Source organism: Lepisosteus platostomus, chromosome 3 (genome assembly GCF_059453375.1).
Source record: "Lepisosteus platostomus isolate fLepPlt1 chromosome 3, fLepPlt1.hap1, whole genome shotgun sequence".
Classification (NCBI taxonomy): domain Eukaryota; kingdom Metazoa; phylum Chordata; class Actinopteri; order Semionotiformes; family Lepisosteidae; genus Lepisosteus; species Lepisosteus platostomus.
The window spans coordinates 60,341,316-60,463,211 of NC_142613.1; the positions used below are offsets into that span (position 1 = coordinate 60,341,316).

The 121,896-nt window shown below is 37.1% G+C and overlaps 3 protein-coding genes across 8 annotated transcripts; all 3 read right to left on the bottom strand.

Moving 5' to 3' along the window:
- Nucleotides 1–1,415: 1,415 nt before the first annotated feature.
- On the bottom strand, nt 1,416–13,857 carry efhc1 (EF-hand domain (C-terminal) containing 1). Its single transcript, XM_088626252.1, has 10 exons — nt 13,668–13,857; nt 11,214–11,435; nt 9,414–9,701; nt 8,217–8,366; nt 7,480–7,672; nt 6,306–6,526; nt 5,747–5,887; nt 4,183–4,396; nt 2,802–2,954; nt 1,416–1,587 (listed from the first exon to the last, which is right to left on the bottom strand). Exons 1-10 carry the CDS (start codon nt 13,728–13,730, stop codon nt 1,568–1,570), a joined length of 1,665 nt encoding a protein of 554 aa, XP_088482378.1. The 5' UTR covers nt 13,731–13,857; the 3' UTR covers nt 1,416–1,567.
- Nucleotides 13,858–16,571: 2,714 nt separating this feature from the next.
- Nucleotides 16,572–25,271, bottom strand: LOC148675183 (histone H3.3A-like). The gene is made up of 4 exons (XM_088626255.1): nt 25,116–25,271; nt 21,048–21,195; nt 20,055–20,208; nt 16,572–19,419 (listed from the first exon to the last, which is right to left on the bottom strand). Exons 2-4 carry the CDS (start codon nt 21,173–21,175, stop codon nt 19,291–19,293), a joined length of 411 nt encoding a protein of 136 aa, XP_088482381.1. The 5' UTR covers nt 21,176–21,195; nt 25,116–25,271; the 3' UTR covers nt 16,572–19,290.
- Nucleotides 25,272–35,059: 9,788 nt separating this feature from the next.
- Nucleotides 35,060–116,912, bottom strand: eva1aa (eva-1 homolog A, regulator of programmed cell death a). Of its 6 annotated transcripts, XR_015935462.1 has the most exons (9): nt 116,626–116,912; nt 85,729–85,943; nt 80,198–80,321; nt 78,823–78,975; nt 70,390–70,533; nt 42,471–42,623; nt 39,147–39,323; nt 35,896–37,951; nt 35,060–35,851 (listed from the first exon to the last, which is right to left on the bottom strand). XR_015935462.1 is itself a non-coding variant. In XM_088626268.1 (8 exons), the coding sequence occupies exons 1-8, from the start codon at nt 116,732–116,734 to the stop codon at nt 37,581–37,583; spliced, it is 1,446 nt and encodes a 481-aa protein (XP_088482394.1). In that variant the 5' UTR covers nt 116,735–116,912; the 3' UTR covers nt 35,060–37,580. The 6 variants fall into 6 exon arrangements, 5 of the variants coding, with proteins under 5 accessions (XP_088482394.1, XP_088482395.1, XP_088482396.1 ...); XM_088626268.1 differs by having other exon boundaries at nt 35,060–37,951; XM_088626269.1 differs by lacking the exons at nt 80,198–80,321; nt 85,729–85,943; nt 116,626–116,912 and adding an exon at nt 72,164–72,300 and having other exon boundaries at nt 35,060–37,951; nt 78,823–78,933.
- Nucleotides 116,913–121,896: the final 4,984 nt, after the last annotated feature.

Genomic DNA, 121,896 nt, shown 5'->3' on the forward strand with positions numbered 1-121,896 from the left:
TCCCTGCCATAGAGAAGCATCCCCAAAGTATGATGCTGCCACCACCACCAGCTGCTTTACTGTAGGGATGGTGTTCTCAGTGTGATGTGCTGTTAGGCTTCTGCCAAACAAAGTTCAGTTTTGGTGTCATCAGACCATAGAATCTTCCTGTTTTTGTTGTGTCTGTCACATGCCTTTGCTAAACTCTAGCCGAGATGTGATATGAGTTTTTTTTCTACAAAGGCTTTCTTCTTGCTACTCTTCCGTACAAGCCAGATTTATGAAGTGTGCATGCCATTGTCGTCTCATGCACGGTTTCTCCCATCTCTGTCATGGAGGACTGTACAGTAACTACTTTAGAGTTGCTGTAGGCCTCTTGGTGGCCTTCCATATTATGGCTCTTCTTGCCTGGACACTCAGGTTTGGAGGATGGCCATTTCTGGGCAGATTCACAGTTGTTCCATATTTTCTCACCTTTTTAATGGTGGACGTCACTGTGCTTCGAGCTATGTTCAATGCCTTGGAAATTTTCTTATATCCTTGCCCTGACTGATATTTTTCAAGAACGTTGTCTCGGATCTGTTTGGAATGTTCCTTGGTCTTCATGGTGTAGTGCTTCCTTGGAAATGCACTAAGTGGGGAAGCTCCCAGACACGGGTGTATTTATTCTGAAATCATGTGAAACACCTCAACTGCACACAGGTGGACTCCAGTCAAGTTATTGGGTGACTTGGAGAAGAGAGTTGATTACTTCAGAGGTAATTTAGGTGTGTCAAAGCAAGGGGGTGAATACTTATGCATTTTTAATTTTGTTATTAAAAATGTTCTTAATTTTGAATTAATTTAAAAAAATGTCTGGATTATTTTTCACTTTCACATTATAGAGTAGGTTGTGTTGATGGTTCTATGCTGTAACACAATAAAATGTGAAAAAGTCCAAGGGGGGTGAATGCTTTTGCAAGGCACTGTAAATATTATCTAATTTAATATTTTTTCAGAATTATATTATTATTAAACATATCCTGCATTTTTAATAGATTATGCTAGAGTCTGTAGTGTCTGAAGATGGCAACAAATACACATTTTCAAAAGCCACCCATTATGTACTGTACCTAAAGTCAAGGATAAAAAGTATTTGGGCAAAAACTAAACATAATAAGTTTATGTATAAATAATGGTATTGTTGTAATGAATAAATGCAGTAATACATTGTAATAAGATAAATGGCAAAACTGACATTATACATTAGTGCCCACACAGTACTTAGCACTTGTATCGGTACTTGAATCAAAATTTGTCTATTAGACTCTGAACAAATAGTCACACTTAGGTTCTGCAGCATCAAAAGGAATACAAATTTATCTTGAGATCATTCAAGTCTTTATTTGTTAGATCTTTATTCAGTCAATATTGCAATAAACCAACAATCAGAACCCCTTTATGAAGGGAGTTCAGGGGTTGGAGAAAGGAAGAGGAGAGACGTCTTAATCACTGAAGGGGTGAGTGGAAGGGAACGGGCTGCTGAAGGATGTGGGCAGGGACAGTGTGCATGTCTCTCTGATGCATCCTTCAAGGAATTCTGGTTCTTTTACAAAGACTGGGCCTCACCTATGGAAGAAAAATGAAACAACATGACATGACGCTAACATATCATCGTCTGGAAACCTTCTGCACAGGAGTCACTAAAAATGGATAGCAATCCTTGAATAACCAGTCAGTCTTTGAATTACACGTTGTAAAATATGTTTTTAGATGTCTCTGATACACATACTGTACACTTTCAGAATTCTGAATTTTCATTTGTTTCCGAAACAATTGTATTTTCATTTCTATATTTCCATTGCTTCTATCGTGTTACATGTAGCAGCAAGTCAATCTATCTGCTGATATATAAACTGCTTGTTTCAAAACAAAATTAAAACAGTTCTTAAACTCTTTTGGAATGTACTCTTGAACAGAAGCATTTGTAAAGCACATGACATGAATCTTCTGTATTGTTACTATTAATTACCTGTAGGCAAGGTCTGTATTGTGCGCAATCATTCTCTGAGACTGCCAATCTCTTCATGATTTTTGGATACTTAAAATCAAATTTGTTTATCCCAAAGGATGTAATCCACCACAACAATTCTCATGAAATGCAAAAGACCAAGCCAAGACTAAGTGATGCTTACATGCAGAGTAAACTCCCAGCAACAGTACAAGTAATACGGGAAGAATGGAGTAATTTTTTTCCACATTTCTTATGTTTTTTAGCCATCTATTATTAGAAATCCTATTATTTCTATTCCTACTAAGGGTCACATCAGCCTGGAGCTTTTTCCAGAAGCATAAGGCACAAGATGGGGCAACATCCTAGCCATGACTCCACTCTACCCCAGGACCCATGTACAAGATGTTAAGTTTCATCTATTCATTTTCTAACTGCTTTATCAGGGATGCCAGTGCCTATCCCAGCAAGCAACAGGCACAAGGCAGGGCACACCCTGGACAGGTTGTCAGACTACTGTTGGGTGCATATACCATATTTACACCAATTTTCACAGAAGCCAAGTGAAATACCATTATGTCTTTGGACTCCTGGAGGTAACCCATGCAAACACAGGGAGAACATCATAAACCATACAGATAGCACCTCATGTCTGGAATTGAACCCAGGGCCCCAGCATCGTGAGGCAGGAATGCTAACCACTGGGCCACTGTGCTGCCTAGATAGCTTTCATGTGCAATATAAACTGGAATGTTAAGATATTAAATTAATTCTAAACATAATTTCAGCAGTTTGACTAAATAAAGCCAAAGAAAAAGGTTGCATAACTTACCTAGCTGGTTTGAGTGTTCTTGCAGCAGAAGTGTATCTTTTGACCTTTGGCGCAAGGAGTTCAGAGTGTCTTCTGGGATGCGGTCTGCGATTGTCTCTAGATACTTTAAAACGTATTTGTCTGCATCCGTCAGTATGAAACGGTGTCTGAAAACTAACAATTGAGACAAGGGAATAATCCAATTTGAAAACAGAGATGTTCTGCAAAAATAACCCCTCCTAAAAACTTTTTATGTTATAAATAGATTGTTTATAGTTTCCTCTATAAAACTGGCTATGATATTTTTGTGTGAGAGGTATAATACAGTAAAGGCCAGATTTAACAGACAAATAGAAGGAAAGTGTGGTCTGTTATTGGTAATTGTCTGTTAAATCGTAAAGTGTATGTTACTACTACCAGACAGAACAGTTAATGATAAACATTCAAATGACAAATACTTAACCACTCAATTATATTAATGTCAGTGTGGATTACGGTTTGTTTAACTTTGAGGGGAGAATAGGTGTGGACTCAGGAACTTGCAGGTACAGTCTTTCTGCATTATTTAAAGATAATTGTGTGTCTTGTATTTTTCTTTTGGTTTGTCATTATTATAAATAAATCTTTCCAGTAGGTAGCTGCGTCAAGATGCGTAGGCTGCAAAGGAACAAGTAAAGGTTTATTCCATGCTGAAAAGAGAAGAAAGGAAACAACTTTTTGGCTGTGGAGCCACACACACGGGTGTCACACACGAAGAAGGCTCCATGCCGAAATGTTTTTCCTTTCTTCTCTTTTCAGCATGGAATAAACCTATTACTTGTTACTAAATAAATCTTTGTATTTTTGGTGAGCTTTCTGTCCATTACACTGCCTTTAAAATGCCAGAAATAATAAAACCACATGACTTTTCTCAGAATAATTTCTGAATGTATCCTTTAACTTCAGTCATTTATTATAATTTGTGCCAGGATCCTACATTTAACCCCCCACTATTTATAAGATTTGGTGTTAGTGTAGAATAATCTGTATTTCCCAGATATCAAATCACCAAACTGAATACAATATTTATAATTGGCTGCTATAACTGGTCTTCTTGCAATGAACAGGACCATGAGCCCATTCTCACAAGAACATGAATATTCTGCACAGATCACTGAGGATTTAAATAGTATAAAATAGCTAGAGGTTATAATAAAAGATATTCTGGCCATTCAGCAGTAGAACATTTACAATCTTATGAAAAGGTGCCACACTACAGCTCGAAACAAAAGCACAAATGGAAATATTCTGTAGCTCAAGCAATGAATAAACAGCTCAGATCTCCTCATTGCTCCTTCATGATCACCTGCACATGGCTCTTAAAAATACATGTCTATGTACACACGCATGCACACAGGCCTACCCTCTACTGTGGATCCAATGGCAAAATCTTCTGGACCGTAATATTGTGGATTGTCTACCGTGCTACCAGGCTTGGGAATTCGTGTCTTCTCCAAGAACTTTCCTCCAATCATTCCAGAGTTACGGACAGGGGGTTCAAAGATGCTGATCATATCATTAGACAGGAAGTAGGAGAGAATAAAACGGCGTCCATTGTCCTGGGGATTCTGAGAATCCTGTGGAAAGACATTTATTCACCTGGTCACATTCTTCAGAATACCTCACTTACTTATTTTTTTTCTGTTCTGTACATTGTTTTCCTATGTTAATTTTTTTTAAAGATTTTGTTCAGTTTTTGGAAACAGAACATATGGAACTTGAATTGTCTCATTGTCTGGCTTCAGAGAATGTCCAGTGAGAACAGTTAATGTTTTGTACTGACCCAATATTGTTAATATTCTGGCTTGAATTTTCATTTTTGTATAAAAAATTAGAGCGTTCTCATATGTGGTAGGAAGGAATAGAAAAATAACCCAGAAATACTGTCTTTGTACAACAATATATACAGGCAAAAAGATAACCTTGTCTCTCTGTGCCTATGCTGAATGTACCCATGTTAAGTTTTCTGATGTTATCAGCTTATCAAATGATTGTTTTTTACAAGGTGTGCATATATTGTTTTCTTAGATACATAACAATCTCAGTGTTATACATTTTTCATGCACTGTGAGTAAGATACACTTACAGAATAATGATTGAGCTATAGACAATAACCTAAGACTTCAATGACAACAATATTTGTAGTGAAACTCAAAAAGGCAGCATTTTTCATTCAGAAATAGAAGGAATACTGCAGCGTGCCTTTGAATGTGGCTGAAATTCTGTTTTTACAGAAGCACCTATAGTATTTGACATCTGGCTCCTTGGGAGATGAACTCTGGGCAGAAACACAGATTTAGAGTTTACAGACATTCTTTTGGCAGGGCTTTTAAGTCCCGAGACACCACAAAGGATTAATCCATATCTGCACCAGCATTGTTCACAGCTAATTAATGAAGACACATAGCTTGGACTGGTCCCTGACCAGGGGGGATGTATGATTGCTCTTATTAAACACTTTTACTGAAGCTTGTGGCAAATCAAGGCTAATTTATGTATTACACAAACTGTTTTAACTTAAATCCTTTGAATCCTATTCAACCTCACCATCCATTACTATGGCTGCCCTTTTCGTACTACAATATTTTTGGAATAATGCCCTAGTAAGATCACATAAGACCGCAAGGTAATTACGATTTCAATAACATCAATTATATTGTAATAAGATGCACTTACCAAAATCTCTGGAAAATCTCTCTTCAGGAGACTGTTGCTGAAGTATAACTACACTGTATCAAAAACCCAGTATACTTTGAAAACCATGAATGAGGAATAAGTAAGGATCTACTCTAGTTCAACTCACATGAAGTGCAGCAAAACCTTTAGCCTTGATTCTGTGTGAACAACATGCTTACTTTGAAGGGAGTGTAAACCTGAAACAAGTAACTCAGTAACTATAATAATACTCATTATAAACTGAGCCTTACCAGTCTGGCTTCATATCTCAGCACTTTGTGGTCATTTTCCAACATCTTAATTAGATCCTTCTTTGGCGGCTCAGGGATGAGGGACAGGCAGTTCTGCACAGAGTCCTCAAGGGAGCCAAACCCATTGTAAGGAGGGAATTCCTGTGAGAAGGACAAAAAACTCTCATGTAAACTTCATATAAAAGACTGAAGATCTTTTAAGGAAATGATGACACTCAGCAATAATCTTTAGGGGTGTTCACACAACATTCTCTATGCACATTTCTTTATCGTATGTTATCTGTGAATCTCACCTTAAGTATTAAAACAAATTCAGATAAAACACAGTTTTTATCATTAACCTTTCATCTGGTGTACCTCCCTGTTTATAGATCTACTCACTATGGATAAGCACATATGTTTTAGGATCAAAACAAAGTAACAGTAAACATAGGAATGAAAAATAATTAATTCATATTTTACATGTATTGATATTTCTTTTTTTTTAAAATCCATACAGGGCTTGGATCACAGCTCTGTCAGTCTATATATCAGAGAAACCCAGAGGCAGGAAACTCACCTTCTTCTTCTCCACACTTTCTTTCACGTTCACGTCAACTGGCTTGAAATCAGTCACTCCCAAGTGTTCTTTGTAGTAGCTCCTGGTGAACTCGTCACAGTTATATAGAAGGAAGCGGCGCCCCATGATGGTAATGGTTTCTCCCACCCTGAAGTCCTTAGGGGACAAATACTCTTCTACCTCCTTGTCTGAGATCTCTAGTACAGATGTCGGAAAGGAGTCTGTAGGGAAGGGACGATCACACCAATGAGCCCAAAACTACTGTCACCTCAGAGACACAACAAAGCAGAACTATTTATTAGACCAAAATGACCAAATCCATGCATGGAATTACCCCCAGAAAACTATTTTGTCCTTATCATTCATATTAAGCACAGGATTACAAATACAAATTCCCTTATTATAAAGCAAAAACATCAATATTGATGTTGCTGTCCTAATGTTTTTGGAGGGAAAATGTTATCTACACAGTACATTCATTATATAATTTGATGTACATAATGATGTTAGTATGTAATATACAATGATGTTATTATGTTTTGCATTTTTCTGTTTTTTCTAATGCTTTTTTTCCACCTTACTTAAATTTTCACCCATTTGTACCCATACAGCTGGGTATTTTACTGGAGAAACTGGAGTGGAGCGTTTTTGATCCCCATCTAGGATTTCAACCCACAACCCCCAACCTTACAACCCCACAAGCCCACAGCCTTGACCACAAGTGGATTTATTAGTACTACAATATGCTTCCCTTCCAATTTTGTGCATTTCTAAATACCCTACCACACTGTATTCCAAGATTACTAGCATTTTACGTGCAGTGTATATACAGTATATGTAAAATGTCTTTAGTTCTTAATATTTCCATAAAATCTAACTAGACCTGTATTAATTATAGCACAGAATGAGAGCGGTTTGAAGCTAGATGTCTTTGGACAAAGGCAAAAGTGTTTTCACATTATATTTAAAATAAATCCAATACTAGTCACAATTCACAAATCTCTAAATATTTAACCAGTGATTTGAGGTCCACTGAAATATCTAAGGCAGGGCTTTCTGAAAACTTTCTGTGTTTCTGACCTATACGTTTGATAAGCTGCATCAAACTACTGATCCCATTTTGTTAACATACTTGCCCATGTGTGTATATTGTGTCTGACTGGCAGCCCCTTACCGCCAGAGGTCCGGGTCTGCTTGGGCAGCCTCTGTCTCCGTAGCAAAACCGGGAAGGGGTCCCGGCCATTGTTGGGCTCATGAACCTCCCGGATCTCTACTGAGTCGTCCACTAGATAGTACTGAATTGTGACGGGGCGAGTCTCCCCATAGAGAGCGTCTGTGTGATCCCACAGGGCATAAAACCGGAGCACCTGGAAAGGATCGAAGCACTTTCAACACAGGGGTTTGAGCTATTTCTAATTCTAATTGAGCTATTTTGCTAATTCTGACCTAATTACTAGGAGGACCTTCATTAACGGGGTTTTTCTTTAACTAATACCTCCCCGTGAGTAAATTGAATAAGGTTTCAAAGAAAGATGAGGAAATGAATACAGTGAAACTGTAACATACAAAACTGCAAGCAAGACAGTAGGAAATCATTTGATGTGACTTCAAAATGAAGAGAAATTAATTCTTCATTATTCATTATAAGCAGATTGTTTAATCTATATACAGTATCAGCCCAAAAAGAAAATGAACTGATGTTCGAAAAAGCAATTAGTCTGCGCAACATGTACTTAAAATCTCATGCTTGCAATTAAAAGGTTTTTACCAAGATTCTTTCCAATTCAAGTGATAAGTTAAAAGTTCCTCCAGCAGGGGGATACTTTTCTTAAAAGTCCCCTTTTCAGAAGGGTTTTAGGAAATGCCTCTGTCTGAAAAGTTAGAAGCTACTACCTACTTCTAAAGCTGTACCTTACGGTCCATGGTTAAAAATTGTTTGAGACGGTCAAAATCGGAGGGGGTGATGTAGGAGCGCAGAGGTTGAGCCCGTCTTTCAATGTACGGATCACTGGGGATGTCTTCTGGCTCATTCAGGACTACCCCCTGACTCTCTAGGAACTCCTGTCACAAAACAATGTACTTAGTCAAAACCTGAACATAAATGAACACTAGTGACAAGCAGAAATATTTCCATTTGTTGTAGCTCTAAAAAAAGACAAACAATTTCTTATGAAAATACAGTAAATCCATTCTTATCAAAATGTTGACACAAGTAAAGGTAATAATTTTGTTAAGGAGGACAAAGTCTAATACTTCATTAAACACAATTTAAAATTGTTAACCAAATTTAATTTAATAATTATTGTTAGATTTTACTGAAGCACTAGTAAATATTTTAGCTTTTAGAAAAAACTATCAGACCTGCAATTAGCAGTATCTATAATGTAGTGTTCATAGAGTTAGAATTTGTGTATTACATTTAGTAGGTAGGTCCCTTTTCAAGACATAAAGGCCCATGGGGGGAATGGGGGGCAAGGGCCACCATTTTTCACAACCATCCGACACTGGAGGTGGAGGTGATGTGGTCAGCATCACGCTCCGGCTGGCCTATTACCCCCAGAAGGACTAACTCCCGGTACTCATTTGGAAAGCAGGCTGAGTGGACCTGGGAGCCATCTGAAAGGATTTAGAGCAAGCTACATCACTTGGCCCTACCTGGGATTGATCGCGGGACCTTCTGGTCAGGAGATAGACACCCTTGCCATCTGAGCTACCACGGCTCCCGTATATTACATGTACCCAAAATAAATACTGTTTCATGAAAAAAGAGAATTCTGACCAAGTATTTTGCAGGCCCATCTACTGGAAGTGAGCTATATTTTAAAATTTAGTATGGATACATAAATCCTTTGTCATTTTTATAAAGTGTTGCTTACTATACAACACTCACTTTGAAAGCCTGCACACAATGTAAGAATACCTCCCAGCAGCTTTTCACCTAATGTAACTTTAAACAGGTGATCAGGATGAATCTATAAATGGTCACAATTTGCTTCCTGAACTAACAAGTTTCTAAATCCTTTTAGTAAGGATCCTGAGGGTACTCCATTAGTGGACACTTTGTGTAGTCAAATTGTGAGAGCCCCACATGCATGATTATGAGCTCACCTGTGTATAGGAGTCACAGTGTGCGAGGCGATAGGCAGTACCGTATACACACAAATCAATGCCTAGGTTCAGATCTTTCCAATGATAATGCTCGCCATGATCATTTTTGGGCAACTGTTGTCTCTTAATCAGCTTGCCCTGAGGAATCCCAGAGTTCTCCACCACTGGCTCCATCACAGCGATGCTGTCATCCTCCAGGTAATAACAGATCACCACGGGGCGCACACGGTAGTCCTCATCTGGAGAACCCACCACCTCCTGCTTGATGTACCCATTAAACCGCAAAACCTGCAGGCAAGAAGAAAGACATGTCCCTTATTTTTCCACAATGATACTGGCTCAAGAACAGACGCTGAAGGAACATTATAATAATTGCTCACACTTATATAGTGCTTTTCTGAAAACTCCACTCAAAGCGCTTTACAGGTAATGGGGACTCCCCTCCACCGCCACCAATGTGCAGCATCCACCTGGATGACATGACGGCAGCCATAGTGTGCCCATCAGTATGCTCACCACACACCAGCTATCAGTGGGGAGGAGAGCAGAGTGATGAAGCCAGTTTATAGATGGGATCATTAGGAGGCCATGATTGGTAAAGGCCAATGGGGAATTTGGCCAGGACGTAGAGTGGAGAGCCAGGACCTCGGTTTTTAATGTCTCATCTGAAGGATAGCACTTTTTTACAGTATAGTGTCCCCATCACTATACTGGGGCTTCGGGACCCCACAGACTGCAGAGTGAGCACCCCCTACTGGCCCCAGTATCACCACTTCCAGCCGCAACCTCCCATCCTGGGACTGGCTAGGCTCACACCTGCTTAGCCTCACTGAGTTGCCACTTGCCACTGCAGGGTGATATAATGTGCTGGTATGTGTTATTTTTTTAAAATAGCCAAAGCATCTGAATAATGATTAGGTTAACAAAACTAAAGTATTCAGCTTCCAAGGCATTCTGCTAGTCACTGTAATCATATCAAACATATTTTACAATTCAATCAAAATAAAGATATCAAGCATAAAGTTAAGCCAACAACAGATCTTAAGACTAGAAAGCTAGATTAACCTGCTGACCCCCAAACCAACAGAATCCCACAACATTTGCACATGGATTGCATACTGTACAGTATGCTAAGTATAATCAACACACCTATTCTGATTTGTAAGAATAACTCTAAAAGCTACTGAAATTATTTCATTTTCCATATGTGTACTTTGTATATATAGAATGTTCAATGAAAAAAAAAAGATTCTAGTAAAAAAATGTTTATTTTTCCATACTTGCATTGTTTGTAACATGCTAGCTACAGTAAGATAATTTGTGTCTCTAAATTGTATGTTTGCATGAGTTTGCCCTGCAACAGACTGTTGTGCTATACAGGTTGTAGCACTGCCTTGCGTGCACCCCGTGCTTCCAGGATGGACTCTGGTTTGCTGAAACCACTACCAGGAATAAGCATCATTCTGCTCATGAATGCATAGATTATAATGCATATTAATAATGCCGTATTAAGATCCAGATTATTTTAGAGTTGTAAAATTGTAAACAGATTCAAAGCTCAATCTATTAATTGTATCTGTGTAAACATACTTTTGCAATTAATGAAAAAGAAACATTCTTTTACACAAGTGTGGATGATTGTGATGTTGCACTTATCACACTAGGATAGTCTTAAGACCAGATCACTTAAAAAGATGTGGATCAAATACCTTGAACAGCCTTTTGGGGGTAATGGGGTAGTTCACATTCTAGACTGTTCTTCTAATGTGAGCAGTTTGATGTGATGTAAATGAACCATACCTTCTTATCAAAGGCGACATGTGCAGGGATAAAGTCCACAGGGGGCGAGGGGCGAGACTGTCCATAGATCAGAGTAGGATACAAGGTGGCCAGCTGGTTGAGCTCAGATTGGGAGATCTGATTGGAAAGAAGGGGATCCTGTCCAATGCCCACCCTTGGGCGCCGTGGCAAAGCATAGCCATTCTTATAGTCCAGCGTCTGCGACCGGTGGAATGATGACTTCTAGAAGAAAGAAGCACAACAGAGTTATAAAGATGTATTTTTCAAGAGTTCTTTTGAGTTTTGTGGTTGATAACTGTTTCTTTTCGTGTCACCTCTTTGCAAGAACTCCTTTCAATGCAAGGGGAGAATGAATGAGCTTATGTTTTGGTTGAACACTCAGGGGTTCTGCAAGTGTCATTCTGAAAAGTCTTTAAGACTAAGAAATCCAAACTTGGTTCAATGTGCTCTTTGGTCATTGACGGTAATAAAATATTAATCTTTGTCCTAAGCAGACTAAATGTCTTTTTAAGAGTTCTTTGTCTTGTCTTTATCACTCTACCAATCCTGGAGGTATTGAAACAAAACTTCAACCTCCCGTATCTGCCAACAAATATAAAAGAAATACAGTCCTTCAATGCAGTTTTTTTTTCTGCTCAATAGTAACCTGCCATCAAATACTAGTCAGAGAATAAGTTGTGCTCTTCATTGTGCTATTTATTGGCTTTAACTTACAATGTTCAACTGTGAAAAAAATGTAGTTCAATGTGTGTCAACACAATGTGTGTTGTTGAAATGTTTTCTTGCTATATGCTTCTAGCAAGAGTGAGAGCTTTTACGTTGGTGGGTTTGCTAAAACCCACAGCTTCCTTTTGATTCATCTTTAACATTTGACAGGAATGAAGATCACTGAATGACGAACAAAAGCAACCATCAGTCAGATGAGGCTACAGCTGCTGTGGAGCATCACAGTCTGTGATGTCTGAGGCCCGTCAGTTCTGGAATTGAGGTTTCTCTCTGTCATATGCAGCTTTCTAGTCCCTGAGGGTTTAGTACAGTTTATGTGTTGCGATGGGACTGAGTAGGTTATATATCTTTTTGCTGTAGTCTTCTGCTTAATGTATCATTCTAAACTTTGGTACTGTACCTGCTTTGCAAACAATACATTTTTAACTAGTACACAAATCAAGGTTTGTTTTCAAAAGACTTAATATGTGCTTACTCTTTTGTACATTTTGGCATACTCCATGATATTTTAGAAGCTCTTCTGAGAACAGTGGCAAACAGAAACAGTAGAAAGGGGCTAACAAAAAGACAAGATCATGGACTGGCAGGACACTTCACAATTGAAATTTAATGCCGGCAAGTGCAAGGCGATCCACGCAGAATGCAGGAATACTCAATACAGGATACAGAGTGATTCTGAGCTGCAGGAATATTGGTTGGTATGAGGGGTCTGGGTGTTTATGTAGATTTGTATTCTTCTACATCCTCACCAAGACAATAAAAAAGCAGAGTTCTTGGGCATCCAGCAAAAAATGTAATTTAAATCCAAGAAAACTATACCTGCTGTTCACTGAATGTTCTGGACAAGTAGTTTGTCATTGTCTATGACAATGCCAATGATGCATTTATGTTAATGAGTACTTAGCAACCTATTATATCAAGTTAAACACATAACATCAAAACAAGTGTTTTTAATGTATTATTAAAACAAGCAGAAGATAATTAGCAAAAGGCACATTACCTGAAAAAATGTGATCTAACAAAAGTGTGACTTTCTATTTTCGAGAAGACTTCTTAAAATGCAATATACAAATAAATATAAACAAAATGTACACATACTGTATATAAACATATTTTGCAAAAACCGTTGAGCCGACTATATTACATTAATTATTGATAGGTTCAGTTAATATTAACATTATTACATACGCTAACAATATTATTGAATACAATATCATTATATAGTGCTGCTGTTTTACATTTTATAGTATTTTACACTTTCTTTTAAGTTATAAACACCACATTTCGCGTTGTTTGTATATACAAAGGATAATTTGTCTTAAATTTAATTAAAATACGTTCATAACGTAGTTAAGCAAAAATACCTCACAGTTTTTTGACCAAGTCACGACACAAACTCACAGTTCTACTTATCTATATTAAAACCTGATCGCCAATAAACCGAACTAATTCCGTAACGGGGCGTGTGATGGATATGGGGGACGAGTATTTCTAAAGTGAAAAACACAAGTTTCTTCTTTCGGGTTTTTGGTAAACTGTTCAATCTTTACAGCAGTGACGTTTTTTATCATGGTATTGTACTGTTGCTATATTGTCTTCCTGTCATACATGCTACATGTTATGAACTCTTGTTGAGCAAGACAAATTCCCTTCGGGACAATAAAGGTTAATTCAATTCAGAGTATGCTGTTATGTTGAATTATTCAATGATAATGACAGCAACTTTACCGTGGGATCCCGAAACGTGTTTCCAGGTAAAAAGGGTAGTCCTTGCGCTGGGTTTAAAGCCATCGCGTTTCACTTCCTAGCTGCAAGTGAACAGTTTGGACTCCGTTTCCAAGCTCCACCAGTGGTACTGAACTTTATAGCTTCTCCGAGCACATCTGAGCGCACTGGGTTTGCTTCCCATACTTAAAATGGTAACCTGGCAACCACGGAATTAACGTGGCTGCCATGGAGACGCTAAACAAAACTGTGACTGACTAAGGCAAGCCAAAAACCTTTCAAATAACCCCATAAAACATATGTTGTAAGTGAAAAAAGCGGATGCATCATCATATAAATGATTTTTTATACTCATAAAACTCGCTACTGTGAGATTTGTGCATTGGAATGGATTACAGAGGTTAAGGACTGAAGTGGAAAGGGTCAGTAACTTCAAATTCCTTGGCGTCCATATCACCGAGGACCTCACGTGGTCTCTCAACGCCACCTGTCTGATCAAAAAAGCGCAACAGCGACTGTACTTCTGAAGACGGTTGAAGAAGGCTAAGATATGTCCCCAGATCCTCACTAACTTTTACAGATGCACTACAGAAAGCACACTGACAGGTTGCATCACAGTGTGGTATGGCAACTGCAGTATTGCAGACCGCAAAGCCCTACAGCGGGTGGTGAAAACTGCCCAGTCCATCATTGCGGTTGCCCTCCCATCCATACAGGACATTTATGACAGACTGTGCTTGAGGAAAGCTCTAAGCATCATCAAAGACCCCACACACCCCAGCTACAGACTGTATGACCCTCTGCCATCTGGAAAATGGTAGCAGAGCATTCGGGCTTTTACCACCACACTATCAAACTATCAAACTCCCAGCCTCTCTCACTTACGATCTGAACCTCACAGTGCCTTCTTACCAAAAACTCAAACACACACTGAAATCTACCTCTACCTCACATGTCAAGAAGCTCACCTCCCATAATTTTCTATTCTTTATTTTATTCTGTTGATGTATGATTTTGCAAATCTGATGTTGTTTTGCACATTACCTTTTACCTGTTGTTGTTTTGCACACTGCCTGTTGTTTCTTTTTCTTATACAATTGTATTGTTGTTTTTTTGTACAACTTATCTTCTGAGAGCTAGCTAAATAGCATTTCGTTATACCATATACCTGTATATGAGTATAATGACAATAAACTTGAACTTGAACTTAAACTTAAGAGAAACGTCTTAATGTAATTTGCTATGAACACCTTTGGTTTTTGAGACCATGATATAAATGTAGCATTCTAAAAAAGTGGTCCCCAAATTAAGTTTAGCTACTTTTTCATAAATAAACCTAAATATTAACCACTGCAATGTAATAGGTAGGAACTAGAGATCTAACAGAACCCCTTGAGCTTTCCCTTCAAAACTTATTGGCAGTAGTATAGCCTTCTCCTCCTCTGACCTTGTGTGGTTGTGTCCCTCAGTCAAGGTCCCTGGCTTCGAGCTAAACATTCCAGCCCCTCTGATAGGTCCTGTGTGCATTGCGAACAGCAGTTCTTTTGGGATCTCTGTGTCCAATTACTTAGGTTGTCTTTAATTTGGAAGTCTTAAACAAGCTCCACTATCATTCAGCTCTAGTGTGATCAGAGCCATACACCTGCCCTTATCCTAATTCATCCACGAATCTGCCAAATAGTTTGTCTGTATTCTTCCTGACATCCATGTTTGCCTTTTGGGACTGAGGTGATGGGAATCCCACTTACAACACAGCAGTCATCCTCTTTTCCCTTAAAGTGTGTAATTGAGTGGAGAAGGAACAGGCAGGACATCTCAGGGGTGCAAACTCAAGTTGCTTCTCTTTTAATTATTAACAGGTGTGGTGCACTAGTGAGATCCCTTTATATAGTGAGAGAAGGAGGAAAAAGTGAACATGTGTGACAGAACGTTTAAGGAATTAGTGCTGGTAGTCCATCCCGAGGGGCAGAATACTAAAATATGTAATGTTTTACCTTTTTAAAGAGCGAAGTTGCTTTTAGAAAGTAATGTATTCCTTTACATAGTGGCTATACTCATTCTAAAGAGATCACTCTTTACTACTATCTATTCCCACCACATTCTTCCTTACACAAGTAACTTTTAATTGAAATGTATTACTTTTTAAAAGTACCCTTTTCCTCAACACCGAACAGCACACCCCCAGACATGGTGAGACATACATAGAGAAGTTCATTTATGAATGGTTATCCTACCTTACCGTCGAGCTCTTGCACCAACAAATTTTCCATTCAGACCACAGAAGGAGGTTCTCCGAGATCAGAGCGTCAGGGAAGACAACCAGATCCAAGTAATGGTGCAAGAAAGACTCGGGCGCAGCTAACATCCTTTTGTTATGAGGGCATCCATTCTCTTGTAAAATGGTGGCAGAAGCATGTGGATATGGAAGATTAATAAAAACTCTGTCTTACGTCCTCCTTGCAAATTTTAAAACCTGTGCGTTATTGAAAATGGTAAGATTTTTTATACAATACTTTTCTTCATCATCATCAACACTATTTTGGCTGGTGCCTTTCCAGTCCATACTTCTGAGCTCTAACCACGACTCCACATTGCAGGCTTTTACTTATTAAATATACTTATTTAATATTTAAAATATATGGAAATACTGTACATTAAAAATTGTTTTTTTAATGTAGAAATTACAACAATTTATAATGTGCTACAAAAAAAAATGCAAACATTGATATTTAAGCCATTTCAAATTATCAAACATATGGCGTGGTTTAGATAGCTAGGAATCAAGAGGTTACATCTAATTATTATTATTTTTTTTACATTTTTCACAGCTGACCTGGGGACTATCCTTTACTGCAATATCATCTAAATATTTAATCAGTGTTGGGTGACAGGAAAAAAAAGACAGAATTTAGGACTATAAAGTAATTTAATAGTAAACTTGCAGAGACACCACAAACACTTAAATTGTATACAAGACAGCATACAAAAAGAACATTAGACCGATTCTACAGTGATAATGTTTTAAAACATTAGCAATATCAGACATACAGTACAAAAAATATAGTGGCATTTAAAAACTAGGGGTGGGTGAACAAATACTTAAGTATCTGATACTTTTGGTATCATTTATTTTCTGTTATTGGTATATTTTCACCAAAATATTAACTTTGACTTATTTTTAGTACATTCTGACAAAATGAATGACCATTTTTACGTATGAAGGAAACTGTGTAAAACTTCTCATACCAAAGTTCATGTATTATGTTGACTGAAAAGTAGAACAGCATTTATTGAAATTCAGAAATCAGGATCAAAAGGAATACCTTGGCCAATCAAGTGAAGGTACGCTAGTACAGTGCGCAACATTACTGTAAAAAAACATTTACAATTATTCTTTAACAAGAAATTAAAACCAGTTGCAATATTTGTAAATGCAAAGTGCATAAAAATAGAAATACTGGTAATTTGTTTAAGCACCTTAAAATTAAGCATCCAACTAGATATGCTAACACTGCACAACAAGTTGGCACGAGAAAAAGACGATTTCGCTGCTGCAATGTCTTTGACACAGACATCTTTACAAGACTCATTCCAGAAACAGATCCCCAAAACACCATCCAGATAAAACAGGTCAAGTCTCATTGGTTTATATGACACACAGCAACGCATTGGCACTGTAGAGTTTTACTAATACAGTACATACTGTGGTTTTTGTCCAGAGTGACAAATCATCACTTAAATGTGTCACTTCTCCCAAAGAGATTCTATTGCTAGAATTACAAAAATTCTGTTGCTAGAATTATAACCTAACTTTTTTACTTGTCAAGTTTTTGTTTTACATTGCTAGGCCAATGTAAATCAGGTAATGACTCTGTCCTCTGTGACTGATTTTATGGTGAATTTATAGATATCTAATAATAGATTGTTCTCCTAAATGGTTTTTACCTAGACTTTATATGGAGCATTTAGCACTAGGTTTTGTTTGTGAGCCCAGTATTCTGTACAAAGGACAACAAATGTAATTAAACTGAAGTTCAAACATTATTTGACTTCAGTATTTGAAAATTCCAATTTAGTGGAATTTAGTGTTAAAAAATCCACATTGTGTTTTAACTTATTTATTAAAGTGAACTTGAATAAAATGATAAGCACTTTAAAAACAAAGGTTTTACGTATTACTTGCCATCCTGATACAAGAACTTACATGTCAAGAAACTACCAAGCAACAGGTAGTGTTTTATTAACATAATAATAAAAGTACTGCCCAGAAAAACCTTTTAGATGGAATCTTATGGGGCCTGTTCTCTTTCTATATACTGAATACAGTGCCTTGAAAATTTATTCATCCCTTCAAATGCCATCACACTTCATTGAATTATAAAAGATGTAAACATTATTAAAGTTTATATATGTATAGAATGCAAAAACTGAACACTTAATGATGAGTAAAAAGCTCAACGTTGGTAAAAACTGTACAAAGAAAAAGTAAACATTCACTTCCATTATAGAAGACAAACAAATCTGACAAGTGCACACATTTTGACAAAACTGTACAATTATCTAATGGCTTCTGTGTGTAACAATAATGGTTCATGTGATTACAGAATATATTGGACTATATCTTTGAGGACAGTTAAGACCATCATTATGAAGTTAAAGGTGTATCATACTACCCAATAAAGTACAAACAGAAGAGGAAACCTGTGTCATAAAGCTAAAGGACTTTAAATCTTGACAAAAATTTAATGTTGAGCAGACCCAAAGCACAACGCTAAAGGTACACTGGTGGGGTATTTAAAAAATGAACGTGAAAGTCCTTGAGTGGCCCAGTTAAAGTCACAACTTCAAGCCAACAGAAAATCTGTGGCTAGACTTGAAAATTGCTCTCCATTATCAATCAATCTGACAGAGCAATTTTGCAAAAATAATGGGACATTGTGCAAAGTTGACGGATTTATCTAAAAAGAGTTGCAGCTATAATTAATAGCAAAAGTAATTTCATCAAGTGACTTGTTGGGGTGGAACGGTGTTCAGTTTGTGCACTCTACTTATGATTTAACATATGCAGGCAACAAAGTGTAGACATCTTGCAGTTCAACACAAAAATGGGATATCATAGGAAGGGGGTGAATATTTTTACAAGACACTCAGTAAAAAATGACCTGCTGATCAGGTCCACCACAGATGCTCTCAAACCATATGAACAAGCAAATGGAAGGTATTAGCAAAGAACGTTTGAAGAGACTGTTTGAATATTAAACACAGTATCAGTATTGTAATCATCCATACTTGCCCAGTATTGCTTGGCATAGGTTAAAATTGGCACTATCGCCCATCCCTTTTAAAAAACAAACAATAAAAGTTATGTTGGCATAGTCCACAAAACATCCAAGCATATTAAAATGCTTAAATAATTTTTAAAAATCAATCTTTTGTCAATATTTCCAGGCAAAATGTTTGGATTGTAAGACACACAATGAAAAAAATCACATATGAAAATGTAAAGAAAAATGACCACCTTCCTCTTCACCTCACTTGACCTCATTAATTCTTCCCGCATATAATAAAACAACACTTATCAGTACCAAGAGAAAGGAAGATTTTTTCAGAACTCCAGAATTCTAACTTAGGCACGCTCACCACGGATGCGGCGTGCTAACTGGATGTCTTTCGGCATGATTGTGACGCGTTTGGCATGAATAGCACAGAGGTTGGTGTCTTCAAACAAGCCTACCAGATATGCCTCACTTGCTTCCTAAAAGAAAGAAAAAAATCCATGTTGGTCCAATCAACAGAACAGAAGCAATAGCGTGCATCTCAGGTAGATGAGAGGTACAAGTAAAGGTTTATTCCATGCTGAAAAGAGAAGAAATCATCATTCCCAGAAAGACAAATCAATGTATTTTTTCAAGTAGGTAGCTGCATCAGTATGCATAGGCTGCATGGACTTCAGGACTTGAACAAGGCTCCACAGCCAAAACGTTGTGTTTTTCTTTTCAGCATGGAATAAACCTCTACTTGTTCCTTTGCAGCCTACACATGCTGACGCAGCTACCTACTTGAACTAGATGAGAGGCAGCATGGATGTACAAAGCAATAATTTTACAATAATGTGTCACATGAGAATAAGGCTGTAATTTAACTGCATAATGCTGATATATTTGACAGACTCCTCCTGTTCAACATGCAACCTACTGTACCATCTAGTTGTGTGAAAACTGATGACAGACATTTTGATTTTTTTGTGTAGTATATTGTGAAACATCTTTCAACAGGAAAGAAAAAATCAAATAGTCAGCATACATGGTTTATAATCCAGTGAAGGGGACTGTGTTCATCTGAAAAGGATAACTCTTTCCTTAAACACTGCGGAGCACAATTCCTACAAACCTGTAATGCACCAATAGCTGCACCCTGGAAACGCAGGTCAGTCTTGAAATCCTGTGCAATTTCACGGACCAAACGCTGGAAGGGCAATTTCCGAATCAGAAGTTCTGTGGATTTCTGATAACGTCTGATCTCACGCAGAGCCACCGTACCTGGCCTAAAGATGAAGGAAGCAGGTAAAGCTCTTTTGCCAAACCTCACCCTGGAGAGTTCTTTTTCAACTTCATTAAGATGAAGGTATTACTTAAAGCTGATGCTCTGAAAGCACTGCATCAAAACAAAGACTCCATAGAAAGACTTTCTGGACTGAGCATTTTTAATGTTTCTTCCTTGGTTACACCTCCTGTTGAACGGACTTGGATGATTTCTGCTTAATTTCCATGTTCAAACAGTGGATATCACTATCACTTATTATTGTACGTTATTTAAAAACAGCATAAACCAAACCAGCTATTCAATTAAGACGGATCCAGTAACCCTGAAATTGAAAATGCACATAAATTGCATCCCCTCACTTATGAAGAAGAAAGCTTTAATTATAAAACTTTTTTCTACTGTAAAACGTTTAAAACTCTTCCATGCTATGCATGATTCTAAGTCTTCATAATGTTTATCAACCAAAGTTATTCCTGAGAATAATATATAAATTAACTAGTATAAACTATCAATATTGATACAAATTAATATTGTATCCACGGGAATGAGTAGATATATTTATCCAATGCCTAGGACATGGTTTCACTATTTATGTGTTCTGTTTTCTAAGAGAAGAACTTCTCAATGAAGTTGAATACTTATGTTATTGGATGCATAAAGCCCTATCTTCATATCCATTCATTAACAAAGGTTAAGAACCGCAGAACAGAAACTAACCAACCTAATAAGCATTTAATTCATTCCCTGTATCCCATGTTAATGCCTATAATTTCAAAGGATGCTATGTCAATCACATGAACTAGTGGGACTGGTTTAAGCAAGTCAGTGTTCCGTATTAACCTGTAACGATGAGGCTTTTTGACTCCTCCAGTAGAGGGAGCACTTTTGCGGGCAGCTTTTGTTGCCAGCTGTTTCCTTGGTGCCTTACCACCAGTGGATTTACGAGCAGTTTGCTTAGTACGGGCCATGTTCTTTCACACTTTTACACCTGTTGAAAAAAAAAAAACACAGATTAAGGAAAGATTTATACGGCCTATCAAAAGTACTCAGACCACTGCACCGTTTTCACATTTCGTTGCTTTAAACGCAGTCATAACACTAAAAAGAAGCAGTTTTTTTGTTATATACACAACCTACTCCATACACTCAAAGCAAAAAGAAGTACACAGTTAAATAATAAAGAGAAAAGTCCTGATTGCAATAAGTATTTAAACCTTTTGCTGTGATTTAGGTGTACAAAAACCACAACAAGCCACACAATTAGCTTGGCGGCCTCTTTGTGTAATAATTGTAGTTTACATGATTCCAGAGTAAATACACATATCTCTTTAAGGTCACCCTGTCAGGCAGTGAATTTCAAGTATTCAACAACTGAAAACAAAAAAGCTTTCAGGGATAGAGTTTTAAAAAGGCACACATCAGGAGAAGGGTAAAAAAAACATTTTAAAGACCCTTAATGTCTCTTTCAGCATGGAGTAGTAGGCATCAAGACACAGCCATTACTAGGTTGTCTCTTCACACTGAGCAGTTCAGCAAGGAGAAAACTGGTTAGGGATGAGGTCAATGAAGACTTTGAAAGAGCTGCAGAGTTCACCGGCTGAAAAGGGAAAAATGTACATGCGTCTGGCCTTTATAGTAGAGTAGAAACCTGTCACAAATTCCACCGAAGTTTGCACTTAAACATTTAAGTGATACTGCAAACACATAGCAAAAGTTTTTTTTTTGTCAGGTAATACATAATCAGAAATTTCTGTTATGGATGAAAAAAAATGACACATTACATTTGACACAAACCCAACATATTGCACTACTCGGTTAATACAATTCCTACTGTCAGGCATGGTGGTGGAGGCATTATGTTACCGTTATGTCAAGAGTTATGGGAACATAGAGGAAGCAAAGTACTGGCAAACTGTAGAGAAAACCTCGCTACAGACCTAAAACTAGGATAATTCACCTTTCAGCAAGACAATGATGAAAAGCTGTACTGTACTGCTTGACAAATCAGGAATTGAAAGTCCTTGAGTTGTCTAGTTAAAGTCCTGACTTGAATCCTACTGGGAATCTGTGGAAAGATTTGATGTACCCACACATGACATTCCTTCAAAACCAGAAAACAGAATGGAAATCTGTTACACTTACTGGGAGAGTGGGGTAAGATTATGAGACAAAACCCAAGATTGGCTAAAAGGGAAAGCAAGCCCTTTATATTATCTGGGTTAAGGTATAACAGGTATTTCTAAGAGATTCATGTATCTCTTAAAATTATATATTATATATATAAAATATTAAAAAGGTCTGTGTCATCTAGCAGGACATTCTGGTAATGACTAGTTGGGACGTGAATATTCATAGCAGAAGACAGAATTGTGTGAAGAGTAATGAGTGTAAAACCTGTGTACTAATGTGAATTGTAGGTAATTCACCTTGGAAATGTAAGTCAACCAAAGTACATCAATATGCTCACCACACATCAGCTTTCAGTGGGGAGGAGAACAAAGTAATGAAGCCAATTAAAAATGGGGATTGTTAGGAGGCCATTAATGGCAAATGCCAGGGGGAAATTTGCCCAGGACAGGATAAGACCCCTACTCTTTTCAGAAAACATCCTGGGATTTTTAATGACTATGGAGAGTCCGGACCACCATTTTACATCTCATCTGAAGGACGGCACCTTTTTTTAAGTATAGTGTCCCCATCACTACACTGAGGAGTCAGGACTCACACAGATGGCAGGGTGAGAGCTGCCTATTGGCCCCACTAACACTTCTCTCAGCAGCAGCAGCCTCAGCTTTCCCAGGTCCTCCATCCAGGTACTGACCAGGCTCCCACCTGCTTAGATTCAGTAGGCTGCCAGTTGAGAGTTGCAGGGGGATACAGCTGCTGGCCTAATTAAGATAATAATTTACGTACGTCAAAAACACTTGTCACTAGCAAAGTATTTGCAGAGTCACTACCTTCTTTCCTTATTTTATCAGATCTCAGAAGCTAAGCAACACTGGACCTAGTCAGTTCTAGGATGGAGGATCTCTTAAGAGCCCGCTCATAGGAGTTTCAGCTGGTGTCTTGGCTAAATTCTACAATGGGTTAGCACAATCTGCACTACCTAATGTTATTAATCCAATTGGTGAATCAACTTCTCACTTCTTTACCTGATTTGATGAAAAGTGGTGCTTCTGGAATATAGTGGCAGCCACATATCACTTGAGGTGGGTTCTGCAATTCAGTTGTGGGTTAAGTGATGCACCTCCCATATGTAAACCTCAGCAATGATAAGTACTACAGAAAGCTATTCAGACAGCAGTGTGGAGTAGTGATCCATACTTTGCTATCCTGACCGAAAAGGCTTGGGTTCAAATCCCTGGTATGCTGCTGCTGTTGTACCCAACCATGACAAATGCACTTAATTCACATTTTCCATAAAATGCCCCCCTAAATAAATTATTTATGTCTTCATTTTGAATGAGAAAGGTAAACATATTAAATGAGACTTTCTTTGAAAAATAAAGGCTTAAATCAAAACAATATGAAGCAATTAAAGTCAAACGTTGTGTAACTCCTGTAACCTCTTTGAAACTGCAGGATTCGGGTTAGACCACAACAACAGCCGAAAACAGATTTTAATTCCAAAGCAGAATCTCATCTTGAATTTAGGCCAAATATCTACTGTATCTCTTTATCTCAGTGCAATGAAGACTCGATAAAATCCCGAAATCCTGCACTCATGTTAGAATACCTTCAGGACTAAGAACGGGAGAATATTGCCCAAAAAAGGGTTATATTGAATTAACTAACTATACTGTTGATAAAGGTGGGTTTGAAGTTCCTGGATCAATAATTTACTTGCAAAAAATGAGAAAATTATATCGATTTTTCTCCAACGTAAAACTGTCCCGCAGATTGTTCACAGATCGGACAGAGTCGATTCGAAAGCCTGCTTACGAATGAGAAAAAAACACGTTAGAGTGCCGCACCAAATAATCACATTTAAAGATCATTATTCCATGACAACGCAAATAAAAGGGTTTTACTCAACATAAAACATTTGCCACTGTTACACTGCTTGAAATTTTCGTTATCTTAGACTGTCTTCAGTTAAGTGGTTATTTTATCGGCTTGAGATTCTGCTTTGTTGCATAGCTTTGTCTTTTATTTTCTCATACGGATTCGTATAATAAAACATGTACATGCTTAGCAAATATTTGGTCTCATTGCAACATTGATTTTGTTTTATTGATTTGATTCCGTTTTGCACTGACTTCTGTATGCTTTGGGGCACTATGAGGAAATGGTGGGAGAACTCACATTTACAACGAAAAAATGCAGCAAAACGTAGAGCTAATTTATGAAAAAAATATAAGAAATAGAAATACTTCGTTTCCTACAGTTATCACACAAATTCGCCAACTGCCTCAATACACTAAGTCAGCGTGCTCTTTTCAAAATGGTAAGTGCCTGCTTTTTTCTTTTGCTCAGATGCTTAACTGGGGTTTTGAAACGCGAGAACGACAAGATGGTGAATGGCTTGCAACAGATAAAAGCAAACACTGAAACGCTGGAAAGGATAGCTTTTCGACGGATATTTTTAAAATATTAAATATAAAATGCCAAAAGAACCAATCTATTTCAGATGATCATCACCTTTTAGCATCACTTTTACCGACCAAATAAGTTTCTGGAAAATGTGACGTTTGGAACAAATATGAAAATATGCTCTGGGTTGCTGCAAGGATTCATAAAATATTTTTACACGGTTTCCCCCCTATAATTTCCCAGAGAAAAACTTCAGTGAAATTTCAAAGTTGCCTCGCAAAATGCTGTGGCAACTTTTCCTCAATCTTGCTTGTGATTTTTCACAACTGTTTTTTGTTTAAATATTTTATGTATTTTATTTTGTCTTAAACTTACCTTTTTCAAAAACCTCCCTGCAAAGCAATACTTGAAGAGCTTTGGTCGCAAACACAATTGAAAGATGGCTGCCAGAGGGCTATCCCAATAACCTTCACCATTACAGCCAATCACACACAAAGAAACAAAGGATCTCCTTACAACTCTGTATACAAACATTGCAGGCATGCCTTAAGAAGAGAGACGGAAGAGAGAGAGCTCATAAATCAGTAACACAGCCAACATGTATTACACAGTCGAAACATCCGTTTTAAAAAAGTTGCATCAGCCATTAAATAGTGTATTAATTAAAAACATCAAAATACCAACAGAAATACCACAATCTGAGTACAGAATAATAAACTATTTGAAAAGCGAGACCAAAGGCAATAAGTCACCCTAAAGAATAAGATGTTGTCTTCCTTATCCACATAACACAGCAACTTTATTATCTTTTATTATATAAACAGGATATTGTTGACTTGTCATCTGTAATTGAAGTCCAGAATTGAGTCACTAAGCCTGTCGATCATGTTGTTTAGCTTTCGCCGTGTAGGGACGTCCTTATTGTTTTTACATTTTATTTTCTGTTGTTTCTTAGAGAAGCAAGGGACAAACTATTTAAGAATATTCAGTTCATAAAGTATTCAGAAACATATGCCATACACTTACTGTATAAGACTGTCAAAATAATGTGACTTAAAGTACTTTATAATGTATTTGTCAGTCTAAGTTCGTGAATAAATCAAAGTTAATCAAGCTGCAAAATGGTAACAAGTACTTTACAAAAGCCTGCACAATAGAAATGTGGTTAAAATATTTAAAAGTATTTTTTTTTACTTTGGACGGGATGGTGTTGCAGTGGTTAACAGTGCAGCCTCACAGTGTTGGAGCCCGAGGTTCAATAACTTGGGTGCTATCTGCACCGAGTTTGTATGCTCCTCCATGTTTCCGGGAGTTTCTTCCAAGTGTTCCGGTTCCCTTCCACCGTCTAAAGACAAACTAGGCTTCTGGGAAAATTGGCTCTGCGTGTGAGTGTGTGTACTGTATCTGATGGACTGGCTTCCCTTCCTGTGTGTATCTCACCTTCTGCTCATTGCTTTTCAGGATAGGTTACACCTCCCCTGCGACCACCCTGTGGTGGATAAAGCAGTTAGAAGATGATGTATTTTATTTTTAAACCTATTTAAGTAGAAGTATATATTAAGTAAATCTAAAATATCGACCACCTTCGAGTCTGGCCTCAGAAGCTAAGAAGGGCTGGGACTGGTCAGTAATGGGAGAGAGACCTCTAAGAAAAAACAGGCTGATATTGTAAGCAGTGCTGGTGTATCAGTAGATGGCACTCTCCCCTTTAGAGTCTAGACACTTCATTGTCCTGCCTGAACTCTGTCCACTCTGTCTAATATTCACCCTTAATTTATTTGGTGAAGCAATTTTAGATGTCTTTACTGGATCTGGTCTATGATGTGGCTGTTTACACATATTGTTTAAGATTAAAATTATTATATAAATATAAGTTATTATCATTATTAATTAAAGTAAAATCACAGTGATACACAGTATATTAAGTGGCGTCCCATTCAGGGTGTACACTGACTCCCCCATGACCCTGGACTGGAATAAGTGGTTAGAAAATTGATGGGTATATATATTTAGTCAGAATATCCAATGATACTGTACATCATCCCACATTGAGCAAAGTTTAAAAATCCATAACCACAATAAGCTATAATGTTTAAAAATTGTGAAATAAATGACTTATTGCTGTTCAGCACCATAAAACAAATAGAAAAACATGAAATTTTAAGAATCAGACAAACTACACTATGTAATAGACAATGTTTAACAATTTAGAATAGGTTTCAAGGTGAGAATGGGAAACAGAAGGAGACTTAGAACTCCTTGTGTCATTTTTCAGTACCTAACAGCAGAAGACAAAACTGAGAAGACCATGTTACACACAGTTCATAGTCTTGTAGAGTATAAACAATAAAATAGACGCAGAGTGTAGCTACTGGTATAATTTATCAGGTGTGAGTAATGTAAAGGGAAAAAAAGGCAAACAAATATCAAGAACTCTGTGTTGCTCATGCAGCGCAAAAGTTACATTTAGGGTCTAAAATTACATCCAGACATTTAATTTATGCACAAAATGCTGTTTGCACATTATTGATAGCCATGTGTTGAAAATCAGATTTTCACAAATGATGTGGAAAACTAGCAGCATAAGTTCAGTTTGCTAGATGGATATATTTAGTTCAGTAGCAAAAACATTTGTGGCATCAAAAATTTTAATATGAGCAATACACCTTAAGAACATAAGAAACATTGCAGACAGAAGTTGGCAATTTGTTCCATTTAGCCTGTCTGGTAGTTAGTGGATAACTGCTCCAGGGATCTCATTCAACTGTTTGTTAAGATGCCAGGGTATCGGCTTCAACAACATGGCTGGGTAGTGTGTTCCAAACTCCCACAGCCCTAGGGTACAAAAAAGCATCACCTGTTCTCAGTTTTAAATGCACTTCTATGTTTCCACTTGTGCCCTCTGGTCAGTGTTTCACTGTCCATTCTCAATATGTTATAGATGTTCATTTTCTCCATAACTATTTTTAGTCTGAAGTTGACTGAGGAGGCTGGGGGTCAATGCCCACTTCTTTTATTGTTGAGACAGCACTTCACATCAGTTAAGACTTAGTTACTGACTGTAACCAGGATTCCCTAAACAGCTGTGCACAGCTGGCTCAGTGCTGTTGAGGAAAGGGTTGGGATTGTTTATCTAGGACTCTCTTAGCTCCTGGTGGCTCAGTGACCCCTGAAAGTTCCTGGGCACTCGCAGGCTTGTGGTGTGCTGCGTGAGGGTTGCACTTCTTCCATTCGAATCTCCTGTATGAGGCTGCATTACTTGTCTCTTGTTAAAAGATAAATACCGGACAGTACACGTCCTCATTCTCCTCCATGTGCAGTTGAAAATTTTGCAGCTCTGAGTTGGGAAGTGAAAAAAACATAATTCTGACAAATAAGAAAATGATTAAACAATGTTTTTTTCTATTGCCTGCAGTAAAAAAAAATACAGTATACGTGTATGTGTTTGTTTCCATTGCTAGAGGCAGACGAATCATAAGGCCATTGATCTATTTTCAGCAAAGAGTTGGCAAGAAAAGGGAACATGTTCAGTTCATATTGCTTATTGGATGGTTTGTAGCCTATTGATCTAAAATAAATCTTATCTTGGGGGCTTGGGAAAGTGCATTCAATTTCTTGGTCCCATTTCAGAAACTAAAACAGCAGAAAATCTGAAAAAAAAGGTGAAAAATAAAATGCAAATGAACAAGTAAAAGTTTATTCCATCCACAAAAGAGAAGAAAATAAACACAACGTTTCGGCTGTGGAGCCTTGTTCAAGTCCTGAAGTGCATGAAGCGTATGGATACTGATGCAGCTAACTACTTGAAAAAATACATTGATTTGTCTTTCTGGGAATTATGTTTTGTATCACAAGAAACTGTTTGCATGATAACATATTGTATATCACCAGGATGCAAACTGAAGTTCGTTATCTACATGGCATCAAAAGGAGTATCATGTAGAAATATCATAAGTACTGTCAATGAATCTCCTGACAATCTTTTTAATAGCAAGTACACTAACATTTTAATGGACAGACATGAGAGTGGTAAAAGTGTTATGCTCATTAAGATTTGTCATCAACAGAGCTGATTGACAGGGAGTCTACTGTGAATGTCACAAGCAAGTAGTGTGTGTTTCTACTGCTGGAAACAATACAAGCTGTAAGTCTGTGAGACATGCACCATATTTCAGATGTTAGCAGTTGGGATTCTGTCCCATTCCTCTTATAGAACCTGGACTTATTCACTTATTAATGTGTTTATTCACTGGTTTCTAATGCCCTTGATTCTGTATCAATACCAGTTCAATCATTAAGGGGTGCCGGTCTGTTTATCCATAGCATACCGATCACATTCTCATCTCACAAGAAAATGGTTGTTACATGACATAAGCAATAGATTACATAAGATCAAACTGAAATTTGCTAATTGAAATAAATTAATGTAAAACATCTGTGTACATTTTAAAATATACATACAGTAAACGGAGTAATATGATTTGTGTATGCTTATGTGGCATACTAACTCCATGCTGTTCCCAAAAGGAACCAGAAGGGGGCGACAACGCATCATGAAAATAAGTATGATGCTAGGGCAACACAGTGGCATTTTGAGTGAGAAGGATATTAAGTGAAGAATACTTATATGGAATTAGTCACGGGGTGTACCCACCTCACAGCATGGGAAGGGATTTGGTGATGTTGCAAGAAAAAACAAGAACAATATACTCCAAAGCAACACTGACAGAGGGAAGTGTAACTGGAGAAGGAGAGGCAGGACCCTGGACCAGGAAGGAGGTACTGCCTAGAAAGAAGAAGAAGCAGTTATGTTTTGGACCACCTGATCTAAGGGAAATCCTGTAAGCAACCTGACCCTGAACCAGGACTGACCGAGGGAAGCATGAAGGACATGGATTCTCACAATAGGGCCTTTGGGGAAGAACTAGACCTCATCTTCACCCCATTTCTCAGTAATATAAACCAATGTCAGATCACGTAGAATGTTAGCCTGATGTGCAGAAATACGGGATATTGTTCACCACCTGTTTCCAAAGGTTTGGTAACAACATTTGATGATGATTGGAGCTCACTGTGTAAATTGGCAAAGACACATCTGCACGTACAACATGGCTTTATATCTGTTCACCCACCCTCAACTTGTTAAATAACGAAAGCCCTCCTTTCCTCACAACCAAAGTATACAGTTTGTCATCAGCACAGAGCCATGCTAACCCCAGTCTTGAACCTCCAGAAGCAGACATCCAGTCTCCACCCTGAGCTTTTCTGGTTCTTCCTCTCCAAATCCCTCCAGAACTGCTGAAATCCGTATTTCCCCTTGTTGGGAAGTTTCTCACTTTCTGTACTGAGATGAGGCTTGCATTTTACACTGGGTGCCTTCCACGATTAAGGGAAAATAAATACAATTCTATACATATACAGTACAACCAATTGTGTGAGTTGTCAAAGTGAGCTGTCAAAGTGTCAAAGTATTTTTGTGCACCTGAACTAATTGAGGTTTGCCATAACAAAGGGGGTGTACAGTACAAACATATTTCAGTTTTGGATTTTCTTTGCAGTTTTGCTGACATTTAATTTCATTCACCTATAATTAATAATAGTAATTGCTTACACTTATAAAGCGCTTTTCTGGACACTCCACTCAAAGCACTTTACAGGTAATGGGGTCTCCCCTCCACCACCACCAATGTGCAGCATCCACCTGGATGATGCGACGGCAGCCATAGTGCACCAGAACGCTCACCACACATCAGCTATTAGTGGGGAGGAGAGCAGAGAGTAATGAAGCCAATTCATAGATGGGGATTATTAGGAGGCCATGATTGGTAAGGGCCAATGGAAAATTTGGCCAGGACGCCAGGGTTACACCCCTACTCTTTTCGAGAAAACAGAGAGTCAGGACGTCGGTTTTACATCTCATCCGAAGGACGGCACCTGTTTACAGTATAGTGTCCCCATCACTATACTGGGGCATTAGGACCCACATGGACCACAGGGTGAGCGCCCCATGCTGGCCCCACTAATACCTCTTCCAGCAGCAACCTTAGTTTTTCCCAGGAGGTCTCCCATCCAGGTACTGACCAGGCTCACACCTGCTTAGCTTCAGTGGGTTGCCAGTTGTGAGTTGCAGGGTGATATGGCTGCTGGCAAAAAGGTCACTTCAGATTTTTATATTGTACATCATTTATAATTAAACACAATGAGATATCATTGGAAGGGGGCGAATACTTTCACAAGGCACTGTGCATATTTTCAGACCCTCATAACCAGCACATAACTGCATATGTACAGTATATATTCATCTTCACCCCATTTCTCAGTAATATAAACCAATGTCAGTAATACTGTATTTGAATGGTCTATCACATTGTTGCTAAGATTGGTCTTTTTGTGTGCACATAATGCCTTGATGCTCACTTTCCGTGTTCTCTCACTTCCTGTCATTCTTTTCATCATTGGATGCTTAGATATCACTCTACGCATCATGCAGAAATTAAATAATGCTGCGAGTGAATTTTTTTTTTTATGAAGCCCTGATGGAAGCTAACAGGATTTTATGCCATTTATTTTTAAAATATATCATAGCTGATTCTATTCAAAATTGATTCTTGGTAATATTTGAGAATGGGATTGTACATACAGTATCTGTATATCACAATTAACATATTTACATGCCCCATTTTTACTCAAGAGGTCATAAAAATAAACATATTCCATGAAAAAGTCTCTACAAAGCAAGACTCTACTGCACCAGATTAGGAACAGCTCACAGACAAAGCTACTTCCTTCCGACAAGTACAGTAGTTCTCCACCATAGTGACTGATCAGCTCACAAGGGCCATGTTTAGATACTCTAAACTCGGCCCAGTTTCACTCTGACAGGCAGGCAGGTTTTCATGTAGGGGTCACTTAGGGTATAACCTTTTTCAAAATAGAGGGCCACAGTGAAGATAAACAGAAATAACAGAAGACAAATGTGGAGCCACACATACTGTAAAACATTCAAAGACCATCACAACAAATAATACATGACATTAACAATAGGACAATAGTGCATGTGTTAATGATTCCGTTCTTTATGTAATGAATAAAGCGAAAAACAAAACAGTATTTCATCACAAAATTCATTTTAAAAAACAGGTTTAGAGATGAGAGAGGTAAACCAAGAAGAATGTGTCAGTTATTAACTACCTATTAATTAAAATCTACAAAAGGCAGAGATGTGCCGTGGGAGTTTAATTACCTGAACAGTAATGAAACTATCTGTTTATGATGCACAACACCCACAGCTTTACACCGGGAAAAGTGGGAGTGTATTTAGATGCATTCAGTGTTTGCTTTTACTACACAAGTGAACTGCACAAGGTTCAAGCACCCTTGCCACTTTTTAAAACAGTTTAGTCTGGAGTGTACATTCTTTAATGGGGCTGGGACAGAAACAAATGAGATGCTATAGACGCTACCACATTAGCAGGAAATTGTGATGTCAGTAGAATCACAGAATCCTGGATAAACTGATGGAGAGGAATGTAACATAAACTATGTTCCAGAGAGACAGGAAAGACGAGGCGGGGGAAGTTTAACGCTATACTGCTAACCAAAAAGAGTTTTCAGTTTAAGGAAGCAAGCCAGAAGAATCAAGAATCTCTGAATCTATTTGGGTACGACTAATTAGAAGCATTCCAAAAGTATAGATTTAGGGTATGCTAAAGATGACCAAATGCAAGTTGTGATTATAAGTGCATTATGAAATGTGAAAGAACAAGTAGTTTAATGGGGGACATTAACTTCCCAAACAGACTGGGAAAGGCCTTTATGAATATCAGCAGCAGAAACTGCTGTGAGAATAAGCAGTCAAGAGACTTTGAAGGAAAGAAACAGGGATTTAAGAGAATTAGAATGGGAGAGGATAGATAAATCAGTAGAAAGTGGATGCCAACACTTTAAAGAGATTCTATTTGAAATACAGCACAAAGTAATTTCAAAAGCGAATAAATGACCCCCTGGTCATTAAAAATCCCAGGGGTGTACCCCGGCATCCTGCCCAAATTTCCCATTGGCCCTTACCAATCAAGGCCTCCAAATAATCCCCATCTATGAATTGGTTTCATTACTCTGCTCTCCTCCCCACTGATATCTGATGTGTGGTGAGCGTTCTGGCGCACTATGGTCGCATCATCCAGGTGGCGCACATTCCATCGCATCATCCAGGTGGGGCTGCACATTGGTGGTGGTGGAGGAGAGTCCCCATTACATGTAAAGCGCTTTGAGTGGAGTGTCCAGAAAAAGTGCTATATAAGTGTAAGCAATTATTATAATTATAAATGAAAAACTAAATACCAGTATCCCAAATGTTTCAACAAACCAACTAGAAAAAATATAAGGAAAAAGAGAGAGCTTTAGAAAATTATTTTAAAAAGCAACAGGATCGAGTTAAAGAAAAAAGAACAGTATAAAGAATGTATGGGTAAAAAATGATATTTGAAAGGCCAAGAAAGAATTTGAAAATAATATTAGAATGGCACCTAAAATAATCAATGTATTTTAGTACTACAACAAAAAAAACCAAGGATAGACAAAAATGGTGAAAATCTAGACAAGGAAAATCAAGGAAATGTCTGATTTTCTAAGCAAGTATTTCACTCAGACATTCACTAAGGAAGAAATCAACAACATACCTAGATCAATCAGTGGAATAACAGATTTCGGTACAGGACAGAATTAGCATAGAAGAGGGAGAAGTGTTTTGAATACTAGAAGCAATCAAGATTAGTAAATCCCCAAGGCCCACTGGTATCTTACAAATTATACAGATGAAAATGTGAAATGTTCTTCAGAAGCCATTGATGCAACTCCTCCAACTGTTGCTCAAGAAAGGGGTAGATCCCATGGACCGGAGAATTGCTAATGTACAGTCGTACCAAATGAGTGATAAAGTGAACCACAAAATTTTAGACCAAAAATCAGACTTCAATTCCATGTAAGGTCAATGAAATGATTATAAAAAAATAAACTACAGGATCATAAATATGGCAATATTATCCTAAAAAATAGTTAACATGAATGTAGAGAATGTACTGTAGGTCCAGAAAAAGGGTGAATACTCAAATTGTGGTGATGTACTGTAATTACTGGAGTACCACAAGCATCTGTACTATAACTATTGATCTGCTTAATTTACTGTTTGTCAGTTATCTACAATAGACTATGGAATAGTTAATACACCAGACAAGATTGCCAATGATAGCAGATTAGTGGGATTTGTAAACACTGTACAAGCATCAGATGAAGAAAGTTTGAGATATGAATAAGGCAAACATATTGAGTTTGACATTTAGTTACACAAGTGAAAACATAAAAAAACAAATGATAATTTCAAAATAAGAAACAATGTGCTAGATGAGTCTTCTTATGAAAGAGGCTTAGGTGTTTATGTAGACACAATTTATATCTTTTAGGCAATGTGGGGAATCAATTTAAAAAAGGCGAACAAAATGTTAGAATATATAGTTAAAAGCATAGAATTTTAATCAAGGTATATTCTGTTAAAATTTTATAATACACTTTGAATCCCTTGTAAATATGTAAATGTATGCACTTCTGATTGCCTCGTTATAGAAAAAAATATTACTGATCTGCAATCTGTTCAGAGAAGAGTAACTAGATTACTCTTGGGGCTTAAGGGAAATGTCCTTCACTGTCAGTCTAAAAAAAATTGAACCTTTTTAGTCATGCAAAGAGAAGACTATGAAAAGACATGATAACAAATATTCAAAATCCTATAATCCAAATATTCAAGGCACTGATAAAATCGGACTGTTGACTTTGAACAGTGAAATACAAACAAGACATCATAATCAGAAACTACGTGGAACTGCATTTAAAACTAAGAACAAGAGGCCCTTCTTTACCCACATGGTTCTGGAAGTATGGAACAAGATACCCTGCCATGTTGTTGAAGACAATACCCTGATTTCTTTCAGTAAAAGCCAGATGAGATCCTTAGATGAACTTACTACTAACTACCAAAGGGCTAGATGGGCCAAATGGCCTCCTCTATTTTGTTACCTTTCTTGTTTTCTCATGTTAGTTTGAATCCACTCTCATCCTTGGTATATTCATACTCTTGAGGGAGATCAGAAGGGAGAGTATTTTGGTTGTCTGAAGTGTTCTGGGTTAATAAATTATTGCCTTTTGCATTGCCCTCAATATACGGTATCACCACACCTCGAGGTACATCGAAATAAAAAAAAACATACAATGAAACACAGCAAATAACCGTCTAGTGCTTTGGAATTTTCAATTATTGAAGTAGAACATTCCTTTTAATAAAAACATTTATTTCAAACACAGGTCTCATTTTTGGTCTGATTAACCCAGTCTTTGGTATATCATACATTCCACTCCATTTAAATACAAGCATTTTTTCAAATCAATTATGTGTAACCTTGATAGTGTTGTACAAGTGACATTTTATACTTTATCTAACCTTTGTAGTCAAATGTTATAAAACACAGCATAAGCATGTGACTACCATGGGTCAATATTATGTAACTAATTGTGATATAACATCCAGAAAGGTGAATTAAAGCCATTATAGTACTACAGTACTACAATATTCTTTGTACACTTTCCTAGAGTCATTAAATATTTAGATAAAACGAAAGCAAAGCAGACACATTTATAATAAATTGCTGTTAAAAATTGTATGAAAAGTTGTACCATAACAGAAGGAAACTTATTATTTCATGTCAACATGCATCATATACTATAACAACAAACACAGAGGATTGCTTCAATGATTAAAAAAGCCCATAGTTATTGAAAGAAATCTGCCTGATTATCTTTCTGTTTCTTCTTGTGTTCTATGCTGGCTTGAAGAGCTGTTCTTCTAGAAGTTTCCAAATTGTTGCTCCAGTTTGGGGTCAGATGGATGGATTTTCCATCGAATGAGCTGATGGTGGGCTAGAGCGACAATCCGAAACATTACAGAAAAAATATCTAAACCAAATACACTTAAGCATGAGAGAAAATGAAACCTAAAATTGACTTTCACGAATATTGCACACCCTAGCTGAATATTTGTTGAAACTAGATGAAATGGTGAACAACTTAGTCAAATATGGATAACAACACTACTATTTTTGCTGGATACACATAACAACAGCACCCAGCAAAATATTGGGCATCCACATCAGGTGTTTAAGTAAATACAATTTCATAACAAATGTTACTTAAAATGATACAAGCCTTTCCTTATTGGCCTTAAAGACTGGCAATAGCTCCAAGAACATGTTGCATTAATAACCTTTCTTGATTTCCCCGTTAGCTTTATTTTTTGTCTTTACTCACTTGACCAACTGGAAGAAAACAATTGGTCTGGTGACATTTTAAGAAACAAGAAGCCAAGTCTTACAGATGTCAGTCAATATCTGCTATCCAAGGACAAGAGCCGATTCTTAGCTAGGATCCCTGCGCAGGAGGGAGATCTTCCCTTGACTGACCATGAGACAATAGGCCTGTGATAGCTCTGGTACTCCTGGGTTCTGAGTTTGAAGTGTTTCTATTGAGCTGCTTTTCAGCTTAGCTGTCCAGCCAAAGAGGAGTTCAGGTGTTTGTTTTGCGTTTGTGGCGTTTTGGATTATTTTCCTCACACCGATGGTACGATATCCCTTATACAGCAGGGATAACTGCAGTCCTGTGCTTAACTGACCACAGCTGGGCTACAATCTTGAGCTCCAAAGGAGGTTGACTACCAGATTGACCGGTATGAGAATGTGGAGTTACTGTTGTGTTTTTTGGCCCATTAGACAATTAGTGAACCCTGGGACCAAACCATCTGAAATACAAAACGTTGTTTCTTGTTTTTCAGAGCTATTTTTAAATAAAGTACTGCTTTGCTTTCATTATCTATGCATGCTCCCCTCACATCATAATTAGGAAAACCTTAGAAGAGTATCACTATTTCTAAAACATTACTTCATTAATCTACAGTCTAACTAGTAGGTTAAGGCACAACATTGTGCAGTTTCTCAAAAACAACATAATTAGTCAACCTCTTTGAGGTTTGTAACTGTTTACAAAATGCTGAGACATCTCAAGAAATGTGATAATATTCTTAGGAAAAATACAAATTATACAAATACTAGGATTTCATCCCTGAGGTGCCAGTCAAAGCTTTGCATTTTAAAAAAATATTTCATAGCACAAAAACCTCCAAAAGTTAAATATTAAAATAAACAATTTCACAAGGGTTGAGATGAATTCAAAACATTTTTGGTTCAAACTTTCACCATCAGAAATGCAGTTGTTCCTTTGATAAATATTCCACAATTTTGTAGTCCAATTTCTATTAGAAAGTGAGGATTCATAAGTCTTTTGTATCCCATCTCCATTAAATTTCCACTTTACATTATGTTACCAGAATGGTTTCAAACCATTATAAGCCAAGAGTTCCTGCTTTCATTCTTAGAGAAATCTAACTCCATATTTGCCCACATGGTCCAAGAACACACCATTTCCGTTTTGTTGTTGACTTCAATCCATATTGTGTCCAGTGATTATGGTAGAAATACTATATACATACACTTTATTAACAAAAAAAAAATGGTCAGTGCTTCTGTCACCCTTAGTTCATATGGATATAAAGCTTTGTAGAAACAGTGCTACGTTTCCAAAAGTCCTGTTTTCAGTCACATTTATATGCTAAATGAATAGCTTATTCTCACTGCACAAAGCAGAAGACCTCCTCCATTTTAATGCCCTCAAGGTCTGGCAAATTGTTATTATTTCCAAGCACAATCTAACAGGTCATTTTCACACACGGGGCTCCTCCCATCACTAGTAATAGCGGTTCAGGCTGCGTGTGCCTGGGATATCTGGCTGCCCATTCATCCAGATCTCCCTGATTATCCGTTCTCTCTCCTCCAGCCTCTGGGCTCGCTCCAGCTCCTCTGCAGAGGTGAAGACGTTCATATTTAAAGTCCTCTCGAAGCGGCGATGCCGCCGAGCAGACAGGTCGGAGGTGGTGTCCCAGTCACTGTCACTGTCACTGCTGTCACTGTCACTCTCCACTTTCTTCTGGCGCTTCTGGGGAACGGTAGTTTTACAGTCCGTCCGGCAGGATATCTGCACCACGAGTGCACACAGCGTGAGGATGAGACCGAGACACACTCCAGACACGAAGTACAAGGCTGCACGCTCAGGGTTTTCTGTAAAGAGAAAGTGCAGTAAGCTCAATGTATACCAGGAATTAACTAGCCATATCCTGCCATCATTGTTATTATTATGCAGTTTTATCAGCTCCTTCAAAAACACTCATATCTGTACAATAGCACACATAACATACACAACAGAGGAAATAAAATGGAAACCACAACAAACTGACTTAGTGAACTTAAATTATATACTTTTATATTAATATTAAAAGCACTAATGAAAAAATAGTTTTTAAGCATATATTTGTTTTTAAATATTGGCAACTGCAGTCTCTAATGGATATGGACAATAAGTTCCAAAGATGTTGTGTTACATATGACCATTGTATGGAGCCTGATCTGCTGATTCGGGTCTTCTTAGTTTGCCAAAGATCCAGATTAAAAGATGGACTATAATCATGCAATATTTCTTATGAGCACAAGAACTTTCAAGTTCACGCTAAAATATCACTGGGAGTCAGCACAAATGACAAAGTATTGTTAGTTACCACGTGCACTGCATGAATCTGGGCATACTGAAGCCTATCTAGTATCTCAGTATACAACCCTATAAGAAAGGTGTAACAGTAATCTAACCTTGATGAAATGTATGATGAAAAGATAAGATTGTCTTAACCCTGCACTGTTATGCAGGTGAAAGACCAATGTCACTGTGATGTTCAAATGTGCTTCAAACCATAACACAGAATCAACAGTAAAACAAAGGTTTCTAACTTCCATGAAAGATTTGATTTCAAAACCATCAACACCATTGAAGTGATACACTTTGTAGAGTTGATGTTGGGAGCCTTTGAGAATAACCTCACTCAGTCTTATAACTGTTTAGTGTCAACATTCTGTTGAATATCAGATGATGCCTTTAAAGTGCAGAAACCGGAAATAAGTACACATTAACACTGCAGTGAAACTGAAGCCAATTTTGTCCCATAGTAATCATAATGCTGTCTGCACTTAAAATGAAATTCCAAGCTACTTTATGATTTGACCAGAGGTAAAGGCCAATGGTCTTAGATGACAAAATCAGATTTATTCAGTGGTGGAGTGTAATTCTCCTGTATTGCAGATTGTACAATATTCTACCACTTATACAGTACATGTTATGCCATATGCAAATACATAAATATTAACATTAGTTTAGCTAGTGGCAGCCATGTTTCTTAATATAGAAAGGTCGTGCCCAGTTCTTTACCTGATATGTAAGTGTAGGCTGCCAGCACATTGGTGATGAGCGTCATTTCTGTGTTGATTGACCTGGACTCCATTGTGTGGTTCAAGACCTGCCGGTCATCTCCATCTACAGCATCCAAAAAGGGCTTTTCTTCCCTGGAATAAGTTTCAGACTCCCTTCCTCTCTTCTTCTTCTGTTCTGTAGGACACACAGATGAGAATTACATGTTGAGATCCCAAAGCTGGAAGCACTACTACATTTAACTTGCATTACATCAGCCTTTAGTCTGCTTCCATTTCATTATAAGAATACTACATGTGGATATTTATAGTACATTACCCCCAGTAAATTGTAGCTTGGAATACACATCCATAATATTAAAATACAAAACAAAATATTTACACTCACATTGCAATGAAAAAGAACAATTGTATTGTCATTCTAGGCATTTTCCAAATATGCATTAAATGTTCAGAAATTGGTATGAATTGTGATGAATTATAATAAAGAGAATGATGGAATTGGAAAATATGTCTATTGTGTACGGAAATGGAACATTTAGCTATGTTTGCATTTCCCAGTTACAATGAACCACTTAAAAGGCCTCGAATAAAAGGGTATTGTAAGGAGGTATTGCCTATAGGAGGAGTATTGTAAGGAGGTATTGTCTGAAGGCAAAAGGGAAGTAAACACTGGGTAACACCAAAGGATCAAAGAGTGTTCCTAAACATATATTCTGGTTATTTAACTACACAGTAAATCATTAGGACTGCCATATTAAAGAATAAGCAGTAAGCAGCCATTCCTAGGGATGTATTTAGCCAGCCTTCATAGGAATGGACCACGGCATAAATACAGGGAAGGAGCACAGACAAGAATAAGACATGAAAAGGAGGAAGCAGAATGGTGGGTGAGCTCCATTTTCTAACCAGAATGGGAACCAGATTCTGGCTAGGAAGCCTAAGCATTATTATAAGAGAGGTTACGGTCTTATTAATTTGAGAAAATTCTGATTTCATCTATTCTGGAATCCTCAGTCTAAAAACATTCTCTTCTATGTACAATAAGTGGTGCACTGTTAGAATATTTGAATTAGTTCCAATTCACTTAAGAGCATTTGTATTTTAGGAAGGAAGACTCACTCCTGAATAGAATCCATTTTCATTAACACACAGCTGCTATTGTTATGGATTTGGATTACGCGGGCAGAATTTTGGGTTACACAGGCCTATAGGAATTAGGACTGTGGAATTCACCAATTGTAAATAGCTTTATTATAACCATTGTGTATATTGTAAAATTGTATTAGTTTTTGTTAATAAATGTGTTGACCCTGAATTACTGTATCACCGTATAATCAGAATTGTGTCAGAAAATAACAAGAGCATACATCTGTGTAGTGCTTGGGCAATTTCCTGACCCCAGAGTCAGGGAAACAAGTACATTTCAATCTTTATGTGAAATCTTTAACTTTTCCCTTCTCATTCTTAATGTTCACAAATTCAGTGCCAAGACATGGTTATGTTTCCCTGTCATCTTATACTGTACATGGCGCTGCAAATGGAATTTGAGTAAAACCCTAACTGCGGTTTAGATTTAGAAAGAGGTGGGAGAAGGGAGGTGGTTATTTTGAATACAAACAGCGCTGCCTTGGTTTTAATTCAGAAACATAATCTGTAAAAGAACTAAACCTCAGCGTGAGGGGTGGCAATCGCCCACTGTCAGACCTCACAGGATGTTTGTGTCGCAAATACTATTGAAACACAATGAAAGAGTTACTTGTAAAAAGTACCCCTCAGGCTCAAACACTGCAGTTATTAGTACTTTTAAATTTTAAATAGCTATTACTATTTTAAAAGACACACATAATTAGGCCCTTATTATCTTTTCTGTTACAGTATGTATCCCAATCCAACACCAAACTCAGCCCAAACTCCACTGACAGTAAAGATGGCACAGACTACTTTTAGATAGATACTTTATTAATCCCGTGAGGGAAATTGCAGAATTTTGGCAGCTAGAAGTTAAGCCTTTAGTATGATTATTGTCAGTTAAAGAAAAATAAATGACAATTTTCAGTATATTAAACTACTTACAGCACCGTTGCCCTGTGTGCCTTTCACGAGTTGCTAGCAGTAAAATTAAATGCAACACAGTATCTGCTGTAAAACAGCTCAGACTTTTCTCCTTCCTTTTGATACTGGTACACATGAAGAACTAACTAGAAACCTGTTTTTCCAGAACAGAATACCAAGCAGGGACTCCTGTTGCATGTATGGCTTTAATTATATGTGGCACTTAAGAATGGTTGTGCTTTCTGTGAAGCTCTTTCAGAAAAGAGCTACATTATTTTTAAATAAACACTTGCTTGGGCACTTGTCTATTTTTGAAAACAGGATCTCTTAGTTTTGTTTTTCAAACTGCCTTGAGAGGTTCAAAGACATATTTTCACATTTTCTTTTCACTGTAATTCCTGTTTCTTGAACTCCAATTGTTTAAGCCCCTTTAATTAATCTTTTGGTCAAGTGCCATTTTATTTCACAAGTTTTCTCCTTTGTGTCCTGGTTTCAAATCTTGGAAGCATTTTAGTTTTTTTTTCCCACTTTTTACTAAATTATTTTCAGCATATTTACAAAGCATTTGCTGGTATATTTTTGTTGGATTTTTGTCTTGTGTGATTACTATTTTCCTGTTTTTGCAGTTAAAAATAACATTTATCAGTCATGTGAAGTTTTCCTTTTCTCCATATTTATGCATATTTTTGTTTCTGTTTTATTTCACTTAATTGGTTCAAGCTGGATTAAGCAAAGTGTGCTTATATAGTCTTTTCTCCACTATGGCAGTATAATGATTTCTGTATTACACACTTCAAACTTTTGATTATCTTTGTCTCATTTTATCTTTCCAAATATGCTCACTTCTCCTGTGAATGAGAGGGACGTACAGTACCAAGTTCTTCTAAGCGAAGGAGAAAATTTTACAGACACCTAGTTTTAAAAATACCTAAAAATATTTAAGTAAAGAACATTTTTGATACACAATCAGATTTCTGTTGCTATTTATCACACACTTCTACACTACCTACCATTGCATTTCCAGAACTATGAACGAACACACAGTTTTCTCAATTAAGGCCATGGGTGAAACATCATATTGGTAGATTTCTATATACTGAGATTGATCTAAATATTGATGTAAATCACAACAGCAAAGCTGACATTTGCTGAAATACAAATATATGTACTGTTAATATGTCAGCTTAAATGTATTTTTCCTTTAAGCTCAAATGCTGATGTTATAATTTACATAACAGGAAGTGTGAATAGGAATAAAGAATTAAATTACCTGGCAGGGAACCAGTTGTTACAAATGTTGGCCCATCAGGAAGAACACCGTCTCCTATAATGTTGGGGTCGTGTAATCTGGGATGCTCTGGAAAGCTGTGGTTGTGAGAGACTGTTCGCTTGGAATCAATGTCCTCCAGCAGTTTCTTTGGGACTGAAGTAAAGGAAACAATTTGTATTCTTAGTCACATCTCACTGAATCACCCAAACTTTTATCCAATTATTGAGAGCACTTTTCCCGAAAACATTCTCAGCATCCACCTCCATATCCTGTTAGTCATCATTATTGTTCCTGTATACTTGCATGCTGTGGATATTTCTCATCTTGATTTAGCTCCTCCAATCTGACCACACACTTTACATCATTCCCCCCTTTCCCTCTTATCAGTATGATCCACTTTTTACTGGAAATCTCCAGCACTCTAAATAAATACTGAATGAATTAGTTCTGGCTAGAGAAACTTGAGAGGAATATCAGTTAATACCGAAGTGAAATTCCTTTTAGATTCTCATTTAGAATCACTTCTTGCATGTCTCACAACAACAGCAGCAACAGCAATTTATGTCACATCTTCATCCCAAAGCATTTAACATGTATAGGGGACCCACTTCATCCACTTTCATCCTGAAATGGGGCGGCCAGTCTCTGCCAGCAGCCACACTGAGGCAATAGACAAGAACTTCTCCTATTGAATTAAGACAGGAACAGAGTTTAGCCAGGAAACTGGGGTTACACCCTTACTCTTTCCAACAATACTGTGGGCTCTTTGGTAACCAAGTAGTCAGAATCTTGGTTTACCATCATACAGTATCTAGAGAATGGCACCTCCTATATCATAGGCAGGCCATTCAGCACACTGGGGAACTGGATTAGGAACTTTGGGTCCCAGGGGAAGCATGCCACCTACTGGTCTACCAGCACCACTTGTAGCAGCAGCCTGGTTTTCCTTCAAACTTTCCACTCCAGTACAGACCAGGTCCAGCCTTGCTGGGTTCCAATGGTGATTACTAAATAATGAAATCACTGAAGAAACGGTCAGAGAGCTTGACATGTTCTGTATCTTTTTTTTACTTTGTCTAATGTTTCCAATATTTCCCCAGAAGTAAATTATCAATTCAAAATGTAAAAATCATTATATTCACTTAATTGCCAGACAATTGGCAAAACATAAAAAACCCACCTCGATCACTTGCACGTTAGGATGTGATTGTGGCAATGTTAATGTGTTACTTTACGCTGTTTGGGGTCATAAAAACCAGGGAAATGTTTACCAATGATGGATGAAGCAAAATGACATGACTGCTACAAGACAAAAGGGAAGATGCCAAGAAGTGATGCTGAGGGCAAGTATGTCAATGTCCAGGGTCTCTGGTCTGGCGTGCATTAGTCAACAATATCATGTCTGCCACTGTGAATCAACTGCACAGGATAACTCTTCACCAACAGCAATCAGGGTAGCCATGCACAAGGCAGTAAAGTACAGTGTAATTAAAAATCTGTGACAAACAAATTTGCTCTACTGAGGAACCTCCAAAACTCCATTCACAAAGAGCTCAATTCACATACTTACACAGAAAGTGTGATTAGAAGTCTGTCTTTCTTTAAAGGCTTTCTCAACATTTAACACACATACACATAAACCCCCCCCCCCATCATGCTCAATAATAAACCTACAAATTCTTCCATCATTCTTCATTGAATATGACAGTGGTTCCGTAGTATATTACTCAAATACTTTTTTAAAAAGTGATTTAGAAACCACCTAACAAAGCATTGTCTGATTTAATTTTCAAACGGAAAAGAAATGACAATGCTAATTAAAGGATTTGTAGACTAGTGAATACTGATGTCGAATTAGAGAAAAATGTTTGGACAGATCTTTAGTAAAAAAAGTTGGACGTACAAAATTTCCCAAGACTACTTAGGCACTTCTCCAAACTCCTTTGAAAGGACTATAAAAAATCCCACATCAAAATCACCAGGGACACAGAATCACTATTTTTATCTCCCTGGGAAAGATTAATAAATGCATCTTAAATCCCAATATTTAAACAAAAGACTTAACTTTAAAACTAAAAATTCATTTTTTGAACACAGAGTTTGGAATGGCTTCAAGGTTACAAAACCGGGCTATTTTAAATATTCCTGCATTACTATAAATTGCTCAAATAAATGTCATTAAAATGTATCATTTTCAAAATTTATTATAATTAAAATTTTGTTTATATTGGAAAATCCTTACTTAACATTTATTTTCTGAGCAAATATTTGCTTATGGACAAATTATTCTCATATAGATATACCCAGTCTTTGAACAAACAGCTTTTATTGTTCTTTCCCTACCGCCTTGAGATGTTGGGAAAAATCCAACAAAATTCTTGGATCCACTTGTGTTCAATGAAACAACTATGCAAACAAGACAGCACCAGTAATTAAATGCTGCATCCTCCCTTCTGGTCCAGATGAAAGTGTCTTGCAGAGTGGCAATAACACACTTTAATAGTATAACTTCCTTTGGCAAACATAAAATGTTCTAGACTGGGAGATGGAAATTAGCTGTTTGATTCTGATAAAACAATGTGGCTGTCCTCCATCCAGTGCATGCATAATTAAATTCATCTGCCTCAGTCTGTGAGAAAATCCCCACTTCTTCTGTTCACGATGCCAGACGTCTCCTGTGTTTCCTTTGAAACCATCTTTTGCTGAATGGGCAATGCATTGAGTAACTTGCTCATCGCACAGGAATATTAAATAAAAGCGGTATGGACTGCTCTTTGGGGGCAGAGAATAAGAGCTTCTTTTCAACAGCCCATCTATGATTCTCTGCTGCACACCAGCTATAAGGACTTATAGCTAGAAGACACCTTTTCTTACTTTTCTTAATACATTACTGTATATATACTGTTTCCTGGGGAGGTTTTGAAAACGTTTAATTGTTTGCAATGCCCACTGAAAAGGAGGTGACATCTAAACCAGGCAGAATGTCATATTTCTTTTAAAGGGATAACAGTCACAACAAAAATAAGAACAAAAAAGGATAAATGCATGTAATGGCCAATAAACTACTAATTTAAACTATTCTATTATTGCAAATTTTCCCATGATCACACAAGTGGATGTTGACATCTACACAGGCATTTAATTAGACAAGCATGGCCATGATTTGGACAGTTGCTTTCTCTTCCTTACTACAAATAGTTGGTACTGTATGACTCTTCTGCTAGATCTTAGCCTTTTTCCTCACATCCAATCCTCAATCCAGGATTTCCTCAATCCAGGACAATGCACAGCAATAGTGTATATACTGAGAGTACTTTAATTGCTCTGTTGTAAACAATCATTTGTAAAAAACAAAATCTGATCTGAAAGGTAATAATAAGTATACAAATGAGCAAAAGTGCAAATTAACATATTTTATACAATGACTGAAGATATATTGGCAAGTTAATTTGTTTTGTTGGTTATTACAAGGAACACATTAGTGTCAATGGGATTGAAGCTGGGATTTTCCAATCACATGTAAGTGATTTGGATCATGGTATAGGCCTCCTTAAAATTCCAGCTGTCAAATTCCTGATGACACAGCCAAGGAGGACAGTTGAATAAGAGACACACAAGACGAGATTATAACAACTAAAAGAGTTGCAGATTCACTACATTATAAGCACGTACAAGCCAAGTAAAACAATTTCACTAGGTTTCAAGTTTTGAACATTGTAATCGCAAAAAAGACTGCACCAGGAGAATGAAATTAATTAAATACAACTGGTAAATTATCAGCTTTAATAAAGGTTTTCGGGTCATCTGAGCATGCATGATGGCAAATTAAAAGAGTGCAATTACATGTGTGTATATTTCTTAAATTCACTGTTAATATGAATTAACCACTCCTTCTTTTCTATTAATGCAATGGAACTGAAAACGTATACATACATACAGCATCTTCTTTACAGCTCTTTTAATCCCAAACCTTCTACAAACTCTTCCTTTTACACAGTTCCTCAGCCGTTTTGTCATTTATACAGACATAAGACTGACTATCAAACCAACATCATCAAAATGCAGTCTTCATTGAGGTTATACAGTACTTTTCACACGGCATGAAGGGAGCCCTCACCTGAATAAAAAAAAGAGTCCTTGAACACCAAACCCACAAGGAGTTCCCACACATAGAACTGCATTCCACTTGCACTCTCTGTTCCCCAGATCACCAACCACAACCTCTCCATTGTACAGAGTAGCCCTTCATCTGGAGCTTTTCTACAGACTCACAGACTTTTACCTGACTATCTACAGTAATAAACAAATCCTTCTTGGGTAGAGTTCGCTTAACTGTCCACATCTGACGTCCATGTCAGGCACTTTCTGTTGCAATAGAGCCCCACTGTATCCTCTGCAAATGCTTCAGGTGCTGCTCTTCCTGTCTCTTCTGGGATTCAATATTGGTCACACGTGGGCTTTAAGCCTGCACTCCCTAGACAGTAGATAACTCCGCCATGGCAAAAGACTGGATCTTCTACCACAGTCCAGATTTTAGGGGGGTGTGACATCACTTATGTAACTGACTCAGTCCATGAGCCCTATTGCAGTATAGAACTAAATATCCAATGACACACACATGGCCATACTGCCCATTTTAAGATCTCCTAAAAAAGACACCATTTCTCTTATTTCTCTTGTAGAATGTGCCCCCTACCATTTGCATTGGTAAAACGGGAAGAAAAGTGGCCAGCCAGGGCCAGTAGCCAAACAGGCTGTGATTCATATATGGTTCACCCAATATAGACGTAAATACCCTCGAATTAAAGTGACATTCTGCACTTTAATTTCATAGTCATTGTTTTATTTCAAATCCACTGTGCTGGAGTACAGAGGCAAAACATCACAAATTGTGTCACTGTCCAAATACTTATGGACTGCACTGTATCTTAGATGTAAAAGTACCTTAAGTAGTCATAGAAGATTTTAGTTCCTGAAATCTATGAAACACCTTAAATATTAATGGGCAATATTGTGCCAGTAGAGTAACTACAGTATATATACCTATTGTATTTGTACTGTACTGCCATTTACAAAAATTCTAAATGTTGAAGAAATTACTGTTAAAATGTGACCATGACTAAATAGTGATTAAATGTGATACAGTATGTTATAATGTTAAAATAAACATAAAGTGTACTTTGCACAGAGAATTAATGCACTTAAAACCAAAAATATCATTAAACGTTTATCACAAACTGGAAACATATAGCAGCCAGTGTTCACAGAAGAAACAGCAGTGATAGAGCAACTTTAGAACTACACATTCTTAATTCTTTTATAAACCCTATACTTCTTCAGAGCAAACTTTTCAAATCTTCTTCACTATATCACCTCCTGTATCCTCTTACCAGAGTAGCAGAGTAGACAATTATCTAGTTAGTTTAATCAGCTTTGTACTGCACAGAAGAAATAAGTGCTAAGAAATAAGATAATACATCTAATTAAATAAGGAAGTTCACACAACATACACAGTGATAAATCTAAAACATAGTAGAATACTGAAGAAAACAGACTGAGGGTAACTACAACTTAAAAATAAATCATAAAGTGAATGAGACTATCATGTTTGTGCCATCTAATAACATTCAGTATGTTGAGATATAAGAGGGTACTCCACTCACAGCTTGTTAGAGTAAATAATTTATTCTTGAAAGAAGATTTATAACTTACTCATTAAGACATCAGTTAGTGGTCATCTGACTAGGTGGAAAAAATCCAATGCATTCTTAAACACAATTTACATATTAAGCATTACAGTCTCAAATTCTAAAATATTAAGCAAATAATTTAGTTTGGAGTTGGACCAGGAGATGTCTTCACATAAACAAATCACTACAGAGGTCCTATTTACAGCTGTCTCTCCAGACATCAAGAATTATATTGGTCGATTAAATTTAAAAAATCAAGCAAGGAGAAGATTTAATAGTTAACAGACTCTATGTGCTTTGGCTCTACTGCTAAAAAATGGATTAGCCATCTACTAATAATATATTACAAATAAGGGAAGGAGAACAAAGCGACAGTTCATCAGTCAGAAGAGGCGGATTAGAAACACGTGTGCACAGCCCCTTGTATTTAAAGGGCCTGACCAGCTGTGCCTGGATTCAATCATCCCCCAGTGAAGTTCTATTTAAATTGTGACTTCAAAGCCCAAACAAACCATTGTTAATTTGATTCCTGTAAAGTTTATGAATGGCAGACGTGGTTATTTGGCATCTCTAAAATATTGGAGTAAATGCTTTTCGATGCTGCAAGATAGATTTATGATTTTTTACGTGGCTGTCTCCCAACACTATCACATTATGCGACTATACTGTACCTAAATAGGAGTGAAGCACTAAGGCAACAGCCATTCTTAAATCCTGTCTACAACTATGGACATCAATGGAGCTTCCAATTTGCTAAACTAAGGTTTTAAGTAGAGTACAATCCAGTTGGTTCCCTCTCCTAAATGGCTCCACTTACAAGAAGCTCTATAAATAGCTAATTTTATGGTCCTACAAATTTCCCCATGGTCTCTGCCCTGCGCAAAAAGTGAAATTTACAGTGCGGCTGATAGTACATCAGTTAACTGAACCCAGCTGCAATTCATTAAGAGAAAAGGATCCAAATGGGCAAATGGGACAAAGTCTTGCTTAAAAGCACACAATGGTGACACTCAAGTTAGTGGATGCTTAGCTTGTGACTAGAAACTTGTTGACACAAGAACATCTTGCCTTGGTTTAAAATGCGAACTAACACAGAAGCCAGAAAAATGGTAATGAGGGGTTAAACCTTGCTACTGGATATGCTTGTTTGCACCACAGAGTCTTACAGGTGCACAGTTAATAGGAATGCTCTTCTACACCTGACAGTGCTTGGGCCAATTGCTCTCACATGCAATTGCACTTTCACGGAGGTCACTGCAGAAACCTGCTGGATCTGTTTCTCAAACTTTACTTATTTTGCCAGTACAGCTTATGACATTGACAAAATTAGATGTTTGTTAAAAGATATGAAGCAACACAAGAGGAGCTCAACTACAGCTTTAACAAGAAGCCAGCATATATAGGGGCCTCTCTTATTTCAATGATTTACATTATATTAGCAGAGGACTTATTTCTTTGCAACAATGACACAGGATAAGTGATCTGAATGTGAAATAATAGTTGTATCATGTGCATGTCATAAGTAATGAAATGTAAGGCAAAGAGCATCAAGTGTAATGCTTGGTGTGGTGGACAAGCACAAAACAGCACACAGTTCCTGTCAAAGTACAGCAAGGTAAACTTAGCTTGTGTCAGTTTAGACTGCTGCACTGTCATGCATAAAATAAGCACCAACCCACAAGTATTTGAATTTGCTTAATATAAGACAGGAAACAAGGCTGAACTGTTTCATGACAGGTTCAGTTAGGAAGCACAGGAGTTTCTATAACAAACTACTGAAATTGATGGCTAGAAGAAACAAATCACTCCACACAATGAAAAATAATGTACAATGACAGTGGCAAAGGTAGTACCCACAGACTGAAAAGAATCTAATGTACTGTCCATCCTTAAGAAAGGTTAGAAGACAGAACCAATTAATTATAGACCAATAGGTCTGACTTCTATTACAGTAAATGTAAGGTTATGGAAACAATTTAGAAAAGGTAGCTCTTGCCTATCCAACTTAACTGTATGTTTTCTGAACAAGCAACAAGAGTGATATATACACAGGCCATATGATGTGATGTACTGTATTTCAGTTTTCAGATTGTTCGTTATAAAACATAAAACATGTCATAAAAGATTATTTCTCAAATTGCAGGCAGTAGGCAATTTGGGAATCAAAGCATACAGTATGGAAACACAAGGAATGAGAGCTGGTTAAAAAAAAAGTAGAACTAAAGAGTGAAGAGTCAACATGGGTGATGTAATTGTTGGAGTACCACAATAATGGAATCTATAGGAGAACCACTGTTCTTTTTATGTTGGCACATAATTTAGATCGCCTAGGCAATATGGAGAAACAAAATGGCAATATATTGTTATATTATATCATTTGTAAGGCATATAATCTTATAATTGTATAATGCACTAGTACGGCCTCATTTAGAATATTGTATACAATTCTGATCACCAAGTTATAGAAAACATATTGCTGCTCTGAAATCTATCCAGAGAAGCGCAACCAAATGTATTGTAGAGCTTTAGGGAATGTACTGTACTGCACTAGCAGACTGAAGAAATCAAACCTAGTCTTGAACAGAGAAAACTTCAAGGGGTCCTGAAAGAAGTATTCAACAATTCTTAAAGGCACTGGCAGTCAACCCAGTGGATTTCTTCAGAACGAATAGCAAAACATGAATCAGAGGGCCAGAAGTGGAACTACTTATTTAAAACTGTTATTTAAAACCAATAACAGGAGTCTCTTCTTTACTCAAAGGGTTGTGGGAGTACGGAACAGGCAGAACAGCACATTGTTGAAACCGACAGCTTGGGTTCTTTTAAGAAATGGCTGCAAGAGATCCTTGGATCTATCACTATCTATCACAAACGCTGTATGTACAAGGCTTCCAGTGTAGCAGATGACCCCTCCCACCCTTCCCATAAATTATTTTCCCTACTACCATCTGGAAAAAGATATCGCAGTATACGGGCTAACTCCACCAGATTCTGTAACAGCCTTTTCCCACTGGCTGTTAGGCTTCTCAACACCCTGGTACTGTACCTACTTGCACCCACTCCAATTCCAGAAACAAGGTTTAAACTCTCCCAGTGCTTAGTGTATATTGTGTGATGTATTTTTTGTACTATTCTGTAACAGCTAAATTGCACTATGTGTATATCCTGTGTACGCTGCCTCTGTTCCGGTGTACACTGTCTCAGTTTGAACAATCTTATTTATTAATATTAGGATTATTAGTCCTGTCTACATTGTCTATGTCAGTGTCCTGTCTGTAATTGCACCGTGGACCAGGAGGAACCATATTTCTTTCCACTGTATACTTGTATATGGCTGGAATGCCAAATAAACTTGAACTTGAACTGGATCCATTAGCTTTGGAAACCAAGCAAGCTAGATGTGCCGAATGGCTTCCACTCAATTCTGACCCTTCTTATTTAGTTAAGAAAGCTTGACATTCAGCCGTCATTCAATTGATTAAAGTGAACTGGCACCCAAAAAAGCTGAAATTGGGAGTGTAGAAAAGTAAAAATACCAATCTGTACTGAAACAACTGTTACGCGATTCAAAACATGTACTAAATAATCAGATGTCATATGTTTCTAAACTGCATTCAACAAATGCAGCTGGGAACTGCTGTCCCAGTTTCTCAGACCGCTTATTAAATCTCGGTAACAAAATAAACTTATTGAGGAACTTTATGAAAATATTAGAAGTCGTCATGTTATAGCAAATTCGCATTTAAGTTTCCACAAATTGTGACGTGATGTCACCATAGATGTTCCTGCTCACTAGTCTCTGTAATGACTAATGTAATGTGATGTACGAGCAATTAAGTACAGGTTGTGCAGCAGACATTTCACCCCAGAAATGCTCCATGCACTCTGCATGCACAGTTAACAAGTAAGTAGCATTTGTCCACAAAGCTGTCTCATAATCGAGAGTAATATTTCTATTGGATAAAAAGAAAAGTATTTACAAGCCTGATTCTTTACAATATAATAAAGTGAAATCATGTCACCAGAAGTTTTGTTGCCTCATTTTGAATAGCAGAATATGGCACTGTGCATACCTGGAAATTATATCTATTTTGCGATGTAAATTGGAGGTTTTAGATACTGCTTTATATATTATTATTATCTTATAGACGATCCTCCCAAAAGACCAAGAAAACCTCAACAGGATTGCATGGAAATAGAACGCTCTTGTAGTTTAAGAAAAGAAAAAGATTAGACTTAAGACAAAGCCATTTTAGTCCATTTAGGTTGTTTGGTAGTTAATAGCTAACTGATCTGAGGATTGTTTCTTTATTGTAGAGCACTGTGACTGCATTTTCAAACAGCACAACTTCCTGCTATAATTAGGGTCTTGCAATTCTTCACATACAGTGGTTAACACTCCATGCTAAAATACAGTGATTCACTTAATAAGATAGGACCTAAACATTTTCTAGAAAACTTGAGAGCATAAAACATGCTATATATTCACAAACAAAATTCCACCTGTGCCAAATCAACACCTGCTTTTTGCTTATGAGAAAATAAAGTTGGGAAGTGACATGTCTTCTGTGTTTTTACATTTGTTTTGTAACATTAGGAGTTTGTATTTTAAACTTTAAAATGGTGGTAAACTTAGCATGTCTCTCGTTCTGTTAAGTGACTTTTGACTAGTTCCTTATATAGGCTATGACACTGAATCCTGTGGAGCCATTGTCTATCTACTAGTAATAATTTATGTGGAATCCGCTAGGAGCAGCTGCTTTGTCTTGAGAACCAATGACAGTAAAGATGTAGCTCACTGCAGCACAGGTTTCTGGTAAGCATTATTGAAAAACAAGGTGAGCATTAATTTGGTTTCTTCTACAGATAAAATAGCATTATTTTGACTTCATGCTGTACAGTTTAAACTTTATTTGTAATATGGATTAAAAAATGTTATTACACAATGTGAAGCCTTTTTGCAGTTCCAGTAAGGAAAGTCAGCCCAATAATTTATTAGCAGACTAAACAAAGGAGTGGAGTGGAGTTCAGATTCCAGATTCTTACAGTATAGAACCTGAAACCCTTTTTTATTCTTAGGTGGCAGACCTCATTTGCCTTATTAAAATCAGAAAGTATGGTGAAAGAAAACTGTCTAAAACTAAACCTTTAGTTATTTTTTGTTAGTCGAATTGGGACTAATCTAAACCCAGAATCATACCTTTTTAAAAAAAGTTAATTCTCTATAAATTTTGAAAAAGAGAGTGCTTCAGAACTACACAGATAGGGATTGTAGCTGTCCCTGTGTGAAAACAGAGCAGGACTGTTTTTTTGTTTTTAAAGAAATGTTATAGTTAAATTTTCTGCTGAAAAAGAAAAAAAAAGTTGTATACTAAAGTTGTATACTAGTTTTATCTACTCCGTTTTTCAGAAAATCATCTCAGAACCCATAACAGGGCAATGCATAAGAGACATTTTGTGTTTGCATGCATTCTGATTCTACAGTCAGCTCTCAGCTGTTTGATAGCCTTTAAATAAAAAAGGCGTGTGAGAAAGTCTCTGGGTTAAACTCTAGGAAAGGTCAAGAAATTCTCAGCAAATCTCCGCTGGCAGAGCACATGTTCTTTCGAAATTCAGACTTGTCTTTTATTTCTGTTCAGTACAACTTGTCTGTCCATGTCTCCAAAGCCAATAAAACATTCAAAGAATTCATTTTTCAAAATTATTTTTTTTATATAATTATTATTATATAGAGATTAATAATCCTAAATGTTAACTTTCATGTCTCCAAAATGATAATTATAGGAAGGTCTCAAGCAGGAAGGTAAAGACATCTTCATCTTCAGTTTAAATGCCTGTGCTAAGGACTATCCTTATGACCAATAAGAAAAAAGACTAATGCCCCATTAAAAGTTTTTTTTTAAATTATCTGTGAAGCTTGGGATATTTTTTCTTGTCAGCGTTTGTCAAAGGTAAATAATAAGATAGTTTTCCTGTGATTTTAGGAAAGAAACACAAAAACATACAGGTACTTTAGGAATCTTAGAAAAGAAAAGGGCAAAAGCCTTTTGAACTATTTACATTTGCTCCGATTCAACAAATTATATCCTATAATCTGAGGACTATGAAGTTCTATAATTCAACTCAGCCTCTCAATGTCCCTAAGGATTGGAGTGTACCACATTCACATTTCCCAGCAGGGTTGACATGTCAGAATAACCTAAAAGCATGGTAATACTGAAAGAACATATTTTGAATATTAAAATACACATTAAAATTAAATACACTTAGTAACAAAATTTGCATTGATTCATTCATTCATCCATTTCTAAATCACTGTATCCCTTACATGGTTACAGGAAAGCCTGGTAGTTATTTGGAAGTTCCCTACATTTTAGTGAACATGGAGGCACAAACACACACAGACACACAAGAACAAATGTTTCCCTACCAGCATGCGTTAAGACTTTGGAGAAATTGGACCGGCCGGAGGAAAGCCACACTAACACGAGGAGAACGCACAAACTCCACACAGATACAGCAGCAAATAAATTCAGGAAATTAACCTGGAGTTGCGAGTTAGTAATGCTAGCCACTGCTCCACCAATTACTGTATATGATAAAGCTGAATGGCATCTGTATTGCATTCACTGCTCTTGCATTAATTACACCCTTCATCTTCAGGTCTCAAAGAAAATAAAATTATAGCCTATCCCTCTTTATAAAAGATTATACCTGGCCATTGGTTGATTTGCAAAAAACAAATTACCTAATGTGGGTAAGCTAGCAAATTGTGTTAAAAATATTAGCCTCTGGCAATTCTTTATATCATTATTCCCCAATTTCTTTATTTTCAATGATTTTCAAAACTGTTTTTTAACCAGTGCTTTAAACGTGTAAATGGACTTTCTATTAACATTTTCTTTTATTTAGAAAAGCCGTGCTAAAAGCAAAATCTACAAATACTAATTTATGGGAATATGAATTGTGATATGATTCTATTTTGAAGAATGAGGACTGCTTCAAAGTTTCATAGATGATTCAGTGCGTTTTCTATTCCTTCGGGACATTTCCTGTCCAAATAATTTGAACTGATATCACAACATAAATCTGTGACCATTATGTTTTCTCTAACTGACATTTTAATTAATAAAAGACAAGCTATCAGATTTAAAATAAACAGGTATCAAGTTCATGCCAGGGTGGATAAGAATGGGAAGAAATATTCTTTCTAGAAAAAAGGACTGCAGTAAAATTTATATATATAACTTATAAACTTGCACCTGGGACAAGAAGGAATTTATTTTACGGCAGCATCAAACCTTTGATGTTTGTAGAAGAGCTATACAAACAGGGACTGCACCTTTATAAAAACTGCCCACAATACAGGTTTTCTCCGGTCTGAGTCAGTTTCATTAAATCACTGCTCTCATTTTGGATTTCACGGATTATTACTCAGGCAAATTTACTCAGGTAAATTTCAATACAACATCTGCAGACTTTGGAAATCATTACTGGAGGATTATCCAATATTTGTAAATTTACAAATCTGAAAGGCATTTCAATCTGTCATTCTGGCTTCTACGTTCAATTCAGAATTAGCACCAGTAAAGAAAACTACACATAACCATGAAAAAATCATTTGAAATTGCAAAAAAAATAGCTCAAATGTGGATATCCACTTTATATCACTTTCTTGTAAATAACTAAAGAACAAAAATTGTTCAGGACCTTTCATATAAAATTGACCTGTTTTGTGTATTTGCACAACCCCTTTCATTTTCAAATACACTCCTATTGATTAAAGATCATATCACTTTTCCATGAAACTTCGCAAGTTGTGATCACTTTTGTCTTGCTACTGCAGACTACACTCATTGTGCCAGTGACTCTGACCTGATATAGGATTCTAATGAACTGCTGCTCACTGATAGGACTTCCTTTCTTCCTTGCATGATTAAAAAAAATGTATTTTTGATGTGACTGATGTCCTGCGATTATGTAAATAGACTGCACAATTAGAACCTATATTGTAGTTCTGTAGTCTCATAATTATTCAGTTTAGCAATGGAATGAAATCAAAGGAATAAATCTGGTCATCTTTGCTTTCTGATTTAAAGCTTTCTGTAAATCTCTGTTCCTATCCAATATCATCCCTATATGTTATTCAAGTGATATAGGATATGGAGCCTGAATGGTGTAAAATATGCATCTAATCGCCCACCTGTACTGGTGATGATTGAGACAAAATTATTCCCATATATTTATACTGCAATAAAGAAACTCTTTTTCTTCTAGAAAAAAAAACTAACAAATTACATGCCCACTGAGCTGATCCTGAAGTCATTCTTAAGAGGTAATAATGTGTACAACGCTATAAGTTATCCTGCATAATCAACCCCAGGCCTAGATTCAGTTTGCCTTCTCAAGAAGATCACTCCTAGTCCACCAAAGCCACACAACACACAGCACAAAGCCAAAAGACCCTTCGTGAGACCCTTCAGACTTGAAATGCCCTTCAGCCTCCTGAAGGCTCACTGTAACAGATCATACTGAATGGGCACTCTTCATTCTCCTCCTCCAAATATTATTCCCAGTGGATGGAGTGATGGCACCAATACTACATGTGTGATGCATTCTTAGCAATGATTCACTTCAGTATGTTGTCTCCCAGAAACCTGACCCATACTGCGCAGACAGACAAGCAAATCCACTGAGCCACAAAACAGTCATGTGAATCTGCATGTTCATTACATCTTTCAAGCTCCACAGGGCTATGTTGCCATAACAGCTCACAATGAATGAGACCTGTTACACTGAAATGATTTCTACTGCTGATGCACTTTTCCACATGTGAGATACTATAGGTTAAAGTTAAATGAAAGGGCCTGAAGTTTTTCTAATTAATGGTCTTTAAAAGTACTGTCTTTTTGATAATGATCAATTTCTAACAAATCACTATATTCTTAAGACCAAAATGATCTTTATGTAATGAGAGTAGGCTATCCTCATACTGTATGCTGTAAATATCAGATGTTAAATGCTAGGCTTTATGTTAGCAACACAATTTTAGAATATTAATAATGACATAAAAGTTCTGCTTCAGCAGTACAGTATGTTTTGCTGATTCAATATAGCCGTGTTAGATGTTTAAAAGGGTATCAATGTACAAGACAAAACATTTCAAAAGGAGAACATGGCAGTTAAAAACATTATTTTCTTCCAGAGAAGACATTAAATGGCAAATTAAGCAGTTCACAGAAAAAAAAAGTCAGAATTGTACTGCATACATCTTCTCTTATCCTCTAAAGTAATGGAAACATGTCATTGATGCAACATCATGCATTTGTGTCACTGACACAACATCATTAAAGCTTCAGAATCAAATGCATACATAACACAATAATACAATAACATTAATTCCACACTCATAAACCACGTATTAAAACACTATTAAGGATTTGGCAGGACATTACAGGAAACAAGAATTAATCTTCAAATTCTGCGTTCTCCTTGTGTTCCTCCAGGAAGTTTAACAGCAGCAGTATCAAATGGTTTAGCAAGCAATGTTTCACTCCAAACTGTTAACAATCACTCTGTGTTTCTCACAGCAGCCAGAGGTACTAGGACATTTGAGCTCAAGGAACGGGCTCTGCATTTTTATAATCTGACATTAAAGCACCAAGAAACTTACCTCTTCAACTACAGCTAGCAAGACATAAACTCCGAACTCCCACGGTACAGTTACTCCACTCTCGTCACAGAGATATTATCCTGCTCTGGTAAGTTTAGAGCTGCAGATTCCCAAACAAATAATCCACACTATATCCAAGCCACCAACCCTAGCTAATGACAGCCCAGACTGGGGTAAAAGGAAGAGCTGACACAAAGCAGCTGCTTGTTACTAACAGAATGCCAGGAAGTTTCGAACATCTGCTTTCTCAATTTATAAAGCTCGAGAGCATCTGCGTTTAAAGTGGCGGTAGTCAGCCTTGGGAAAGAGAAGAAACACTCGACAAGTTGCAAGGAGCACTGAAAGATCAAATCAGAAGCAGTGGGAGGGAAATATTGCAGGCTGCAGTCAGATTTCAAACAGGCTTGGCTGTACTAAATGGAACCATTTGGTGGGGAAGGTAGTAAAGTCAGCGAGGGAGACAGGGAAAGGGGGAGAAAAAGGAGGCCTCATTTCCTCCCTCCCCTTCGATTTTGTTGGGTTCAGACAAGACAGGAATATGAACTAGCACAGGGCCCATCCTTGTTATCAGTAAGGCTACAGAGATTCCCGGAGGTAGGTGCCTCGTGTTTAAAACAAAACTTTTCCACAGCTGTATGCATCATGAAAATAAGCCCTCTCACTCCTCTCAAAGTTTCATGTGGTGAGAATCTAATCTGAGATGTTCCTGAGAATGTACTGTACTCTGCAAGTGTCGGACAGTTTTAACTTCAAGCTAAATGTTATGTAAGTTTTTAGTGCTTTTCAGTTAAAGAGTGAATTTGTTTCTTACCTTATAAACCTCCAAAGGAGGAAACTGCTTTAATCTCTAAGTTACGCATGGGAAGTCTCACTGGTTTTAAATAAACTACAATACCATCCCAAATAGACAATTTTACGGGCAATGACACTAATCTAACTTGAATTGCAAGAGGAAACACTCATAAAATAAACCTCATTAAAGCTGTGATAAGGAGCTCAACAGACACATTAGACAAAAAACACATTTTTTTTTCGGTGGGCTTCCTGTGTAATGAACTTTTAAAATTGTTGTAGTAAAGCCATTTTCAATTTTTAACAGTAGCATACTGTACATTTTAGTCTTATACAAGTCAACATTAATTACAAGGAGCTGAACTTTTTTCTTGTATTATACTGTATTTACAACTGAATGTTTAAGTTTAAAACTGATTAACAATTGAAACTGATTAAAAGATGTTCTAGAACTAAGTGTCCAACCAAATTTTGGAAATGACGAACAATTGAAAATGATGTAATACAGTTCTAGAACTGAGTGTACAGTCACATTTTGAAATGGATTCCCTGAGAAAATGGTTGGATTAAATTCTTTAATCAATAAGCTACAAACAACCAACCAAACAAAATTGACCAAAGGATCTCCACTTGCAGTTAACCATTCTTACGGACTCACAAACTTTATGAACTTATAAACTCGGGAGGTTATAAGTTAACAACCAGTGAACTCAGAACACAATGCAAACTCAATCAAACACTGATCAGAATGTAACTGCAATTGCTCTATCATTCCTGAGCAAAAGGCTGTGAGCCTACACTAGCTACAGGGTGTTTACAGTAACGGGTTGTGTCTCTCTATTATTAAAAAAGTCTTATAATGGAGGGTGATGTTTAATGTGTCAGACACAGAATCATTACACTTGGAAGACACGTTTCCACTACCTGAATTACTGGAAATTTGTACTACAACAAATAAAGCAAAGTTTCTAAGTAAACTGAATCTTTAACCAAACACAACAAGTTAATTTTTTTCTTAAATTAAAACAAATATGCATTTAAATACATCATGCTAAGGAAACAAACAGCATCTTTCTGAACACACAGTAACAACAGGATTTGCAATGTTATTCCTTCAGCCTAGCATCTGGCACACAGAACTGTACATCTAAACTTGAAACTAAAAATAATCTCTGGCACAAATCATCTCTTTAACAGAAATAGATATAACCTCTTATGACTGAGTGCACACCTTACACATCAATTCCCACATTCAAGATTTCCCTGCAGATTAATACTAATGCAAAGAATGCAACTTGTAAGCATGGCACAGTTGTTGCAAATTCACTTGTCTGTCTTCACATTAAAATGTCTGCCTTAAATCTGTCCCTGCGATGTCCTTGTAAGTATAAGGGGCTTTATTAAACACAAAACATATGCCTTCTTGCTTTGAGGTAGACCCAAAATAACAGAGGTCTTTCAAGCCTGAAATAAAAAGCCATGTACTGTACCTTTCATAGTAAGTTGACTGGGACAGAAAAAAAGCAACAACCTGGACAGGATTCAATAACCCGGATGGTTCACTTAAAAGGAGCTTACTAGTCATTTAATATCGGTATTTTCCACACATACATGTAGAAAGGAGCCAAATAGAAATGCCAGCTGCCATTTTTTTGTTGTTTTTTAAAAATAAAGTTGTTTTCCACTATGGTTTGTTTTCAGCTTCAGAGAAGAAATGTGAAAGTGTTAGACAGAGAATAAAAAGGCACTTACAAGTTCATATTTCATCTAAGATCTCTCATGCGGCTGGGATTGGACCTTTTCTCCCCCCTCCCCAAATATTCACCACCAAGTCTTCACTGGAAAAATCCTCAGCTCAGATGAATAATCCAGTGTGTCATGGCGTTATGGAAAATGCAGCAAATGATGAATGAACAAAAAACAACGGTATGTCTCTTTAAGAAGGTATACTGTGACTACACCTCCAAGTAAACAAGGCAAGTTGTGAGTTTAAAAATCAGGCAGTCTGCAGCAGTAGATTTTTACCCCCCATTTTTTTTCCTTCGTTCCCGTCAAGCGAAAGGTCAGCCTGAGGCAGCTGAAAAGCTGGAATGTGACAGAAAAGGGCAGGGGGCACAGGCTGCACACCTCACCACCGAACAAATGCGAGTGTGGAATCAAAGAGCGAGAGAGAGAATATGAGACTCCATGGAGGGCAGCAACAGGAAATGACACGAGAATTTCATTCAGCGCTGATTTGGACTTGGCCCCTGGCTTGGGATTTCACTTTTGAAATCCTGCAGTCAAAAAATACGCAGAGTGACAGGAATTAATGGAAATGTTTCTGATGTTTAAAGAAACATTGTTCCTTGCTGTAATTTAAAGGAATCAAATAAGGAGAAAAGAATATTTCTAATGACACAGATACTTTATTTATGCTTTCCGTGTGAAAAAAAGTGAAAGAAGCTAATAAACTTGACTGCCAACACCATATTACTGCAAATGTGTCTGTGCTCATAAAGTAGACATGAAAAGGAATTATTCCAGACCAATGAAATCTTGCTTTCCACGGAGTATGTCTGAAATTGCTTTGCAGTGCTAACCACTTTGGTTCCAAGCAAAAATAGTTTTAGTGTAATTTGTAAACTGCTGGTGGAAGCTGAAGATAAACGTTAGATTTGCAATGGTAAAATATTCTCAACATTTAGGGAAACCACTTCAAAATGATTTAAAAACATACTAATCTGTACCTTCCTTTATTTGTTACACTAGCTATTGTATAATTATTGTACTATATATACTGTATCTGAAGGTACACATTTTCATAATGCTTTTCTGCACTAGGCATTACAACAACACAAAGACCACCAAGCTAACATTCCTAGGTAATTTCCAAACTGCTTCTGAAATTTCTTTTGCCTTTACATCTGACTCATGAATGAGGGCTCTACTATTTCCCAGCAGAATGTTACTTTATAGTTACACCTCCATCATTAAATTAATGAATAGCAAGACTTTCACCTTAAAGATAGTAAGATGCAACCTGTTCATGTTTTTGTTATCTCAACTAAACATTTACATCTTACGCACAAACAGAAAATCTGAGTTTGAACGCTCAGATCTGCGTAACAGCTACTTTTAAACAAGAATTGGGACATAAAACGTTTGGGTCCAACCAACAGTGCCATTAAAACAGGATTCCCAAATTAACAACGGAAGGCTAATTAGTCTTTCAAGAGCTTCAGTGGAATTGCTATAGAGAGGCTCAATTAGTGTCATTCCATTGGCTTTACAATCTGAGGTAAGGGAATCAGATAATTACAAGTAATCAGCTCTGCCAGTCTCGTATTCTGACTGGGTGGGCCCTCTTGTTATGGGGAAAGTCAGTCAGGCGTAGACTTTCTACCTGGCATCAATATGGTACTTTTTCCTAATCAGATTCATAAGAGACAAAGTGCAGGAACTAAAATGCTTTTAAAAAATGTTTGCAGTAGCAGTGATTGAAACATTTGTCTACTAAAACAACAATTTCTGTTGTTTATTTTTGGAGAGAAGGAAAGTAACATTCATACCAAAAGTCTTTCAGCAGTTTTAGACAATATTGTTTTACAATTTGTGTTGATTTTCACACACCTGAAAGCACACAAAAGATGTTTATCATTGTAGCTTTGGTTTTATTACACAATTCTAGCTTCTGGGCTTTAATGGAAACCTCCATGTCATAAGCAATTTCCAATCATCGCATTATGTATTTGTGGTGTACTGTATGATAGTCACATGTATGGCAAAGGGCTATGTTTGTCTTTCTGCTGTTCAATGTTAAATGAATAACTTTACTTAACTTTCAGCAGACCTTCCAAGCTAACTGTATATATATCCCCCACACTCCTAATTCTTCTTTCTTGGAATAGCGAGAACCTTTATTTGCTTTTGAACTTCTGGGAAATCCCATTTGAGAAATTCTTTAGAGTACACATTTAACTGGAATAGTTATCATATTTAATAACAACAGATAGAGTCATACAGAAGCATACAGAATATGGATGTTAAATACTAGCCGAATTCCTAGAAAATGAACAAACATTCTTGTCCATATACAAAAATAAAATTGCTTCTTGAGCAATTGTAATTGTATTATTTAAAAAACAGACTAAATTCACAATCCTCTCTAACAAAGGTGTTATCAGCTGACAGGAAAACTACAAATATTACACATACAAAGGAAGAAGGAGACAAAGCTTCATTGATAACAAATGAACTGGAAGATAACCTACTGTACATTTTAACTGTACCATGGGAGCAGTTATTTATAAATGGGAGATCTTTCATAACCTGACTAGACAAAAACATAAACAATAAGACTAGATAACACTACACTATACATTATAGGCTACACAACTAGAAAACACCAAAGCTATACCTTAATTCCAACCGAATGGCACAAGCTGGTATACTTAAGTGGATTAAGAAATGACAAGCACAAAGAAAGCAGACAGTATCATGAGACATTATATACAGTATTTGAATAAGTGCTGTCAAAAACACAATTATTAAATATTTTTGGGCTGCTGTCTTAAATAATATATCTAACAAAACAGAAAAAAAAACAATATGTAGTTTTTATACATATAATACAAACAAAGTCTTACCTCATTTTCCAGAACAGTGCCTGAGCAGAATAAAATTATTAATATTATATACAAATATGATATTATATTATACAAATGGTGTAGCTAAAGTAAAAAAAAAAAATCACATCTATTATCCAAACACGCCCACATTCCGTCTTGAAAACTATCCTGCAGATGTCAAGGTAAAGAGTCTCATCCTTAAGATGCAAGATTGTAAAAGTATCCTCTTTCCATTTGGAACTTGGTGATTGTGTTGGATCTACTCTTGTACTACTTCTGGTGTTGGGTAGGTCCTCTCCTATCAAGCACACACAACAGCTGTAAAACTAGATGAAGTTAAATGTGGTCATACAGCTCTCTTTGTAATGACAACAGTTCTTTGGATCTGCTGAGACTGCACATATAACTGTGCATCAGCAGTTCCAAAGAGGATTCATCTGTTTGGGGCCAAATGTTTTATGTTAGGCTTCATTTTGGTACCAGTATGTGTTTACAGGTTACTGGATGAGCCCAAAGACACATTTCATTTGTTTTCTGTCCTTCAGTAAAGTCTTTCAGTCTATACATTTCTTTAATTTACCATTAGGTATTGCGTCAGCCTCAAGGTAACTCAACAAAATGTTCAATATATGCAGTGGCAACAGTCACACTGCTTTTCAAAGGCAGCTTTAAAAGAATGAATCAATGGAACTTGAGAGTATGGCAAGGCATTTTTATGAGCTTCTGGAAGAAAATAAACACATTTCTGTGGATTATTTAAAGGTCCTCATCTTTACTTAGCATACCAAAGAATGCATACCAAACTCCTCAGTTGGGAAAAAGTCTATTTTAAAATTTAACAACTAGTCTTTTTAAAGTCACCTAAACTGGACCACAGCGAGCGTGGAATTCCAGAACACAGCTAACTAGAAACCGTCACTGATCTCTGTTTGTTGCATGTTACCTACAGTAGGTGCATGTAGATTTACCTTTAACTTCAATTTCTCCAATATGGCTTAAAGCAAAAAGAGTGCTTTAAAAGAGTGTATTCAAGAAATACAATAAATATAATTGGTGAAAAAGCACGATGCCATTTGTGTGACCCTGAAATGGCCAGAGTGGCATTGTAAATGTATCTGCAAATCACTCCTTTTGTTACAGCAAAAGGTTTCTGGAGTGGATAGCAACTGTGGACTGTGGACAAGAAATGGATATGAGATTACTGCAAAAGGTGTAGATGTTTTGTTTAAAGACCTAGGGAATAAAAAGAACACAAATGTCGAATGGGAGGACAGGTGGAAGGTAATTATTGTTTTCTTCTGAAGACTGTTTTTGACTCAAACTGGCATACTAAAGTTAATTAAGAAATGACAATGGAAAAGAAAGTGGACAGCATCATGAGACATTTATATATATAGAGTATATAAATGTTCATTGTTGTGTCAGTGCTATGCAAACGATGGCACCTCTCAATAGATATTCACCAATCAAGAGCTTGATTTTGGAAAAAAAAAACAGGGACTGTATATATAGAATAAAAAGAGCTCTTCTTTCTTAGACTGCATAATGACATACTACTGTATAACAGTGAACATCCTTTAAGCTTGTGAAATAAGCACATTTTATTAAGAATTGGTAAAGGTTTATTCCATGCTGAAAGGAAAAGAAAAGAGACACAACAGTGGAGTCTCCTTCAGGTGTAAGGAAGCTCCAAAGCTGAAACGTTGTGTCTCTTTCATTTTCCTTTCGCTTGGAATAAGCCTGTTCCTTTGCAGCCTACACATGCTGACGCAGCTACTTACTCGACCTTATTAATAATTGTGCAATTAAATGTATAATATTTAGACAGCCAACATTACTGTGTGGTTATATGCTATAAATTATAATGCTTTCATTAGGCACTGATTAGAATAGACCCGGGTCAACACACATCAGCCCCCATACTGAGCTACTACAGCCACCTCGCTGCGATTCCAAAGCCAAACTAGGTATGCAGGTTTACACCGAAAAAAATTGTGATTCAGTTCACCATTGTTTAGATTCCTACCAGGGCCAGAGTACAATCATGAAATAAACAGATAATATCATCTCCTTATAACAGAGGGTCTCAACAGCATTCTGTAATATCTCAGCATAGCTGATACTAATAGCATTTACAGCACGGATTTCCAAATACGGACAACACTTTCCAACTACCACATTTAACAGGGGCCTATTCCATCTACACTAAACCAATTGTTTAGACTGTACCACAACAATTCTAATTTTTCTCTTTCAAAGTTAAATATCTCTAAAGCTATTAGCAAACCGATTAAGACATTTTAAATTAAACTGAAGAAGTAAGTTTATCAACGGCAAAAGAAATCTCTAAGGCTATAGACAGAACACAAAAGTAAACAGAGGCATGGCAAATGACATTTAAATAAACTTTAGTATGATTACTTTCATCAGTACTTAAATCAGTTTCAAACTTAAAAAATAAATAATAAATAAATAAGAGGTTTTCTGTACTAAAGTGTCTTTCATAATGAGTTCATTAAGGTAGAGAAAACGTGCTATATATGTCATGACATTATGATGACGTTGACCAGAGATTACATCGCCAGAATATATAAAATTACAACTATGATGATAAAAATCAACTTTATTTATGTGCGCTACTAAAAACTATGTTTACGTTCACATACAGCTCTAAGAATGCTTGTGTGCTGGAAATTGTCTCCTTGTGGTTGCAAAAGCCTCTTCCTATACATTTTAGGCAGACATTGAACCTGGTTATACTAAGTGTTCCCAAAAATAATTTATGAAGGTTGCTTGATCACATTTAAACATTATTACAGATTACTTTCATGTGGCATTGCATTTAAACATAAGATTATACATACACACAAGATCAATGCTAGCAGGCACCCTTCATCAAACACTGTTCAACCAAAAAAATTGTCGAAGTACAGCATTCTAGAAAAGCCTGGGAAAAATACTGGTTTGTGTTGTTCCTTATAATAATTACAACATTATAAAATCCTCTTGTGCATACAAGGCTTCAAGTCTTAATGCCTCTTGTTCCTTGTTCCATATCTTTTGCTAATTTGGCTGCAAGATTATTCAATACATAAATTAAGTGCAGTACAGAAATCTAGATTAAAAGTAATGCTTCTGTGGCCCCTTCCCTTCTTTTAAGACAGCTTTCATCTTTGCATGAATAATTCCTCAAAACATAAGAAATGTGTGAGGTAAAAATGAGACTAAGCCAGTTTACTTCACTAATGGTCTCTTAACACAGCACATACATTCCCATTGCCTTACTCCTGAAATAAAGAAGTGTATCTGAATTAGTTGGCAACAGGACATTTGATAAACACAGAAACCAGACACTAGGAGACTATAATCACAGCAGGTCTGGTGGTTGATGGCTGCCATAAAGTGCAAGAGCCAAGTCCAAAATAAACAACACCTACTCTTTTGGAATGACAACAGACATTTGAGCACAAAGCAAGAACGCTGTAACTGGAGAAAAACCACAGGCTGCCCCTGGACATCTCTCTCCCAGTGAGCAACTGCAGCACCAAAAATAAGTAATCTCAATGAATGGACGCAAGCACTTTCCTTCTTGAAAGTCTGAACACAGAACTTCCTGGAACAAGACGTAATAACAGATGTAGGAATGATAAATTGCACTAGTTAGCTCGGAGGAGGAGTTCAGCGTGGATTTGCAGCTCGCTCTCCTGTAGAAATTCTTACCTAAATTGTTGCAAACCTGCCATAGCAAAATAAAAAGTGTCAGTTATCAAAAGTAATTTTGTCAGTTTAAAACAAAAAACAGGTCTAAAAAAATGTATAAAAACTCGAGACACACAAATGACCAATGTGGTAGTTTCATTAGTGTAGTGCTCTCCAGCATATACTGTAAAAGGATCCTTTCATACTGTGTAGAACGCTGCTCAAAACAAGAGTTGCTCTCATGGATACACACCAGAATAACTTCACTGATTATTTCAATTCACGACGTGCTAGTTTGACATTAAGAAAGCAAGTTTACATAAGAATGGTTACAAATGACTGGATGTCATTCGGCTCGTCTAGCTCATTTGGTATTAACTGTAGTAACTAACTGATCTAAGGATCACATCCAGCCAGAAAGATGTCAGGTTACTGTCTTCAACAACATGGATGGATAGCTTGTTCCATATATCCACTTGTTCCACACTCCCACAGGATTTACATTCAAGAAATTATTTTTTAATTACATTTAAAAAACATACTCACTCGAAAGTTAGTACTTCACAAGCAAGACAGACTTATTCCGTACATTTCATGCAAGATTACAAAAATAACATTTTACCATTCTTGCTTGAGGTCATTTCACCAGCGCTAAGATGTTTGTGTTTCTCATCCTTCTAAACATTCTTCCTTCTAATGCCAGATGTGTGCTCTGAAATGCTCAACCAGCATTCATTTACTGTAGCAGTAGTGTATTTGCTCGACAGGGAAGCATGGCGAAGAACCATTTGTTAAAATGCTGAGCTAAAAACATTTCTGCACATACAATAACAGTTCTAGAAATTAATTTTGTTCTGAAAAAGCCAATTTGTAGAATCTTAGTCTGAAATTCGACAGAAATTCCAAAAACATCTACTTGTGAACACAGTTCTTCCAAAGAAATTTCAAGGCAGGCTACTCTTCTCAGAAACAGCACAGCCTCCCAAGGGTCTCTTCCTCAAAGGAAGCATCACGTTCTACAGTCAGTGTGAAATTAGGTTTTACCCAGGCTACTAGCAGCATTGAAAGTGGATACTCCCTCTTACACTGAGTAGAAAAGCAAAACACAGTGACTTCATGTCTCTAATGGCACACCTTATTTACTGGGTTTCACTGTATTTAACCCTGCTAGAGATCAGTATTTGTTTTCACTTCAGATGAGACCTAAAGTGTGATAAATGCCTCTTGTGCACCAGTCTGATGCCAGGTTTCCCTCTGCTCCATCTCTTCACTACGAAATGCAGAAGTAGGCAACAATAGGATCAGGGAGAAGCTTCCTATTATAGTTTGAAATTGGTTTTTCAACTCTCTCTAGATAGTGAAATGTTCCTTTAACCTCTTAGCTACTGGGACATACAGCGTCCTCTATAGCCAAAAGAAAAATACATTACATAACACAAAGATTTAGAGATACTGTCTCTTGTTTAAAAATTAAACATGTTCTATTGCAATCTTCATAGCATTGCTCAGAGAAAAGTAATTATTATCAGAAATGATTAAGCCCAGGAATCATGAGGGTTACCTTGAGAATGAATAGAGTGTAATCACATGTACTCACACCTCTGTAGTTAGTGTTGTGTAAATCTTCCTCTGGCGTGAATTAAACTGACACCTCCTGTAGTGTGCCAAGAAGGTTTCGGGTGTAATTTGCCAAGTTCAAGAAACCATGGAGTCTCAGTTTCAGTCTTTGGAGAGCTCTTGGACCATGATAACGAATGTCTTCTACTACTACTATTTCTGCTGCTGCTACAATAACTGCTATTACTACTCCTATCACCAAAGATCATGGGGTCTCTGGTGTTACCCCATTTTATACACCAAAGAAAATTCTGTTTAGGTCTGGAGGACTCCATTGCACTTCCAAAGGACAGGATATTGCTGTAGATTTGCTTTTGTTGTATTTTATTTAAAGGAAAACTTTAAATGTGACCCTCATGAATTAAATGACAAGTATGACGTTTCTCTATGCTATACTATTTTGATTACACTATAGCATTTTAGAACGGTATAAAACAAGACATTATACAATCTGTCACTCATTTTTATGTTTCTTGTTTCTCTACATCTTTGTTTGTCAAGCACTTTGAGCACTTCTTTTGTACGAAACTAAACTGTATAAAATAAAAACTGAGTGGATTAGATAATTGCAGAATGTTATTTTATTAACATTACAGAATGTTTATTTTATAAGTATTTTTTTAATTACTTAATATTCACAAAAGCTAATCCCAATATGAAGGAAAACCAAGAAGAAAAGTATTTTTTCAATGCAAGTTAAACATCATTTACTACATCTTGACAATGTAGCAATAAACAAAATTTTAGGATATACAATAAACAGTAGTTTAAAGCATTACATTTGAATAACTTTAAATGTTTCGTTCTAATTATATATTGCACTAGTAAGGCCTCATTTACAATACTGAGTAGATTTAAATCATGTTCCACAAAAGATCTTGCTGTTCTGGAATAAGTTCAGAGAGGATCCACCAGACAAATTCTGTGGTTTAATGGAATTAAATTAGTGAAGACTGCAAGGGAATTAGATTGAAGTATTCAAGACTGTCACAAACTGATAAATTCAGAACTGTAGACTTCAGGATTGACAAGTGGAATCTACAGTATGAGGTTGTGCATTTAAAAGCAAGAAAGGGGAGCACTTCTTTATACAAAACGATGGCTGTTGGAGTATTGAACAAGCTACTCAGCCATGCTGATGAAGCCAATACCCTGATTTCTTTCACAGAACAGCTAGATGACAACCTTGGATCAAGTAAACAGTACTGTAACTACCAAACCAGCTACATGGATCTAATGGATTCCTCTTGATATGTAACTGCTCTTACATACAGTTCATTCAAATACACAGTCCTTTGAGTTACTTTGTCATCAACACCCCCTAGTGACTGAATGTGTGTGTTTTTTCCACAAACTTGTTCTTAAAGGTACTGTAGCATACCATTTTTTCCCCATATTCCTAGGTAAAATGCACAGGGTATAAATGTGGACATTTTTGTTGCATGTGACATGTTGGAACCATGAGAAGCGCAAATCTTAAAATAATAATAATAACAACAACAACAATGCTGGGGTAACACTCCTATTCTTTTCGAGAAATGCCCTGGGATTTTTAAAGATTTAATGACCACAGAGAGTCAGGACCTTGGTTTTATGTCTCATCTGAAGGAAGGCGTCTTTATACAGTATAGTGTCCCTGTCACTATACTGGGGCATTAGGCCCCACACAGACCACAGGGTGTGCACCCCCTACTGGCCCCACCTACACCTCTTCCAGCAGCAACCTTAGGTTTCCCAGGAGGTCTCCCATCCAGGTACTGGCCAGGCTCAAAACTGCTGAGCTTCAGTGGGTTGCCAGTTGTGACTAGCAGGGTGACAAAAATAGTTTTAAGACTTACCACAGGTGTAGATCACGTTGAGATATTTGTGAATGCCCGAGTAACAAGGGTCCCCAAATTCACGGGAGGTGGCATGCACACTGCAGATTCTCTTGCCGTGACACCGATCTGTCATTATCTGAAGTGCAGTACCTGTCTGGCATTCTGGAATTACACAATTGTTAGGGTAAGAGCAGGGAACCAGAAACTTTCAATTAAAAATAAAGAATAATGTGATAGAATTGTCTTTTATTTTGATAACCTGACACTTCTGTGCCATACAGTATCATATATTATACATATATTATATATCATATATCAGTATATTCTTTATAAGGTGACATTTATTCTTAGGGTGATGTGTGTCTGTAACAAGTAAGCATGAATGTAAAAGCAAGATGATTCACACTGATGAGTATAAGCCTTTTTTTAAATTGCACATTACCTCTATCAAAACAAAGAGCTCATGTCCCAGCTGATTTCAAGGTCTAATGTATTATCTTCTTAGTAACTCATGTTATTTGATTTACTGTTGCATTAGCCCAAACTATAATTAGAAAACGAAAACTGCAGAAATCTCCAATGGTATTAAAGCCTGGATATGATATCAAGTCTGCTGTGCTTTCATTGAACATGAACTGATATTAGGAATGTGTCTACTCTAAGAAGTGTGTTCATCTGTTATCAGTTTGAACCCCTGTGATACTCTATCTGGTTTAAAAATAGCAAGGCCACACAAAATACTGGCCTCCTTTCATCTTAAGCGATCATTATCCATAACAGATGAGACAACAAAAGCTCATAGCAATGCTGAAATAAAAATTGTTGTTGCCATTCCAAAAGTTTATCAGATACTGAAATACATCTGAAAAGCATTTCTCAAAATGTGGCATTAAGGGTGAATGAGATTAGAGTGAATCCACCAAATTAAAACAAGTGATTCACCCAAGGTACTGTAAAATGCTAGGAGTTTTCAAGTAACTTTTTTTTTTAAGAAAGAAAACATATTATTCCATTCACCTAAATAAATTCTAGGTGGCATTTTAATGGGATGCTGTGATGTCCCACAACAGAACTCTTTGTGATCTGGACATCTGATACAGAGAATGTCAGTGTGCATCACAGACAGTACAACGATGGATGAGGAACTCTTGGTCATAAACCTTATCTTAGTATATAATGTAACTTCCAAGGTCCTTTGAGTCAATATCACTTGTATCTTTATAATCATCCCTTTTGATGTTACAGTGCACAATCTTCAATGGGACTTTCATAACTCAGTAGTAGTAAAAGCTATTTGGTGTTTGAAACTTCACTTGGCTGGCAATAAATCAAACAATAATAGCTGTCAGTTTTTCCACTGCTTCTGCCACCAGGCAGTTAAGATCTCTCCCCTGAGCTTGAATGATACTGTGAAAGGAGTAGTGGGAAGGACACAAAGTTACACCTAACAGTCACTGATCCTACCCGAGCCAACCTTGTATAAGTGTGCTAAATAAAGCAATAAAGAAATTACACTGGGCAAAAGGGAATGCGCTCTGATCATAAACTGGACTAAAACAATATGATTTATAATGTAAAGTCCCTTAAACATTAAAAGCCAACCCATTCATCAGTTTTCTAACAGTTTCATCCAATTCAGGGTTTTGGGGGAGTTGGAGCCTATCCCGGCGAGCAAAGTACACAAGGCAAGATACACCCTGGAGGGGATGTCAGTCCTTCACAGGTCAGGTAGACAAACATGAACACAGACATGCACAATGGCACCAGTTATCCGAGAAACAAATTAACCTACCAGGATGTTTTTGGACTGTGGGAGGAAACCCATGCAAACATTAGGAGAATGTACAAACTCCATGAAGATAGCACCTCAGTCCAGAATTGAACCCAGAGCCCCAGTTCTGCAAGGCAGCAATGCTGACCACTGCACCACTGTGCTGCCCATGAAATGACAAATAAAAAGTAAAATTGAGGAGGTCAGAAGCACTGGATTTGGTTCCCAGATTGACTCCATACAGGAAACAGGCAAAATGTTATGTTTTATTTGTTGGTCACTTCACTGTACTGTATTTCTGAGCAGGGTAAAGAGCTTTAGTTATTTCTAAGAAAGGACTTTAGGAGTTTGTGCCCACGGGTACTTTAATCAACATTTTAACAACTTTTTTGTACAAGAATGTCAATGAAATCAAAATTAGACATCTGCTGCTGACAACAATTAAATGTCTGGGGAAAAAACAAACTGACAATAGATGTGAAAACCCAATAGCAACAGTATTAGAAGAGACAAAATATAAAACTACTGAAAATCATCTGTACAAAATGCATTTACAGTGTAAAGCACACCTTTTAAATCATATACATTTTTAAAGTTCATTCAACTAGTACAGAAGTTTTGTAAAATGCTGCTGAAAGAAACAGTATGACAAGAATTCGGCATGATAAAAAGTAAAACCAACACAAAGTGTGAAATGTAGCATGTGACAGCTTTTGCATTTTGCACGACTATATGTATGCAAAATATATATTTTGCACTTTGTTGCCAATTTTCAGTAAGCTAGAAATTTCAAAAAGTTCAAGGCTTCCAGGTATTTTACAGTATTCTTTCTAAAACTAATGACAAAATGAACAGGAAGGCTGACTTCACATGAACATTTTTTTCCATCTCAATAAGTCACCACAATGACTGTAACACATTGATTGCTTTAGATCATCACCCACTTGCAATTTTAAAAGCTTTTTTTAATCCGTTCTTTTCTATTTTGCTATTTTTGGTTATTACTTGTTAGCTAAGATTCATAAATGTGTCTCCAGGCAGGTTTCTGGATATTGAAACGAGTGGTATAAATTTACTGCATTCTATTCACAGTTAGAACAAATGTTTGTCTTTAATAAACATACAATTAGCAAAACAGCTGGTCTGGTCATTAGCAGATTGTTGTAATCTTTAAGAAACTGATGTGCTAGAACAGCACTAATTAGGATTTTACATGCAGATAAAGACTACATAAATAAAGGCTAAAAACTGGCAGTAGTATCCTAACACATTCTGTACCATGATAGTTTTAGTATTGTGTATTCAAAGACCTCTAGAAGGAGATTAGATCATAAAGTTGACCTCAGAACATTTGGTTATGTGGGTCACAGTGAAAAATGGCTCAAAAGCTATAATACGCAATTAAAAGTTTTAAATCGGTCCTTTGAAGGAGAGCTGAGAAAGTGTCTAAGAGCCAGGGCTTTGATAATTAGACTGTGTCCATGGTTATAATTCTTATCCGGGACACCCTTGCATGAAATTATGGGAAACCAAATCCAATTATTTCAACTGTAGCAGCCTTACTGTGACAGACATATGAATCTTATTGCCTGTTTGAGTTTTTGGTCATTCTGTTTTTAGCGTCAGAAGACCTTTGTCCAATTTGCAAATTATTAACACATCCAGAACTTAAAACACTGCAGTACTAAGGTCTGTAATTCATATACCAATTACTTCAAGAAGTCAAACCTAGGCACATACAGAAATTCATGACATCAAGGCCACAGGCGCCACATTTTCTTTTTCCCCAGATACTGACAATCTGTTTGGTTTTTCTTAGGATGTCATTCTAAGAACACACAGAAACTGTACAATAAAACAACCATGTTTTCATTATGTTAAGTCCAGTAGGCTGAGTATGCCAGTGTCATCTTTATGTCAAACACAAAACTTGAGCAAGCCCAATTTTTTTCAACTTGACTAACCTTATTGCCCAAACTTTTACAATGAAGTAGCACAGTCAGTATATTTCAGACTACTGTTTTTATCCAGAAATGCATGTTCAATTTGGTTATGTCTTTTGCTATAGGTACCTGAGCAGTCAACTTGATTGATTGCCTCTTTACTCTCTTGGAATCTGCCAGATCAAATTTCCTTGACCTAAGTGCAGTATACACCATGAAGCAAAGTAATAGCACTCATGACAATGCTCACATACGAACTCACTGAATTCCCTTACGAGCAATTAGTGAACAAGAAATCCAGTGCTAAATGTAAATGGAGGCGAGTGGGTCTAATCTTCTGTCACCTGGTAATATATACACTGCAAATGTCCTCTGCAGATTAAAGCTTCATCTGTGGTACTTTTTCCCCATTTGACCTCATATGTCCTTTAAAAGCATTCCCACAGCTGAAACGCAAAGAACTGCAAACAGCTTCCATTCACTCCCGCATTCCAAATCTGACTCGCATCAAATACCAGGTCCATCAGGTTCTCAATACGTGCTTTCACTTGGCTAGCTGGAGAAAAGAGAAACGTTCACAGAGAATGGATATGAGGTGTGGTATCAACTTTCTATTGGGCTGGAGAAAGACAGGTGTTAAAAATGAAGTCTCGACTGTTTATTTTATTTTTCTGCATCAACATACTGTCCAATGTTGCTTTTGCAAACATTCCTGTCCAACTTGTTACGAAACACTAACACTTTGGGGTTAATATCACTCATTGTAATTTATTGGTCACACTGCCAATTAACTTGAAAGATTGCAACTTCAAAAAAAGTCTTTGACTATTAAAAAGGCCACAAATTAAAGGTGGCCGTTTGTCTCATCACATTCATTGCTTCTGTTTCTCTGTAGTCTCAAAGCCTGCACTGGTAGTGCTATGATCAAGTCCAAGTTCGATATCCCATTGAAACCCCTGTAGAAAAAGATACTTCTGAGCAGACAATCAAGCCTATATACAGGCCTTTGAGAGGTGAAGAAAGACCAGAGCCACTAGACAAACTCCTGCAAGTGTGACCGTCACGGTTCCGCGCGGGCTCGTGCCCTCCGCCACCGTTTTCGTCCCACAACACCTGGGGCGCGAACCCGGGTCTCCGGCGTAATGCAGCAGGGAACCAGCCGCAGGAGCTAAAGGAGACCTCCCTCAGCCCAGGTAGCCGAGGTCAAGGGGATGACATCACCGTATCCGAACTAGCTCCGCTACACAAGCAGACTCCACTCATACAGGTAACCCAAACTTGAATTTGAACCCAGATTCTCTGTGTGTGTTCTCTGTTGACATAATACATTATAGAAAAAGCCTCACTGTTATTACCATTGTAAAGGGAAGATACACAAAGTATTGAAAACAGGGGCACCAATAATTGATGCACTTTTCTGTGACTTTTTTAAATAAATGTATAATTTGAGAAATGTGTAATTTTGGTTTTTATTTCAATGAATGATTAACAAAGTAAAATATGTTTCACATGTTGGAAAATTACAAAACACAGTAGTTCATTACCTGTGTTGTTTTTTTATACAGTCAAGGATGCCAATACCTTTGAAGGTGACTAAACTTCAAAGTGTCCCTGGAAAAATGTTAATTCAACTTTTCAAGCACTCTTCTACTTTCATTCATAAAAGACTGTCTGAGAGGGACACTGCAAGGGTTAAAACACTGGAGGACCAAACTATGACTTCACAAACACATACAGTAACTAGGATAACCTGCAATGTGCAATGTACCACCTTATAATTAAACCTCCTTATACAGCTTTTAGACACCTTAACAGGCACCCTTTAAAACAGTAAAGCTTAACACAAGGCTAATTTAAAAAAGGGTGTAATTATTTCTTTTAAAATCATACATTTGGAATAATATGGAGAACATAACACAAGAAAGTATGCTAAAATTAGTTGATTGGTTGTTATTATTGGGAGTTCTAACTGTCTTTCCTTTTCAATATTACACACATACCTAATTGGCACCGATTGGCTTCCCTCTTAATAGAGCAGAGATTTACAGAGGTCCATATTCAGTAAGGGAGACTTATTAATAGTTAATAAATAATGTAGCATTGCCAAACCCTTGTCAGACCCACAGTGAGTTGAGATTATTGCTGGAAGTGTGAAAAGGAATCTTTCAGAGTAAGCTTCTTAAACATTAAACCAAATGTGTCAAACACTATTGGTGCACACAGAGGCCACTGAAGTAACTGTAATGTTTCTATACTAGAATTACTTTAGGTTTGCTATGCTAAGGGCGTAAGGACATTTACAATCAACATTTTAGTTTTTAATTTCTCTACGGTTTTAGCTGACAAAATCTTGTTATCCATAAAAGTGTTTTTTTAACTTTCACATTTTGATGAAAAATAATTTTTAAATCTGTATACATTAGTAATCCATTAGTAATTAAACAAAATGGGACATAATTGAAAGAGGGTGAATACTTGTGCAAGCCACTTTACTGTGTATATACAGTAGAAAAAATGTTTTCTTTCGTTTCTACCTGCATAAATTGAAGCAACTCTAGTTAAGACAGATCAACACTCTGTTAAAAGTGTATTAGTATTAGTATAATTAAATTATTATTAAAATTAAAATTATTAGAGTAATTTTATTATTCAAAATAAAACACTGAATTCATTTAAAACAAATATGATAAGCTCTTGTTGATTCTACGTGGTAGACCTGTTTATTTTCATTTAGAAAGAGTTGCTGTAGAAATTACTGCTAAAAGCGAAAACAAGTTTTACATTTAAAGTGTGTAATAAACTTATTTGAAAATAAATCCTATTGGTTGCTGCAAAGTTGTGAGTTGTGTTGACTTGCTGTTCCATATCACAGACCTCACTGGTTCGTTGGATACAAATTCAGATAATGAGTGAGAACACTGCAACGCACAAAGATCCACTTGGAACCATTAGATTCCAATAACATCTAGTAAAGCTACAGTACATATGTGACAGATCATAGTGAAGTATGTTACAGATGTGAATCAGTGCAACCACAGACTGACTGCAGCCAACAGACTGCAAGCGACAGCGCACTTAATCCAGCCTCCAAAAAACACCACAAAGTTAGCACTCTATGCGTAAGAGGGGTATGATGTTTCCATTCTAACTCTTCCTTCCAGGCTTGGCATTTAAAAGGTTAAATCATCTCATTGCTTGTGCCAAAAACATTCTGTCAGAAGTGAGATGATTCACAGTCACTCATGACCAATCAATTACCCAAAATGATGCCAAAAACAATATCTGAATTCCTATTTTTTATTAAATCATGAATACAGTGATACAGTATGATGTTCAGTATTTACTAAATAGTCTTTACCATATTCCCAAACTTTAATCTTCCATTATGACCCCTACACTCTTGCATTCTCTTAAATTAGAAATATTAAGTGGCAGTAAATAAATATCCTCAATCAAAACTGCAGTTCCCGAAAAAGGATGTGCTGTTTGTACAGGCTTTTTCCCCCCACAGTCACTCATAACAAAGGTGCATTTGTTAATAGCTGTTCCTGGAAATTAATTGATTCATTTACTGTAAAATAATTACAATGTGTTGTATAAAATTACATCCTGAATCTTTCCACCTGCACCAAAGGTGTCTGAATCAATGTATCAGTGTCTCACATCTTTTAGACCCTTCTGTCTTCATAGTGCAGGTTTTGCTTGGAGGTACATCTAGGTAAATCCTTCACAAAGCCTTTCACAGACAGCCCAAACACAGTTCTGTCAAAGCTCTTTCATCTTGGCACAAAGAGAGGTTTTCTCTGCCAGAGCACAGCAATTTAAAAATTACCTCAACAACATCTTCCTGTTCGTGTTTTGAAACCAGGATATTCTTATAGACAAAATGGAAAGTACACTGAGGAAAAAGACCTAGAGAGTTGAAGTGAATCCAGTATTTTAGCATTTAAACATTGGAAAAAAGCAAACAGAATGCTTGAATGTAGAATACTTGCTCAGAGGCTGTGATTAATTGATTTATTATTAGGAATTACATTTATTTTTGTTACTGGAAAGAGATATGGAAACGTGGAGGCCATCCCAAAAGCAAAGGGCACAAAGAGGGAATACACCTGGACAGGATGCCAGTCCATCACAGGGCTCTCAAGTGTTTCAAACTAACGATGAATAAATGTAAAAGTAAGGTTATTCTCCATTTTGAGGGATTTGGCACTCTCTGATTAAAATAAAAAGTGATTGTTAATCATGTTACATACTGAAGTAACATAACACTGTTAATTTGGAATATGAAACCTAATGGAGTCAACCTGTGAACATGTAAAAGATGCCATATAATAGATGCACTGTAGGGCATGTTCCCCAGTATTGTTCGATTTCAGTGACTAATGACATTCAACCTTTGTATTCCATTCTTTCAGTTTTTATATTCTTATCCAGCTCTGGAATCCCTGTAAACCTGATACACTTGCATGGTTTTATTCTAATGGCATTTGTCGATAACCTTTGAATTGGCTTTTCAGGAGGAACAGGTGAACACAGGTAATGGAATGTACAGTATGTTATTCCCTCCGACAAACTCTGCCACGTGAAATCTCATCAAAGATGGTTATGTCTACTGGAAGATCTGCGCACTACCCTTAGAGGCCACATCTATCAAGGAACAATAAAGAATTGTTGTATTTTAGTTTATATCTCCCAGCTCGGAAGTATGCTGACATAACATGGCGTCAGTCTTACCCACTGCTGGCACTCTAGAGTTAACATAGGGGCACTCCAGAGTTCCTTCCTGAGATCTCCCAAAGAAAGCAGAATAGATTGCAATCACCATACTCCTTTTACAGCTCAGTCTCATCTTGTCACCTTCGCATGCCACTTTGTTCTTGTACTCATCTGCAAACAGAGAACATGAAGCACAATCATTTCTAATCTAAAAGGCCTGCAAAACTAAAGCAAAATTCTCTTGGAATAACTGCAGTGAAGACTGGATTATCTGAAGGGTTATTCCAGATATTTATTCAACTGTATTTTACCATCAGCAAGGGGGGCTTTTTTAGAAGCACATGTAAAAATAAGCTCAGAAGTGAATGGATATCAAATAAAAATTGGCATTTGGAACAGATTGCAAAGTCCACACCTTCCACATTAAATAGACAAAGTAAATGTTGAATTGGGATGATCTTGATTACTAAATTAATGATCATTTTGACAGGCAGAAAACTGTTGAAAACTGAACTCTTATTTATTTTCTTTGGTTCATCAGACTAGAGGACAAACTAGCTCGGGAAAATACTGGATGCTAAACTGGTTTGCAGTATTCATGGCATTTTGTAACCTATGGTTAAACATCAGCTCTTCCTTCTATTTTAACAAGAGCACAAATGGAAGTTTAAATATGACTGCAGTTTACATCAACCTGTTTGCCAGTTGCTTACATACAGTGGCTACAACACTTCCCAAAGAGTTTAGACAACATGATGGACTAATTATTAATTACCATTACCTTCTGAATAACTTCCAGCAAGATAACATATTCTCATGTGGTTGGAGTGTGCTTACAGTTCCTGAAGTGTAACTCTTCCTTTACCCAGCCTGGACACCCAGGCCCTCAGTGAACAGGTCACTTCACTACAACTGAACCTTTTACAGTCAGAGGTTCTTCCGAGATCGGATCAGGAAAGCCATTCATTCACACCCGTTCCATCGGTGAGAAACACAAAGAAAAGAAAGAAGGAAAGAATGGAATGCTTTCATTTGTCACATAACAGTAAGAACCTTTGTGTGGACAGATGTGAAAATATGACAGAAGCAGGTAGGCACAGGGGAGAGCAGAGGAATGTGAACTAAACACAAAAGAAGAATGAGTGGTCTGAGGAGGGTTCTGTTGTCTTTGATTGTTACTCACAGGGGGTATGGAGCATGAAGAAAAGCAGCACATGAGGAGGCCGTACACATTTTCAGGTTTGTTATTCTTTCCTTGAAGTAAAACAACCTGATTCGGGGGGAGAGGGGGGCGACGTGGTGCAGCAAGCAAAACAGTTAAACTTGAAAGGATTAGGGCAGGGATTGCTCAGATGCTGACAAAGTAAACAGGCGGGTAGAAAGAGGATCTTACTTGGCCGGCATTTGTACCACACGATGAGGTATTTGCTGTTGCTGGGGCAAGGGTCAATCCCAAAGAGTCGGCTATTGACAAGGACGTGACAGCTTCTTCTGTCTTGGCACTCATCCAGCATTTTCTACAGCAGAGAGAAGGAAGATTAGCATTTTCTCTTTGGGCTACCACACAGGCTTACTACCACAACCACAGTTACCACTGGAGCAGCATGACGATAAGCTTCGCTCCCACACATTTCTTGATTATTGGTTTTGATTCTGGGTGTACCTTCCATGCGGCATTTGCTGTTCTTCCTGTGTTCTAGTGGCTTTGCACTGGGTTCTCTTTTCTAGTTTCCTTCCTCTGTCCAAAAACATATGCTCTAGGTTAACTGTAATTTATACATTTTCACTGTGATACGCTGGCATCCCGTTCAGGATGTTGACCTGTTGTGCTCATTAAGCTTCTGAGATAGGCTGCAAGTTGTTTAAACAGTGATGACTGGGGGTAACACATGAAATTTGATTACTTAAAAGCAGGCTTGTTTTTTTTCTTAAAACCTGTACTGAACTTCTTTGTGATCTTGTCCTAGTTGATATATACCAAATTTTGTTCCAGTTGTTCAAGCGGTTTTAGAGAAGATGTTGTTTGAATGTTTTTTTGACAAAACCAAAACAGAGGCCAAACCATGTAACCGACGAAGTTGTTCTGAACATGTGCAAATTCTGGACACAAAGTAACATTCTGTACCAATCTCAGACCAGTACCTTAATTGGTTTGGATGAAACTTTTGAAAATCTCCAAATATTTTGTGAACCTAATATGGCTGCCAAACCACATTTCAGCTGAAATGTCACTCTGTTGCAACTTCTCATAAGGCTTTTCAGGTACCCAAGCAGTAGGCATTTAGAGATTCTGTTATATTATCATTTTTATTAGAAATATTTTATTTTGTATGTACAGCATATGGCACCATGATAGCATTGCTACCTTGCAGCACTGGGGCCCTGGGTTCAATTTCTGGGGGGTTTTCTTTGTGGAGTTTGTATATTCTCCTCGTGTTCACGTGGGTTCCTCCAGGGGCTCAGTTTTTCACTCATAGCCCAAAGACATACTGGTAGGTTAACTGGCTTCTTGGAAAATTGGCACTGGTGAGAGTGTTTGTGTGTGCCTTGTGATGGACTGGCGTCCCATCCAGGGTGTACCCAGCCCACTGCTTGGCAGGATAGGCTCCAGCTCTATCCCGACCCCCTACTGGAAAGAGCAGTTATAAAATGGATAGATGTACAGTATATTGATGACGTGATATATTTTTGTCTTTATCAAAGCACTTTTAATTTAGCCACCACCCATCTTCCTTTGTGTGCAAGCAGAGTATTACAAAATTAGTAAGCCAAGATAGACCTATGTTACTTCCCATTTGAAATCAGTTATTATTCAGAGCAATCTGTGGAAACTGAAGTTTCACCTTACAGTTATTAAACAAGTATAAATTGAATCCAGTGCTTTAAGCCCAATAGACTTGTGTCTTAAAACATGAACCATTAGGAGAAAAGGCTACATCCAAAATGATGTTCATGAGAAAGAGGCTAGCCCATTGAATCAGGACTCTGAACATGTCTGTAACATTACATCATCGACAAACACTGTTTGTGTTAGGGATGAAACAAGCACTAGTGTTAAACGGTGTAAAACCATAAGTATGATCCAACCTGTATTATTCTGAAATTTATATGGATGGAGAAGGAGGAAAATTCCAGTTGAAGTGCGTGGTATGTTATGAGGTGTTTGCTAATGACTACAGTATATAAAGCCTGCAATTTTTGGCAACATCTAGAAACAAAAAATACAGCATTCTAAGAAAAACCCACTGAGTTCTTCTAGAGAAAATTATCCCAACTGAAGCAAGGAAAACCTACTTTTGTGCCCAGACACCCATTGATAAAGCCCTGAAAGTCTCTTGTTGTGACAGCCTTTAAACTGTAAAAGTGACTAAGCCACACTCAGTTGATAAATAACTTATTCTTGTAACTGAAGATCTTGTATCAATTATGTGTGGCAAAAAGGCCACATGATAACAAGACATGGTGCCTCTCTCTATCAATGTTATTATCCACAGAAGTAATGATATGGCAGAAAATGTCCAAATCACTCTGGTAACACATTTGAAAATGTTTATGTATTTCACACTACAATAATAGTACATGAAACTACAGAAGTCACAGTCCAAACTGTTTGTATAGATTAGATGAATAAATGGAAACGGCACTTTGGGAACCGCTGTTCTTAAAACAGTTTATGAACAAGTCCAGGAAACCTCCGAGTTGAATGGTTGATTGTCAGCCAGATATTTTATAGATAGAACGAGTGCTGGTGAGTGATTGGTACATTTAGTTTTTAGTGTATTATTTTCCCACCCAATAAATGAGCAGCTGAAAAGAAAAGCATATTAGAGAAGGAGAGCTCACAAATTTAAGAAAAGATTTCTGGGTTTTTGCAATCTGTGGCTAGTGTGAGAAGGGCTGGGGGCTGGTTGTAGCATGCTTCACAACAGGATTTGTATCCATAGATGAGCTGTTGAAGCGAGAAGGCAAACTGCCTGCAATGAAAATGTAACTGATGATCTGAAGATAAATGATAGCAAATGGAGGCAGCTCTATTCAAAGCAACAGTGTAATGAATTTTGTGTTTTTGTGTCTGAACATGACAACTAGGACTGGAAACAGGATTCAATTTATACTTGGCATTATGATTTATATGATGCTCCTCCACACTGAAAGATGAAAACAAATGTTGTTTTACAATATCAGAAATACTGTTTGTGGCTCTGGGAAAAGGGCTTCAATGTTGTTATAATGTTAATTGCACTTCTTGAGCTCTGAAGTGTATTTCACTTTTATACTACAGAAGTTACTGTAATGCCTGGGTTGGCAGAGAGATTATAATTCATGGCAATGGCTTATTGTAGATAGATCTGGAGAGCCAAAGGGAGACTGGCAGATTTAACATCTGAAAGGAAAATACAGTTGACTTTGGCTTGGTTATGCTCTACACTTTAATTATCCATCACATGAAACGATGCCTTTCAGAGGAGTGAAGGACCTGACGCGCCATACACACACAAACACAGCTGAATCCCATTAAAAACTCCTTTTTTCAATTAGTTCAACATTTAACATAAGCATTTGATGGAAGCAAACAGCCCTGTTACTTTCTGGGTACCCCGCACATTTCTCCTGAGAACATTAAAGAAGTTAGAGCTACACCTTCCAATTTATCCAAACACTGCTCCAGGGTGTACATTCCTAAGTGTTACACAATGGTAACACAGGTAGTGTTAAACAATGTTTTCTCTTGAAAAGCTATGACTAGCAGGTTTTTAACACTTGACCCAAAGGTATGTTCTAAACCCTGGATTAGCAATCATAGGTGACATGTAAATCTTAGGCCTCAAGGTATCTGGCAACTGATAAATGACAAAAACTATACCTTTTAAACAGTAGTTATATCTACCTCATCTGTGGTCTATAATTACATTTTAATTGAACCATTTTTTCTGAGCATTTGTAAAAATCATTCAATTAACTAAATTCGTGGCTGCTTAAATTTGCCAACATTTTAAAAAATCTTTGTTCTTGCTAAGAGATGAGTGAAATACGTGCTTTTTAAATCACTTTCACAGTTTTTCCTTGTGGGACATTTTTTTATTCATCTTTTGATCATCTTTTCATCTTTTTTCGTCAATTGAAATGATTTTTTTTAAAAGGAGCTGCATTAAAAGAAGCCGCAGTTTTATCTTAATGAAAGAACGTGGAATTAAGAGTTCTCTAGCATAATGTGTCAAGCCTTCCCTTCCAATTAACAAAACCCCTGCTTGATGAAGTCTTTAATTCTACACTACGACCATCTCCAATCTGCAGGGCTTTTTGCAGATTGTTAAAGTCACAAGATTAGCAAATATATCTGTCTGATCTAGTCATTGTCTATTTACTCCTGCAATACCACATAAATCCACTCTAGTAAAAGATTTTAAAAAGATGATAATGCTTATCCTTATATAGCATCTTGAGATGATGCATGAAAGGCAATGTACTGTTCATAAATGTTCATTGCTGATATTACTCAATAATTTATATCTGCAGGGGAACCCTGACATAACTTGTCTTTGCCATTTTGACTTTGTTATGATCATCTCAAAAAGATTCTGAAATTAAAAACGAGTAGAGACCCCTTGTAATACAGTGACCTGTCCCTCACCGTGGCTTGTTAAACTAGGATGCATAGATGTATGTGCTGAGGGATATAATGTTGAACAAAGAAGCCAAAATACTGAGGTAAAAGTAGCCTGAAATCTGAGAATGTTTTGAAACGCTGAATGAAGACTTTGATCTTGTTTTCTCCTCTAGGCACTAATGTATGGTGACAGAATACTATCTCTTCACCGAGCATTACGAAAGAACGAAAAAGAAATCAAAAGAACCTGACAGTGGAAAGTACCATATCTTATCCAATAAAATGCTAGGAAGTAGACACAAAGGATTTCTCTCCATGAACTGACAAACATCCTCTATCTAACAAATCAACACTTGGTCACTCTTATCATTAGAAGGAAATTACTATTGCAGTGTAAGGATCTTCTGTTTGGGAAAGAAAACCTGAATGTGCCTTAACAGTACCTATCCAACTTTGAAAATTGTAAAACGAAAGGCCCATTTTTCAAAATGCTTCTCAAATATTTCTGTTATCCACTGTCAGTGACAGGAAAATTATAGTTCCTAGACAGACAAAGAGCCTGGAAAACATTTCAAAGTGCTGCATCAGCTTATGAAGATCATCTTCTCAAGCTGAATTCCGATTCATTCAAATCAAGACATGAATCACCATCCTCATTAAAACTCTAAACACCACTTACACATTTGATGCTACTCTCACCCCAGAATTACATCATAAAGGTATGAAAGTGGTTGGAAGAAGGTATACCAGATCCTGATGCCGTGTATCTATACTTTCAAGCTGAAACACTACTGTTCACCTCAAAATAAATATAAGACTGCTACTACAATGATATCCCCAGGACTCCCAGTGGGCTATGCAGGCTAAGTGCTGTGAGATGCCTAAGAGGAAAATCTTAAAAAGGGGCTTACTTAAAAAATCCTAACCATCAAAGACACAAATCTATTACTATTAGAAAGCATGATCCAACAGTACACAGCATTGTGTCTAACCCACTGTCAAATCCAGTGGGAGAATACGCAGGTCTAACATACCTTGAGAGCAAAATTTTAAAAAAAGTAAATGCTGACACTATTAAAAGATGAATAATGACAGGATCACAGATGAATTGTAACATTTTCAGTGCAAGAGGTAAAATAAATTTCCAGAACACAACTTCTCTTGGTTTTTTTTTTAAATATTGCAATGCTTGTATCATTCCACAACAATAAATAATAGAATCTGAACATACAACCCTGCGGAGCAGGACAGCAATTCTGTCAGCTGGGGGGTTATACCTTCTAATGTCCTTCCAATAAAATAACATTTGTACTTACCCGTAATGAAGTTGAAACAGAACATGTTGTATCCTCTTTGAACAGCTTTGTGTTGGTAGGCGAGAGGTGTAGCGGGCACATCTGGTGATTTGGGACCTTCCTTCCATAAAACGAGGACTGGATGCTTATCGTAGTCCTGGGAGGGCATTGCACAGAAAAGTACTCGCCATCACAGGCTTGTTCTGTGTAATTCCTGAGTGCTCTGGTCAGGTACCCTGCAGACAAACACAATGAAGCTGTTATTGTGACATACTGTACTGCCACAAAGCTGCACAAGTCAACCTGTACAAACAGGTCACAGTACACTGTAGTGATGCTAATCCATTTTATGAGGCAAGAGATGCAAGGTAATGTTCCAAAACTACAAACTATACCTACTGATTATGGGATTTCTCACTTTCGCTTACCTATAACTAATAACTTACAATAATGGCTTGAAGTCCAAAAATTAAATCATTTCCAAAACAGTTTGGAGTTACAGGTTCCTGTAAAGGTTACCCTGTTTGTCCTGAAGAGAGCTCTACCAAAGAGTACAGGCAATGCATTTTCTTAATCAATTCAGTCATTTAATAAACAGATTTGTTTTTATATCTTAATTTATGCTGAACTAATTTTCTTCCCACACACGTATTTAGCAATCCTTTTCATGGTTAATTAAGAGCTCTCTGCCCTGACATGCTCTAACAAACTAGAAACTTAATTCTATCGCCTTTTCAGCTCCATCCTACGCATTTTTTGAATGAGTTATTTCCTTTGAAAAGCTTTGACATCTTTATCATGTATCAGTCAAGAAGGGTGAAATATTGCACAGAACTGAATTTGTAAGCATACAGTATATGCTTACATATTTTAGGCCTATGAAGTCTTCAGGGTGTGGATTTTGAATCATTTGCTTTTTGCTATCCTTTTAAATAATGCCATGTATCACAATGGAAAAATACTTAAACCTTTCTTTAAGACATTCTTCAAGAAAGAGCTGTTTTTTTTCCACTACATGTCTTTGAATGCTGGGCAGGAACTGATAAAAACCCAGACAAAAGATCACAGAATCATTACCACTAACTCAACACAAAAGCAAATTTCACAACACCAGGAATATAATAGACCTCAATCCAAATTCAGATCAAGAAAACCTTTATATGGATTTGTTTTGATCAGAAAAAAATAGTATTTTCTTTAAACATTTTAACTCCCAATGACAATTTACAAGATACAATGTAAATGTTATTTTTAATATTCAAGTTTTGGATTCCTACACTCTACACAGACCACCACATTGTAAATATATGCAAAATTTAACACATTCTGACAATAACATAAAATGGCACAAAATACCTTTTTTTAATAATTGCAGTTTTTTCAAATATTTGCATGCATTTTATATTACATTAAGGCTGCATTTTAAATAAATTACAGAAACAGTATCACGATTTAAACTCACAAAATATTACAGTGTTCCTATGTCAGACTCCCATACTTTAATATACAAGAGGAGTACAATGAATAAATTTCATGTTAGAAAACAAGTTATACAGGCTACTTCAGGCATCACAGTGAGGTTAAATGATTTTGGACATACTGTATAAGATAATAACAGAGTTAAACTACAGTACATAAGTCAGTAAAGCATTACTAATATCACAGATTCATGTACACTGTATTGCCTGGTAATGATATTGAGCCTACTTTTTGTCTTTCAAAGTGGCTCATTATTGTGCTCTTTCACCTAAAAGACATTTCCACACAGGCATCCAGGATTTTAAATGAGCACCCACAGGTTTAGACTCACGGCTGTAAAACATCTGGAAAACACAATCGGCTGCATTTGAAGGAAATAAATATTTGAAAACAAATGAGGTCTTATGAAAAAAAGGAGCTTTTAAAAGCTCAATTAGCTCTGTTGGATGTGTGAAGCCAAGCAGCTAAGTGGCTTCTCAGCATAAACATTTAAGCCAAAAGGAAGCTGGTTACATATCACCATAGCTAGCATGTTTTACTCAGGATGCCTGCTCCAGACCACACTATCAAAGAGAACCTTTGCGTCAAGCAGTGAAATTTCCTATTTCATCCTGTTTCGTGACCAAAATTCTACTTGTTTTTAAATACCCTCCTCCAGATGTAACAAAATACAGGAAATAAATACCATTTCCCGCGCTCCACAGAATATCCTCCCCCCCCATCCATCCTCCCTCAGAATGTTTAATTAAGGATCCCTAAAATAAAATCAGATAGTGACAAAGGAAGCCTCATGCAACAAGGCTTTCACTGTATCAGTGGCAGCACTCCAGGCCTCTGCTGTCCTCTGCTCCATGAGAAAGCCCCATGTAAATGATATCAGGATAGGCCAGGATCCAGTGATGGCAGAGGGGAGAGAATTCAACCTTACGTAAAGTAAGCACAAAGCAAAAAATGCACATCTTTTTTTGATTAAAAGTTTTGCACTTGACAAAACAAAATTCACTGAAAAAATGTGGAAGAGGTAGCAAACACTGTCAAAAGGTTTCTCAAAAATATTGAATGCACTTAGTGATAAACCACATTGTAGAAACAGGATATTTAAATTTGTGTAGCTGTACTGTATGTGCAAAGATGGGAAGTGAAAATAGAGTATGTGTCCAGACCCAAAGAAACGACACAGAATACGTACTGTGTACTGCCAACGGAGATAATCCTGTCGTCACAATCATCTAATGCATTCCAGACATTTTCGTTTTCAAAAAACAAATCTATCATAAATCACTTCATAAAAGATAGGATCATACTGAACAAAAAACAAACTGTAACACCATCCCTCATTCCAGGGAAATGCTGGGCAAAGGTTAGCAAAGACTTACACAGATGCCCCAAGTTATTTCAAGCTGAACAAGAATATTCCTTTCATCATGTAAAAGTCAAAAACATATATTTTTTTCTGCTCAGAAACTTTAAGCTCCATGTAAGATACAGAGTTAAGAAAGGCTAAAGAATTGTTCTACCAAGAAAAAAACTGAAAGTGAACTGACCCCCAGACTACATTTGCCTCTCAGTGGAGTCAAGTTAACAAACATTGCCCAAAGACATAGCAATGTAATTACAATTCAATAACATAAGTAGAATTTCTACACCATTAAGCAACCAGACCTGTCAAAATCTGAAAAAAGACCCCAAAACACACACATGGTGAGTACAACTTGATATTTAAGAACATATTTGCCTGAGATAATGACTGCATTTAGACTAGCTTCATAAAATACTGAATATAGCTGTACCACACACAAAAATACACAAGTTTATTGAAGTAATTGGAATGATATACATTATGACAAACTTTACTAAAAGCTTTTGCATTGTGGTGTGCTATAGCCTTCTATCCATCCATCTTTTAACAATCCAAAAAGCAAAGTTTCTCTTCTTTACCCATTTTTTTTCATATTTGTATTCTCTCGAATTGACTACTGCAATGCTCTGCTCCCTGGGGTACCTAAATCTACTCTGAACAAGCTGCAGTATGTCCAAAATTCAGCAGCCAGAATCCTGACCAGATCTAGTGCAAGTGTTCACATTACTCCTATCCTGGAGTCCTTGCACTGGCTTCCGGTCAAATTCCGCGTAGACTTTAAAATCCTCATGCTCACCTACAAGGCTTTACATGGCTTGGCACCTCAATACCTGTCTGAACTTTTATCGCCCTACTCCCCACCTCGCAACCTCCGCTCTTCAAATTCTGCCCTCCTTACTGTCCCCCAAGCCCGTCTACATTGTATGGGCGACAGGGCCTTCTCCTGCTATGCCCCCAAGCTCTGGAACTCCTTGCCCAAGGATATTAGAGAGTCACCTTCTCTAAACTCCTTCAAATCCAGACTCAAAACCCTCCTTTTCAGAAAAGCCTTTACTTAACTGGTTCCATTCTTCACCCCTCTGCTCTTCTTAATACCATCTTCCACGGTCTCCTCTATTGTTATTGTTGTATTGCTGTAATTATAATTGTGTCCTGTCTTGTGAAATTTTTCTTATTTATTGTTGTAGTCTTCTTATTTATTGTTATTGTCATCCTGTAAAGCGCTTTGAGAAGCCACCTTTAAAGGCGCTATATAAAATAAAGTTTATTATTATTATTATTATTATTATTTTATTGTAGTTTGTATGTTTAGGACTACTGTCTTGCTACACAACGTTCTTTCAGCTCAGCTTCAGCTTGAGTGGTCTGACATTCTTCTCCTGAATTTGCAGATACTTTACAACACTGAATTCATGGCCCCATCAACAATGTTAAGCCATCCAGGTCCCGAGGCAGAAAGGCAACAACCCATCACCTTGTTTGGGGAGATGAGGTTCTTCTATTGGATGGCAGTTCATGTTTCTTTGTCACACAAAACATTTAAAGAAACATTGTTTCAGTAGTCTTGTGGATCATCCAATTGCTCTTTGGTGAATTTCAGAAGGGCAGACATGTTCTTTTTGTTCTTTATCTAGCCATAATCCTCTTCCATTTCTTCCATTAGCCACAGTGAGAGAGGCCCGCAGAGGCCCTTAAGTGTTCCTTTGGGATTCTTCCTGGAACCCCCTCCCCCACACACACCCTTCAAATTAAAACAGTGTTAAATAAAAGGGTGATCTCTGGGTGTGAACAGGGCTTTCCTAGGTGACGTGCATGGAAGGTGTGGCAAAGGTGAGGGTCCCGAAGTCTTAGGGCAGGCACCCAAGATCTTTCTTCTGGCCCACAACTCCCTACTGGTCCCCTCATTGCACCCTACCCTGTACCCGGCGAGAATCCAAGTTTCACTGTGGTTACCAGCTCCTGGAAACTGCTGAGAAGGGGAGCCAATGAACCCGTGTGAGATGGTGACATGGAGCACCCGGTGGCTGGCTTGAGGAGTGGCACATGGAAGTTCAATAAAAGATGTCTTCTGGTGAGACAGTAAATACAGCCAGTAAGTGACCACATTAATCCTTTTCATTACTCAGAAGGGACCTGTAAAATGGGTAGCCAGCTTGAAAGAGGGAACCCATAGACGTAGGTACCTTCGGCTCCAGTGAAAAAGCAGGTATGGATCATCTGCAGCAATCCACTAACCTCTTATGTGCCTGGGAAGCCCATATCAGGTTACAGCACACTCAATCCCAAGCCTCCAGAGGAATCTTCAAGCATTCAAGCCCTAAATCAATAAAGTTGTTTGTGGGGAAAGCACTGGGGATAGCATTAGACCTGGGATAAAAAAAACAGGTAGACTGAAGTGGTGAAGGGAATGGGGAGCTGAAATGCCACCACTCTTTACTGAACTGGGGTGTTTTCCTCGGATCTCAGGGCACTTATTGCTGAGGTGTGCCTTCCTTCTATAGCGATCCCACCAATGATGCACCTTTGACACTCATCGGGGGGAAAAACTGGCTCTGCCCACCTGCATGGGTTCCTTTTTGGAATGTGGTGAAAGTGTCCAGCTAACCAGAACAGGATCAGGCCCTGCATGAGGAACTGCAGAAGCTCTAGGTGTATCCTGCTGGCACCACTCCTGCATGCATCCAGATGTGAAGCCAGTTCAACAAGGGCTTCTAGGTCCTAAGGTAAATCAGGGCATGCCAATTTGTCGTTCAAATGTTCAGATAGTCCAGTAGAAAACAAAACAGCATGGGCCTCCTCCCCCCATCCACTCTCCATGGGCAAGGTCCAGAATTGTACTGTATAGCGAGCCACTGTCTGTTTTCCCTGTAGCATTTGTAGTAGTTGGTGTGAAGCGTCAGCTGCTCTTTCAGGAAAGCTGAACACCAGGTGGAAGTGATGTAACTTGTGGATATAAAATATACGATACGTCAGTTTGTCTAAAATTAATGTGACTGTAATAGTTTTTACTATGAAACAAACTATCCAAAGGAATGAACACAATAATTAAATCCAGAAAACAAATCCACCACATGTAAAAAATTGATCAACCATAATTGCAATGATTTGATTTCCCACAGTTGATAGAACATGTTAGCATGAAGGAACGTTAAGGTATTATATACATCCCATGCTGGCCCCAGATTCTTCAGAGATATTTCTCCCAAAATAGGTTTTGCTCAATATTAAATACGTTATTTTGTAGACTAGAAATGGAATCAAGAATTACAAATGGTAATCCTGAGAGTGAAGACTTCAGACCACAGATTTCATTTAATGTTACTTTTATGAAAGTTGCTTGGGATTATATTACAATAACAAATCATGTTAATGTGATATAATCCTCATGTTGGGCTCATGTTGTTTTTTATTTTTTTTCAGGTTAAGTGTTGTAAATTTCATCAATTTCCATATACTCATTTCCTTTGAAAATGAAAGTGATGACTATTAGAAATACCCACACATATTTTCAGTACACAAGACTATTAACCATGCACGTTCCTACTTAACCTAGTAAGTTATTATTTCCAAACATGCAATCCTGATCGGTTGGCCACTACAGAAATGTATCCTAAACTGATGCTTTCAGACAAATCTGTAGTAGCATTTCATTATAGCATAGATTATCATCAGGAATGATGAATAGATTTTTAATATTAGACATTTACTGAGTAAAAGCATTAAACAACAATTTTTATTTCAGCATAGGCATAATGCTAAATGTACCATACACACTAATGTTTTTAAGTACTTTTGTAATACCCTGTCCTGTCACAAAATCCCCCAGTCAATTTAGAATCTTATGTTCACCATAATCATTTATAGGCTGTGAATTAGTGAAAGTTTGAGAGGAGCAGTGCCTCAGATGGGGTTTCATGGTGGTATTATGTGATGACACCATTATGCTGCCTAATGTAGTGTCTGAACTCTCAAGCTGGACATAATCCTTTGTTTTTATCCTCCATTTTGCCACAGGAAGAAACTACTTCCTGTGTTTTGCAATACCTGTATCTGAAAAAGACCATGGATAGTACTAATCTGTAGCAGACAATGGCTAAGAAGCTTAGAAAAAAGGCTTAAGCTTTTGAGAGCCAAATTCCATTTTAAGGACTCCAAATTGCATGGTTTCATGAGACAAGCAGATGGTTTGTTTTCTATATGTTTGTAAAAATCACAAGACAGGACAATGAGAAAAATCACATATGTGGTATCGAGAAGTAGAAGTTCTGAAACTTTACAGCAGTACAAAAAGTGATTAAAATAATAAGATTAGGATTAAAGTGCATTCATTAATTGGCTGATGAATAATGTAAAGAATATATTCCCAAAACTCTGCCTTTTGCTCTTTTATTAAATTTTCCTACAGTAGCTCGACAGGAACTTTTTAGAGTTTCTTTACAGAAACAGCAGTTTCCACTGCCCTCTTCTGAGATTTCAAGGTCCTTTGCTGAGTGATAAAGGGATGTATTTTTCTCAGAATCATATGGATATTGCTTGAATTGGCATTAAAAAAAACCTCTGCACCCACTGTGCCATAGAGCTATCAATTTAGAGAAACGCTCTATAGTTAGAAAATTAGAAAGACAAAAGATGCAAAGCATCTTGTCTTGTGATGTGTGACCATTAAAATATAAACAGCATTCAGGTGAAAGGGTTTTTTTTTCCCCAGAGAGGTGCTGCTGTTAGATACATCTAAGGACTTGTAATGAAGTAGGCTTAAATAAAAATACAATGACAATGGCTTATCAGGCATTCCATTTATTTAAATATTCCTTTCCACTTTGGCACAATTTTGATCTCTGCAGTGTTATTTTGAACAAATTACATTGTGAAAATGAAGTACAGATTTGCACTATGGTACTGGCAGGAGTCTTTTGAACAGAACTTTCTATTGGCTGTCTGTCACTTCTATTTGTTACTTTGACCATTATTTAGTAGATAGGTCCCTTTTCAGACCATAAAGGCCCGTGGGGGAATGGGGGGGGTAAGGGCCACCATTTTTCTTGACCATCCGACACTGGAGGTGGAGGTGATGTGGTCAGCATCATGCTCTGGCTGGCTTATTACTCCCAGAAGGATTAACCCCCTGGTACTCATTTGGAAAGCAGTCTGAGTGGACCTGGGAGCCATCTGGAAGGAATTAGAGCTACATCGCTTGCCCCTACCTGGGACTGAACACGGGACCTTCCGGTCAGGAGCTAGACACACTATATAGTCCAACTATATACTGAAAACCAGATTCCACCTAATGTCACAATCAATGTGTATACCCAAAGCCAGAAAAGCTGCAAACTATGAAATCAGATGTGTAAGAAGCAGAAAACCTAAAACTTAAAGTGTAAAAATGTACAAATGTTCGCAAAAAAAGGTGGATTGGATTGGTTGATTGTTTTTATTTCTAATAAAAAAGAAAGACAGAACTGCATTCATCCCTATAATAATATCCCTATCCCTTTAGTATTTATGTACATCTACCAAAGTATCACTAAGGCTTAGATATATGTCTATAGTACAGTAGCTGCTGGTAAACAATATACAGCGAAAATGCAGGTTTAGTCTCACCTTTTTTTACATTATTTTTAAAAACCCATTCCTTTTCTTAAATAAATCTATTTGCACAAATAGGTCATTTCAAGTTGATCAAACAAAGTTTACTGCACATCTTCTTCACTGTATATTAGCAGAGGCAGAATGCTTGTTTCAAATATTCACAAGAATCCAAGATCACACTGAAGAACCAAACCATCTGTTTGTGGGTTCAAATCTCAGGGAGGACACAGCTGTTGCTTCCCTGATAATAGTATAAGTTATATTCGTTCTATCTGTAAAATAGACCAAGTCACCAAAAGTCAAGTACCAGTGTTCCTGTTAATAAAATATATTTTGCAAAGTTTCAGCACAATTCTGTGAACATTCTGATTATTCCAATAGTAATTGAAGATTATGCAAATCATAAATATTTCGGTTTATTAGTATATTTAAAAATATTATACTGTAACGCTTACGGCCGACAGGCACTGTGTAAGAGCCGGCGTACCAGAGCGGGTGACATCACCGCCCTTCCCTGTGATAGCAGGACCACAGCTACTGTTAGCTCACGGGGCTAGGTCGCTGCAGAGAGAGTCCCGGGTTCGAGCCTCCAGTCGGGATGGGGCCGACCAGATGCGGCAAGGGCGCCCGCCTGAGCCCCCGTTGCGTTACAATACTTAATCTTGGTTTTTAAAAACTATTTACTATTATAGAACAATAAAACTCAAAACAACAAATGTTTTATTCACAACTGTACATTTATTTAATTGTACAGTCAGAGTAAGATAATCAATCAATTATTTTATCACATCCTTCAAATCCTTAACTTTATACCCATCAAAGGTCTGTTTTTTCATGTGCATTCACAAGGGCTTTTCACCCTTCAAAGGTGGGGCAATTTCTCATACTTTCATCGTGGAGTCACCTTATAGGGAAAAGAAATCAGACAGTAAGGCAGTAAGACCATGAAAAAGCTGTGAGACTCTGACAATTTAATGATTTTCAATTTTACAGAAGTGGTGATTATACGGTTTTTTCCAGATCTATTTCTGTAGAAGCATTCACAGACATTCTAAATATTTCCTGATCCTTAAAATACACTCCGTAAATGACAGACATTTCAAGTATTCCTACCTCCAAACTCTAACTCTTAGGAGTCAAATGCTAATCATGCAGTTTAAATCTTGGCCCCTTTGCGTTCCTAACCCCTATTTTCCAATGGACAAAGTATTAGTAAAATTTTGGCTGAATCAACACCAGAATGTCCAGACCCACAGTCACCCAAAGTCAAATGTGTCTGAGACTTCTAAGCTGCCCTCTGGGAATTGTCAACCACAGAGGTGTTGCTGCACAGCCTGAGACTGAAACAGGAATACTTCAGGGTTTAAAGCACATCCTACACACTGAGCAGTGGCTTTTCATGGATGAGCTACTTGGGAGGCTCCAAAAGCTCTACTGCAGAGTAATCATACTAAGGTATGTGACCAATTCAAAAGAAAAGAAATAAAAGCTTCTTTTTTGTAACATTACTGCAGGTGCCGAGTTCAGTTCTTAAAAGAAAGATTAGGTTTTCTGGCTCACATCCACGTTTGTGTTTTGACATCTAACAGTACTCTATACAAGCTTAAGGGCTCATGATCAGTTCTATAATCACATTTGAAGGCTTGCATGCTCATATTTTGTTGTAGCAAGAATTGCAATAAACATACAAATGTTTGTAATAGTATATGCACTCTATTTAGTAGCAAGTAACCCAGAAATTCTTTCTTAACCGTCAACAAATATTCTTAAAAGCACGTGCCTCGTAGGCATGAAATGTGTGATAGTGAACAACTCAATAAAATTCTACAAGCACAAATCATCAGGACCTATTGGCATTACTGCTCTCACAGTAGACACAACAGGACAGCTCATCTGAGGAGGGACTACAGTACAGAAAGTCAAGCCACTTCTAAAAAGCAGTTAGGCATGGATATAGGATTCTAAGATATAGTAAGCATGGATTTAAGAAATGCAGGTCTTGCTTAAATAACTTTAGAGTTCTTTGAATAAGCAACAGCAGTTATGAACACTCACAAAGCATACAATGTGGTGCATTTAGAAATTTAGAAGGGTTCCGAAAAATTGCCTCATAAATGAAATTGCAGTGGATAGACTGTTAGGATACTGCGTGTAATTAACTGGTCAAATTAGGGGTGATGTGATTAGTGTTACAACAGAAATGTGTATAAAGACCTCTTTCTGATCTATATCAATAATTTAATTACTGGTACAACTAGTAAATACTGACTTTTGCAAATTATACCAAAATAGTATGTTTATCAAATACTGTAGAAACAGCTAATATAATTCCACAAAGACTACCAATACTGGGCGCAATAGTATAATAGTGCAATAGTGGGTTAGATAGGAAGTCAGCTGTGTTTGGAGAAAAAATCTAAAAATACAAATTTTGTCACAAAAAAGAAAGTAGCCATTTACATGTTATTTTCTAATTCCATGGAGATTAGCATTAATATGCATGTTTAAAGATTGGAATCTGTAAAGTTTGCAAAAGACAACACAAAATCTATTTGTGGATTTTATTATACAACAATGAGGAACAAGAAAGCAACAGAAATAAGTGGAAAAAAATGGGAACACTTGGGAAGTGGTAAGTGTTTCACTAAAGAAAGTAAAGAGCTAAGAAACGTGGAGACTGTGCCTTTCCATTCTGCAGTGTTAAGTATTAAGCATTTAGCTTAACACTTACGTGCACTTTGTGCACCTTTAGCTTTCCCATTAATCACGAAGTTCCCCCCCAAAAGAATTATTGCTCTTTGCTTTCATGTGTTATAAAAAAGAACAATGATTGTATGGCTAGTACAATGTCTTTGTTCACGGATAGAAGTGTGACTTGTTTGTTTGGAGCTTCCTCTCTGATAAGTCAGTTATAGGTCAAGCAGTTATTTCTGCTTTTAAAAAAACAAATACCTTTCCAGCTTCTTCTAAGAAAGAAATAATGCTTAAGCTTCAAATTGAATATTTCACAATTATTAATTTAATTACTAATTTAAAATGATAACTTTTTATCATTCACAACTCAGTTGGTTCTCTAAAGTGAACATTTCTGCCAAACTGCGTGTAACTAAGTGCATCACTAATAACCCTATAATATCAGAATTATTACTTTACCCCTTTCCGGCCTAATTTTAATAGGTATAAGATTTTTAACAAAATGTATCTTGCAAGGTATTTCCTTTGCAAACTCAACATGAGATAATACTAATTTGCCTTACACACCGAAACACTGCAAGCTAACATCAGGGCTGATGATTTAGGATTATAAGAATGAGTTTAGAGTTTCAGTACACTTAAAAAAAACACACACATCTGTCTCCTGTTCTCCAGAGTCGAGTCCAGTCACTCTTTTTTTTTCATAGCAAGTGAATTCCCACAGGATTTTATGGGCTGTAAAAATGACTATTAAAGTGACTGATGGATAGGGTGAATGGTTTTCTTTGTGGGTGGTTGGAGCCTCACTGGCTGGAGGGAGGTTACTAACAAACGTCCACACCCCCAGGTAAATACAAACAAGCACCACTGGAAAGTGCCCTGGGTGCCCTGGCCTCATCTGAAGCGCACAGAGAAGTCCCTGTGAAGAGGTTTGTGGAGAAATGATTAAGTGACCGATATCCCCAATGGGGTTACTGTCGCAGCAGGAATCTTACACGGCCATGACCAGAGCCAAGAAAGATTCGTTTGGACAGGCTGTGTATCAAAAGTTTTATTTTTGACATTTCGCATTGCTTAATGCCTTGAGTGACCTGAGCAGATGCAAAAGAACTGATAGCCTTTCACAAAATTACTCTCGGTGTCCAGACCTTTGCAAGTTTTATGCTATATGGCTGGCCGAGTGGAGAGAGGATGAGATAATGGAAGGATAATGTTTTCATGGTACGTTTATTACTAAAGCATATGAGATCTAACTTATTCTTGAAAACTTTTTAAACATTTTATATTTGCTAAAAATGGCTAAAATGTTGTGGAAAGGTATGGAATATTTTTCTTTAAATACTGACCTAAATGTTAAAATGTATTGTGTATGATCCACTAAATAAGATGTCACAGATTACATCAGAGTAACATCTGGAAGAATGTACAGTAACTCTCATTCACTATGCTTGTAGTATGTGAATTGTAAAAACCCTCATGACAAAACACAAACAGTAAAGCAATAAAAGGAGGAAGATGGAGAAATTCTCAGAATTAAAAAAAATGATCGAAACACTTGATCCTGTCTCCACGTTCTTGGAGCTATATAAGGAACTCAAACTTCTCATTGCTTAAAGATGTACAGTAACAGTTGTAATTAGGAGTGGTTAATTAATTAAGTCATTATGATCTCACTAGGAGAGATGATCACTCATTTAGCATTCAGAGTGAATGAAGAATTTAACATGAAAAACAAACATTGATGTTTATACCAATTATAGTTTTTGTATTATATCATAGTATTCTCAACAACCAAATGGACAATGTCCACTATCAACTTTGCAACTTACAGTGGAGCTTTAGAAAATGCTTTAGAAATGATTTGTAGTAGGATACACACTACTTTTACTTACATTGTACACAAAAAACAGTGTACAGAGGAAAAAATGAAACTATTCTGTTAAAACAATTGTATAGCTTGAAAAGAAGAATCCTTTCATATCGCCAAAAAAAAATTTTAAATAGTAATTTAGAACTAACAAAATAACTTAGATGTTGCTTAGCTGCTTACGCTATTCACTCTTTAAAATTAGGCAAGACATCTGGGATGCAGCCATGAGTGTGTTGTGCCTCAGGCCATGCAAGGTGGTATACAGTATGGCCAATTGAAAATCTGTAGTACTTCTGTCTACCACAACTGGATTACTGCACAGTACTGTGCTTTCATGGAAGGTTGCTCAGGTTCAATGCAGGGTGGATGGATAAACATCTAAAGAGGCACTTATCCTCTTTCTAGAATTAATAGCATCATTCTAGAAAGGTCTTTTTTCTTTAATGGAACCCCCACCGCCCCACTATGTACTTGATGGGCAAGTCAGACTAGATTAAGATAACAGAAATGTGGCATCTAATTAACAAGCATATGGATGGACAGTGATCCAAAGACAGTAGAGTAGTAATCAAAGAGCCCCTTAGATAATACCAACTCATTTAGTCCAGATAGAACACAGAGAAACTTATGAGCCAGCAATTCTTGGTCACACTGAGCTAATGGCACAGCCTAGACTCAAACTTGGAACCTTCTAGCTATTGTAACTGTCATGGACTCCAAACATAGGCAAATACTGGCTGAGTGACTTGAAAGGCCCATAACTACTTTGAGACTAATATCCTATAAATGTACACACTGTGGAAAATGCTATCTGAACATCAAAGGCAAGGCTTGATCATGCAGAAAGTCATAAGAAAGCTGATCGTGTTTTAATTGAGAGGAATGTTTGCTCAGGCTTGAAGATCTTATGTTCAGATTATTCATTCAGACTACATAAGTAACCAATGCTTGAAGTGATTATGCAGGACTCTTGTGATGAGCATTTCACTACCCAGCACTAAGTAGTTGCCTCTAGTATTTTTAAAGTCCAATTTTTCTAAAGCCTTAAAGTTCCTAATCATGTGTATATGTCACCTCAGCTGACTTCTCATTGAATGGAGATGACAAGACATTTCAGCCTCCTCTGAAGGTTTCTAATCTGCTTTTAAAAATAGTGAACACTATTGGAAGAAAAGAAAACCAAATCCACAAACACTACAGACACCAAGCATGCAATTAACAGCACTGAGGATATTCTTGATGAAGGTTTGTCAAGATATTAAACATGCTCTGAATCAAAGCAAAAACACCTGAATGGTACTGGCACACATACCCGCAGGGCTTTATATAGTTGGGAGTCAAAAGAAAACAGACTAATTTTTGGATTAGGCAATAAATAACAATAAATAACCATTTTTAAATAACAATGAAAACAATTATTTGAGCAGGAATACAAAATTTCTGTTCATTTACAGTACAGCAGTTACATCGATCCAGTCATTAGCAAACGCATGAACATTAGGTACTGTTTTGTACTACTGTATATACACTTAACCAACAGTAGCCTTTACTATAAAAATGTATAATATTACAAAAAATAAATTCCTCATCCAACAAGATATGAGAAAAGAAGACTCTAGGTAATGCTTTAAGAGAGCCCAGCTTGAAAGATGAAAATTTCTGCTCAGTATATTAAAACACAGATAGGAATTAGTACATCTCTTATTAATGACACTCGTATAGCAGACGCACATATATCGAGGGATTTCTGTACATAAGTGTAAATACTACTGTTAGGACAAGTACTACAGTTTCACATTCTCATAACATTACAGATCCCTTCCTTTCCTAAACTGAAAACTCCTCTTATCTGACACGCTCAAGCCGTTTCCCTCGGTGCCACATCCAGACAGTCCACCCTTCCTCTCTGCAGCGCTTGTAGTCTGGGCCCTAGTTGTACATTTACTGGCCAGATGTGTGCAAACTCCATTGGCAGGTCCACCTCTACCTCATCTCCCACTGGTCACATGCAGCTCATCGAAAACAAAACCCTGCTGCTCTTCCCACATTCTCTTCGCCGTCTCACAGGTGGGCAGATTGCTGATGCTTTCTGCTTGCTCTTCAACTTTCACCTCATGTGCCCTCCTTTTCTCCTTTAGGACCCTGTGGTGAAATCTGACATAGGCCTGCACTGCCCATCGTCAGCCTGCGGTGCTTGTCCAGACTTTCTTTTACAACCTTCTCTTTGCTCCACACTGCTGCTGCAACACTGCATTCAACCTTCTGGTTCTTTCACAAGTCCCGCTTCAGCACTGTTTGCTGCAATATCCATGCTGCTCTAGGCACCGCCTTTTTTCTATAATGTAAATCATTATTCTTCTGTGACTGAAACGGATGTATTGATTTTCCTTATATATTCAAAATAGTGCTCCCAAAAGAAAAGCAGTGTGCTGCTGAGGTAGAAGAATTCAACACTACAAAATCTAAAATATGAATAAAAATGTACTAAAAAAACAAAAAGGGATGAAATATTTAACACAGTATATAAACCACACCCATATGAGTAATGACCTTCTGTATTTCAATGCCTTTAGAATCACAAAGAGTGTACAAATGCAAAGTCACAAAGTCAGTATCCTGTAAGGTATTAATGTACTGGGTGACTGCAAGGCATCTGCAGCTCATAGAGGCTATTACATGGGCTTGTTCTGGTTGCTCTAGCTGCTGTCTGGGAGCAATTACAAAGGTTTACAACCCTGACCTACTGTCTTTGTTGTTTCACTTGGACATCCTCATCATTCCCTAACGTTGACATTATGACCCCTATTGTAACATCTCTGCTGGCTTCTCTATGACATCGGGAAGCAATTTAGAACAGCATTTTGGGATATTCCAGCACATCCATTGAGTGACTGCTCTCATTAAGATCACTCTGCATGGGCTCTTGTTAGGGATTTATGGGTATTCAAAGTGTCTTCGTAAATGGTGTACAGTTACCATACATGTCCTTATGAAAAAATGAAGTTTACACTTTGCAGGTGCTCTTCAAGGAATAAGAGACATGTCATGTTTGAATGTTTTACTTTGTCACTAGTTTTTATGGAAAAAACTTATTTTGTAGCTACATTCAAAATGTAAATACTGTACAGCATAAACTGGACATGATCTGTTTTAAATTAACCTTGTCATGTAGTTACTTTTCAGATGCACTATGTATTGTACTGTATTTTGCATTACCAGAACCTCATATTTCCACTTTATATAAAGAGCACAGGGGCCGTGGGGGTGTAGAAAATGCTTCCTAGCTAACCTGATACTTGAGTTTCTTCCAATAAATGGGTGGAAGGAGATCCTTGAATCAATCAGCTACTAATTACCAAACACCTTGATGGACTAAATGCCCTCCCCTTGTTTGTAACCTTATGCATGTATTTGGTGTTAAGAACATAAATTACAGAAGACAGGCTTACAAAAAAAAGTTCAGAACAGTAAACAAACCCAAGTACTCGGGGCTCATTAAAAAAATGCAAACCAAGTGGTTTACTCAGGGAAAAAGCAGAGAGGTCAAAGGCAAACATATAGGAGGATGGGTCCTTTTTTAGAAAGTGGCAGTGAATGTATTTATCTAGAGCATGCAGTCTTTCACAAATACATCTCTAGAAACACATGCTTTTTAATTTTTTTTATACCAAGAGAAAAAAGCAGATAGAGATAAAAGGCAAACATACACTATGAGCGATTCCATTTGATATTTTCTCGCTACAAATGTCCTTTATTTACTAATAGCAAGATTTTAAAATTTGGTGAACTTTTAGTTCAAAATAAGCACAGAAGTTCTGATTTGATTTGGTCACAATTGATTGGGTTGTGAGTTTCAGTTCCTGCTGCAGATCTGCTGCTGTACTCCAGTCCATTCAGCTGTATCAACAGGGAACACCATTGCTGGCATCCTGTGTCTCATAAACCAGGACAAGCTCTGGCCTGATGAGCTGACATGACTCAGATATGAAGATATGTTATCGCTGGAAATGTAGGTGAATACTAGCACATGCAGTGCTGAAAAAAGGTATGTAGACCCCAAGGTTGATCCTTATTCTTGTAGATTTTATACCTAAAATATGATTCGGTCTGCATGAAAGAATATACCCGAGTGTAACACCAAGACAATATATATATTTGTATTATTTAATTAACAAAATGATCCAAAAGTAAATTTAGTCTCAGTCTCTTGCTTCGGCTTTTTGGAAATCTTGTCCATTCAGAACTGTCTCCTGTCAGTAACATTTGAGGGTTTCATATCATGAATAACTCACTTCAAGTCCGCTACAGTATAACATTTCAATGGTGTTTAGGCCTGGACAAAATCTAAATGCTTCAGACACTGTGTTGTAGGTCTGCTTGTACAGTATGTTTAGTATCTTGGTGCAAAACCCGCAGACCATTAGCTGATGAATGGGTGGCCTGGCATTGCCCTCCAGAATTTACTGATACAGTGCCGAATTCACGGTTCTGTCAATGAAACAAGCCATCCAGGTCCAGAGCAATGCCAGATCATGATACTCCCACCACCGTGTTTATCGCTCAACAGGATAACGTTCTTCTGTTGGAAGACAGCATTTGGTTTTTGCCACATAAATATTTTCTCACCGTGGCAAAAAAGGACAACCTTAGACTCTTCAATACAGAGGACTTTCTTCCAGTAGTATAGTGGATCATCAAGGTGTTCTTTGGTGTCAATGCCAGACCTGTGCCAATCAATTTTTAAAGTGCAATATTTTCTTCCTGACTATCCTCCTATGAAAACCATACTTGTTCAGTCTTTTCCCAATGGTGAGAGGAGCCAGCAGGTGTTATGTGTTACTTGGGTTCTTGGAGACTAATTGGATGATTTTCTAGGTTGTTCTTTGGGAGGTCATGGCAGGACAACAGGATCCTGGCTAGAGTCACACAGGTCCTGAATATCTTCCATTTGAAGACTGACAAAGGATGGAGCCTCGAATGTTTAGTAATGATTTTATAACTCTCTCTAAACTAATGTGCAATAACTCTGAGGTCCTCTTTGTATTCCACTAACCTGTACAGTATGTTGAAGATCAAACTCACAACATTTCTCACCATTATATAAAACACGGCTGCCTAAACTCAGTCTTCATTTACTCGTTACCCAATTATACAACCACTTAATTCTAATGACCCCCTTAATTATTCTAAGTAAACTAGGGGTTCACTTACTATTTCACATACAATGATTTCAATTATCAATTTTTTTCTTTCACACACTACTGTCTCAAAGAACATTGAGTTGGCAAATTTCAGTTATGTAAGAAAAGGCAGGTTTCCATTAAACAAGGGTATAGTATTAAGAAATTGCAATTTACATAACTATATTAGGGTGACACAGTGGTGCAGAGGTTAGCATTGTTGCCTCACAATGCTAACCTCTGGTGCCCTGGGTTCAATTCCAGAACAGCGATGAATTTTAGACCTAGACTCCTGTCCTGTTCTGCCTCAAGTCTACTGCTTGCCAGGACTAGCTCCAGCTCCCCCGGCAATCCTGAACTGAAAGACGTGGTTAGAAAGTGGATCCATGGATATTTATATTTCACAAGCTTTGTCTCAGCACTGTAGGATGCTTTCCTCAAAACCTACTGTACTCTCCCTTCTATTTTGTGTGAGGACCAGTTAGATTAATTCTAAATGATTTTAAGATTCAAAAAATATTTTCACAAGGGTTCTCTGTGAAGTGCCTTCTGAAAATATAGATACACAGCATTGTAATATGGCTTGGACTGCACATTTTTACAAATAGAAGAGCAAGCATTTCTTTAAGTGCCTCGCTGATTACACCCATAATAAATCTTAAATTTGTGGCTTACGATTGCAAAAGCACTCAATATTAAACTGACAGGAGTGTATTGTTCTGTATCACTATGATCTTATCTAAAGGTTCACAATATTATAAAGACTGGATACAAATTGGAGCTAAAGTTTGTAAGTTGTCCAGTTGTTTCTTTCAGACCATTTAATATCCCATTAAGTAAAGATTTGCAAAGTCTGCAATTTGATGAATCCAATAAGCATTAATAGTCTCATATGGCCATTAGGTATGTTTTTTAGAGAATATGTGGACACTGACATTTTATACTCAATTTTCACTTGCATTTGCAAATGAATGTAAAATACTTGTTACGGCAATTTAAAAAAAATGTCCGGGCTGTTAAATACCTGGAAGGCCTGGTAACAGATAATTTTTGTTTTGCATTTTTATTCGTGAAAGTATTATGAAAAGACATAAGATGATACCATCAAAAATTTAAGGAAATAACAAAAACAAATGAAAAAATCTTATTAAATTAATTAATCACATATGAAAATGTCTTATATACATTGTAAAATCATAGATTTCTCTAAATACAAAGCAGTAAACCTTTGCTTTAAGCAGCTTTTAGCCCCTTTGAGAAGTAGCAATAATTATATTTTATATTGCACCTTTCAAAGTGCATCATCTTAAAGGTACTTTACAATAAAACAATCAACAAAAGAGATGGGTATAAGGAAAAGTACCTGTATTTGTTTTCCACACAATTTAAAAACCACACTGACCTTTCAGGGTCAAAGTGTGTACGCTCTGGCTTCCAGCAAACACCCAACTTCAATCATCAGAAATCCTGCCTTTTGTTTTCTCACTAGCTAGGAGCTCTAAAGCTAAGAGGACCTTGCTTCTCTCCAACACAATTAATCACTCTGTAGGGAGTTCTGACAGTTATAACGCCTCACATTACAGAGTAAGTGTCACCTGGCTCTTTACAACTCGTTTCCAGTGATCTATTGTGAGTAATCAGGGAATACACACAACACATACAAAAAACTGTCCACCATAAGGATCAGGATAAGCGCTCATAATAACAGTGATTTAAAAAGCTTTATACAGGTACATTAGTTTTTGAAAATTACAATGCATGTACTGTATTACAGTATTCTTTTTAACATATGTTCAAGATTGCATTTTCCATAACAAAAATAAATGTCTAGATAACTATACAATAAAGTAAAGTTTTATAGCAAATCTAATGCCTCAGGATATCTTAGAGATCCTTATGAAATCTTTTCAAACTCCCAAGGGCTGGGCAGAGAAAACACTAACCACGTGACAGCACACTAGACAAAACAAAGTACGAGGCAGTAGTTGTTTTGACAAAGATTACCTGGCACAGCAGCAGACATAAAACACATACTTCTGGAAAAATTCTGGAAGCATTTCAAGTTTAGATGGCTTTAAAAAAGCACCTTTTATGGCACATACTGTATACTGTATGTAATATAAAAACACTGAAACCAAGGCACTGAACACAACAAGATAATTAGGAAATAAAGGAGACAGAAGGCTTGATGGCTTATACGTTGCCTCAGGAGAAAACCTGGACATGGATCACTTACCAACACCCCATGTAGTTTCTGTCCTTCCCTGAAACTTAAAACCCCTGTCCACTCAGAGATGGACAAACTATGCCCTTGTGCAGTACACGCTATAGACAATTAAGAGAGGCACTGACCTTAGTGACCTAGTGAAATAACCATGGCATATCCTTCATTCAAATCCCAACCTTTTATCCATCCACAGAAAGTGCCTTATGAAAACAGACTAAACCACCTTAAATTTGAAATAGAGTTACTGTATCTGTAGCCCCCTCTATTCCAGTGAAAGAATCACAGCTTAGAGGAAGAACAGTGTAAACCAGCAGTCGCTGATTACAATCCAGGTCGACTGGGGTTAGGAATTCCTATGGAGAAATGCAGAACTGGCCAAGCATCACTGGGACAGAATGGGTAAAAATTACTGGGGAGTACTATGCTCACCACGCACCAATGAATCCCATTGCTGTTTAGGTGCCTGGGAACTTTTGATGTTACCCTGAGAGCTGTCCTAGTCATCCATCTTACACAGGAGTTCTGCTGTCTGTGTCTTGGGCTGGCAGTGGGAATAAAAGCTAACACAGAAAAGAGCTAGAGTAATGAGTTTAGCCCAATTCTACTATCCTATTGGACGGGTATGAAAAGGCGAAGTAACCGCTTGAGAGTGAAACACAGAGAGAAAGCTCAGCAATGGGTCTTGGGTCTTTTTATACTAATCGTGGAGTAAATCAAAAAAAGACTACTGTTAGGTGTATATACAATTGTCTTTAGCACAACTAAAGAACTATTCTTGCAATACATTCCAACCAGTGAACTTTGATATCCTGTACAGGTACAGTAGTTACACTAGTTATCAAAGGCCCCAGTTATTATATACCAGCAGCTATACTTCATTTAATTATAAATTTTGTGTAACACCATATCATATACCCTACTGTATGTGTGTCCATTAGCCTTCTTGCTTTGTTTTTCTTTTATTAAGCTTAAGATAGAGAAATTGCTTTTTCAGTCCTTAAAAGACCTGACCTTAACCTGAAATAACATACACACGTTGCTCTAAGCAGTATATGATCACAAGATCCACATGCCACAAGTAAACAGTAAAACTAGTTTCTTCACTGATTAGCACTTTAGTAGTAAGATTGTTGAATTACACCATTGACATGGTCTATGAGTGCGCTCTAAAATACTTGAAATAATATTTCTTTGTGAAGAGTAGATGTTTTTGCACACAACAAATACATTTGATAGGATCATGTATAGAGTAGGTGTACCTGGAAAAAAAAGCTAGCACCTAGCTTAATTTCAGAACTTAAGAATTGAATACAAATGACTTCAGAAGTTTTGAATGCAGAAACAAAAATTATGTAATTAGTACTCTGAATACCTCATATGAATACATATTTAATTTGAAAAGGAACAATGCTGAAAAGAGGAAAAAAAGTAACAATGTTTCGACTGTAAGTGCCTGAAGTAGGCTCTACAGCCGAAACGTTGTTTCTTTTTTCTTTTTTCAGCATGGAATAAATATTTACCTGTTCCTTTGCAGCCTACGCATGCTGACGCAGTGACCTGCTTGTGCAAGTCTCCCTTTAGCAAGGTGATATTTGCTCCATAATTCCAACAAACAGGTTATCAGTGTTTCTGATTTGAAGCCAAATTCCAAATTAGTGAGTTTTTATTAACAACCAGGAAATATAGAAAACAAAGTTCACGTATTTGTAATATTAAAAATTTAACATTTGCATTTTGCAATGTTTTTCACTGTAGCTGTTGCTCTTATATTAATTTAAAAATGCCAATCAAATTCAGAACACTTAAAAGATGTTCCTTCAGTCTGAGCAGAAAAAAAATAAAATGGCAATTTGGAATTCCTCATTTGTAATGCACTGTAATTTATAATAATTTATATTGTAATATGTAATAGTTTACACTTGGCATTAAATTATTTCTAAGTTGAAGGACTTAAAATCTCTACCTACATCAAAGGAATGGGATTATGGAGAAATATATTCACCTTGCTTTTATAATTATCATACTGCAGGCATGATTTATAGTAAAATGTCTGGCAAAGTAGAGCAGTTTGACAGAACCAAGATACTGAGCAGAAAATGGGGTCTACACTGATTAGAGCAATGGTCTAATAGCCAGCTGCTTTTTGTTCCAACTGGGCCCTTAATCACTAAGCCTTATTGATCTGCTGGGTGGGTTAGATTTTTTTTGTACTCAGTCCTTCATTGCAAAAATACTCTAGTTAAAATGTTTTATATCTAAACTTGTCACAGAATTTTATGCAGTCTCTCCTCAACCTTGTAATTAAGCATTTGCCATCTTACTTATAATTAAACAGCTCTTAAAAAGTGATCAGTTGATGAACAGACACAAGCAGTAATACTGTATTCAGCACTCTCACCTGAATGAGGTCAATCCTGAAACTCATTAATTCACACAGGGTTCATACCAATTACAAAGCATCAGCGCACTCAGCTTTTTTTGACAGATGAAGGCAAATCGAAAATCTGTTTCAAACAGAAAATTAAAAACGATCAACTCGTGATTCAGAACTTGGATGGAGCATAAACCACAAGACACAGGTTCGCCCAGACCCGGGCTGAAAACCATTGAATCAATAGGGACAAAACAGGATCTTAACAATTGCTGTGGTACAAAGAGAAACTAGCATTTACATTTAATGGTTGTCCTCACAGTGCCTTTTGTGATACTCTGTTTCCATAATAACATTATGTTGCAAATTAAAGAATTTAGATTTGACAACAAAAAGTTCTTTTGGCGGTACAATAATACCACTGAGTTTCACCAACATTTGGAAAGCATTTGAAACCCAAGGAGATTTATGGCTGCAAAAAGACCTTTCCACAGTGACACTAATGTGGTTGTAAATGCTGCCTCTAGGGCTCCTTAGGGGTTCATCCTATAAAAGCCTCCAATTGGAATACAGATGGGCCCTATGGCCTGGAGGTTTGCTGGCTCAAAGCTCTTAAGGGGTGTTGTAAAACGTGCCAAGTGTTGCTACAGATCTGTGGAACAGATTAAGCTGGAGATTCTTATCTTACGGCACATTAGTGACACCTGTCACTGGTTGGGCACCTGCACCTCTACCATGTGAATCAGGTGCATTTCATTTCACAAAAAAGAACACATGACTCCAGCTTGACGATGCGTGAACCAGAGGAACTCCAGGCTGCCTTCACTGTTGGACACTCATACGTTAAAATCAATTGTCTGTGTGATTAATCAGTTAATCCTTCTCCTTCAGCCATTGAAGGGGTAAGAAAAACTAGAACCTCGCACAAAACAGAAACAATAGAGGATCATGCTCAATAAAGAACAATTGTAATCTGCCCTTTTATGAAGCATCAGGTGGAACAAATGGCTTAACTATCAAACATCAGAGCACTACACAAGGTTTTACTTGGGTTTTACTGCTCACTCTAAATTCAGAACCACATCCTCTACCCTTATTTTACTTCAGTGTAGCTAACAACTTCCATGGTTGTCATCCAGCCTGACACACAGCTGCGAGAGCTCGACACCTATCCAGAGTGACAGAACAGAAATCTAATCAAGCAATGCAAAATACATTTACTGAGTAGCAAAAGAAATCTAGCACTTTATAACTTAAGCAAATTCACAATGTCATCAGGGAAAGGAGAGTCTTTATTGTAGCCAGTACTACAGTACAGACATTTTGCTGAAGGGACATGACAAGTAAATGGATTATGTGGATTAACTTTTTCATCAATAGGGTGGATCGTCAAGCGTGGAAGTCAGAGGCTAGTAGCATGTGTGGTCCACCATTACAAGCTACTGCACCACACGTTCTGCACCAAGTTGGAGATTTTGTCCTCATGGGCTTCAACCCTGTTCTTCTCAGAGAGGCTGGATTAAGGAAACATCACTGAATAGCAGTAGCAATACATCATGATGCACACCACCATACTTTCAGAATATCAGTACCTGCTCTTTAAAGTTTTTAATTTACTGTTTTGTTTACAAGTTCAAACCAAAAATATGTTTTTCAGAACTATATATTTGCAGTACATCAATCACTTTCTCCCAAAGGCTAAAAAAAATAAATGAAATGTCTGAAATTATAGTAATTTCTGCATCTCTTATGTGTGTTTAGTTTGTAAAGGTTTAAAGTAAGTGATTCCACAGTAACTAATTCAGTCTTTTCCAGAAGGGGAGCTGTGATTACACGTTTTATTGCTGTGCCATTTAATTATGCAATACTGTTCTTAATCTATATAATCTAGAAGCAATAAAGCAATGAAAACAATGATTTATCATAAAAAAGTGCAAAGAAAAATGAAAATGAAAAGTTTATACAAAGTTGAATGCAATAAAATAACTGCATTTATAAGGTCAATTATTCTCCATTAAATAAAATGTTGACTTCATTTTCTAGAAGCCAGTATAAATGACCAATGGAGTATTTACAGGTTTGCAAGCATGGAATTTGTATATAAAATACTGTTGGTGAAAGTGTATCTGCTGTACAGCAGTTTTATCATCACATATTCAAAGTCTGGATCCAGTTGTTAGAGTGTACATCTGTGTAAGAGTTACCACTCTTTTGACTGCCAAGATTTGGGAATCTAATACTGTAATTAAACTGCACAAAAGGATAGTTTGTAGATTGTAGACATATTACTGCTGGACCTGGTTAGCTAACTACTGAGATGCCTCAGATACAGTTGAGTGTATGTTAGTGCCCAACATATAGGTTATACTAATGTATTCCTTCTTTTGAACTGGATAAAATCAAATCTGTTTTAACATTATTTTATCTTTCTAGATTTTAGATGTACTCATTTAATATGGGCTAATATTTACCCATTTATTTATTCAACATTCATTTTTGCCAGTCTAGTATGAATAATAATAATAATAATAATAATAATAATAATAATAATAATAATAATAATAATTATTATTATTATTATTATTATTATAATAATAACAACACTTATCACAGTTTTTCTGTTATTTTATGTTACTTACCTACAATGCCTCGCCAAAATATGGGAGAATTAAATGGTTCACAAGATTGATCAGCATCTTGTTTGAAGTTGTGGAAACCGTCCAACATGTGGTACAGTATGTCCCATGATTTCCCGAAATATTGTCCCATGATTCCTGAGGACTAAAACATGAGCAGCCCAGGCTTTTTTTTCCAATAAGCTGTACTATGCAAAAGAAGGCCCATATACAGTATATGAGCTCTCAAGAGGGATGACTGCTGGTGAGTATGATCCTGCTGCACCATTGAAGGCAACCTGTCTATCCAGAAAGCCTCTGGATAAAGGCACTGGCTGGTAGATAAGAATGTCAGATACAAAGTACAATTCAGGCCTCAAGAAGCTACTGAACCAAATGGCCAAACAGACCACTGAGTGGTCTCTTAATTCAAATTAAATTGTCTTTTTGTGAAGCTCCTTTAACAACAAGTTGTCACAGAGCACTTTCTTAGTTATTTGCGTGTAGAGTAAGCTCTTGCTATAACAGACTTCACATTTAACTGACAAAACCTGGTAAAGGGAGGTTCTGTTTGCCAAAAAGAAGTCTGGGGTGCTGAATTATAATCTGCAGCCATTACACTGGCCAAAACATGAAAGTTAGTTTCAAATGCAGTGAAGGGGGGGTTTGCTGATTTTGTCTAGGTATAGTGAATCTACAGTATGGCAACACTTTTGAGTGCACCTATTGAAGAGGTAAAAACATTTTATCAGAAAATTATTTAATTGATAAATCCAAGATGAAGACATCATATTATTCCAACTGTACAATGCCAACAAGATTGGTCTTTTCTGGCATTCACTCCTGGAAAATAGCCAAGCATATAAGCACAAGGCATCTAGTCCAGAACGTAAACTCTGCAAGGAAAGGATCTCAGCCGTGTGTTAATGCTGACAGCTTACACAGACTGACACCTGTAGCTGCTGGCATGTTCTCAAGGATATAGGGAACAAGCCTCCAGTAGTCTATTAACCTTAAAAAAACCTGGTTTGCTACTTCTATATAATTTTCTTATATAAAAATATCTCATTTGTAATTTAACAGACAGACAATAATACAGGAAACTCCTTTCCCCCTATTAGTCCGATAAAGCAAGAGAATAGTGTATACTGTATAACATATGCATATGTTTTTTCTGAAATAGTGTTTTGGGGCTGAAAAAAACAATTGGTGATTTAATGAATATTCAGCAATAATGGACAGCCCTTCCCCCCATTAGTCTTATGAAGTGAAGGCTACTCTATTAAATTCTATATCTCCAGAGACATCTGTGAACACGGAATGGAATCAAGGTGGTGATATATTGCAACTATGATTAATGTTGGATGGTTGGCCAAAGTTATACTCCAATAGCTTTGTAGGGCAGACAAATATTTTTTTTAATTCTTATTACTCATTGACTTCAAAGCACCTCTGTAAAACATGAAAGAATAAGAAACTTGTTAAATCAGTCAATATATTTCCTTTCTTTATTTTATTGTTATCGGTCCCATAACATGAAAGTATGTGATTCTTCAGTCCTTATATGAATAAGTTTAAAGAATTGTGTGATTGGAGAAGTTGTTAGGGTTCTGTATTCACTACCCAATTAAAGGCACTAACACTAATACTGATATATCCATCCATTTTCTAACCGCATCATCCAATACAGGGTTGAGGGGGAGCTGGATCCTATCCCAGTTATCAATGGGCACAAAGCAGGATACATTGTGAACAGGACGCCATGGCACATACAGACACAAGCAAGCACACACTCACACCAGGGCCAATTTCTCCAGAAGCCAATTGACCTACCAGTATGTCTTTGGGCTCTGGGAGAAAACCAGATGTTGTTTTATACTTCAAATGTTATATTCATGTTGCTCTTTACATCCTTGAGTTCCATAATTCACCCCCATTACTCTAGTCACCCTAGGTGTATAAAACATTGCTGGAGGCATTAGCCTGAAACAGACTAGTGTCCTGTCCAGAGTGAGCCTTGAGCTCTCAGTTTACATTACACTGCAGTAACAGATCTGGACCTATGATCCAGGCAGCTCAAGAAGGACACGAGAGTGACTATACCCATACTCGTGTGCTTCAGGATTGGGTAGGACTCTAATGCTTGGACTATGAATAGAATGTGTTTTTCTTAATGTGGGATTTTTGTCTTTTGAAAAACTAAGCATCCTGTACATATAACATCACAGATGTTCATTATCTGATAAGAGTCCACCTCTTCTAAATGCAAAATAACTCAAGATTGTGCCTTGTTTTCCTCACAACAGAGCTTTGGATATTGTATGAATCAAAATCAAATACATGAAGTAAATAAGAGACCTTGAAAACAACTGTATTTTTTTAAAAGTCCCAATCAAGCCCAATAGTTGTTTTCTTCAAGGGGTAGTGCCCCTGTCACCTATGAAAAATGCTATCTGTTACACTAACGTTAAAATAACAAGGGCATTATATTGACATGATTGTACAGGTGGGGAGCAAAATGCTGTAAGCTACAATTAAGGTAAATGTGTACTTTTGCCATTACCTACAACATACCATTTTTTAAGTATGTAAGTCAGGAAAAATGATAAACCACATAATAATTAAGTGGTTTCTCCAGAAAAAACAAATGCATACGTTTACAGCAATTTTCTGTGGTTTAAATGACAGGATATTTAGAATTCAGCAAGTTAGAAAATAAAAGTAGCACTTACTACTGGAGGTGATGTATTACTAAATCATCATGTACACAGAACTTCCAAAAGTCATACATTCCATTTACAAAGCTGCAATTTTCAATTATTTTTTCCAGTTTGTTTCTTACTACTCATTTGTCTGCCACTCCTGTCCATTGCTTCCTAAAACAAAAATAGCAGGATTTCAAAACAAAGATACAGGCATAGCTGCAGGGAAAAGTTAAATTTGGTACTAAAGTTACCGTTGAACTGAGACAATTTTGACTAAATATTCTACATAACACGGTAAATAACACAGTTTGTACATAGTACAAATGTCCAGAAAAAATAGCTCTTCTGGCAAAAAGTTAGACACACTTCAGAAATTTGGTGCATTGGAAAACAATATGACTGTCATATTTGATTGTGTTCTCATGGATTCCTACTTTTACCTGTGTGATCTCTTCACTTTCAGAAGATGCAGATGTCCTGGTAACCTCTTGGCTAGGGCTCAGGTAAAACAAAACATATTATGAAATATGTCTACGATACATTACAATTTGGACAAGACCACTGCTGTCCTCTATACTGAGAAATGGATCATTTCTGTGTAGAAATGCAGTAATGTTCCTCTAACAAGCCCTTCATCAGCTTCTGCCTTTCCCTAGTTGTAAGCCTAGGAGAGCTACTGTACACCTGGTGGGTGCTGTTTTCACAAACTATCATACTACAGTAAACCACTTTTTTTCAATTAACACCACTTCTTGCTAAACCCTAAACTAAAGGCCCATCTCTCCACTCTGGTTTTCAACCCACTTCTTTTTGTCATCTTGTATACACAGTTTGCTCAGGTGAGAATGACTTTAGCCAACAATGATCTTATCTTTGAGGATCAACACAACACATTTTCTTAACCAGTATGCACACCACGTGCTGATAAGTTTCAGTAGTGTAAAGTGAGCAATGCTTTTTTTTGTGTGTGTCATCGCTGTGTTTTTCCTCTTTCCTTTAAATCTACCTATCTCGCCTTTTTATGTTTCATTTCTTTGTCGGGGTTTCTGGAAGTCTCTCTCAGTTCACTTCACAGCTGGGCACAGAACATAACATTCTCATATTTCACAAAGTCAGCCCAAGTCCTCTTGTTGTGCATCACTGCCTCTCTTAGCCACCTAATTAATCCTTCAGCCCTTATTCTATCTGTAGAAAAGCTTTCTGAAGGGTTCACATTCAGCATGGGGACAACTGAAATTGGGGCAATTTCTTTTTATCCAAAATGTGACATGAACCGACATGCTCAATATGCACAATCCAAATTGCTTCAGTTACAGTGTGTTCAACATTTCTTGAAGCTTTATGTTTAAGATATACAACAATATTTTTCCAGATTCTTCTTTAGAAAGTGTAGCTAAGTATTAAATTACCTATGCTGCAGAGAATGAACACCTTTTAGTGTAAAAAGTTTATTTCAAATACAAGAGATACAGTATCTGTGAAATATACGTTGCAGTTGAAGACAATACGGACAGGTACAATGTGCGTTAAAAGAAGCTTTGAAAATAAGAAAATATGTAAAAACATTCAGTACAATAAATATAGTTTATAAAATACAGAAGATTTTTAGAAATTATTTAAGTATTCAACTTCTACTTTAATCCTTCTAATATCTTTAAAATCACTAGCTCAAATCACAGTGATATTTATTTTAATAATTCTTTCATTTGTTTTAGAATGAGCGTTTTAATACTTTACAGGAAGGCTAAAGAGAATTAAGAAATTATGCATGCAATTTATTAAAAGCACACATTTAAACTGTATAAATCCCATGTATGGAAATACTTCTCTCAAAGACAGACAAAGACATGCTTTTCAATGTTGTGACTGTTAAACACAACCACCTAAAAAGTCGTGTTGTTTATCCATGTTAAAGCCCTCTTTTCAGAGTAAAAGTGACTCATGGAAAAAAAAAAACTTGCATTCCTGACTGTAACATTTTATCATCACATTTCATTGACAATGCTCCCTTCCGCAAAGCGATTTTTGGATTTCTCCTCATATCTCTAAACCCAACGCCAAAGTCTTATTTAAAACCCATTCACAAGCTGTTAGAAAAGAGACAGTAGTGATGGCACTCCAAACCACTGTCAAACTGACTCGGAGACACTAGCGGAACACTAGCAGAGAATTCGCTGCTAATTTACAGCCAAAAAATGAAGCGAAATATCAAGCCACTAGCTGAAATACAATTTAAATATCGTTTTATTATATATTAAATATTGTGACAAAATAATTTAATGCGTAAAAACAGTACACAATGTTGGACAGTATACTAGTCATTTCATGGAATGATTAGTTTTGCTTTCCTTTAAAAATGAATATTTCCAAGATCATCACATAATTGAGATTAGTAACTAGGAACCTGGTATTAGGTTTCAGGAGTATGTGAATCTTTGTCTAATTTAACACCAGCAAAGCAGAAATAGGAACACAGTCACTTGTTTTTAAATGTATTTTACCATCAGAACATGATTCACATAAATAGGAACCTTATCGAATGTGTCGATAGATTAATTCTAAATATATTGATAATCCTCATTGACTACGACAAGTTTACTGGTGTAAACAGATCAATTGAGGTTTGCCATCACCTACAGTACTATAGCAGCGTTTTCATTTAATCATAAACTTCGCCTCGCCTCTCCTTGCACTGCTGATAGCAAACATGTTTTCTCTAGCAGAACACTTCTGGTCCACCTGAAAAAGCTTTAATCAAATCAATAACGAATATGCGTTTTAATAAAATGCCGCATGAAATTTGCTAGAAATATGTACATGTTTCCTACCTGAGAACTCTGAAGAACTTTTGGTAAAGTTGCTGAAGATAGTCAAACACGTTATTCCCAACACAAGTGCGTAATTAACAGCCGAGGTAGAAACATATGGGAAAAACATCCTTAAAATTATGATGATCTGTTTCTATCTTTAAGATTTTATTTCACGATCATGTAAAATAATGTACAGCAAAATTTATGGAGGACTTGTCCCATTTCTACGACCCAAGAATGAGAATCACTTCATCTCACTGAACAGAGGAAACAACATCCACTTCTGAAAGGCGGACTGAAATTTACAAACTCCTGCCTACCTGGAGGAAAGGATTTCAGCGTGGTCCTAGAGCCCTGTAATTTATTATCTTCTATTTTTAATACAATTATTCAGTTAAAAAAAAACAACAGCATGAAAGTAAACTTGGAGTCTCACACCACTATTTTTACATACCGCAGATTTTAAAACCTCCGGCAGCATAACCCATCGTTTTCTTCATATTTAACTGTAAAAATTCAAATGTACGTGGGAAGAAGCTTTGAATCAATTCATAGTAAGAACATTACTAGCGAAAGAGACCACATTTTTTTCACTTGGTTTTAGAATTTAATTTTGAAATAGAAGAGACAGGAAAAAAGGTTTACACTGCGAAAAAAAAGTAGCATTTTACATGTCCCCATATAGTTAGATTTGCATGCAGATTCTTTGGTACTAGTGTTCGGCTCCCAGTGAAACAAACTTACAGTACCCACATTCAAACCACTGAGCAGAAGCTGAGGTTGTTGGGGCTCATGTTATGTACATTACTCAGGAAACCTGTAACGACTCGTTTGCCTGTGCTCAAGTACATGAATCAAGAAGCTTTTCTGAACAATTTGTTCCCAATTAAACAGGGCCATCAGGCTTGCCTCCTAGCAACATTCTCCATAGTAGAAGCCTTGGCCCGAGACATAGCCTTTGAGGTTGTGTTAGCAGAGCGGAACAATCCTTCAGGGCAGTTTGAGCTGTGTGCCTGACCATAGAAGGATCCCTGGAAGAAGCAGATGGCAAACAGACATCTGAGCAAAACCCAATCACTCACCACTACCTAAAATCAGAAATCAATCTGTTAGCGCTATGGACAGCCTAGGCACCTTCAAGCACACAGTTACAATTTGTACTTATCCTGCAGTCTTTGTCCTTAATCTATTTAAGATCTGAAACTGCAGGTCAATGTAACATAGGATATATGAGCTATATCTGAATACCAAAAGCAAAATTCATCAACTGAGAGTCTGTAGCAGTTGTCAACTGAATGTCCATAGAGATCTTTCAGTTCTTGCTTGCCTGAATGAACACAGGATACAGGACTCCACTTCCTTTCAGAGACAGTATGACAGTGTTTCCTTACTGTAGTGAGTTCTTTGGACCATTCAATCTCTTGTGTTGGCCAAGGAAAATAGACGTTTTTTTGGTACAATATGCACAAGATTGAGCATATCTGAAACACTCTACAGGTTAGTTCAACGATCCCAAATGGTTCTCAGAACTGTCTTTTATTTTGTTCAGTTTTTCTCACCTATACTCCCACCTTCCCATTTCAAAACACTGGAAAGTGACTTTAAAAGAATAGGATTCATTTTGTCTCTCAGACTAGGCTAGATCCTGTATCTGTACTATGCTACAGAATATTCTGTCTTCATTTTTTCTGGGGTCAGATGCAAACAAGTCATTTCAAACATCACCTAGGTCTTGAAATCGGTGTTCCTGAGCTCTGGGATTCCTGGGCAGTGTTGGAGAGGACCAAAACCAAACAGAAAAACATCAATGGCACCCATACTGATCCACTCTAGAATATTCATGCTTGCAGACAATAAGGGAGATACGACCTTCCTGTTTTTAACCCAGAAATTTGTCTTCTACTAACAGACATAATGTTCTAGACTCTTTCCTTTTTATGTGTGGTTGATGCTGCAGCTGGCCACATTTCAGTTACATTCATTTTTTCACTTTATTTCACTTTCAGAACTTACACAAACAGCACTTTTACACATGCTACAATAAGCACTTCAATTTGTGCATTCAATGGAGCGGTGTTTATAACACACCAGGAGGGGAACTACTGTAAATGAATCTGAATGGAGAGAAGAAATCAGCATAGAAGCTCTGAGAAGAGAGGGTGTGAGAGTAAGAGGAGAAAAGAGAAGAGGCTGGAGATTTTTTTTTCCTATGTGGATATACAGCCATGTTCAAAGTATTTTTTATTAAATTGCAGAATGAACCTGAGGTTAGGCTTCTTGTTAGACTGTCTGTGATTTTTGTGATTCAAAGTTGTTGCAACACATTTTGCCAGGCTTCTAACTACTTTGGGGATTAATATGTCTGCCTGACTGTGTAGCTTTCATGTGGAACAAGAAATGTTCAGCAATTAAATAGTCCAGTCCTCACTTAATAAAAACTTGGAACAATTTACCACTTACAGTAACTGGCTTTTTAAATTAAGCAATTTAGATATTCTTTTGAATTAGAACGTGAACACCCCAGGGCTTCCAGGAAGACAGTTAAAAATCAGTTGATTGAATTACTTTCAACACTGTGATTTACTATACTTTAATCTGAAACTATAATCTGTAACACGCCATTATAAACTGTTATTTATTTTTTAATTTGCTGTTTGTAAATTACCTCCAGGAAGCAGATATCCATTTTCTAGCTGATTTCCATTCCATTTAGGGTCAATTTAGGGTCACTAGGGAGTGGGAGCCTATCCCAGCAGGCAACGGGCGCAAGGCGGAAAACACACCGGACCGAATGCCAGTCCATTGCAGGGCACACAGAGGCAGAAACACAGACACACACTCTCACCAGAGACACATTTCCCAGAAGCCAGTAAACCTACCAGTAAGTCTTTGAACTGCAGGAGAAAACAGAGGACAGGTTCAGAAATGAACCTCAAGGTCCTATTGCTGTGAGGCAGCAATGCCAGCCTTTGTGCCACCACACTGCACCCCAGGAAACATATACAGTACCTTCATCCTGTAAACCACAGTCTGGTGGGCTGCAGCAGCTCCATGCATTCCAACAGGTTCAGACATTCACTGCCGTTTGATTTCTGAGTGCTAGTAGATACTGCCTAGTGGTCATAGGGAAATAATCACAATACACACAGTTGAAATCCGACTAACTGTGTTTTGATAACAAAAACAAATTACATGGAAAGAGAAAAAAAATCACACATTATTTTGTTTTTATGTTATTTGGGATAGAAATATATAATTTGAGGAAAAATGCGAAACAACAGCATCTCCTTGTCTGATCTACAGTACACTACCATGAGCCTTACATGATGTGGGTAAAGAACTATTCTGAAGATTCTTATTTCAATGTGTAAAAATTGTTATAATTCGTAAAAGTACACTACAGCCACTCTCGCTGCTTGCTACTAATCTAGTGAAAGTTCGAAATTGAGGAACTTGTTCGGCAATTTAAATTTCGTTGTGAGCAAGAAACATCATTAGGAAGGAGACCCCTCGTGGTAAAAAGTAGTATGGCAGGCTAAGAAAAATGAATTTATCAAAATGAAGTTCACGGTGTAATTAAAGGCATGGGAATATTACTGAGTACTAAATTAAGCGTGAAAGTACGATTGCTTTAAGATTAAGTTTTTGTCTGCCTAAGGATAAATTGATTAACACTCAGTCGGACTTTATTACAAGGGTCTAGGTGACTTAAGAAAATACATCCCTTTTATTTCTTGTACAAGCAAACTTTCAAGATCATACATTTTAAATAAATGCAGTGCTCATCGTACGTATTGGGATAGTGAAGTCAAACGTGATATTTCTGCTGTATACTCAAGCAATTCAGATTTGAAATGAAAAGAATATGAGGCAAAGGTACACCTTTTATTTCTGTGTATTTCTGCACATATTCTGTATGCTTTAAAGTGGATGCTATTGATGGTAATTCAACTGAGAAAACAATAACCCTAAAATTGTGTCCGAAGCTCACAATTATGTTGGTATAGGGATAGTAAAGATAATTGCTGAAAATGATAGCGATCAGTCACTATCACCATTATTGCACTTGGTAAATAAGAATACTCTTTTGAGACACTATTGCCTAAGTTCCTATTTGGAAATTGACATTTTGTTGAATAGATTAATTGTGTTCTTCTCTTTTTTATTCAGGCACATATTTGTGTGCAAACAAAGTCACATTTTTGCTCTTCAAAAGAAATCCACCTCTGCAGTGCATAAGGAAAGATATATTCTCTGGAAACCAAAATATAAGACATCTATTTTAGGACTAGAGCTAGAATCAACATTAGGATTTGAATTATAGCAAACTCAAAGCTATAGATTTTCATTCAGAGATAATTTGATACTGGTTGTTATTAGTTTGATATTAGTTTGAAGTAAACAAAACAGGGTCAGGGCACAGTCCATGAGTCAATTTCCGAAAGATCCATCCTGGGACATGACAAGGTTAAAATCCCCGGGAAGGGGAAAACACGAACACATGGACATGGAGATGCTGGGATTTTGGGGCGAGGTCCTCCACACCCCGGGCTCAGAAGCGGGAAATGTCAGGGATGAGGCCTATGCCCTCAGGCCACGGACGTGGGGCAACCTGGTGCTAGGCAGGCCTCACGACTTCCACATCCTAATGCTGAACCCTGGAGGCGCTGAAAATAAGTAGAGAGAAACAACAGGGCACACCTGGAACACATATAAACAATCACAGGGAACTTTTGACAGGAGTAAATGGAGCGCCCTCTAGGGGTGGAATGTAGACCATGACATTATGATTTGATTTTGATGAGGTGTACAGTACAGTACATGTAGGTGTTAGGTCTTAGGATAAATCAAGTTTTGTACTTTGACTAGTGTGATGATTTCAGATAGGATGGGAATCAAAGGTAGGATAAAGTTTTGAGTTGTGTTCAGATTTAGAAAGCATTTAAAACCAAGAACAGGAGGCAGTACTTTAAACAAAAGGTTTTGGAATTGTTGACCAAGGTACTCAGCTATGTAGCTGGAGCCCATACCCTGCCTTCTTTCAGGAAATGGCTGTATGGCATCCGTGGATAAATTAGTTACTAACTACCAAACGAGCTGGATGTACCCGACGGCCTATTTTGCAGTCTTGCTTATGTTTTTAAAGTTAGAGTTAGGGTTGGGTAAAGGTTACACTTAGGACTGGGAAATACAGGTTCTAATAAGATGTAGAGCTCTACAAGGTACAGTCTGATCTAGTTTGATCTATGAGAGGTGCAGATTCAATCACAGAGGCTCACAGGATTAGAG

Coding starts and splice junctions, on each gene's coding strand:
- efhc1 (XM_088626252.1), bottom strand. CDS start 13,730: ATGGCTTTAAACCCAGCGCAAGGACTACCCTTTTTACCTGGAAACACG. Junction 6,527..7,479: donor GCAGACCCGGACCTCTGGCG/GTAAGGGGCTGC, acceptor CCTTCCCTACAG/ACTCCTTTCCGACATCTGTA. Junction 1,588..2,801: donor AGAACACTCAAACCAGCTAG/GTAAGTTATGCA, acceptor TTTCTTCCATAG/GTGAGGCCCAGTCTTTGTAA.
- LOC148675183 (XM_088626255.1), bottom strand. CDS start 21,175: ATGGCCCGTACTAAGCAAACTGCTCGTAAATCCACTGGTGGTAAGGCA. Junction 20,209..21,047: donor AAAAAGCCTCATCGTTACAG/GTTAATACGGAA, acceptor CTTCATCTTTAG/GCCAGGTACGGTGGCTCTGC. Junction 19,420..20,054: donor CAGCTATTGGTGCATTACAG/GTTTGTAGGAAT, acceptor TCTTTCTTTTAG/GAAGCAAGTGAGGCATATCT.
- eva1aa (XM_088626268.1), bottom strand. CDS start 116,734: ATGTTTTTCCCATATGTTTCTACCTCGGCTGTTAATTACGCACTTGTG. Junction 80,322..85,728: donor CTGTTTCAACTTCATTACGG/GTAAGTACAAAT, acceptor TCTCTGCTGTAG/AAAATGCTGGATGAGTGCCA. Junction 78,976..80,197: donor GTGGTACAAATGCCGGCCAA/GTAAGATCCTCT, acceptor CTCTGTTTGCAG/ATGAGTACAAGAACAAAGTG.